Source organism: Nerophis ophidion, linkage group LG06, assembly GCF_033978795.1.
Source record: "Nerophis ophidion isolate RoL-2023_Sa linkage group LG06, RoL_Noph_v1.0, whole genome shotgun sequence".
Taxonomy (NCBI): domain Eukaryota; kingdom Metazoa; phylum Chordata; class Actinopteri; order Syngnathiformes; family Syngnathidae; genus Nerophis; species Nerophis ophidion.
The window spans coordinates 20,585,474-20,722,168 of NC_084616.1; the positions used below are offsets into that span (position 1 = coordinate 20,585,474).

The 136,695-nt window shown below is 38.4% G+C and overlaps 4 protein-coding genes and 2 long non-coding RNA genes across 16 annotated transcripts in view; 1 reads left to right on the forward strand and 5 right to left on the reverse strand.

The window, feature by feature from the left end:
- LOC133553901 (uncharacterized) overlaps positions 1–1,096 on the reverse strand; it is a 20,952-nt gene extending 19,856 nt beyond the window's left edge. The window contains exon 1 of the long non-coding RNA XR_009806998.1: positions 614–1,096. This is a non-coding gene — a long non-coding RNA (uncharacterized LOC133553901). The remainder of the gene's footprint in view (positions 1–613) is intronic.
- Positions 1,097–9,009: 7,913 nt separating this feature from the next.
- Positions 9,010–42,804, reverse strand: LOC133554353 (kinesin-like protein KIF3B). Of its 3 annotated transcripts, none has more exons than XM_061902973.1 (9): positions 42,567–42,804; positions 33,485–34,920; positions 30,514–30,615; positions 20,289–20,411; positions 20,102–20,220; positions 16,072–16,188; positions 11,555–11,660; positions 9,682–9,887; positions 9,010–9,609 (listed from the first exon to the last, which is right to left on the reverse strand). In XM_061902973.1, exons 2-9 carry the CDS (start codon positions 34,856–34,858, stop codon positions 9,510–9,512), a joined length of 2,247 nt encoding a protein of 748 aa, XP_061758957.1. In that variant the 5' UTR covers positions 34,859–34,920; positions 42,567–42,804; the 3' UTR covers positions 9,010–9,509. The 3 variants fall into 3 exon arrangements, with proteins under 3 accessions (XP_061758957.1, XP_061758954.1, XP_061758956.1); XM_061902970.1 differs by having other exon boundaries at positions 42,487–42,804; XM_061902972.1 differs by having other exon boundaries at positions 33,485–34,923; positions 42,487–42,804.
- Positions 42,805–54,261: 11,457 nt separating this feature from the next.
- On the forward strand, positions 54,262–81,727 carry LOC133554354 (kinesin-like protein KIF3B). 2 transcript variants are annotated; one of them, XM_061902975.1, is made up of 9 exons: positions 54,262–54,441; positions 58,836–60,399; positions 62,162–62,263; positions 62,472–62,594; positions 64,891–65,009; positions 66,653–66,769; positions 66,851–66,956; positions 73,017–73,222; positions 73,303–81,727. In XM_061902975.1, exons 2-9 carry the CDS (start codon positions 59,002–59,004, stop codon positions 73,406–73,408), a joined length of 2,277 nt encoding a protein of 758 aa, XP_061758959.1. In that variant the 5' UTR covers positions 54,262–54,441; positions 58,836–59,001; the 3' UTR covers positions 73,409–81,727. The 2 variants fall into 2 exon arrangements, with proteins under 2 accessions (XP_061758959.1, XP_061758958.1); XM_061902974.1 differs by having other exon boundaries at positions 58,839–60,399.
- A 4,521-nt stretch (positions 81,728–86,248) lies between these two features.
- LOC133554355 (protein-L-isoaspartate O-methyltransferase domain-containing protein 2-like) lies at positions 86,249–115,621 on the reverse strand. 2 transcript variants are annotated; one of them, XM_061902977.1, is made up of 8 exons: positions 115,265–115,621; positions 114,370–114,429; positions 100,913–101,073; positions 95,314–95,464; positions 94,136–94,238; positions 93,893–94,064; positions 90,590–90,713; positions 86,249–86,999 (listed from the first exon to the last, which is right to left on the reverse strand). In XM_061902977.1, exons 3-8 carry the CDS (start codon positions 101,066–101,068, stop codon positions 86,500–86,502), a joined length of 1,206 nt encoding a protein of 401 aa, XP_061758961.1. In that variant the 5' UTR covers positions 101,069–101,073; positions 114,370–114,429; positions 115,265–115,621; the 3' UTR covers positions 86,249–86,499. The 2 variants fall into 2 exon arrangements, with proteins under 2 accessions (XP_061758961.1, XP_061758960.1); XM_061902976.1 differs by lacking the exon at positions 114,370–114,429 and having other exon boundaries at positions 115,265–115,620.
- A 1,628-nt stretch (positions 115,622–117,249) lies between these two features.
- On the reverse strand, positions 117,250–120,914 carry LOC133553902 (uncharacterized). Its single transcript, XR_009806999.1, has 3 exons — positions 119,564–120,914; positions 118,590–118,722; positions 117,250–118,502 (listed from the first exon to the last, which is right to left on the reverse strand). It is a non-coding gene; the product is annotated as an uncharacterized LOC133553902 (long non-coding RNA).
- Positions 120,915–125,683: 4,769 nt separating this feature from the next.
- LOC133554356 (myelin transcription factor 1-like) overlaps positions 125,684–136,695 on the reverse strand; it is a 180,734-nt gene continuing 169,722 nt past the window's right edge. For 6 of the 7 annotated variants that reach the window (XM_061902981.1, XM_061902985.1, XM_061902982.1 and 3 more), the window contains one exon: positions 125,684–129,134. In XM_061902981.1, the coding sequence (XP_061758965.1) occupies positions 128,991–129,134 (144 nt within the window). In that variant the 3' untranslated portion in view covers positions 125,684–128,990. The remainder of the gene's footprint in view (positions 129,135–136,695) is intronic. The other variant, XM_061902979.1, reaches the window with a different exon arrangement.

The window sequence follows — 136,695 nt, forward strand, 5'->3', positions numbered from 1 at the left end:
GAAGCTAACGAATACAAAAATACTTTTACCACAATAGGAATCAGCGACATCACCTGTTGCATCGATCAGCAAACTAGAATCCGAGGTCGAATGAACAAAAAGGGCAGGCTTAAATACAGGGGGTAATCACAAAGCAAGTGCGCGTGAAAAACAAAAGGCAGGTGACACAAATTGGTAACTATGGAAACGGAACAAACAGGAAGTGCCATCAGGAACTAAGGAAGACAAACTAACCAGATGTGATACAAAACGGAACCAAAAACCAGAATAAGACATGATCCAATTAGCGGATCATGACACATTAGGCGCACCGGGTCATAAGTCGCACTGTCGGTTTTTGAGAAAATGATAAGGTTTTAATTAAATGGGTTATACTCGTATAGCGCTTTTCTACCTTCAAGATACTCAAAGCACTTTGTCACTATTTCCACATTCACCCATTCACACATCAGGAGCAAGGGTGAAGTGTTCTGCTCAAAGACACAATGGACGTAACGAGGTTGGTAGAGGGTGAGGATTGAACCGTTGCACCTTATAGTCCGAAAAATAGGGTAATTTTAATTACCATAAAACAAAGACAATTTTGTATGCTAATTCTTTCAGGTGTTTTTACCTCTGATGGTCCATCAGCAGGTCACCTTGCTGGTCCCGGAATCACCCCGACAACTTCTACTGCTGGCGGCCAACACGACTCTCAGACGTCGATGAAGACCTGAACAAATTCTCATTCTTCCGGCATAATGTTAGAGACAACCTCAGGCAATATTCTACAACACAAATACAACGTTGAAACAACATGCTTTTTGATGACGTCTAGTCAAAGTTTGGTTCTGACATGGATTTGACCATAAAATGTTGGTAATTTCCCAACTAATATTCTACAACACGAATACAACGTTGAATCAACATGCTTTTTGTGTCATGATCCGTGGCCCGGATAATTATTTGGTATTTTCGGTTAGTTTTGGACTCCCCCAGTTCCTGTTTTGTGCATCCTTGAGTTTGTTTTAGTTAGCATGGTTGCTTATTATTTTCACCTGCCTCTGATTGGTGTTCGGGACGCTCACCTATTCCCCGAGCACTAATCAGAGGCATTATTTAAGCCTGCCTTTGCCGGCCAGTCTGCTTGGCTTCTTTGTTTGCTTCAAGCTTCCATTACGTGCGAGGGGGTCGCAGCTTGCTGCGAGGTTCGTTCCCCCGGGATGAAAATGGACCACTCCGGACAGGATGTGCAGGTAGGAACATGATCTATTCTCAAAAACTCAAACAAGTTCCAAAACAAGCTAAAGGAGAAACGTGCCAATGGCACGGCAAAGGCAGGCTTAAATAATGCCTCTAAATTTGTGCTCGGGGAACAGGTGAGCGTCCCGAACACCAACCAGAGGTAGGTAAAAATAATAAGCAACCGTGGTAACTGAAACAAACTCGTGACATTTTGCCGACGTCTAATCAATGTTGGGTTCTGATGTTGATTTAAACATTGAAATTTGGTCATTTCCCAACCGTTATTCTACAACACAAATACAACGGTGAAACAACATGCTTTTTGACGTCAGGTTGTGACGTTGATTTGACCATAAAATGTTGGTAATTTCCCAACTAATATTCTACAACACAAACACAGCGTTGAAACAACATGCTTTTTGTGTCATGATCCGTGGCCCGGATACTTTTTGGGTATTTTCGGTTAGTTTTGGACTCCCTCAGTTCCTGTTTTGTGCACCCTTGAGTTTGTTTTAGTTAGCATGGTTCCTTATTATTTTCACCTGCCTCTGATTGGTGTTCGGGACGCTCACCTGTTCCCCGAGCACTAATCAGAGGCATTATTTAAATAGATAAATGATAAATGGGTTGTACTTGTATATCAATCAATCAATCAATCAATGTTTACTTATATAGCCCTAAATCACTAGTGTCTCAAAGGGCTGCACAAACCACCCCGACATCCTCGGTAGGCCCACATAAGGGCAAGGAAAACTCACACCCAGTGGGACATCGGTGACAATAATGACCCAGTGGGACGTCGGTGACAATGATGACTATGAGAACCTTAGAGAGGAGGAAAGCAATGGATGTCGAGCGGGTCTAACATGATACTGTGAAAGTTCAATCCACAATGGATCCAACACAGTCGCGAGAGTCCAGTCCAAAGCGGAGAAATGTTATATTTGAAATAAAATATTTTCCTCCTACTCATTATTATCTATATGTCATAAAAAAATATCAATAATAGTCAATTTCGACCAATATAAAACACTGATAGCATGACGATAGTTTTCACCCGTACGTTAATAGTGCAAGCGCCCCCTAGAGGGCCGCCAAAAAATATTTTTCTCTGCTGTGGTCCGTACTCAGTTGTAATACACTTTTCCACCACGTGTGGCAGTAATTACAATATCAAACAAACAGAAAAAGTCATAAAGAAGTTTCTCAAGTGCAAAAATTAGGACTAAAGTGGTGAAGCTGTATTTTTAGATCAGGCAGTTTATATAAGAAACACCGCAGCCATCCATCCGACTTTCAGGTATGTCTTTACAATCTCACTAAAACACTATTAAAACAATAAGCAGATAAGGGATCTTCCAGAATTATCCTAGTAAATGTGTCTAATTACATCTGAAACAAACCCACTGCCGCCACATGGAGCCGTCGATTTTTTTCTTTTTTTGTGCTTCACTCTAACTTTCCATATCCACGAAACTTTCATCCTCGCTCCTTGTCGCTTTCTCGGTCCGAATAGCTCTTGCTGCTGGAGGCTCACATTATAAACAATGTGAGGATGTGAGGAGCCCTACAACCCGTGACGTCACGCGCACATCGTCTGCTACTTCAGGTACAGGCAAGCCTTTTTTTTAGCGACCAAAAGTTGCGAACTTTATCGTCGATGTTTTCTACTAAATCCTTTCAGCAAAAATATGACAATATCGTGTAATGATCGAGTATGACACTTAGAATGGACCTGCCATCCCTGTTTAAATAAAGCAATCTCATTTCAGTAGGCCTTTAATGGTGCAAGCGCCCCCTGGAGGGCCGCCAAAAAATATTTTTCTCTGCTGTGGTCCGTACTCAGTTGTAATACACTTTTCCACCACGTGTGGCAGTAATGACAATATCAAACAAACAGAAAAAGTCATAGAGAAGTTTCTCATGTGCAAAAATTATGACTAAAGTGGGGAAGCTATATTTTTAGATCAGGCAGTTTATTTAGGAAACATATATTATCATGTATTATTATTATTTAGTTTCCTTTATCGCATTGTAAAAAAAAATGTTTATGTAAAAATAGTATTTTTTTGTAATCAGTCTGACCTAATCTTTGTGAATAACGCATGCTTTCATATCGTTTGACAATGTTTATCCCGTTAAACTGTAAGTAGGTTAAATATAATTGTTGAATATTATTAAAATCAAGAGAAAGACAACTGTCCGCCCTGTAGGTCGTGAGTTCAAATCTCGGCCGAGTCATACCAAAGACTATAAAAATTGGACCCATTACCTCGCTGCTTGACACTCAACATTAAGGGTTGGAATTGGGGGTTAAATCACCATAAATGATTCCCGGGCGCTGCACCACTGCTGCCCACTGCTCCCCTCACCTCCCAGGGGGTGATCAAGGGTGTTGGATCAAATGTAGAGAATAATTTCGCCAAATCTAGTATGTGTGTGACAATCATTGGTACTTTAACTTTAATTCATTGTCAATATTTGAGTGGGGCCCCGGGGCCCCCTGCAGTGTAAATGGTGAAAATGGTCAAGAGCCTATGCATTAACACATTTACAGTTGATACATGTAGTCAATATTGGTCGATCTCGCTCGCCTGCTCAGCACACACCTGGCAACTAAACCGTATGACGACAAAAGTGAAACCGTATGCACGACTTATGACGTCACATTGTCTCTGGCAACAAGAGGCACTGTGACGTGTGCCCACCGGCAATCGTTTCATTTACAACTGCGTCAAAATGGCAATAAAAAACACGCAGGACAACTCCACAGACGTTTGAAATCCCTCACGCTGATATCTTTTAAGGTCTTCAGTCGGGAAAAGAAAGGGAAAGTTGTGTATTTGTAGCGTTTGGAGTCAGTCGTGCTGCTGTTTCAGCCGACACAACAGTGCCATCTGGTGGCGGGAGGCAATAGTGTGCCGAATAGCAAACCACACGACGCCCCAAGTGGGTTTTATTCCACGTAAATGACAAATGCTGTACACGTCACGAGTCAACGACCAGTTCGTATCATGGGAGTCCAAACTTTCCCCACCTGATGAGGTGAAAGCACGCAGGGGCTATTTTGGTATATTTCATTTTCCAAACCAGTGCTATTACTATTGTAACCTTTAGGGCTCACTTCTATTTTTGGTGACCATGAAAAGTCTTTAAAATGTTAAAAATAAGTCATATTTGTTTTACTTTTAACATCTAAATATCTATACATCTACTTCATCTGTTGACATAAAGTTGCATTTTTTTTTACGTTTAGACCTTTTAAATATATATATATATATATATATATATCCATCCATCCATCCATTTTCTACCGCTTATTCCCTTTCGGGGTCGCGGGGGGTGCTGGCGCCTATCTCAGCTACAATCGGGCGGAAGGCGGGGTACACCCTGGACAAGTCGCCACCTCATTGCAGTGTATATATATATATATATATATATATATATATATATATATGTACAGTATATATATATATATATATATATATATATATATATATATATATATATATATATATATATATATATATATATATATATATGTATATATATATGTATGTATGTACAAACCCCGTTTCCATATGAGTTGGGAAATTGTGTTAGATGTAAATATAAACTGATACAATGATTTGCAAATCCTTTTCAACCCATATTCAATTGAATGCACTACAAAGACAAGACATTTGATTTTTAAACTCATAAACTTTTTTTTTTTTTGTAAATAATAATTAACTTAGAATTTCATGGCTGCAACACGTGCTAAAGTAGTTGGGAAGGGGCATGTTCACCACTGTGTTACATTACCTTTTCTTTTAACAACACTCAATAAACGTTTGGGAACTGAGGAAACTAATTGTTGAAGCTTTGAAAGTGAAATTCTTTCCCATTCTTGCTTGATGTACAGCTTAAGTTGTTCAACAGTCCGTCAGTCTTGTCGTCGTATTTTCCGCTTCATAATGCGCCACACATTTTCGATGGGAGACATGTCTGGACTGCAGGCGGGCCAGGAAAGTACCCGCACTTTTACTACGAAGTCACGCTGTTGTAACACGTGGCTTGGCATTGTTTTGCTGAAATAAGCAGTGGCGTCCATGATAACGTTGCTTGGATGACATTTGTTGCTCCAAAACCTGTATGGACCATTCAGCATTAATGGTGCCTTCACAGATGTGTAAGTTACCCATGCCTTGGGCACTAATACACCCCCATACCATCACAGATGCTGGCTTTTGAACTTTGCGCCTATAACAATCCGGATGGTTATTTTCCTCTTTATTCCGGAGGACACCACGTCCACAGTTTCCCAATATAAATGTGGACTCGTCAGACCATAGAATACTTTTCCACTTTGCATCAGTCCATCTTAGATGAGCTGGGGCCCAGAGAATCCGGCGGCGTTTCTGGGTGTTGTTGATAAATGGCTTTCGCTTTGCATAGTAGAGTTTTAACTTGCACTTACAGATGTAGCGATCAACTGTAGTTACTGACAGTGGTTTTATGAAGTGTTCCTGAACCCATGTGGTGATACCCTTTACACACTGATGTCGCTTATTGATGCAGTACCGCCTGAGGGATCAAAGGTCCGTAATATCATCGCTTACGTGCAGTGATTTCTCAAAATTCTCTGAACCTTTTGATGATTTTCTGGACTGTAGATGGTAAAATCCCTAAATTCCTTGCAATAGCTCGTTGAGAAATGTTGTTCTAAAACTGTTCGACAATTTGCTTACAAATTGGTGACCATCGCCCCATCCTTGTTTGTGAATTACTTAGCATTTCATGGAAGCTGCTTTTATACCCAATCATGGCACCCACCTGTTCCCAATTAGCCTGCACACCTGTGGGATGTCCCATTTAAGAGTTTGATGAGCATTCCTCAACTTTATTAGTATTTATTGCCACCTTTCCCAACTTCTTTGTAACGTGTTGCTAGCATCAAATTGTAAAGTTAATGATTATTAGATTTTTTTTTTTTAATCAGTTTTAACATCAAATATGTTGTCTTTGTAGCATATTCAACTGAATATGGGTTGAAAATGATTTGCAAATCAATGTATTCCATTTTAATTTACATCTAACACAATTTCCCAACTCATATGGAAACGGGGTTTGTATATGTATATATATATATATATATATATATATATATATATATATATATATATACAGTATATGTATATATATATATATAGATATATAGATATACACATATATATATAGTTTATGTATATATATATATATATATATACATATATATAAATATGTATATATATATATATATGTGTATATATACATATATGTATGTATATATATATTTGTATGTATGTATATATATATGTATGGATATATATGTATACATACATATATATATATATATATATATATATATATATATATATATATATATATATGTATATATACATATATATATGTATGGATATATATGGATATATATGTATACATACATATATATATATATATATATATATGTATATATACATATACATATATATATATACATGTATATATATATATATATATAGTTTATGCATATATATATATATATGTATACATACATATACATATATATGTATATATATATATATATATATAAATATGTATATATATGTGTATATATACATATATGTATGTATATATATATTTGTATGTATATATATGTATATATATATATATATATATATATATATATATATATATATATATATATATATATATAGTGGAGAAAACTCAAAATGTGCAATATTTTCCCACAAAAAAGGTTGGAAGTGGGATATTGGATGTGATGTAATTGGAGCCTTAAATATGTATATAATTCATATTAACATAATTTCTTGAGCAATGAGTTTAAAAATGTTTTAAGAAATAACTCATATACATATGAGTATGATGTAATAATAATAATAAATAATAATGTATGAGTAAGTGGTGACCTGTCCAGGGGGTACGCTGCCTTCTGCCCGAAACGCAGCTGAGATTGGCTCCAGCGACCCTCTGCGACCCCGAAAGGGACAAGCGGTAGAAAATAGATTGATGGATGAATGAGTATACTCATATACATTAATTGTACTTGTAACACCCACATATCTATAGATCAACTTCATCTGTCTACATAAAGTTAAAATATATACATATATATATATTTTTTATGGGAAAAACACAAAATATGCCATATTTTCCACTAAAAAGGCGCAAAGTGGAAAATTTAATGAGTATGTACAAAACCCAAAACCAGTGAAGTTGGCATGTTGTGCAATTCGTAAATAAAAAGAGAATACAATGATTTGCAAATCCTTTTCAAATGATATTCAATTGAATAGACTGCAAATACAAGATACTTAATGTTTTTTTTGCAAATAATCATTAACTTTGAATTTAATGGCAGCTACACATTGCAAAAAACGTTGGCACAGGGGAATTTTTACCACTGACAACACTCAGTAAATGTTTGGGAACTGAGGAGACCAATTTTTGAAGCTTTTCAGATGGAATTCTTTCCCATTCTTGTTTGATGTACAGGTTAAGTTGTTCAACAATCTGGGGTCTCCGTTGTGGTATTTTAGGCTTCATAATGGACCACACATTTACAATGGGGGACAGGTCTAGACTACAGGCAGGCCAGTCTAGTACCCGCAGTCTTTTACTATGAAACCACGCTGTTGTAAAACGTGGCTTGGCATTGTCTTTCTGAAATAAGCAGGAGCGTCCATGATAACGTTGCTTGGATGACAACATAGGTTGCTCTCAAACCTGTATGTACCTTTCAGCATTAATGGTGCCTGCACAGATGTGTAAGTTACCCATGTCTTTGGCACTAACACACCCCCATACCGTCACAGATGCTGGCTTTTGAACTTTGCACCTAGAACAGTATTGATGGTTCTTTTCCTCTTTGGTCCAGAGGACACAACGTCCACAGTTTCCAAAAACAATTTGAAATGTGGACTCCTCAGACCACAGAACACTTTTCCGCTTTGCATCAGTCCATCTTAGATGATTTCGGGCACAGCGAAGCCGGCAACGTTTCTGGGTGTTGTTGATAAACAGGCATTTGCTTTGCATAGTAGAGTTTTAACTTGCTTTTACAGATGTAGCGACCTACTGTAGTTACTGACAGTGGTTTTCTGAAGTGTTCCTGAGCGCATGTGGTGGTATCCTTTACACACTGATGTCGCTTGTTGATGCGTGCATCAACATGCAGTGATTTCTCCAGATTCTCTGAAACCTTTGATGATATGACAGACCGTAGATGTTGAAATTAATAAATTCCTTGCAATAGCTCATTGAAAAAATATTGTTCTTAAACTGTTAAGACAATTTGCTCACGCATTTGTTCACAAAGTGGTGACCCCCGCCCCATTCTTGTTTGTGAATGACTGAGCATTTCATGGAAGCTGTTTTTAAACCCAATTAGGCACCCACATGATCCCAATTAGCCTGTTCACCTGTGGGATGTTCTAAATAAGTGTTTGATGAGCATTCCTAAACTTTTTCAGTCTTTTTTGCCAATTGTGAAAACATGTTGCAGGCATCAAATTCCAAATGAGCTAAAATTTGCAGAAAGTTTTCCAGTATCTTGTCTTTGCAGTCTATTCAATTGAATATAGGTTGAAAAGGATTTGCAAATCTTTGTATTCTGTTTTTATTTACATTTTACACAACATGCCAACTTCACTGGTTTTGGGGTTAGTAAATAATTTATAGCCACATTGATTTTGATTCATATTTTTTTCCAACAATGACAGTAAAAAAAAAAAAAAATCACACTAGAGGTCTCGGGGACCCAAATGGGCCCCATTTATAGAAGTGTTAAAAATAAGCCATACGTCAATAAATATTATTTTTTACTTTCAACACTTAAATCTCTTGATCAACTTCAGATCTAATTGTCAATTATAACTTTTCATCATTTTTGAGCAAAGTCAGTTTTAACAACAACAAGAAAAACAGTCTGCATGGCATCTTTGTGTTATTAAAGTCAAAATTGCAACATTTTTTTGTTACATTTCACCTGTTTGCTCTTTTTTCCCACTTGTTATGTTTTGATTTGCGATAATATTTTTTTTTTAGAATGTACCACGGTGCCGTTAAAGAACGAGCTGCGGGGGGGGTGGGGGCAAATGGCCCCCGTGCCGCACTTTGGACACCCCTGGGAGTTGGGAGCATGAAACAATGTCACCTGGCACACAAGACATTCACCAAGAATGTTCTAGAAGAAAAGCATCTGGTCCATGAAAAATGTTTCTCATACTTGAGGTAGACGCCTTTCACTTGGGCACCAGCCCGCGGGATTGTGGGTAAATTGGGGATGTCAGATTTTGAAGGCTGCATGAAGCGCCGTGGGACTGCTTGCCTGTTCTTGAGCGACTGAAAGGTAAAAGTATACTAAGGTATTGCGAGTACAATTCAGAGTACTTCCATGAGGTTTGGTGGACTCACCTGGACTTGTGTCTCCTAAGACCGCCTCCGGCACTGCTGAGTGGTTCAAAGTCAGCATTGCACTCGGACGCGTCCACCTCCAGGTCCTCCTCGTCCTTCAGGGCGTCCTTCAGGGCTGCCACAACCTTCGGAGCGATGACGGGCTGCTGGTAGTTTTTGGTGGTCCGAGAGGGAAGGTCCATGTCCAGGAGGAGCAGGTTTTCTGCCTGGGCGGGGTAGACCGAGACAAAACAGGACAATATTTGGTCGCAACTACCAACTGGTCACATCGCTAAGGCGCAGGGGTGTCCAAACTATTTCCATTGAGGGCCGCACACTAAAAAATGGAAGCATGCGGGGGCCATTTTGATACTTTTCATTTTCAAAAAACAATTCTATTGATTTTTTTTTTTCAACCTTTAGGGCTGCGCTCAAGTTTGGTCTTGGAGGACTCGGAAAGGTCGCAGTCATTGAAATTAAAAAAATTACATATATACATTTAAATTGTGTGTGTATATATATATGTGTATGTATAGATGTGTGTGTGTGTTTATATATTATATATATATATGTATGTGTATATATGTATATATGTATACTGTATATACAGACATATATGTATTGTATATGTATATGAAAATAAGTCATAAGTAAAAGTAATATTACATGTATATATATATACAAACTAATATATATGTATGTATATATACATGTGTATATATATACATATATAGATATATATATATGCATATATATGTATATATACACACATATATATATATATATACACATATATGTATATATATATATATATACATACATATATGTGTATATATATACATATATAGATATGCATATGTATGTATACATACACATATATATATGTATTTACATATATATACACAGTATGTATGTATATATATTTACATATATATTAATGTAGTTATACATACATATATGTATATATAAATCCATCCATCCATTTTGTACCGCTTGTCCCATATATATATATATATATATATATATATATATATATATATATATTTATATATACATGCATGTATACATGTATACATGCATGTATACATGTATGTATAGATGTAAACCTGTATGTATACATGTATGTATACATATAAATATATAGAACATCAATTTAAATGCATTCATATCAAGTGTGGCCCTGTTAAAATTTTGAAAAATAAGTCATGTATTTTTATTTTCCCATTCGACGCTTTAACTTCTAGCTCAGATTCAGATTGTTTTTTTTTTATTTCAACATATATACAGTTGCAACATGATGTCACCTTTATAATTTTTTTTTTTTAAATTGTCCAAAAGCTCAACTTCAGGTCTATGTCTTGATACAAAGTATTATTTTGTATGCTTTACACCATTTATGCCAAAACCCTATTTTATATGACAAACATACAAATTATGCAATATTTCCCCCCCAAAATGTGTCAATAATTCCTGACATTGATTTTGATTAATTGTTATTTTTTGAGCAACGAATTTTAAGGAAAGAAAAAAAAAAAGACTGAATGGCATCTTTGTGTTATTAGAGTCAACACAGCTACTTTTTAACGTTATATTCCACCCGTTTGCTCTTTTATTCCAGTATTTAGTATTTTCAGAATGAGCTGTGGGTTGATAAAAAATGGCCCCTGCTCCGCACTTTGGACACCCCCCTGACCAAGAGCATAATCCTGCAGATTCATTCTGGAGTCAACTGCGATGATCAAGTATGTTATACTTTGTATGACGATCTAGCAAAGGACAAAAGGTAAAACTACTTTAAAATGTAATCCTTCGGCGGATGCAGAGGAACGTTTTTGTTCGAGGTGTGTTTGACATCTGCAGAACCTGAATTCCAAGAGTAGGACGTGCCGCTCACCTTGTACCTCATGTCAAGACTAATCATCATGGCCATGAGCGCGTGATGACTGAGAGGCCGTCTGAATCCAACAGCTGACTGAGGCCTGCTCAGCATCTGACGATCGCTGTTGGAGGAGCACAGCTGCAACATTATGTCAAGTATGGCAAGATGTCAACTGCTTCCTTTACTGCATGGGAGCATGAAGAGGTGGGGGATATAATCCATTTTTACATGCATCGTATTTCGAATATATAGAATCGATTATACAAAACCCAAAACCAGTTAAGTTGTGTAAATGGTAAATAAAAACAGAATACAATGATTATCAAATCTTTTTCAACTTATATTCAATTGAATAGAATGCAAATACAAGATATTTAATGTTCCAACTGAGAAACCTCCTTTTTTTTTTGCAAATAATCATGAACTTAGAATTTAACGGCGGCGTCACATTGCAAAAAAGTTGGCACAGGGGCATTTTTACCACTGTGTTACATGGCCTTTCCTTTTAACAACACTCAGTAAACATTTGGGAACTGAAGATACCAATTTTTGAAGCTTTCCAGGTGGAATTCTTTCCCATTCTTGCTTGGTGTAAAGCTAAACTTGTTCAACAGTTCGAGGTCTCCGATGTGGTATTTTAGGCTTCATTTGCGCCACACATTTTCAATGTGGCTTGGCATTGTCTTGCTGAAATAAGCAGGCGCGGCCATGATAACGTTGCTTGGATGGCAACATATGTTGCTCCAAAACTTGTATGTACCTTTCAGCATTAATGATGCCTTCACAGATGTGTAAGTAAGTTACTCATGCCTTGGGCACTAATACACCCCCATACCATCACAGATGCTGGCTTCTGAACTTTGCGCCTATAATAGCCCGGATTATTCTTTTTCTCTTTGTGCCGGACGACACGACGTCCACAGTTTCCAAAAACAAAATTGGAAATGTGGACTCGTCAGACCACAGAACTCTTTTCCACTTTGCATCAGTCAATCTTAGATGAGCTCGGGCCCAGCGAACCCGGCCGCATTTCTGGGTGTTGCTGATAAATATTCTACGTTCAAGGTACTCAAAGTGCTTTGACACTACTTCCACATTTACCCATTCACACACACATTCACACACTGATGGAGGGAGCTGCCATGCAAGGCGCTAACCAGCACACATCAGGAGCAAGGGTGAAGTGTCTTGCTCAAGACACAACGAGGTTGGTACTAGGTGGGGATTGAACCAGGGTCCCCCGGGATGTGCACGGCCACTCTCCCACTGCGCCACGCCGGCCTTCGCTTTGCATGGTGGAGTTTTACCTTGCACTTACAGATGTAGTGACAAACTGTAGTTGCTGACAGTTTTTTTCTGAAGCGGTCCTGAGCGCGTGTGGTGATATCCTTTACACACTGATGTCTGTTTCTGATGCAGTACCGCCTGAGGGATCGAAGGTCTGTAATATCATCGCTTACTTGGAGTGATTTCTCCAAATTCTCTGAACCTTTTGATGATATATTAGATGGTGAAACCCCTAAATTTCTAGTTGAGAAATGTTGTTCTTAAACTGTTTAGACAATTTGCTCATGCATTTGTTCACAAAATGGTGACCCTCGCCCCGTCCTTGTTTGTGAATGACCGAGCATTTCACGGAAGCTGCTTTTATACCCAATCATGGCACCCACCTGTTCACAATTAGCCTGTTCACCTGTGGGATGTTCCAAATAAGTGTTTGATGAGCATTCCTCAATTTTCTCAGTCTGTTTTGCCACTTGTGTCAGCTCTTTTGAAACATGCTGCAGGCATCAAATTCCTATTGAGCTAATATTTGCATAAAATAACAAGGTTTTCCATTTCAAACATTAAATATCTTGTCTTTGCAGTCTATTCAATTGAATATCGGTTTAAAAGGATTTGCAAATCATTGTATTCTGTTTTTATTTACTATTTTCACAACGTGCCAACTTCACTAGTTTTGTACATAAATGAATGATGCATCAACAGATTGAGAGGACACACAAACAAGTCACAAAATGATCCAAAGTAGTCACGCAAAAATGAATATATACAACAGTATCAATACTTACAATAATTCCAACATAACAGTGAATACAAATCCCTCATTTACATTGTCATTCCCGCCATGTTGGTTTGGAATTGTATTATTATTGTATTAAAAAAAAAAAACATCAGGATAGTAGCTCTTGAATCGTAATCGTGAGGTGGCCAAAGATTCCCACTTTTTAGTAGGACGCCTATTTGGGATTTGTCCTTGAATCCGATCTACACGTAGACCTGCAGTGACCATTCCGATTTTTTGCTCATTTGATGTGTAATGTCAGTACTTTTGTGTTTTTCTCTGAATTTGAATCTACAAAGTAGCCATAAAGTGCAGGAGCCGAAATGTACGCACTCTTACTTCTTGGATTTTCGAAAACACTTTGAGGAAATGTTGACTCGGGCTGGCCGAAATTCTTCAAATTGCCACAAAAACTCACCAGGAGAGGGACCTACTGGGAGAGGAGCCACGTTTATTTCCGTAAACATACGACAGCGCATGCTCCAGGGTGTGTGACGTCATGCGAACACATGGCACACTTCTCAGGAATATAGTCTGTGGCGCCCCCCAGAGGCAGAAGAGAACATTTCGCCCACCTCCCAACTCTCGGCTGCAACAATTAAGTTAAAGTAGATAGATAGATGGGTTGTACTACCCATGATTTTAACACACACTAGGTGTGGCGAAATAATTCTCTGCATTTGACCCATCACCCTTGATCACCCCCCGGGAGGTGAGGGGAGCAGTGAGCAGCAGCGGTTGGCCGCGCCCGGAAATAATTTTTGGTGATTTAACCCCCAATTCCAACCCTTGATGCTGACTGCCAAGCAGGGAGGTAATGGGTCCCATTTTTATAATTTTTGGTATGACTCGGCCGGGGTTTGAACTCACGGCCTACCGATCTCAGAGCGGATATATATGGTAATATACAACCATCCATCCATCCATTTTCTACCCTTGTCCCTTTCGGGGTAGAGGGGGGTGCCGGAGCCTATCTCAGCTGCAAATGTTTTACAGTTTTGTAAAATGTACTTTTTTTCCCCATGAATTTAGTCAAATAACTTTTGAAAAATTCATCTGTATCTATAAGGAAACAAAAACATATAGAAAGAAATATAGATAATATATATCAACATTGCTTTTATTTTCTGTCACAGAAAAGTTTTGAAGTAGAGATGTCCGATAACGGCTTTTTTGCCGATATCCCGATATTGTCCAACTCTTAATTACTGATTCCGATATCATCCGATACTGACTTATACAATCGTGAAATAACACATTATTATGCCTAATTTTGTTGTGATGCCCCGCTGGATGCATTAAAGAATGTAACGAGGTATTCCAAAAATAAATCAACTAAATTTATGGGAAAAAATGCAGACATTGCACTGCCTTATTTATTATTGTAGTCACAAAGTGCATTATTTTTTTAACATGCCTCAAAACAGCAGCTTGGAATTTAGGACATGCTCTCCCTGAGGAGGTTGAGGTGGGCGGGGTTGGGGAGGGGGCCGGGTTGAGGTGGCGGTGTAGGGGGAAACGGGGGGTGTATATTGTAGCGTCCCGGAAGAGTTAGTGCTGCAAGGGTTTCTGGGTGTTTGTTCTGTTGTGTTTATGTTGTACTACGGTGCGGAAGTTCTCCTGAAATGTGTTTGTCATTCTGGTTTGGTGTGGGTTTACAGTGTGGCGCATATTTGTAACAGTTTTAAAGTTTTTTATACGGCCGCCCTCAGTCAGGCCTGTTGACCAAGTATGCTTTGCATTCACTTAAATGTGTGAAAAGCCGCAGATATTATGTGACCGGGTCGGCACGCAAAGGCAGTGCCTTAAGGTTTATTGGCGCTCTGTATTTCTCCCTACGTCCGTGTGCACAGCTGTGTTTTGAAAAGTCATAAATCTTACGTTTTCAAACCGATACCGATAATTTTAAAAGACCGATATTACATTTTAAAGCATTTATCGATTTTTTGTCCAATATTTTCGGGCATCGTTAGTTTGAAGTGCATAAATCTGCCTGGAAAAAAAAATTGACCGACTTGAACAATTTGATATTGGAAAAAAAACAATAACATGTACTCAATTATTAATTATAATTTCAAATAATAATAATAATAAAAAAAATATTTAAACCTACAAAACAAAAATGAATTTCAAAAATGTGTGCTGTATTTTATTTTTATGAAAACGAGGAAATCAGCTACAAATTTGTAATGTGTAGCTTTTTTACTGCATGATACTGATAAAGCACGTTCACAATGCCCCCCTTGGTGTTGCGCCATACCATGCAAACTGCAATTGAATGAAAAAAAATAAACTAATTGATATTTTTTGATCATGCATTTCTGTCCACAGCTGGATGGCAAAAAAAGCAAAATGTCTCCACGTGTGGACGTTATTTTAATGTCCGTGTGGAAGTGGACAAACACGACTAAGAGTTGTCTATTACAAAGATGTGTGTGTCTTTGTGCGACACAAACATGGGACTCACTCCTCAACACGAGTGATGGCTCTCATCTTCCAGCGCTCGCCGTCCTCCACAAAGTAGGCTCTGTTCACCACTTTCTTCTTGTCCTCCGACGGAATGAAGTTTTCAATCAGAAGCGTCCTCGAAGAAAAACGATCAGTCAAAACATGGCAATGGGAAAACTTCAGTGCAGATCACAGGTGTCAAATTCAAGACCCGGGGGCCAAATCTGGCCCGCCACATCATTTAATGTGGACCACCTAATCATTGTAGCGTGGACTGCCACATAATTTTAAGCTAGCCTGTATAATTTTAAAGTAGCACAACATCTAATTTTAATGTAGCTCGCCAAATCCTTTTAATGTTAACCGCCACATCATTTTATGTGGACCACCAGATAATTTTTATCTGGCCCTTCCCATAATTTTAACGTGGCACACCATATAATTCTGATGTAATCCGCCATATAAGTTTTTGTGGACCACCAGATAACTTTAAACTGGCCCTTTCCATAATTTTAATGTGGCACACCATATAATTCTAATGTGGTCCGCCACATAATTTTATCGTGAGCCCTCCCACAATTTTAAAGTGGCACACCATATAATTCTAATGTATTCCGCCACATCATTGTACGGTGGCCCACCACATCATTTTATTTGGCCCCTCCCACAATTTTAAAGTGGCACACCATATAATTGTACTGTATTCCGCCACATCACTTCATTGTGGACCACCAGATCATTTTAAGTGGCCCCTCCCTTAATTTTAAACTGGCACACCATAAAATTCTAATGTATTCCGCCACATCATTGTATGGTGGCCCACCACTTCATTTTATTTGGCCCGTCCCACAATTTTAAAGTGGCACACCATATAATTGTACTGTATTCCGCCACATCATTTTTTGTGGACCGCCACATCACTTCATTGTGGACCACCAGATCATTTTAATGTATCCCCTACCTTAATTATAATGTGGCACACTATATAATTTTAATGTATCCGCCACATCATTGTATTGTGGCCCACCACTTCATTTTATTTGGCCCCTCCCACAATTTTAACATGGCACATCATATATTGTAATATAATCCGCCACATCATTTTTTGTGGACCGCCACATCACTTCATTGTGGACCACCAGATCATTTTAACCTGGCCTAACCATAATTTTAAAGTGGCACACCATATAATTCTAATGTGGTCCGCCACATTATTTTATCGTGACCCTTCCAACAATTTTAATGTGGCACACCATATAATTCTAATGTAATCCGCCACATCATTTTTTGTGGACCACCACATCATTTTATCATGGACCAGCACTTCATTTTATCGTGGCCCCTTTCACAATTTTAATGTGGCACACCATATAATTGTAATGTATTCCGCCACATCATTTTTTGTGGACCGCCACATCATTTTTTGTGGACCGCCACATCACTTCATTGTGGACCACCAGATAATTTTAACCTAGCCCTACCCATATTTAATGTGGTCCGCCACATCATTTTATTGTCACCCCTCCCACAATTTTACCGTGGCACACCACATAATTCTAATGTATTCCGCCACATCATTTTTTGTGGACTGCCAAATCATTGTAATGTGGCCCACCACTTCATTTTATTTTGCCCCTCCCACAATTTTAAAGTGGCACACCATATAATTGTAATGTAATCCGCCACGTCATTTTTTCTGGACCGCCACATCACTTCATTGTGGACTATCAGATCATTTTAACTTGTCCCTTCCCATAATTTTAATGTGGCACACCATGTAATTCTAATGTGGTCCGCCACATTATTTTATCGTGGACCAGCACTTCATTTTATTGTGGCTCCTCTCAAAATTTTAATGTGGCACACCATATAATTCTAATGTATTCCGCCACGTCATTTTTTTGTGGACCGCCATGTCACTTCATTGTGGACGACCAGTAATCTTAATCTGGCCCTTCCCATAATTTAAGGTGGCACACCATATAATTCTGATGTAATTCGCCACATCATTTTATCGTGACTCCTCCCACAATTTTACTGTAACACACCATATAATTCTAATGTATTCCGCCACATCATTTTTTGTGGACCGCCACATCATTGTATTGTGGCCCACCACCTCATTTAATTTTGCCCCTCCCACAATTTTAACGTGTCACACCATATAATTGTAACGTATTCCGCCACATCATTTTTTGTGGACCGCCACAGCACTTCCTTGTGGACCACCAGATCATTTTAAACTGACCCCTCTCTTAATTTTAAAGTGGCACACCATATAATTCTAATGTGGACCGCCACTTCACTTTATTGTGCACCACCAGATCATTATAATCTGGCCCCTCCCAGAATTTTCAATCAATCAATGTTTATTTATATAGCACTAAATCACAAGTGTCTCAAAGGGCTGCACACGCCACAACGACATCCGGGGTACAGAGCCCACATAGGGGAAAGGAAAAACTCACCCCAGTGGGACGTTGGTGACAGTAACTATGAAAAACCTTGGAGAGGACCGCATATGTCTTACAGTGGCCCATCCCAGAATTTTAAAGTGGCACACAGTATAATTCTAATGTGTTCCGCCATATCATTTTATGTGAACCACCACATCATTTTACGATGGACCACCAGATCATTTTAATCTGGCCCCTCCCATAATTTTAATATAGCACACCATATAATTCTAATGTATTCCGCCACATCATTTTATTGGACCACCAGATCATTTTACTGTGGCACACCATATATTTCTAATGTAGCCTGCCACTTCATTTTATGTGGACCACCATTTAATTTTAGTCTGGCCCGTCCCATTATTTTAATGTAGCTCGCCACATCATTTCATTGTGGACCACCAGATCATTTTAAAGTGGCCCCTTCCCATAATTTTAATGTGACACAAAATGTAATTATAATGTAGCTCGCTACATCATTCTATCTGGACATAATTTTTCTGTGGACCACCACTTTATTTTATTGTGGACTACCTCTTCATTTTATAGTGGCGCATCCCATAATTTTAAAGTGGCACACCATACAATTCTAATGAATCCTGCCACATCATTTTACTATGGACCACCACTTCATTTAAAACTGGCCCTTCCCATAATTTTAAAGTGGCACACCATATAATTTTAATGTAGCTGACCACATCATTGTTAATGTGGACTACCACATAATTTTACTGTGGACCTCCACTTCATTTTAATGATGACCACCACTTAATTTTTAATGTGGCAGATCTCATAATTTTAATATAGCTTGCCACATCATTTTACTATGGACCACCAGATCATTTTAAAACGGCCCCTCCCATAATTTTAACGTGCCACACCATATATTTCTAATGTAGCCTGCCACATCATTTTATGTGGACCACCATTTAATTTTATTCCGGCCCGTCCCATTATTTTAATGTAGCTCGCCACATCATTTCATTGTGGACCACCAGATCATTTTAAAGTGGCCCCTTCCCATAATTTTAATGTGACACAAAATGTAATTATAATGTAGCTCGCTACATCATTCTATCTGGACCGCCACTTCATTTTACTGTGGACAACCAGTTCATCATAACTTGGCCCCTCCCATGATTTTAACGTGGCACACCATGTAATTCTAATGTAGCCTGCCACAGAATTTTATTGTGGACCAACACTTCATTTTAAAATGGCCCATCCCGTAAATTTAAAGTCGCACACCATTTCATTCTAACATGGTTTGCCTTGTCATGTTATTGTGGCCCACCGCGTCATTTTATAGTAGAGCGCCACTTCATTTTAAAGTGGCCAGTCCCATATTTTCAATGTGGCACACCATATAGTTCTACTTCACATCATTTTAAGTGGCCTGCAAAAATGTTTGGGAATAAAAAAAAACAATTATGAGATCGCTGAAGGAAAGGATCAATTGGTCTACATTAGTGTTAAATTAAAGTACACAGTAAGTAATCGGATCAGATTATCTACTCTGTACTTGTTTTCTCAACAGCGGATTTTTCTGGTGATAAGTAGGTCAGTAGGTCAGTAGGTCAGCAAGCTCCATACTTGAGTTTAAGATCCTTGGTGAGTTCGTTCTGGGTCTGTTCCAGTTCCTGGCGTGAGCTGATGTGTGCTTCCTGAATGTCATGAATTTCTGCCTTGACTGCCTCCAGTTTGGCAAACAACTAGAGAGCATTCATCAGAACCGTTAAAGTATAATCGACCAATACTAGCAGAACCACGGCTCAGTTACCTTCTTCACTTTCTTGGTTTTGATATCGACTTCCTGCTGCAGTGAACTGTAAGTCTCCTTGAGCTCCAGAGTCTCTTCGTCGCGACATTCCATCTGTTGTCGCATCTCTTGCTCCCTCGATTTCTGGAAGGAAGGAAAGGAGTGGACTATACGGTACAGCGTAAAAAACGTGTTAGTACTCGGGTCGTGCCGTTTGGTATCGGTATCAGTCGATTTCTGTGGAAGTGTGGGATTGTCCAATGCCAATTAATGCCCCCTGGGGATACATTATTTTTGTTCCCTCGACTGACAAAGACGGCTAGCGGCTAACTGTGTACGTTATACACAGTGTGGAGCCGCTCCTCTAAGGAACATTTGCTTTGACGTCTCCTCCAAGAGTCTGAGAAAGGAATGGTGGAACATTGACGTGAGGTCCTAAAATATTTAATTTTCACGTGTTTCCTACGTTTTTGTCAACTATTTATTTTGCAACCGTCTATTTTGGCGACTAATTATGGCTTTTTGATGGCGTTCTGGTCGGGTGGATGCGATCGGAGTGTTCAGACTGCAGTCTCATTCGATACAAACCCGATTTATACCCTCATACAAAATCGGCCTGGGTCGGGCTTTGCACTGTTCACAGCGGCATGAAAAAATCCGATACATGTCGTAATCTGGGCAAAAAAATCGTAATTGACCTGCAGTGTGAACGAGACCTAAATTAATAATCGGCAAAAAAAGTAAGTTTCTAACAAGTATTATTATTAGGGCTGTGAATCTTTGAGGAACGCACGATTCGATTCAATTCTTGGGGTTAACGATTCGATTCAGAAACGATTCTCGATATAAAATCCATACATCCATCCATTTTTCTACTACCGCTTGTCTCGTTTGGGGTATCAATACTTTGTTAATATCATTGGGTGCCAGTTTTATGATTTACTACATTCCTCCATAAAGTTGATAAAAACCTCTGATACATTTCTAAGTCACTTAAAAGAAACCCGGTTTTGTTGAATAAAATTCTATCCAAACATTGAATTAAGTCAAACACAAATTAGAGAAGCATCCAACACTTTTCTAAAAAAAATCTGTACCGCAGGTGTAAATCATCTCCATCAAAAATATGAATTGTCGGAGAGACCGGACAGGACAGATTAAAAAAAAAAATTAAAATAAAAAATAATACTAATTGATTTTTTTTTTAATCGATTAAGAGTAGTCACAAATAACAAACGTGTTTCATTCGAAAATTCCTTTTTTTCACACTCCTACTATGCTGTACATTATTACTACATTACTTCATGAATAAAAAAAAATTAAAAAATATGTATATATATATATATATCCATCCATCCATTTTCTACCGCTTATTCCCTTTGGGGTCGCGGGTGGCGCTGGTGCCTATCTCAGCTACAATCGGGCGGAAGGCGGGGTACACCCTTGACAAGTCGCTACCTCATCACAGGGCCAACACGAATAGACATCATTCACATTTACATTCACACACTAGGGCCAATTTAGTGTTGCCAATCCCCAGGTGCATGTCTTTAGAAGTGGGAGGAAGCCGGAGTACCCGGAGGCAACCCACGCAGTAACGGGGGAGACATGCAAACTCCACACAGAAAGATCCCGAGCCCGGGATTGAACCCAGGACTACTCAGGATTTTCGTATTGTGAGGCAGACACACTAACCCCTCGACCACCGTGCTGCCCTGTATATTATATATATATATATATATATATATCCATCCATCATCTTCCGCTTATCCGAGGTCGGGTCGCGGGGGCAACAGCCTAAGCAGGGTTACCCAGACTTCCCTCTCCCCAGCCACTTCGTCTAGCTCTTCCCGGGGGATCCCGAGGCGTTCCCAGGCCAGCCGGGAGACATAGTCTTCCCAACGTGTCCTGGGTCTTCCCCGTGGCCTCCTACCGGTTGGACGTGCCCTAAACACCTCCCTAGGGAGGCGTTCGGGTGGCATCCTGACCAGATGCCCGAACCACCTCATCTGGCTCCTCTCGATGTGAAGGAGCAGCGGCTTTACTTTGAGTTCCTCCCGGATGGCAGAGCTTCTCACCCTATCTCTAAGGGAGAGCCCCGCCACACGGCGGAGGAAACTCATTTCGGCCGCTTGTACCCGTGATCTTATCCTTTCGGTCATGACCCAAAGCTCATGACCATAGGTGAGGATGGGAACGTAGATCGACCGGTAAATTGAGAGCTTTGCCTTACGGCTCAGCTCCTTCTTCACCACAACGGACCGGTACAACGTCCGCATTACTGAAGACGCCGCACCGATCCGCCTGTTGATCTCACGATCCACTCTTCCCTCACTCGTGAACAAGACTCCTAGGTACTTGAACTCCTCCACTTGGGGCAGGGTCTCCTCCCCAACCCGGAGATGGCACTCCACCCTTTTCCGGGCGAGAACCATGGACTCGGACTTGGAGGTGCTGATTCTCATTCCGGTCGCTTCACACTCGGCTGCGAACCGATCCAGCGAGAGCTGAAGACCCCGGTCAGATGAAGCCATCAGGACCACATCATCTGCAAAAAGCAGAGACCTAATCCTGCGGTTACCAAACCGGAACCCCTCAACGCCTTGACTGCGCCTAGAAATTCTGTCCATAAAAGTTATGAACAGAATCGGTGACAAAGGACAGCCTTGGCGGAGTCCAACCCTCACTGGAAATGTGTTCGACTTACTGCCGGCAATGCGGACCAAGCTCTGGCACTGATCGTACAGGGAACGGACCGCCACAATAAGACAGTCCGATACCCCATACTCTCTGAGCACTCCCCACAGGACTTCCCGAGGGACACGGTCGAATGCCTTCTCCAAGTCCACAAAGCACATGTAGACTGGTTGGGCAAACTCCCATGCACCCTCAAGAACCCTGCCGAGAGTATAGAGCTGGTCCACAGTTCCACGACCAGGACGAAAACCACACTGTTCCTCCTGAATCCGAGGTTCGACTATCCGACGTAGCCTCCTCTCCAGTACACCTGAATAAACCTTACCGGGAAGGCTGAGGAGTGTGATCCCACGATAGTTGGAACACACCCTCCGGTCCCCCTTTTTGAAGAGAGGAACCACCACCCCGGTCTGCCAATCCAGAGGTACCGCCCCTGATGTCCACGCGATGCTGCAAAGTCTTGTCAACCAAGACAGCCCCACAGCATCCAGAGCCTTAAGGAACTCCGGGCGGATCTCGTCCACCCCTGGGGCCTTGCCACCGAGGAGCTTTTTAACTACCTCAGCGACCTCAGCCCCAGAAATAGGAGAGTCCACCACAGATTCCCCAGGCACTGCTTCCTCATAGGAAGACGTGTTGGTGGGATTGAGGAGGTCTTCGAAGTATTCCTTCCACCTGTCCACAACATCCGCAGTCGAGGTCAGCAGAACACCATCCGCACCATACACGGTGTTGATAGTGCACTGCTTCCCCTTCCTGAGGCGGCGGACGGTGGTCCAGAATCGCTTCGAAGCCGTCCGGAAGTCGTTTTCCATAGCTTCCCCGAACTCTTCCCATGTCCGAGTTTTTGCCTCCGCGACCGCTGAAGCTGCACACCGCTTGGCCTGTCGGTACCTGTCCACTGCCTCCGGAGTCCTATGAGTCAAAAGGACCCGATAGGACTCCTTCTTCAGCTTGACGGCATCCCTCACCGCTGGTGTCCACCAGGGGGTTTTAGGATTGCCGCCCCGACAGGCACCAACTACCCTGCGGCCACAGCTCCGATCTGCCGCCTCGACAATAGAGGTGCGGAACATGGTCCACTCAGACTCAATGTCCAGCACCTCCCTCGTGACATGTTCAAAGTTCTTCCGGAGGTGGGAATTGAAACTTTGTCTGACAGGAGACTCTGCCAGACGTTCCCAGCAGACCCTCACAATGCGTTTGGGCCTCCCAGGTCTGTCCGGCATCCTCCCCCACCATCGCAGCCAACTCACCACCAGGTGGTGATCGGTAGAAAGCTCCGCCCCTCTCTTCACCCGAGTGTCCATAACATGAGGCCGCAAATCCGATGACACAACTACAAAGTCGATCATGGAACTGCGGCCTAGGGTGTCCTGGTGCCAAGTGCACATATGGACACCCTTATGTTTGAACATGGTGTTTGTTATGGACAAACTGTGACGAGCACAAAAGTCCAATAACAAAACACCACTCGGGTTCAGATCCGGGCAGCCATTCTTCCCAATCACGCCTCTCCAGGTTTCACTGTCATTGCCAACGTGAGCGTTGAAGTCTCCCAGTAGGACAAGGGAATCACCCGGGGGAGCACTTTCCAGTACTCCCTCGAGTGTACCCAAAAAGGGTGGGTACTCTGAACTGCTGTTTGGTGCATAAGCACAAACAACAGTCAGGACCCGTCCCCCCACCCGAAGGCGGAGGGAGGCTACCCTTTCGTCCACCGGGTTGAACTCCAACGTACAGGCTTTGAGCCGGGGGGAAACAAGAATTGCCACCCCAGCCCGTCGCCTCTCACTGCCGGCAACGCCAGAGTGGAAGAGGGTCCAATCCCTCTCGAGAGAAGTGGTTCCAGAGCCCTTGCTGTGCGTCGAAGTGAGTCCGACTATATCCAGCCGGAATTTCTCGACTTCGCGCACTAGCTCAGGCTCTTTCCCCCCCAGTGACGTGACGTTCCACGTCCCAAGAGCTAGCTTCTGTAGCCGAGGATCGGACCGCCAAGTGCCCTGCCTTCGGCTGTCGCCCAGCTCACAATGCACCCGACCTCTATGGCCCCTGCTATGGGTGGTGAGCCCATTGGAGGGGTGACCCACGTTGCCTCTTCGGGCTGTGCCCGGCCGGGCCCCATGGGAACAGGCCCGGCCACCAGGCGCTCGCCATCGTGCCCCACCTCCGGGCCTGGCTCCAGAGGGGGGCCCCGGTGACCCGCGTCCGGGCGAGGGAAATCTGGGTCCATGATGTTTCTTCTTCATATAGGTCTTCGAGCTGCTCTTTGTCTGATCCCTCACCTAGAACCTGTTTGCCTTGGGAGACCCTACCAGGGGGCTTTATGCCCCCGGACAACATAGCTCCTAGGATCATTGGGACACGCAAACTCCTCTACCACGATAAGGTTGCAGCTCAGAGAGGAGTATATATATATATATATATATATATATATATATATATATATATATATATATATATATATATATATATATATATATATATATATATATATATGTTATGATCCACTGCCCGGATCATTCCATGTTGTAGTTTGTTCCGTTTTTGTATTACATCCTGTTTTTGACTTCCTCAGTTCCTGTTTTAGTCTGTTTCCATAGCAACGTATTATTTTCACCTGCCGTGGTTTCCAGACGCACACCTGTTTTGTGAATCACCACCCTTATTTAAGCCTGCCTTTTCTGTTCATTCATCTCGCACCCTAGTAAGTGATTGACGCTGTTTGTGTTTCACTTCAGTAACAATTCCTATTTCTATGTGTTTTCTTGCTAGCTTTCACGCTAAGCCTTTTGTTCCTCTAGCTCTCATGCTAGTAGTTTTTGTTTTCCCTTTTGTGCCTCCGTGCAAGTTTGTTTGTTATTTCCCTAGCTCCCATGCTCGCGCTTTTAGTTCTTTTCTAGCTCCCATGCTGGTTCTTTTTGTTTTGACTAAGTCTGTTATCATTTGTTGAATAAATCAATCTTTTCTTACCGTACGCTGTGTTCGTTGCCCGACTGCATCCTTGGAAGAATAATCCCGCATTACAATGCCCAGCAAGCGTTACTATACATAGATATATATATTTGTTATTGTTTTTATTTTTATCTGTCCTGTCAAGCCAGACAAAATTGTTTTATTTTAGCAGGAATGGCAATTCTTATTTGTAACAATTCTTAATCGTTTATAAAAATAAATACATAAATAAAAAAATTCCAAATACTAAATAAAAATACAAATATACATACATATTATACAGAATGAATGGCAATTCTTATTTGTAGCAATTCTTAATCAATTAAAAAATATATATTAACGTATATAAAATAGTTTCTCTCGTTTTGAGGAAATAACATTAGAGGAATTGTTACAACGTGTAAATGGAATAAAACAGACAACATGTTTACTTGACCCTCTTCCTGGGAAACTGATCAAGGAGCTCTTTGTATTATTAGGTCCATCAGTGCTAAATATTATAAACTTATCACTCTCCTCGGGCACTGTTACCCTAGCATTCAAAAAAGCGGTTATTCATCCTCTTCTTAAAAGACCTAACCTCGATCCTGACCTCATGGTAAACTACCGACCGGTGTCTCACCTTCCCTTTATTTCAAAAATCCTCGAAAAAATTGTTGCGGAGCAGTTAAATGAACACTTAGCGTCTAACAATCTATGTGAAACCTTTCAATCCGGTTTCAGGGCAAATCACTCCGCGGAGACAGCCCTCGCAAAAATGACTAATGATCTATTGCTAACGATGGATTCTGATGCGTCATCTATGTTGCTGCTCCTCGATCTTAGCGCTGCTTTCGATACCGTCGATCATAATATTTTATTAGAACGTATCAAAACACGAATTGGTATGTCAGACTTAGCCCTGTCTTGGTTTAACTCTTATCTTACTGATAGGATGCAGTGTGTCTCCCATAACAATGTGACCTCGGACTACGTTAAGGTAACGTGTGGAGTTCCCCAGGGTTCGGTCCTTGGCCCTGCACTCTTCAGCATCTACATGCTGCCGCTAGGTGACATCATACGCAAATACGGTATTAGCTTTCACTGTTATGCTGATGACACCCAACTCTACATGCCCCTAAAGCTGACCAACACGCCGGATTGTAGTCAGTTGGAGGCGTGTCTTAATGAAATTAAACAATGGATGTCCGCTAACTTTTTGCAACTCAACGCCAAAAAAACGGAAATGCTGATTATCGGTCCTGCTAGACACCGAACTCTATTTAATAATACAACTCTAACATTTGACAACCAAACAATTAAACAAGGCGACACGGTAAAGAATCTGGGTATTATCTTCGACCCAACTCTCTCCTTTGAGGCACACATTAAAAGCGTTACTAAAACGGCCTTCTTTCATCTCCGTAATATCGCTAAAATTCGCTCCATTCTGTCCACTAAAGACGCTGAGATCATTATCCATGCGTTTGTTACGTCTCGCCTCGACTACTGTAACGTATTATTTTCGGGTCTCCCCATGTCTAGCATTAAAAGATTACAGTTGGTACAAAATGCGGCTGCTAGACTTTTGACAAGAACAAGAAAGTTTGATCACATTACGCCTGTACTGGCTCACCTGCACTGGCTTCCTGTGCACTTAAGATTTGACTTTAAGGTTTTACTACTTACGTATAAAATACTACACGGTCTAGCTCCATCCTATCTTGCCGATTGTATTGTACCATATGTCCCGGCAAGAAATCTGCGTTCAAAGGACTCCGGCTTGTTAGTGATTCCCAAAGCCCAAAAAAAGTCTGCGGGCTATAGAGCGTTTTCCGTTCGGGCTCCAGTACTCTGGAATGCCCTCCCGGTAACAGTTCGAGATGCCACCTCAGTAGAAGCATTTAAGTCTCACCTTAAAACTCATTTGTATACTCTAGCCTTTAAATAGACTCCCTTTTTAGACCAGTTGATCTGCCGTTTCTTTTCTTTTTCTTCTATGTCCCACTCGCCCTTGTGGAGGGGGTCCGGTCTGATCCGGTGGCCATGTACTGCTTGCCTGTGTATCGGCTGGGGACATCTCTGCGATGCTGATCCGCTTCCGCTTGGGATGGTTTCCTGCTGGCTCCGCTGTGAACGGGACTCTCGCTGCTGTGTTGGATCTGCTTTGGACTGGACTCTCGCGACTGTGTTGGATCCATTGTGGATTGAACTTTCACAGTATCATGTTAGACCCGCTCGACATCCATTGCTTTCCTCCTCTCTAAGGTTCTCATAGTCATCATTGTCACCGACGTCCCACTGGGTCATTATTGTCACCGATGTCCCACTGGGTGTGAGTTTTCCTTGCCCTTATGTGGGCCTACCGAGGATGTCGTGGTGGTTTGTGCAGCCCTTTGAGACACTAGTGATTTAAGGCTATATAAGTAAACATTGATTGATTGATTGATTGATAAATATATATGTATGTATATATATATATGTGTGTGTATATATATATATATATTTATATGTTTGTGTATACATGTGTATATATATATTGTTTTTTGTTGTTGTTTTTTTTAACCGATTAAGAATTTTTACAAATAACAATTGCCATTCATTCTAAAAAAAAAACAATTTGACACCCATAATATGTAACATACAAGCAGGAGCAGACAAAAAGGCATGCTAATGGCTAAACTAGCCGCTAAGCAAGAGAAGAAACAAGTGCGTTGTAAAGTTCAGGAAGTGCAGATGGAAGCGCGTTACCGCAGTAGGTCCGCAGTTATTAACAGAAAATGACAAAAAGCTAAGTATTTAAAATAGTAGTAAATGGTAGTTTTTACTTGTGTTTACTTATTGTGTACTATTCACTTTGTTTGGATCAAACTACAAAGGAACTATATCAAGATATTGTGTTGATATTGTCGCACTATTTATAGCACTCAGCATAAATACATTTCAACATTTACAGTTAGGACATGTGATCGATATCAATGATCAGAATTGGCTTCAAAATAACACTGAACGGAACAGAGTTTGTACAAAATACAAAACCAGTGAAGTTGGCACGTTGTGTAAATGGTAAATAAAAACAGAATACAATGATTTGCAAATCTTTTTCAACTCATATTCAATTGAATAGACTGCAAAGACAAGATATTTAATGTTCCAATTGAGAAACTTAATTTTCTTTTGCGAATAATCATTAACTTAGAATTTAATGGCAGCAACACGCTGCTAACAAGTTGTCACAGGGGCATTTTGACCACTGTGTTACATTACCTTTCCTTTTAACAACACTCAGTAAACGTTTGGGAACTGAGAAGACACATTTTTGAAGCTTTTCAGGTGAAATTATTTCCCATTCTTGTTTGATGTACAGCTTAAATTGTTCAACAGTTCAAGGTCTCCGTTGTGGTATTTTAGGCTTCATAATGCGCCACACATTTTCAATGGGAGACAAGTCTGGACTACAAGCAGGCAAGTCTAGTACCTGCACTCTTTTACTATGAAGCCACGCTGTTTCTCGCGGATTGACATTGTCTTGCTCAAATAAGCAGGGGCGTCCACGATAACGTTGCTTGGATGGCAGCATTTGTTGCTCCAAAACCTGGATGTACCTTTCAGAATTAATGGTGCCTTCAAACATGTGTAAGTTACCCATGTCTTTGGCACTAATACACCCCCATACCATCAAAGATGCTGGCTTTTGAACTGTGCGCCTAGAACAATCCGGATGGTTCTTTTCCTCTTTGTTCTAGATGACAAAACATCCACAGTTTCCAAAAACAATTTGAAATGTGGACTTGTCAGACCATAGAACACTTTTCCACTTTGCATCAGTCCATCTTAGATGAGCTCGGGCCCAGCAAAACCGGTAGCATTTCTGGGTGCTGTTGATAAATGGCTTTTGCTTGCAGCGTATAGTTTTAACTTACACTTAAAGATGTAGCTAAAAACTGTAATTACTGAAAGTGTTTTTTGAAGTGTTCCTGAGCCCATGTGGTGATTTCCTTTAGACACTGATGTCGCTTTTTCATGCAGTACCGCCTGAGGGATTGAAGGTCTGTAATATCATCGCTTACATACAGGGATTTCTCCAGATTCTCTGAACCTATTATTGATGATATTACGGACCGTAGATGGTGAAATTAAAAATTTAATTCCTTCCAATAGCTGGTCAAGAAATGTTCTTAAACTGTTGGGACAATTTGCTCACGCATTTCTTCACAAAGTGGTGACCCTCGCCCCATCCTTTTTTGTGAATGACTGAGCATTTCATGGAAGCTGCTTTTATACCCAATCATGGCACCCATCTGTTCCAATTAGCCTGTTCACCTGTGGGATGTTCCAAATAAGTGTCGGGTGAGCATTCCTCAACTTTCTCAGTCTTTTTTGACACTTGTGCCAGCTTTTTTAAAACATGTTGCAGGCATCAAATTCCTAATGAGCTCTAAGTATCTTGTCTTTGTAATCTATCCGATTGAATATAGGTTGAAAAGGATTTGGTAATCATTGTATTTTGTTTTTATTTACGATTTACACAACGTGCCAACTTCACTGGTTTTTCATTTTGCACACGGATTGATGCCAAGATGTACGATGCAGTCATACAGCGACTTATTCCTACCTGCTCTGCTATTTCTTGCCTTTTCTGCTCCAGCATCCTCTGCTGCTCATTGGTATGATCCACAATGTCCTTGCCTCCGACCAGAAGTTTACTCTCCATGGTCTGCAGTGGGAATAAATAATAATGGCTGGTTTAGCTACATCAGAGGGGTGACATGCTGGAAACACCTACGGCTGCTGTTCCAGTACAGTAGAATTGCACCAAGTTGTGCTAGTACTCGTGTTGGAACATCCAAGTCAAGTGCTGCTAGGGAAAGGGACAAAATGTGTTGTTTTAAAGACTGTCTGCATCAGGGGAGCCCAAAGTGGGGCTCAAATCTGGCTTGTTGATTCGTTTGGTTTGGCGGGCCATAAGGTGATTTCTCAAATGTATTCATACTGACCTTCTTTTAAGATCACCAACGATGTCCTAAGCCATTATTCAAATTGGATATCAGTCCGATATCAACAACAACAAACACAAGTGTCAGATTATATCGGCTTGCATCTAAACGTTCTGATTTTAGCTCCAATACAAGCAGTCCTGCAACATGTGTACTTGTGCGTGATATCATGTGCGATACAAGTCGTCCGGCAGTGTGTTTACTTGTGTGTGATACAATGTGCGATACAAGCCGTCCGGCAGTGTATTTACTTGTGTGTGATATCATGTGGGATACAAGCAGTCCGGCAGTGTGTTCATTTGTGTGTGATATCACGTGCGATACAAGCCGTCCGGCAGTGTATTTACTTGTGTGTGATATCATGTGAGATACAAGCAGTCCTGCAACATGTGTACTTCTGTGTGATATCATGTGCGATACAAGCCGTCCGGCAGTGTATTTACTTGTGTGTGATATCATTTGGGGTACAAGCAGTCCTGCAGCGTGTTTACTTGTGTGTGATACAATGTGGGATACAAGCAGTCCGCAAAGTGTTTACTTGTGTGTGATATCAGGTGCGATAGGAGTCCTTGAGTGTTTACTTGTGTGGGATATCATGTGCGATAGAAGCCGGCCGGCAGTGTGTTTACTTGTGTGTGAAATCATGTGTGATGCAAGCAGTCCTGAAGAGTGTTTACTTGTGTGTGATATCATGTGCGATGCAAGCAGTCCATCAGAGTGTTTACATGTGTGTGATATCATCTACGATACAAGCAGTCCTGCAGCGTGTTAAAAATGTATGTGATAATGTGCGTTACCAACGGTCCTTCAGCGTGTTTATTTATATGTGATAATGTGCGATACAAACGTTCCTTCAGCGTGTTTACTTGAGTGTGATATAATGTGCAATACAAACGACCCTGCTATGTTTACTTGTGTGTAATACCATGTGTGATACAAGTCCTGTAGCGTGTTTTACTTGTGTGTGATAACATGTGCAATACAAACAGTCCTGCAGAGTGTTTACTTGTCTTTGATATAATGTGCAATACAAGCAGTCCTGCAGAGTGTTTACTTGTGTGTGATATCATGTGGGATACAAGCAGGCCTACAGAGTATTTACTTGTGTGTGATAACATGTGCAATACAAACAGTCCTGCAGAGTGTTCAGTTGTGTGTGATAGCATGTGCAATACAAGCAGTCCGCAGAGTGTTTACTTGTGTGTGATATCATGTGCGATAGGAGTCCTTGAGTGTTTACTTGTGTGGGATATCATGTGCGATAGAAGCCGTCCGGCAGTCTGTTTACTTGTGTGTGAAATCATGTGTGATGCAAGCAGTCCAGCAGAGTGTTTACATGTGTGTGATATCATGTGCGATACAAGCAGTCCTGCAGCGTGTTAAAAATGTGTGTGATAATGTGCTTTACAAACGGTCCTTCAGCGTGTTTACTTATATGTGATAATGTGCGATAAAAACGTTCCTTCAGCGTGTTTACTTCAGTGTGATATAATGTGCGTTACAAATGACCCTGCTGTGTTTACTTGTGTGTAATACCATGTGTGATACAAGTCCTGCAGCGTGTTTTACTTGTGTGTGGTAACATGTGCAATACAAACAGTCCTGCAGAGTGTTTAGTTGTGTGTGATAGCATGTGCAATACAAGCAGTCCTGCAGAGTGTTTACTTGTGTGTGATATCATGTGGGATACAAGCAGGCCTACAGAGTATTTACTTGTGTGTGATATCATGTGCGATACAAGCAGTCCTGCAGAGTATTTAATTGTGTGTGACATCATGTGCGATACAAGCAGTCCTGCAGCGTGTTTACTTGTGTGTGATATCATGTTCGATACAAGCAGTCCTGCAGAGTATTTCATCGTGTGCGACATCATGTGCGATACAAGCAGTCCTGCAGAGTGTTTATAGCCAGTTAACATCTAAATGTTGTGTCAATATAAACAAGACTCTTATAATTATTGTTACAAACTACCTACACATACAAAGTCACCAAGACAAAAGGATATTTGAAAGTATCCAGTAAAAAACGTGTCCGCATCATTCAGCTTACAGCGTCATGAATAATTGTGATCACTGGGTGTTCCCAAAAAAACCCATTACCACTCCACTTCAACCTAAAGACAGCATAAGTCCATTCCAGACGGTTAATAATAAATATGTTAGTGTTTTTCATAGCTGCTATTGTTTTCTGTTTGACTCATTTCACTTGATCAAACCTTTTTTTGAAATTGCACATTACAAAATAATAATAGTATGTATGATTCCTGCTGATATCGTATCGCATCAATATCGGTAAAAAGTTGTATCGGGACAACCCGATGGCTAACACAATCATTGATGTCTGCAAGGCTTATTAGTTGCCATCTATCAATGCTTTTGACACGAATTACAGGAACTTTATTTTAGGCTAATTGTGTTTGGCCCCTGGCACATTGGCACATTTTCACTTTGGCCACTGGAGGCAAAAGGTTTGAGCAGTCCTGGTCTATATAGACCTGCCGACGGAGCCAACAATAGCTAAATCTCTCCAAAAGAGCTGTGAACTGATCTGAAAGAAGTGGATCAAAACCACAGAAAGTGTGGTCCTTACCTTAATCTTGGCTGCGAGCAGCTCTCCCTCTTTCTGCTCCTTCTTCAGGTCTTTCATTTTCCTCTCCTTCTCGAGGAGGAGTTGTGATTTTTCTTCTGCCAACAGGCTGTGGTCCTCCATGATCGCTTTCCTCTCTCTCTCCAATTCCTCCGTCTGCTCCCTCCAGTAATCGACATCGTCGTCCTCATCCTCGACGCCGCTCTCTTCATCGTTGCTACAGTCCCCCGCCCTCCTCCTTTGCCTCCTGATTTTCTTTCCTGTACGCTTCTCCAGCTGTTCCTTCAGCCTCGCAATCTCCTCCTGAAACTTCCGAAGCTGGGCATCCTTGGGGTCCTCGTTGACGCATGGCGTATTCTGGATGTTCTTTGCTCGGTTGGAATACTGCAGCGTGGTTAAAGTCTCTTCGACGTTGTAGGACGCCGGGCCGATGTTGGCCACCATGACAGTGCGGGCGTTGCCCCCGAGAGAGTCCTGTAGGAGGCGTGTCAGTTTGGAATCTCTGTAAGGGATGTGACTGCTCCTGCCGTCCACCAGAGCGGATATGACGTTCCCCAAAGCCGAAAGTGACAGATTGATCTTGGTAGCTTCCTTCAGCCTCTCCCCCTGAGCTCCTGTCTTGGTCTGCCGTTCGCTACCGGCTAGATCCACCAGGTTGAGTTTGCCGACTCGAATGTGGTTCTCGCCGTCCACCCCCAGTTGGCTGCATTCAACGGTGATCACAAAGATGGCGTGAGAGCGAGAGCTGTGTTCGTTCATGTTGGTGGCGCCCACTGAACGATTCTGATTGCCGACGTTCATAACATTCTCAATCTCTTCTCGACTACGAGTGACAAAGGACGACAGATTTTTTACGTAAACACCTATGTCCGGCCTCTCTCTCAGCTCTAGATGACGCGATTGGTCCTTGGAGAGTAAATCTCTCATTTCTTCTTGATAAATTTCCAGATATGACGCTCGCACCAGGTACTGCTGATTCTGAGACCTCGAGATGTGAGTGAAGATGTGGTCAAAAGAGTTGGGGATAACTCCTCTCCTCTCTGAGTTGTTTCGTACACCCTCCATGGTGTATGTTTTCCCCGTGCCGGTTTGTCCATATGCAAAGATGGTCCCATTGAATCCTTGAAGAACAGAATCCACGAGGGGCCTAAAGCTTTCATCATATAGATCTATTTGCTTTGAGTTCCAGTCGTAGACCGAATCAAATGTGAAGACTTTGGAGTGTTTGCAGGTCGAAGAATCCCGAGGGTTCCTGACAATTATTTGCCCCAACTTGACATCCACAGAGACCACACTCTCAAATGTGGCCGCCCGTTCCTTCTCATTCATAGGACGACAACGGACCACTACCTTTATGGACTCACTGCTATTGGACATGTTGTAGAGGCTCGGGTGGATTTTCTAGCAATATTTTCCCAATTGAATGCACAGTGCAGAACCTGCTGGAGACAAAAATATTTCAGTTACAAAACGTTCTACTGTGGTACCTCAACGTACGAGTATCCAAAACCGGTTGTCCTCGAATTTCCTTCAGATGAATTCTAACCAAACGGAAACTCTGATCATTACTCCTGATCAACAGATCCCTGTGATCAACAACTCCCTTGGTGCTCTGGGTGCATCTGTTAAAACCAGCCTCAGAAACTTTGGGGTTGTGTTTGATCAGTCAATTTCTTTGGAGGGTCACTGTTGTCAACTGACCAAAAAACGCTCCTATCACCTGAGAAATATCTCTAAAATGGGAAATCTGTTGTAAAAATCGGATCTCAAAATGATCACTCACGCATTCATCTCTTCTCGCGTTGACTATTGCAATTCTGTTTTCACTTGTTTCAAAAAGACAACTCTAAAGAGACTACAGACTGTACAAAATGTGTCTGCCCGACCGGAGCACTCAGAGCAGTCCACATTACTCCCCTTCTACCAAGTCTTCATTAGCTTCCAGTTAAAGATTTTAGTCCCGTTGCATGGTGGGGTACCTCAGTAGACCACTGATCTGTTGTGCCCTTACACTTTGGGACACAGCCTTCGGTCTTCAGGCCAGGGTCTCTTAAAGATTCCAAAAACTCATTTTAAAACTGGCATTCCAGGCTATAGCCCCCGATTGCACCAGTCCCTCCGCGAACTTGACTGTGTTGAATCTTTTAAAAATAACATTTGAAGACTTTGCTTTTTAGTAAAGCTTTTTGGTAATGAACCTCTTAACTATCATTTTAATCCACTTTTTTATAATAGTTATGATGTTGCCCCTTGTTTTGATTGAATTGTGGTTTTAAATCAACTATGTTTTGTGCAACGCTTTGTGATTTCTATCTGTAAAAAGAGCTCCATAAATAAAATGTACCTACATACTTATGAGTATTCTAAGATACGGGCAGTCCTTTTGCTTTTTGTTAATGCTATAAAATAGCGTTACGAGCCTCCCATCACGAGACAGCATAGCGAATGCCGAAGTGAACCCTGTAAAATTTGATAGTATTAGCTCATATATCGAATTTACTTTGTTTCCCAACCGTTGGAAACCATTAGCAGCCGTCCAGCTTCTACAGCCTTCCCGTCAAAATCTGCGACATCATCCATTGGCGCTGCAGAGGCCTGAAAAGCATCCACTCTTCTTCCCCACAACTCTGATTGTGGGATAACATAACAAAGAAATATCCGCTTTTTCAACGCTATTACTCGCTTCAATCCCAGCCTTACTGACCAGTCGTCCCTCATCGGTAACTCGGCTCCTAGTACATGTTGGATTTAATGAGACGGAAAGACGACAATCATGGGGGACAGCGTGGCGAAGTTGGTAGAGTAGCTGTGCCAGCAATCTGAGGGTTATTGGTTCAATCCCCACCTTCTACCATCCTAGTCAATTCCGTGGTGTCCTTGGGCAAGACACTTCACCCTTGCTCCTGATGAGTCCTGGTGAGCACCATACATGGCAGCTCCCGCCGTCAGTGTGTAAATCTGTGTGTGAATGGGCGAATGTGGAAATACTGTCTAAGCGCTTTGGGGTCCTTAAAAAGGGGTAGAAAAGCACTATACAAGTACAACCCATTTACCATCATAACAGACATAAACACTATTAAAAAGAACAATTAAAAGTACATTAAGAAGTGGAATGCAAGATTAAACAGGTGAAATATAACAATAAAATATTACATTGTTGTCTCGAATAACACAAACCTGGACTGAAATTACAGAACCCAAAACCAGTGAAGTCGGCACAGGGTGTAAATCATAAATAAAAACAGAATACAATGATTTTCAAATCATTTTTAACCTATATTCAATTGAATAGACTGAGACAAGATACTTAACGTTCAAACTGGAAATTGTTATTTTTTGCAAATATTAGCTCATTTGGAATTTGATGCCTGCAAAGCTGGCATAAATGGCAAAATGACTGAGAAAGTTGAGGAATGCTCAAAAAACACTAATTTGGAACATCCCACAGGTGAACAGGCTAATTGGGAACAGGTGGGTGCCATGATTGGGTATGAAAGTAGCTTCCATGGAAGGCTCAGTCATTTACAAACAAGAATGGGGCGAGGGTCACCACTTTGTGAAGAAATGCGTGAGCAAATTGTCGAACAGTTTGAGAACAAAATTTCTCACCGAGCTATTGCAAGGACTTAAGGGATTTCACCATCTACGGCAGGGGTCACCAACCTTTTTGAAACCAAACCTTGGGTACTGATTAATGCGAAGGGCTACCAGTTTAATACACACTTAAATAAATTGCCAGAAATAGCCAATTTGCTCAATTTACCTTTGATATATATATATATATATATATATAAATGGGTATTTCTGTCCGTCATTCCGTTGTACATTTTTTTTCCTTTTACGGAAGGTTTTTTGTAGAGAATAAATGATGAAAAAAACACTTAATTGAACGGTTTAAAAGAGGAGAGAACACGAAAAAAATGAAAATGTAATTTTGAAACATAGTTTATCTTCAATTTCGACTCTTTAAAATTCAAAATTCAAACGATAAAAATGAAGAGAAAAACTAGCTAATTTGAATTTTTTTGATAAAATTAAAAAAAGAATTTATGGAACATCATTAGTAATTTTTCCTGATTAAGATTAATTTTACAATTTTGATGACATGTTTTAAATAGGTTAAAATCCAATCTGCACTTTGTTAGAATATATAATAAATTGGACAAAGCTATATTTCTAACAAAGACAGATCATTATTTCTTCTAGATTTTCCAAAATACAAAATTTTAAAAGAAATTCAAAATACTTTGAAATAATTTTTTTATTTGATTCTACAGATTTTCTAGATTTGCCAGAATAATCTTTTTGAATTTTTATCATAATAAGTTTGAAGAAATATTTCACAAATATTCTTCGTAGAAAAAAAAGACGGTAAAATGAAGAATTAAATTAAAATGTATTTATTACTCTTTACAATAAAAATAAAAAAATTGAACATTGATTTAAAATGTCAGGAAAGAAGAGGAAGGAATTTAAAAAGTAAAAACGTATATGCGTTTAAAAATCAGAAAATAATTTTTAAGGTTGTATTTGTTCTCTTAAATTGTCTTACTGAAAGTTATAAGAAGCAAAGTAAAAAAATTAATGAATTTATTTAAACAAGTGAAGACCAAGTCTTTAAAATATTTTCTTGGATATTCAAATTCCATTTGAGTTTTGTCTCTCTTAGAATTAAAAATGTCGAGCAAAGCGAGACCAGCTTGCTAGTAAATAAATAAAATTTAAAAAATAGAGGCAGCTCAGTGGTAAGTGCTGCTATTTGAGCTATTTTTAGAACAGGCCAGCAGGCGACTCATCTGGTCCTTACGGGCTACCTGGTGCCCGCGGGCACCGCGTTGGTGACCCCTGATCTACGGTCTGTAATAAAAGGTTTAGAGAATCTGGAGAAATCACTGCACGTAAGCGATTATATTACGGATCTTTGATCCCTCAGGCGGTACTGCATCAAAAAGCGACATCAGTGTGTAAAGGATGTCACCACATGGGCTCAAGAACACTTTACAAAACCACCGTCTGTATGTACAGGTTGTCGCAACATCTGTAAGTGCAAGTTAAAACTCTACCATGCAAAGTGAAACCCACTTATCAACTTCACGCAAAAACGCTGGTGGCTTTGCTGGGCCCGAGCTCATCTAAGATGGACTGATGCAAAGTGGAAAAGTGTTCTGTGGTCTGACAAGGACACATTTCAAATTGTTTTTGAAAATTGTGGACGTTGTGTCCTCTGGAACAAAGAGGAAAAGAAACATCCAGACTGTTATGGGGGCAAAGTTCAAAAGCCAGCATCTGTGATTGTACGGGGGTGTATTATTGCCTAAGGCAAGGGTAATTTATATATCTGGGAAGGCACCATTAATGCTGAAAGGTACATACAGGTTTTGGAGCAACATGTGTTGCCATCAAAGCAACGTTATCATGGACGCCCCTGCTTATTTCAGCAAGACAATGCCAAGCCACGTGTTACAACAGCGTGGCTTCACAGTAAAAGAGTGCGGGTAATAGACTGGCCTGCCTGTAGTCCAGACCTGTCTCCAATTAAAAATGTGTGGCGCATTATGAAGCGTAAAATACCAAAACAGTGACCCCATGAAGCAAGAATGGGAAAGATTTCCACCTGAAAAGCTTCAAAAAATGGTCTCCTCGGTTCCCAAACGTTTACTGAGTGTTGTTAAAAGGAAAGGTAATGTAACACAGTGGTCAAAATGCCCCTGTGACAACTTGTTAGCAACGTGTTGCTGCCATTAAATTCTAAGTTAATGATTACTTGCAACAAAAAAAATTGTTTCTCAGTTGAAACATGATCTTGTTTTTGCAGTCTACCTAATTTAATATAGCTCAAAAAGAATTTGCAAATCATTGCATTCTGTTTTTATTTATAAATTACAAAATGTGCCAATTTCACTGGTTTTGGTTTTGTATTATAGAAATGTGTCACAGCTGTTTATCTATTTCATGGAGGAATGTAGTTAATCAAAGATCTGGCACCCAATGTTATTTAAAAAGCATTGATTTCGAATCGAATCGTTACCCCCAGGAATCGAATCAAATCGTGTTGGGCTGCCCAAAGATTTCCAGTTTTAATAATTGATGAGCCCTTTCTCTGCTGTTGTGTATCCTGCACCCTGGTGAGGACACTCAGGAGGGCAGTTGTCTGTGGCTTTATGTCCGTATTTGCCTCTACTTATTTGACTCATGCATGTTTTCTTTCCTAGTTTATCATTTTTATTTTATTTCATATATATTTTTTGTGGGTTCCTTGTTTGAGGGAGAGAGAAAAGAGAATGTGACATGTGTCTAATTGTATTTCTGGACTGTATGTGTCAAACAGCCGATAAATATTTAAGGCTCCACTTACTTCAAATCAAAATGTTGCACTTTGAAATAGTTTTGGGGGGAAAATATTGCATATTTTTTGTGTTTGCCGTATAAAAAAACAAAGTTTTTTTTTTTTTTTTACAAAAATGGTAAAAGACAAACAAAAAAACCTTTAAAAAAATAAATATAAACTTATAATTGATAGATCTGAAGTTTATATACAAATATAAATATATATATTTATATACAACAACTTATATATACATATAAGTTGTTGTATATATATGTACATGTATATGTATATATGTACATATATATACATATATATATGTATATATATATGTACATATATATACATATATATATGTATATATATGTACATATATACATATATATACATATATATGTATATATAAGTTGTAAGCATATATATACATACATATATAATATATATACATATATATACATACATATATATAATATATATACATACACATATATATATATAATATATATATATATATATATATATATATATATGTATGTATATACATGCCCCAATTGCAAATCATAATTAAGTGACAAAAAAGTCATAATTATGAAACAAAAAGTTTAAATTATAAGATAAAATAAAATTATTAGATCAAAAGCCATAATCATAAGATTAAAAGTAATTATTATGAGCTAAAAAATGGAAATTATGAGACAACAAAGTCAAAGTTATGAGATAAAAAAAATAATTATGAAATAGCAATGTATAGTATGAAATAAAATGTCAAAATTACATGGTCAAAAGTCATCATTTAATCTCTAAAGGATTGAAATATAAATACATTTAAATACAATAAGAATATTGAAGACTGACACTAATAATTATGAGATAAACAAACTAAAGTATGAGAAAAAAAGTCATAAAATCTAAATTATAAGATAATAAAGTCATAATTATTTTATTTCATACTCAAGACTTTCAATAACGTGTTAATAATAAATGCAGGCATAATAAGCACTCTGCAGATTGGCCAACTGATTTAAAAAAAAGGAAATTATGAGACAAAATAGACATAATCTCAGAGTTTAGACATTTTTATTACATATAAGTGCGGCTTTTTATCTAATATTTAGGGACCGAATGTCCCTTTGGGACAGAGGACCCTATTGTATTTCTAAGGTATTATTATTATTATACCGCCGCCTCTTTGAGCTGTAATTTGACCCTCTTAACATGCTTCAAAACTCACCAAATTTAACACACACATCAGGACAGGCGAAAATTGCGATCTAATCAAAAAACCAAAACCCAAAACTCAAAATTGCGCTCCAGCGCCCCCTAGGAAAAAACACAGACAAAACTGCTTGTAACTTTCGTTAGGAATGTCGTAGAGACATGAAACAAAAACCTCTATGTAGGTCTGACTTAGACCTAGATTTCATACACTGACCTCCTTTCAGCAAGAATCAACAGGAAGTTGGCAGAAACACCTTCAAAACAAAAGTTTCCTAAAAAAATGTAATTTTTGCCTCTTTAAGCTGTAATTTGACTCCCTTAAAATGCTTCAAAACTCACCAAACTGGACACACACAGCAGGACTGGTGAAAATTGCGATCTAATAAAAAAACAAAACCCCAAAACTCAAAAGTTGTGCTCTAACACCCCCTAGGAATAAAACACAGACAAAACTGCTCCTAGGAAGAAAACACAAGACAAAACTGCTGGTAACTTCCGGTAGGAATGTTGTAGAGACATGAAACAAAAACCTCTATATAGGTCTCACTTAGGCATACATTTCATTAATTTACATTCTTCAGCAAAAATCAACAGGAAGTTGGCAATTACCCTTTCAAAACAAATGTTTTGTAAAAACCCGTCACCTTTTTACAAACATTATCTCCTCTGAGCGCGTTTGTTGTGTCGGCTTCAAACTCGCACAGGAGAGAGATTGAACCTTTCTGATTAAAATTTGCGAAAAGAGTTTTAATGCCTGCTCCGGTTTTAATTTTACGAGCCTTCAAAGATTTGCTGCGCTGCTGCCGTCTCAAGATGGCCGCTTAACCGCAGGAAGCGCCAGCGTGACCGCACAATGCAGAGAAGGTAGTTACTGTGCAGGTAAAGATATGTTGACTGGCTGAAGGAATGGGGCACCAGTTTGACACCAGGATACAGAGAAGGTAGTTAATGTGCAGGTAAAGATAGGTTGTCTGGGTGATTGATGGCAGGAAGCACCAGTGTGTATGGGTGAAAGAAAGAAGCATCAGTGTGACCGCAGGATGGAGGGAAGGTAGGTAAAGTGCAGGTAAAGATATGTTGAATGGGTAAAGGCAGGAAACACCAGCAAAAGTCGGTCCTGTCCATCGCTGCTTGCAGCTTTAATTTTGACTTGTTATTACTTGATAATTATGCCTGTTTCTTTCAGAATGAAAGCTTACCATCATGTAATGTTTTAGAAGGCAGAAACTGGCCTTTATACTCTTGTTATGTTTATTGTACAAAAAGTTATGGGTTTAGAATGTCAAATAATCCAGCGTTGGCTTTTGTTAGAAGTAATGTTGGTAAAATACGGATAATAAAACAAAAACCGACTTGTGAAGAGTTGACAGAGAGAAATATTTATATTAAGGCAGGCTTTTTACAGTTGCATTGACAGTGACGTCACCAGCTCGACGTGACAATAACATCGACTTGAACTTACCTGACATTTTTAGCGACACTTGCTGACTTTGCACGGGGTCAAAATTCATTATTGTGACAAAATATTGAACTATATTTCACCTGGTGGGGGAGAAAAACAAAAAAAAACAATCTTTACGTCGTCTCACACAGTCACGTGACTCCATATCGCGCGACATATGCGCTTTGGCGGCGTTCATTAGTGGAACCGTTCCAAATGTCAACGTGGGCGTTTCTGACGTTCGTCTTTCTTTCTGACAGAACGTCATCACATTTGTGTTTGTCAGGGTTCTTCGATGCTGACATAAGAGTGCCGAGAATAATAATAACAACGGTAACAGCTCACTTCCGGTGCAAAGAGGAAACACTCGGACTGGCCGATACTGCACATTTTTGTAGCGGTTCGATACCAACTCATCACACGGCCAGTATTGCCAATATCAATACTTGATGTGTGAAGGCTCCAAAGCATTCGCACATATTGTTTTCTACACCAAAATGTGTCTAATTTTTTCTTCTTCTCCTTCTTCTTCTTCTTCTCCAGATTTTGGCGCACTCTAACTTCCACATTTTTCATCAGATTCAAGTCGCGCCGATTTCAAACTGTTCAGCCTATTCAAAAATCACCGGCTTTCCTTTTACAAAATTCCCAGATTTCCCAGAATTCCAGGTTTTCCTGGACATTTTTTCACCATTCAAAATGAATTGGCCATGTTTCAAACTTACACAATTCACACATTCTTCAACCCCTTCGGAACTACCGTATTTCCTTGAATTGCCGCCGGGGGTCTAATTCATATAAAACCTCTTCTCACTCCTGCGCTTACCAAATGCATGCAATAAAAGTAAGGATGCGCTAATTATTTTAAAACCTCTTCTCATTCCGGCACTTACCAAAGGCATGCAGTAAAAATTTGAGTGTGATGTAAGCTTGGACCTTAAAGGCCTACTGAAATTAGATTTTCTTATCCAAACGGGGATAGCAGGTCCATTCTATGTTTCATACTTGATCATTTCGCGATATTGCCATATTTTTGCTGAAAGGATTTAGTAGAGAACATCAACAATAAAGTTGGCAACTTTTTGTCGCCAACAGAAAAGCCCTGCCTTTACCGGAAGTCGCAGACGATGACGTCACCCGTTGAGGGCTCCTCACATCCTCACATTGTTTTTAATGGGAGCCTCCAACAAAAAGAGCTATTCGGAGCTAGAAAACGACAATTTCCCCATTAATTTGAGCGAGGATGAAAGATTCGTGTTTGAGGATATTGATAGCGACGGACTAGAAAAAAAAAAAATATATATATATATATATATATATATATATATATATATATATATATATATATATATATATCAAGTAAAAAAAAAAAACGCGATTGCATTGGGACAGATTCTGATGTCTTTAGTCACATTTACTAGGATAATTCTGGGAAATCCCTTATCTTTCTATTGTGTTGCTAGTGTTTTAGTGAGTTTAATAGTACCTGATAGTCGGAAGGGTCTATCCACGGGTGTGTTGACGCCAGTGTCTGATGGAAGTCGACGGCAGCTTTATGGACGGCACAAGCTCAGCTGATCTCCGGTAAGTGGCGACTTTTTACCACAATTTTCTCACCGAAAACTGCTGGTTGACATACTAAAGCTGATCCATAGTAAAGCTTCACTTCCGGGAATTTTAAACAAGGAATCACCGTGTGTTTGTGTGGCTAAAGGCTAAAGCTTCCTAACTCCATCTTTCTACTTTGACTTCTCCATTATTAATTGAACAAATTGCAAAAGATTCAGCAACACGGATGTCCAAAATACTGCGTAATTATGCCGTAAACGCAGACGACTTTTAGCTCTGTGTGTGTGCATCGCTAATATTTCCTAAAAGTCTGTGACGTCACGCGTACATGTCATCATTCCGCGATGTTTTCAACAAGAAACTCGCGGGAAATTTAAAATTGCAATTTAGTAAACTAAAAAGGTTGTATTGGCATGTTTTACAATGTTAATATTTCATCATTGATATATGAACTATCAGACTACGTGGTCGGTAGTAGTGGGTTTCAGTAGGCCTTAAAATCCTACTGAATAGCTCATAATCTTCTTCCCTTTATGCGATTTCAAATTACCTGTATTGAAATCAGCCTTCTCTATTTTGAAAATGATGACTGGGGAAGTGTCACTCGTGACATCACGAGTTTGACCAGGCGGCAATATCAAGCATGCGCTTAATTATTTTGCGGAGCAAGTTTGACCCGGCAGTAATTCAAGGCAGGCGCATACTATATGCCCTGCGGCAATTCAAGGAAAAACGGTGTACCACATTCAAATCATATTGGACAGTCACACTACCATTTTTTCACATTCAACAAATTTCCAGGAATTCCCGTTTTTTGTTAACCTATGTCCACCCTTATAGTTCAACTGACTACTCCTTTCACATTTTTCAACCCATTTCAAACGTTCCACCATCAACACACTCCACATATTCAGAACAAAATCCAAGTTGGTTAAAGAACTAGAAAATCTTAGTTTTCCCAAAATATTAGGAATTTCTCAATTAAAAACTGTTACTATTTCTACATTTCTTGACTGATTTAAACAATTCCAACACATACCACTTTAGCTCATTCACAACATTCATGCTCCAAATTATTTTCCCAAAAATTCCCAAATTTCCAGGAAGTTGCTATTGAAATTCCAAGTTGCACAATTCCCCACTTTTTTCAATCAATCAATCAATGTTCATCTATACAGCCCTAAATCACAAATGTCTCAAAGGACTGTACAAACCACTACGACTACGACATCCTCGGAAGAACCCACATAACGGCAAGGAAAACTCACACCCAGCGGGCAGGGAGAATTCACACCCAGTGGGACGCCAGTGACAATGCTGACTATGAGAAACCTTGGAGAGGACCTCAAATGTGCGCCCCCCCCCTCCTTTAGGGGACCGAAAGCAATGGATGTCGAGCGGGTCTAACATGATACTGTGAAAGTTCAATCCATAGTGGATCCAACACAGCCGCGAGAGTTCAGTTCAAAGCGGATCCAAGACAGCAGCGAGAGTCCCGTCCACAGGAAACCATCCCAAGCGGAGGCGGATCATTAGCGTAGAGATGTCCCCAACCGATACACAGGCGAGCGGCATGGCCGGCTCTACGCAGGGGCAAGAGGGGGCAGAGCCCCCTTAAATAAATGTCTTGCCCCCTCAAATCAAAATTTGAGAGAGCAAATTTTAATAAACTCACAAAATTACTACATTATAAGTTGACAAAATTATCTGTACTAGCGGAAAAATCCGCCGAAAAAGGGACACACACGATATAGTAGTGTCGGCTTCCCTCTCAACTTTCCCTCTGCTGTGCGTGTATTCAACATTCCACAGGCTGCGCAGCAGACACACACCCGCACACACCCCTCAGCCCTCAGTAAACATCCAATCACTGTTGCAGTATGAAAGTAAAGGAAAAGGAAAAGTTGTCTACATTTATCATATACTTGTTAGGATGGGTGTATTTGTGTTGTCTTATCTGTCATAAACACGCTTATCGTCGCGGACTTTCGGTGCTACGGAGTTCCTTTTTTTTTTTTTTTTCTTTTTTTACAACTTGACGAGAGCAGTGACAGCGGAGGCTCTGAGCAGCAGTGGTTTGGAAGGCAGAGAGACTCCACTGTCCCTGTAACAAGCTACAAGTCATTTATGATGCTGTTAATGACGGTAAAAATGAAACATAAGGTATATATCCTGCTTAGCAGTCCTCCTCTGCTGTCACCTGTTCAGAGCGGAGTCCCTAGCAACGGCCCGTTTTACTTAGCAACGGTCTGGCAATCGACTGCTGGAATTCTTTTTCTGTTGTTTTTCTTGTAATTCTACATAGTCAACCTTTAATGTTTCAATCTACATTTTGTAATAAACAAAAACACAGCCGTTTTCATCAATTTACAAGCAAGTGGGCAACACACATACATTGGAGTGAATGAATTTTGTGCCCAGATGAGTGCCCACGTCCACTGCATGTGACAAACTGAAGACAAGTGACCTGTGTCTGACATACTCCTAAGTAAAGCCCCGCCCCAGGCTGTAGTCCTGTACTGTTGTTGTTTTTGTAATCACAGCGGTTTTTTTCTGTTGTTCAAGCTTACTTATTTTCTGTTCCAGCTTCCAGCAGCTCACAAAGAGAAAGTTAATGCTCTGTAATGCATCCATTTTTCAGAGCATTTAAAAGGTCTAGTTTTGCTCCTGCATGTAGTAGTAGCAATGATGCTACTGCTAGTACATCAGGGACAGCAGCTAGCAATACTGCACCTTTAGCACCAGCAAGCACTGTTTCTCCTGCACCAGCTCCCTCCGTCCCGCCAACAAGCGCCCCCAAAGCAGCCTGCTCAGCTACCCAGTGACTTAAATGGCAACGCACCATCTCAGCCAATACTAGGTAGCTACCCAAAGCGTGCATTTGGTACAACATTAAGATCATTCAATCCTGCCTGGTACCGCACACGACCATGGCTAGAGTATTCTGTGGTGCGAGACGCCTGCTTCTGTTTCTCCTGTCGGAAATATGGCACCGCTGTTAATGTTTCCCCCCCTGAGGGATTGCCACCTTATTGTGGTCAGGGGGTTTGCGTGCCTCAGTGACCGTAAGAGCTATACCAGCAGGAGCTTAGTCTTCAGGTGGGTCACCCAAGTTGGACAGGTCTGAAGGTAGAGGCCTGACAAAGTGCAATCCACTACTCCAGGTTGGGGTTGGACACATAGCTAAAGACCCATTTCAATGAAGGAATCATCGTTACTATAAGCACAGAAAAAAAAGTGCTGGAGCATGATGTGTACACATGATGCCCCCTTCACATTTCTGACTGCCCCCTCATAAGCATGCCTAGAACCGCCCCTGGGGAGCGGTCCATCCTGGGTCCCGACGAGCGGTCCATCCTGGGTCTCGACTCTGGACAGCCAGTACTTCATCCATGGTCATCGGACCGGACCCCCTCCACAAGGGAGGGGGGGACATAGGAGAAAAAGAAAAGAAGCGGCAGATCAACTGGTCTAAAAAGGAGGTCTATTTAAAGGCTAGAGTATACAAATGAGTTTTAAGGTGAGACTTAAATGCTTCTAGGTTGAATAGGTTGCTTTTTCAACTTATTCAAACCACAACACATTCCACTCATACTGGAAATTCAAAATAACACTTTCCCAAGTTCCACCCCAATTCTCTGGAAATGCAAACTCTTCAACATTCCAACCATTCCAACATCCAAACTATTCTTACATTTACACTACATTCTGTCAGCATTTCCGTTCAACTTCAGCATTGGAGCATTCACACAAATACAATTTCTTCTGGAATTGCCTCTTCTAGTTCTTTTTCTTCTCCAGATTTTGTCGTGCTCTACCTTCAACATTAACCGTTCCAACTTCAAACTGTTCAGCCTATTCGGAAATCGAAAGGTTTTCCCTTAACAAAAGTTCCCAGGTTTCCTAGAATTCCATTTTTCCCATTCAAAATGAATTGGCCATTCTTCAAACTTTCACCATTTAAAATTTTTTCAACCGATTCAAACCATTCCACAGTCAACATATTACACTCATCCTGGAAATCAAAACTATAATTTTTGGAGTTCCCAGAATTCCCTTTTTTCCTAACCCTTTTTTTGACCATTTTTTATGGTGACTACTATTTCCACATTTTTCAATCCACTTTAACCGTTCCACTGTCAAAACATTCCGCTTAATCAGGAATAAAAAAACAAAGTGTTTTTTTAACTGGAAAAATTCCCAGTTTTCCCGAAATTCCTGGAATTCTATTATACCATTTCTCAATTAAAAATGTTTATACTTCAACATTTCTCGACCGATTTGAAAAATTCCAACACCAACCATTTCAACTCATTCAGAAAATTCAAGTCTTTTAACATTTTCCAAAAATTTCACGCTTTTCCCGAAATTCCCAAATGTTCATAAAATTCCCATCGAAATGAATGTGACATTTTTCAAAGTTCCACAACTCCCACATTTTTCATCGGATTCAAACCATTCCAGCTCTAAAATATTCAGCCTGTTCAAAATTGTTCTTTGACAATAAAAAAAAAAAAAAATCCAGGATTTCCAAGAATTCCCAGTTTTCAGGGACATTTTCGCCATTCAAAATTAATTGTCCATGTTTTAAACACAGTTTTCAACCTCTTTAAACCATTCCAACATCAACACATTCCACTCATCCAACTAACTCTGTCCCAAGTTCTAAACCAAATTAAATTTTGTCCTGGAAATTCAAACTCTTCAACATTTAAACCCTTTCAACATTCAAACTATTCTTTCATTCATACTGCATTCTGTCAGCATTTCAGTTCAACTACAGCAGGGGTTACCAACGCGGTGCCCGCGGGCACCAGGTCGCCCGTAAGGACCAGATGAGTAGCCCCCTGGCCTGTTCTAAAAATAGCTCACTTACCAGTGAGCTGCCTCTATTTTTTAAATTGTATTTATTTACTAGCAAGCTGGTCTTGCTTTGCTCAACATTTTTTAATTCTGAGAGAGACAAAACTCAAATAGAATTTAAAAATAAAAGAAAATATTTTAAAGACTTGGTTTTCCCTTGTTTAAATAAATTCATTCATTTTTTTTTACTTTGCCTCTTAAAACTTTCAGAAAGACAATTTTAAAGAAAAAAATATAACGTAAAAAATGATTTTAGGATTTTCAAAAACATATGCTTTTTTACCTTTTAAATTCCTTCCTTTTCTTTCCTGACAATTTAAATCAATGTTGAAGTAAAAAAAAATTTTTTAATTGTAAAGAATAATAAATACATTTTAATTTAATTCTTAATTTTAGCTTCTGTTTTTTCGACGAAGAATATTTTTGAAATATTTCTTCAAACTTATTATGATTAAAATTAAAAAAATATATTCTGGCAAATCTAGAAAATCTTTAGAATCAAATTTACATCTTATTTCAAAGTCTTTTGAATTTCTTTTGAAATTTTTGTTCTGGAAAATCTAGAAGAAATAATGATTTGTCTTTGTTAAAAATATAGCTTTGTCCAATTTGTCATATAATTTAACAAAATGCAGATTGGATTTTAACCTATTTAAAACATGTCATCAAAATTCTAAAATTAATCTTAATCAGGAAAAATGACTAATTACGTTCCATAAATTCTTTTTTCAATTTTTTCAAAAAGATTCGAATTAGCTAGTTTTTCTCTTCTTTTTTCTGTTTAATTTTGAATTTTAAAGAGTCAAAATTGAAGATAAACTATGTTTCAAAATTTCATTTTCATTTTTTTCCTGTTCTCTCCTCTTTTAAACCGTTCAATTAAGTGTTTTTTTCATCATTTATTCTCTACAAAAAAACCCTCAGTAAAAGAAAAAAAAATGTACGACGGAATGACAGACAGAAATACCCATTTTTTTGTATATATATATATATATATATATATATATATTCCAAAGACATGCACCTGGGGATAGGTTGATTGGCAACACTAAATTGGCCCTAGTGTGTGAGTGTGAATGTTGTCTGTCTATCTGTGTTGGCCCTGCGATGAGGTGGCGACTTGTCCAGGGTGTACCCCGCCTTCCGCCCGATTGTAGCTGAGATAGGCGCCAGCGCCCCCCGCGACCCCAAAAGGGAATAAGCGGTAGGAAATGGATGGATGGATGGATATATATATAGATTTATTTATTAAAGGTAAATTGAACAAATTGGCTATTTGTGTGTATCAAACTGGTAGCCCTTCGCATTAATCAGTACCCAAGAAGTAGCTCTTGGTTTCAAAAAGGTTGGTGACCCCTGAACTACAGCATTGGAGCATTCACACACATTTCCTTCAGGAATTGGCTCATTCCAATTTGTACTTTTTCCGACGTCATTGAATGATTTTGTCTTCAATTTGTTAATTATGTATATAATAAATCACACTGTCCTACAACAATTTCAGGCAAACATATTTATTATAACCAATAAGCATGCAATATTTGTAAACAATTCAACAAAATGTAATTTACAATAATGGAACAATATTCATGGGAATGTACTAGTATTCCTTTCCATCACATACAAATGTTTAGGGACAGTAAAGTCAATGAAGAAAAATATTGCCACTGTTAATTGATGAATGGTGCCTGTTAGCATTATAACCTTTTTTAAGCCAATTTTGTAGGCATAGACCTCAGTCATATTGTAATACTTGACGCATGCTAACTTTAGCATTTGTTTTTCCAAGTACACGCCTCATAATTTTATTTTGGTACGTAACGCATGTTGGCATGCCTACTGTTTGAAAAAAACAAAACATCAACATATTCCACCGGTTTTGAAGGTTAAAACTACCAAAATGGCCTCCACATTTGTCAGTCTGTGGCCCTCAGTGGAAAAAGTTCGGGCCTCCCGGCGAAAAACAACATAAAAAATAAATGTTTTTTGCAAATTTCAGGAAGTGTAGATGTACACAACACAATACTATTGTTTTTGGTGTCGGAATATGAGAAAATAAATGTAGAAAAACAGTTTTTTCGTTTGTGCTTATTGGTGTTTTTATTATCTTTTTAAAAAAATGTTAATATGAAATATGAAATGAATTGTTTTGTAAATGGATTTTGACTAAAAAATACAAACACATTTTTATTTTCAATTGTATTTTTTGTATTTCAACATCAAACATAAAATAAACCAATTGTTTTTGTTGTTGTTTTTCAATTCCCATTCATGAAACAAAAATGAAATTGTATTTTTCAGTGGAAATGAAAAAACAACAACAACACTGAAATTACTTTTAAAAATCAAAACAAAAATGGAAAAACAAAGCGGTTTTATTTGTTTAGTATCAAAGAGCAACAACACCGTCTAAAACGGTTACATTTGTTTTCTATTCTATTCTAACAAAATGTTGAATTCCTCGTAAACGGAAACGAAAATGGAAAACATGTCACACGGATGTTGTTAATACGGTTTTATTTTCAAAGTAAAAGCCGGGATATTACGGCATTTGGATACACTTTGAGCACTACATAGAAATGATTTTAGACATTGCATAACGAGGACTGATATCTATTGAAATATACATCTACAGAAACTGGAAGACAGAAAAAAATGGAGGTTTTTTCCCCCTCATATTCCAAAACCGGAAGTTGCTATGTTAAAAGACAAGACAGCGAACTGGCCGAGAGGAGAAAAAAATGTACTGTACTATAGTGTTGTATGGATATCCCTTTTTTGCCACCGATTTCGTGTGATGTGTGTGTAGAGATTTATGTAGCTGTCAGGCCTCGTTATAATAATTAAATACATTTTCACCAGGGATTGTAACTTCTACTTTCAAAATATGATAGGAGACCCTGCCCCAAGTGGAGTTCAAGTACCTAGGAGTCTTGTTCACGAGTGGGGGAAGAGCGGATCGTGAGATCCACAAGCGGATCGGTGCGGCGTTTTCAGTAATGCGGACGTTGTACCGATCCGTTGTGGTGAAGAAGGAGCTGAGCCGGAAGGCAAAGCTCTCAATTTACCGGTCGATCTACATTCCCATCCTCATCTATGGTCATGAGCTTTCGGTCATGACCGAAAGGATAAGATCACGGGTACAAGCGGCCGAAATGAGTTTCCTCCGTCGGGTGGCGGGGCTCCCCCTTGGAGATAGGGTGAGAAGCTCTGCCATCCGGGAGTAACTCAAAGTAAGGCCGCTGCTCCTCCACATGGAGAGGAGCCAGATGAGGTGGCTCGGGCATCTGGTGAGGATGCCCCCCGAACACTTCCCTATGGAGGTGTTTAGGCCACGTCCAACCGGTAGGAGGCCACGGGGAAGACCCAGGACACGTTGGGAAGACTGTGGCTCCCGGCTCACCCGGGAACGCCTTGGGATCCCCCGAGAAGAGCTAGATCGGTGGTTCTCAAATGGGGATACGTGTACCCCTGGGGTTACTTGAAGGTATGCCAAGGGGTAAGTGAGATTTTTTTAAAATAGCAACAATTCAAAAATCCTTTATAAATATATTTATTAGGGGTGAGAGAAAAACGATGCGAATACATTGTGCGATTCAGAATCAATTTCTCATTTTTTATAAAATCGATTTTTATTTTATTTTATTTTAAAACATTTTTAAATCAATCCAACAAACCGCTACACAGCAATACCATAACAATGCAATCTAATTCCAAAACCGAACCTAACCCAGCAACACTCAGAAGTGCAATAAACAGAGCAATTGAGAGGTGACACAGACACAAACACTACACAGAACAAACCAAAAGTAGTGAAACAAAAATGAATATCGTAAAAAACAGTATCAATATTAGTTAGAATTTCAGCATAGCAGTGATTAAAAATCCCTCATTGACATTATCATTACACATTTATAAAATAAAAAAAAGAACAATAGTGTTACAGTGGCTTACACTTGCATCGCATCTCATAAGCTTGACAACACATTGTGTCCAATGTTTTTACAAAGATAAAATAAGTCATATTTTTGGTTAGTTTTATAGTTAAAACAAATTTACATTATTGCAATCAGTTGATAAAACATTGTCCTTTATAATTATAAAAGTTGTTTTTTTTTTAAATCTACTACTCTGGGGTAGATCCTGCTGAAATCCTATGTATTGAATGAATACAGAATCGTTTTGAATTGGAAAAATATTGTTTTTGAATCGAGAATCGCGTTGAATCGAAAAAAGTCGAATCGTGACCCCAAGTATCGATATTGAATCGAATCGTGGGACACCCAAAGATTCGCAGCCCTAATATTTATTGAATAATACTTCAACAAAACATGAATGTAAATTCATAAACTGTGAAAAGAAATGCAACAATGCAATATTCAGTGTTGACAGCTCGATTTTTTGTGGACATGTTCCATAAATATTGATGTTAAAGATTTCTTTTTTTGTGAAGAAATGTTTAGAATTAAGTTCATGAATCCAGATGGATCGCTATTACAATCCCCATATTTTATTTTTCAACAAGTTTTGAGTTAATTTTATATATTTTTTTCCAAATAGTTCAAGAAAGACCACTACAAATGAGCAATATCTTGCAGTTTTATACAATTTAATAAATCAGAAACTGATGACATAGTGCTGTATTTTACTTCTTTATCTCTTTTTTTCAACCAAAAATGCTTTGCTCTGATTAGGGGGTACTTGAATTAAAAAAATGTTCACAAGGGGTACATCACTGAAAAAATGTTGAGAACCACTGAGCTAGATGACGTGGCTGGGGAGAGGAAAGTCTGGGCTTCCCTGCTTAGGCTGCTGCCCCCGCGACCCGACATCGGATAAGCGGAAGAAGATGGAGAGAGATGGATGGACTTTCAAAATAAACTTCCGGTGTCAGAATGTGAAAAACATCTGTTTTTGGTCTTATTTTTTTTTTGTTTCTGTTTACCAGGGAAATAAATGTTTGTTACATGAAATGTAAAATAGAAATCAAACAGCTTTTAGATGTAGTTACTTAAAAAAAACACAGAACGTTTTTATTTTTCAACGTTTTTTTTTAAATGAAAGTAAAATTGAATCGTTTTTCATTTTCCATTCATAAAAATAAAATTAAATGACCAAATCATATAATGACCGGTTTGCCTTCCTTCTAAAATGAAGCAAACCTGCTGACTGCTCAGTGCCAGTTGCCAGATAGACAGCAAAGAATACAACATTGTTCAGTTTCTTTTTTAGAATTCAAATGTTATTGGGGTGTATAAATAATTGACAAAGAATACAAAACAACTATATTATGTGTCTGTATACACATTTGTAATGCACCGTAATACAATTCACTTTGCGAACGTTACCGTTCAACCTTTTGGGGGAATGGTAATTGTTTCGTCTGGCAACCCAGTCCGCAGCCAAACCGTTGTGGTGATGATCCAGAGAGGCTAGCTTAGCTACTAGCTGCTAGCACTTAGCCACTTAGCAGCTAGCCAGTGTCGGATTAGCTCATGTTCGACGCTGCACTTTCAACCATTTGGCCTGATGACTTGTGAATAGGTAAGTCTGCGGCATATAGAATATAATATATCCCGTTACTTATTGGTTTATTTAGTGCCACCGTGGTTTTATTCGAAAAGCTAAGACTGGTAGCCTTGGTTACCAGTGTGTTTGCTGTTGTTGTAATCTAATTGTTACAGTTGTGTAATATTTTGTTTAGTGTACCTCACTTGTTTTCTAGGAAAGACTACCAACTTCCAATAAAATGAGGGGTTTCCTGGTCCAATATTGATTTTAGATATCAGCATTTGTGATCGGCAAAAAAACAAGTATCGGATGATCTGAGCTTGCATGTAATATGTGTGCGATATCATGTGCGATACAAGCAGTCCTGCAAGGTGTTAAGTTGTGCAAAGCTGGGCTGCCAGTTAACATCTAAATGTCCTCCAATAAGCACACCATTTATTGTATTTTATTAAAGTCATTTACAAACCCCGTTTCCATATGAGTTAGAAAAATGTGTTAGATGTAAATATAAACGGAATACAATGATTTGCAAATCCTTTTCAACCCATATTCAATTGAATGCACTACAAAGACAAGATATTTGATGTTCAAACTCATAAACTTAATTTTTTTTTGCAAATAATAATTAACTTAGAATTTCATGGCTGCAACATGTGCCCAAAGATTTGGGAAAGAGCATGTTCACCACTGTGTTAGATCACCTTTTCTTTTAACAACACTCAATAAACGTTTGGGAACTGAGGAAACTAATTGTTGAAGCTTTGAAAGTGGAATATTTTCCCATTCTTGTTTTATGTAGAGCTTCAGTCGTTTAACAGTCCGGGGTCTCCGCTGTCGTATTTTACGCTTCATAATGAGCCACACATTTTTGATGGGAGACAGGTCTGGACTGCAGGCGGGCCAGGAAAGTACCCGCACTCTTTTTTTATGAAGCCACGCTGTTGTAACGTGCTGAATGTGGCTTGGCATTGTCTTGCTAAAATAAGCAGGGGCGTCCATGAAAAAGACAGCGCTTAGATGGCAGCATATGTTGTTCCAAAACCTGTATGTACTTTCCAGCATTAATGGTGCCTTCACAGATGTGTAAGTTACCCATGCCTTGGGCACTAATGCACCTCCATACCATCACAGATGCTGGCTTTCGAACTTTTTGTCGATAACAGTCTGGATGGTTCGCCTCCCCTTTGGTCCGGATGACACTATGTCGAATATTTCCAAAAACAATTTGAAATGTGGACTCGTCAGACCACTTTTCCACTTTGCATCAGTCCATCTTAGATGATCTCGGGCCCAGAGAAGCTGGCGGCGTTTCTGGATGTTGTTGATAAATGGCTTTCGCTTTGCATAGTAGAGCTTTAACTTGCACTTACAGATGTAGCAACAAACTGTATTCAGTGACAGTGGTTTTCTGAAGTGTTCGTGAGCCCATGCGGTAATATTCTTTAGAGATTGATGTCGGTTTTTGATACAGTGCCGTCCGAGGGATCGAAGGTCACGGTCATTCAATGTTGGTTTCCGGCCATGCCGCTTACATGGAGTGATTTCTCCAAATTCTCTGAAACTTTTGATGATAATATGGACCGTAGATGATGAAATCCCTAAATTTCTTGCAATTGTACTTTGAGAAATGTTGTTCTTAAACTGTTTGACTATTTGCTCACACAGTTGTGAACAAAGGGGTGTACTTTGCCCCATACTTTCTTCTGAAAGACTGAGCATACTTTGGGAAGCCGTTTTTATACCCAATCATGGCACCCACCTGTTCTCAATTAGCCTGCACACCTGTGGGATGTTCCAAATAAGTGTTTGATGAGCATTCCTCAACTTTATCAGTATTTATTGCCACCTTTCCCAATTTCTTTGTCATGTGTTGCTGGCATCAAATTTTAAAGTTAATGATTGTTTGCAAAATAATGTCTTTGTAGCATATTGAACTGAATATGGGTTGAAAATGATTTGCAAACCATTGTAATCTGTTTATATTTACATCTAACAATTTCCCAACTCATATGGAAACGGGGTTTGTACAAAATGTAAACATGCTAGGCAGATACGCAATAACGAAGCATACAATAGCATGAATGAAAAATTGAACAATTTTTCAGTCTAAAACAGCACATTTGTCAACCTAAGTACTAAATAATTATAGTTGCATATTACTTTCACATGCAAAGTTTCAAGCCTATTGGACATTTTGGATAAACTAGAAGAGTGTTTTTCAACCTTTTTTGAGCCGAGGCACATTTTTTGCGTTGAAAAAATGCAGAGGCACACCACCAGCAGAAATCATTAAAAAAACAAAACTCAATTTACAGTATAAAGTCGTTTTCGCAATTGTTGGATATGACTTTAGTTTAAACCATAACCAACCATGCATGAATATAACTCTCATTTTAAAAGTAGGTTTACTGTCACAACCTGACTCATCACGCTGTGACTTATTATGAGTTTTTTGCTGTTTTCCTCTGTAGTGTTTTAGTTCTTGTCTTGCGCTCCTATTTTGGTAGCTTTATCCTCTTTTTTTGGTATTTTCCTGTAGCAGTTTCATGTCTTCCCTTAAGGGATATTTCCCACATCTACTTTGTTTTAGCAATCAAGAATGCTTCAGTAGTTCTTGTCCTTCTTTGTGGGGATATGTTCGGATGTACATTGTGGTCGCGTCTTTGCTCGACAGTAAGTCTTTGCTGTCGTCCAGCATTCTGTTTTTGTTTCCTTTGTAGCGAGTTCAGTATTAGTTTCGTTCTGCATAGCCTTCCCTTCCAATGCCTTTTCTTAGAGGCACTCACCTTTTGTTTATTTTTGGTTTAAGCATTAGACACCTTTTTACCTGCACCCTGCCTTCCGCTATTTCCGACATCTACAAAGCAATTAGCTACCGGCTGCCACCTACTGATATGGAAGAGTATTACACGGTTACTCTGCCGAGCTCTAGACAGCACCGACCCTCAACAACAACCCCTAATTGTATCTGTATCTCAGTGGCACAGTGGTTGAAAAATACTGAACTAGAATATGTGTTCTACGTCATCAGTATTGGTGTATAGTGGTGATAAAAACAACGCCAACACAGTTGAACTCTGAAAACTGTGGTCTCGTCGTTACTCACGATGGTGAGACCACTGCGGAGATCCAGCCAGCGGAAAATAGACACATACCTATTTCAGTGCTACAGTAAAATGCTGCTATTAGCAGCTGAAAATCATAAGTCTTATATAAGTGTTATAATAAAGGCAACACATGTGGTAAGTGTCTATATTACCTATATTAGCCTACTATCAAAATGTCTATGTGTCGCAGGCTGAAGCAAATCTTTGTTGACAGAAATGTTGAAATGTAATATTTATTCCGTATATTTTTTTATAACATTGGAAACCATTAGTAAATCAGAGGCTACTCAGAAGGTGAGAACTCCTGGAACTTACTGGCTTTTAATGGTCAATGGTATCGATGTGTATGTCCAAGTTAAAGAAAACGGCAGACTGTTTTTTTCTAATGTATTTATTACAATCTTTGGCACGCTTGGTAACATTTGCTGTGGTCTGGAACAACATGGCACACAAATAACCAATCTGAAATGCAGCCAATATTACATACAGATAACATGTCATGAGACATGTAAATATAAATTATATACAAAGGGGATTAAAGTAAAGAAAATTAAATTAGCTCAAATATATTTACAAACGAGGTATAATGATGCAATATGGACAAACAGCTAGCCTAAAGAGCATGTTGGAGATTTACTAGCTTGCAGTCATGCGCTGACCAAATATGCCTGTTTAGCACTCCAACGAGTGAATAACATCAACAAAGCGCACCTTTGTGCATTCACACACAGCATGACATTTTTGGTGGACAAAATGAGACAAAGAAGGAGTGGAATATTTTACATGTAAACAAACTGCTCCCGCCCAGTCCACATTATGGTGAGTTCAAGAACCGCCGAAATTAGTCAGACAAAACATTGTTCACCAAATACTATCATCAGTGAAGCATATACAAAACCATATCAAACAGTGGGCTTTCTAACAATTGGGAAAGTTTGTGTCATGTTTGTCCTCAAACAAAAAACATACTAAAACCAAAACATTTATTTTCCCCCATCTTTTTCCATTTTCAATCCTTTTTTAAAAATGTTCAAGGAAGCCACTAGGGAAGTGGGTTGCTGACCCCCGCAATAGAAGCATGCCAGGACAAATCCCTAACATTTTTGTCCTTAGCAAAATGGACAAACCATCTAAATAAACCGTTGCATTGTCCTAAAATTATTGGTCGTCTGCCACGTCACCATGTTGATTATTAAGTTAAAGTACCAATAATTGTCACACACAGACTAGGTGTGGCTAAATTTGTCTTCTGCATTTGACCCATCCCCTTGTTCACCCCCTGGGAGTAGTTTTTCATGAATTGTTATGTGTTTGCCCCAGCAGGTTCTGATGTGGGTGGGTCTATCTTGAAGACCTATTTGAAACAACGTAGGACACCTTGGGTCCGTCTGTGTGTATGTGTGTGTGAGTGTGTGTGTGTTTGCGTGCGTGTGTGTGTGTTTGCGTGCGTGTGTGTGTGTGTGTGTTTAAGTGTCCGGTCCCCAAAATGTCTAAAAGCAAGAGCTCCGAGTCAGTGAAAGTGGTGGTCCGTTGTCGTCCTATGAATGAGAAGGAACGGGCCGCGGCATTTGAGAGTGTGGTGTCTGTGGATGTCAAATTTGGACAAATTATAGTGAAGAACCCCAGGGAAACTTCTGCTGGTGAACCCTCCAAAGTTTTCACATTTGATTCAGTCTATGACTGGAGCTCGAAGCAAATAGATCTATACGATGAGAGCTTTAGACCCCTTGTGGATTCAGTTCTTCAAGGATTTAATGGGACCATCTTTGCATATGGACAAACCGGCACGGGGAAAACCTACACCATGGAAGGTGTGAAGAATGACCTCGAGAGGAGAGGAGTCATCCCCAACTCTTTTGACCACATCTTCACTCACATCTCGAGGTCTCAGAATCAGCAGTACCTGGTGCGAGCTTCATATCTCGAAATTTATCAAGAGGAGATTCGAGACTTACTCTCCAAGGACCAGTTGCGTCGCCTCGAGCTGAGAGAGAGGCCGGACACGGGTGTCTACGTTAAGGACCTGTCGTCGTTTGTCACCAAGAGCGTGCGGGAGATTGAGAATGTTATGAACGTTGGCAATCAGAATCGTTCAGTGGGCGCCACGAACATGAACGAACACAGCTCTCGCTCTCACGCCATCTTTGTGATCACCGTGGAATGCAGCCAACTGGGGGTGGACGGCGAGAACCACATTCGAGTCGGCAAACTCAACCTGGTGGATCTAGCCGGTAGCGAACGGCAGACCAAGACAGGAGCTCAGGGGGAGAGGCTGAAGGAAGCTACCAAGATCAATCTGTCACTTTCGGCTTTGGGGAACGTCATATCCGCTCTGGTGGACGGCAGGAGCAGTCACATCCCTTACAGAGATTCCAAACTGACACGCCTCCTACAGGACTCTCTCGGGGGCAACGCCCGCACTGTCATGGTGGCCAACATCGGCCCGGCGTCCTACAACGTCGAAGAGACTTTAACCACGCTGCGCTACTCCAACAGAGCGAAGAACATCAAAAACAAGCCTCGCGTCAACGAAGACCCCAAAGATGCGCTACTGCGGAAGTTTCAGGAGGAGATTGCAAAGCTGAAGGAACAGCTGGAGAAGCGTACGGGAAAGAAGAACAAAAAGAGGCAAAGGAGGAGGGCGGGGGACTGTAGCAACGGCGATGGTCTGGACGTCGAGAGCGAGGACGACGGAGACGGGGACAACAAAGTCGATTATTGGAGGGAGCAGCAGGAGACGCTGGAGAGCGAGAGGAGAGCGATCATGGAGGACCACAGCCTGGTGGCTGAGGAGAAGGCTCAACTCCTTCGAGAGAAGGAAAGGAAAATGGATGACCTGAAGAAGGAGCAGGAAGCTGGAGAAATGTTGGCAGCCAAAGTTAAAGTAAGTTGTCTCATTCATTAACATCCATTATAGCAGAACTGTCATCAAACTAAATGTCTTCAATAAGCTCTATCTATGACTATTCTAGCCAATCATCGAAATGATTGGTGTCACTCAATTAGGAATGGGAATTGGTAAGATTTTTCCGGTTTCTGTTCCGCCTAACGATTCGGTTATCCTTATTGATTCTTATTTGTAAAAAAAAAAAAAAGAACAAAAAGTTGGATTAGCATGGACTTTTAGTTTACACTAGTTAGCCTGACCTTACAAAGCCAACAGGGATGTCTTAAGAGGCACATAACAAAGATAAAAATACTTGTTTTGGAAAATAACTGCAATAAATAAATATTCTTTTGTAGAATTTGAGAAAATGAAACATATGTATGAGAGAGCCCAAAATATGAGATAGCAATTTAGGGTCATTAAATTAAAAGTCAAAATTATTTGATAAAAAGTCATCATTATTTTATCTCATAATAAGCCGTAGGAAATGGATGGATGGATGGAATTATAAAAATATAAATAAATAAAAATATAAGAATATGGAAGCCTGTCAGTAAGAATTATGAGATAAAAAATTTAAATTATAAGATAAAAGTCATAATTCCATCCATTTTCTACCGCTTATTCCCTTTTGTTGGGGTCGCGGGGGGCGCTGGCGCCTATCTCAAAAGTCATAATTATGAGATTAAAAGAAATCTAAATAATGAGATAAAATCATTATTATGAAGAAGTCCTGATTATGAGATAATCCATCCATGAGATGAAAAAAATCTAAATAATAAGATAAGAAAGTCATAATTATTTTACCTCATAATTATTACTTTAAATAAAGTGTAAGTAATAAATGCAGGCATAATAAGCACTCTGTCTGATAAAATGTGGACATTATATGATTAAAACGAAATTGAGCTAAAATAGACAATTGTTTTTATCTCATGATGTTTTTATCACATAATTTCAGCTTTTCATCTCTTAATTACTAAAAAAAAAACGTAGAAATTACTCAGGAATGTAACATTAACTTAAACTGTTTCTGTTTGGGAGTTTGTACTTAAGGCTGAGAATCTTTGTCATCTCCTTAGGAAATGTATCATGGGAATGAGTGAAAATGTGGGTGGAGGAAAACACAGCTTTTCTCTGACTACAATTGAACATTCACCTAGTGAAAATCAGGAGCATCTGCTGTGGCAAAAGAGGTGCAAGCCCTTGACCACACACGTAGTCACTGCTCGGTGAACATAGTCGGAATCTGACTCTCGTCATGCTCATCTAAACGAAAAGACATTCGTTTCCATTTTACAGGTAATAGCAGCTTTGACAAATATGCAAATTCCGCTAACATTATAGGGGGTGTTGGTTAGTACCTGTTGTATTTACAGCTGCTGGGATGAGATCGTAGCCGTTTAAAAACGCAGCATTCTTGCACAGTTATAAAATGCTCTGTGCTCAAATATTTCAGCATAATGCACGTAGTTCCTCCTTTTTATGAAATAGCAACCTTGTAATTATTACAAGTAGCACAATTGCAATGTTTTTTTTGTAAAATATAGCTAATCTTTAGAGCGTTTTTGCCGACGGGCCCCATATTTCTCACTGTAGTGATGCAGGGATCGTTAAGGGACTTGTCGGAAAAATCGGCAAGCGATTCCAAAGAACGGTTTTCGACTGCCATCCCTACACTTAATGTATTATGTTGTGCGGCTTAAAATAATGTATGTCTCAAACTTGTGTCCTTTCCCGCCTTTCCTTCCACTTCCAGGCGATGGAGAGCAAACTTCTAGTTGGGGGGAAGAACATTGTGGATCATACCAACGAGCAGCAGAAGATGCTGGAGCTGAAAAGACATGAAATTGCTGAACAGGTATTAAACAACTATCAGCGCATCACCCAATATCTGTGCAAAAACACTACTCTTCACAGTGTCCATCTCCACTATTCAAAAATACCCAAATATTGCAAATTTTTATAGCAGATCTACTGTTCACTCTTGGTGATTAGATAATGAATGAATGAGTCGTCTGTCCTTTTAGACCTGAGATGGCTACAGTTTGGTGTTTCTGTGTTTCCAGAAAAGGAGAGTTCGAGAAATGCAACAGCAAATGGAATGTCGAGACGAAGAGACCCTGGAGCTGAAGGAGACCTACAGTTCTCTGCAACAGGAAGTCGACATTAAAACCAAGAAACTGAAAAAGGTAGTCTACGACTTTGCAACTATTTCCATTTATACTTTCAGCCTTTTTTTTTACAAAGAAATTCTTTTCTGCTAAAAAGCTGTTTATGATCCACAAGGTCGTAATCACTCCAACTCACTTAAATTCAACCAACCAATGCCCAAAAATCAATCAATCAGCATCGTTTTAAAATCTGTGTCTGTCAACTGTTTATTGGAAACTTATGTTTGTTTTTTGTGTAGACAAAGCCAGAACAACATGCAACAACACATTGTCACAATGTGTGTACAATAAATAATTAAAAAGGTCAGGGTTATTTAATCGCAAAGCTTCTACTAAACCGTGTGTTTCAATCCTCCTCACTCGCTATTAGGGTACCAAAATGTGTATCGATACTTTTGAATACTTTTCCAAATAAAGGGGTCAATGAAAAAGTAAACATTTTGGCTTTAACAGAAAATCCTACAATGCAATAAACATGTTTCCTATTGCACTCAAAAAAACAATTTTAGAAGGTTAAAATAGAAAAAAAAGGCATTAAACACATTGGGCTTTTCTAGACTCTCACAATATTATGCTAGATCCACTCGACGTTCATTGCACCGGTCGCCCGGGGGCTCCCCACATCTGCAGTCCCCTCCAAGGTTTCTCATTGTTATCCCATTGGATTGAGTTTTTTCTTGCCCTGATGTGGTATCTGAGCCGAGGATGTCGTTGTGGCTTGTGCAGCCCTCTAAGACACTTGTTATTTAGGGCTATATAAGTAAACATTGATTGATTGATTGATTGATTGTTGCACTCAAAGAACAATTAGCAATTTTCCATATTATATATAGTCTTCCATGATCATGAATTAGATTATAATATAATTAAAAAAAAGCTTTATTAACATTATATTAAATGCTTCATGATTTATGGTTGCCCTAAGAAAAATCAAATTATTAGGGTTAGTTCTAAAAACAGAACTATGGATAAATGACCCAGAATAAGCCATGTATCAGTTAAAACACACATCTGCTGAAGATACAACACAAATTGTCGCAATTTCTTACCAAATTCAGTCATTTCACTTGCATTAGTTGACGTTAGATGGGCGGTCCTAACTCCGCTAATATATGGCATCAAGCCAAGCATCTGTGTGCGCGTCTACGTAACTACATGTTATGTATCTACAGTGGGGCAAAAAAGTATTTAGTCAGCCACCGATTGTGCAAGTTCTCCCACTTAAAATGATGACAGAAGTCCGTAATTTTCATCATAGGTACACTTCAACTGTGAGAGACAGAATGTAAAAAAAATAATCCAGGAATTCACATTGTAGGAATTTCAAAGAACTTATTTGTAAATGATGGTGGAAAATAAGTATTTGGTCAACCATTCAAAGCTCTCACTGATGGAAGGAGGTTTTGGCTCAAAATCTCACGATACATGGGCCCATTCATTCTTTCCTTAACCCGGATCAATCGTCCTGTGCCCTTAGCAGAAAAACAGCCCCAAAGCATGATGTTTCCACCCCCATGCTTCACAGTAGGTATGGTGTTCTTGGGATGCAGCTCAGTATTCTTCTTCCTCCAAACACGACGAGTTGAGTTTATACCAAAATGTATACAATGAGCTCTGAATATGTGCTTTTAATGCAATCTAGTGTCTGCTTTTAAGTGTTTGTGCTATAAAACAATTAAAACATCAAGACAGTATTTGTTTTACAGTTTTTGTTGAAAATTCATAAAATCACAACTTGAGTCTCTGTTATAACAAAAAAAAAATAACCCTCAGACATCCACTCCAAAAATTATATGTTTTGGGAATGGCCCAACTAGAACCCAGACCTTAATCCAATCAAAATATACGGGAGTATCACTAACTGACACTTCTGCAAGAAGTAGTGGTTAAACTTGGCAACGCCATATATTTGGTGCTCAGTGTGCATTTTCTTGACTAATAATTTCATAATTTTGTTGTCATTATCGCAAATAAAAACAAGACGTTATAATGTTAACAGAAAGAAACTTAATTATTTTTAATTAGGTGGTGGGCGGTAGTTAAGGAGAACATCCAATCAGGAGGAGTGTAGCGGATCATATGGCTATAAACCTCAAGCCCCGACTTGGATGGTGCCCTGCACATTTGAAGCCATACGGTGCTAAATAATAAAACTACATGAAATTGAAATAATTCTTCAAGATTGACTGCGAGCTAAGAAGACTGAATGTTGTCATCAAACAAAAACGTACTTCAACAAATTAAGAATTTGTGGGTGTTCTCTCTTCAGCGATCAGCTTCAAACTCCCTCTTCCCTTCTTCTTTTTCTCCCCAGTTGTTTGCCAAACTGCAGGCAGTGAAGGCGGAAATCCACGACATCCAGGAAGCGCACATCAATGAGCGCCAGGAGCTGGAACAAACCCAGAATGAGCTCACCAGAGACCTTAAACTCAAGTATGGAGCCTGCAAGTCACATTGCTGATGTCAGACCAGGATTGCATCACAGTTATTAGTCATTAATAGTGCTGCAGCTCTCCAATACTTTAGTCATCCATCCATTTGTTCCATTAATCAAGTAATCGGACAAAACACACTTTATAGCCTCACTGTGCATTTTAGGGAAAATAGTTCAACAAAGATTTGTTTCTGCTTGCCATAACCTTCATTGCTTTCTATTTATTTACCTTCTATTGACTTTTTTTTAACCTTCTATTTACTTTCTATTTTCCTTCTTTTACCTTCTTTCGCCTTCTATTTACCTTCCTACTCCTTCAATTTTCCTGTTATTGCATTATATTTACTGTATTTTATCTTCTATTCACCTTTCACCTTCTGTTTTACCTTTGATATATTTTCTATTTACCTTCATTTACCTCCTGTTTAGTTTCTTTTTACTGTATTTTACCTTCTATTTATCTTATTTTATATTTTATTGACCTTCTATTTTGCTTTTTTTATTTTATTTTACCTTATGTTTACATTCTATTGTTCTTCTATTTACATTCCAGTTTACCTTCTTTTATCTTCTATTTTCCTTTTTTTTTTGCATTCTGTGTACTTTATTTGATCTTATATTCACTTTTTAACCTCCTATTTACATTCTATTTATTTAAATTTCACGTCTATTTACATTCTATCGATCTTTTTTTACCTTCTATTTATCTTCTTTTGCCTTTTATTTACCTTATTTTACCTTCCATTTTCCTTCTATTACTTTATTATTTACCTTCTTTTATCTTCTATTTTCCTTCTATTACCTTATATTTATTTACCTTCTATTTATCTTCCTTTACCTCCCATTTATATTTTGCCTTTTATTTACCTTCCATTTTCCTTATATTACCTTATATTTACCTTCTTTTATCTTCTATTTACTTTATACCTCATTTTACCGTCTATTTTCCATCTATTTAGCTTCTATTTACCTTCTACCTACCTTTCTTTTACTTTCCATGTTTCTTCAATTGTATTTACCTTTTACCATCGTTTGCCTTCTATACAACTTATTTTACCTTTAATGTGGTACGGACTTTATCAGTTTGTATTCGTCCTACTTACATGAAGCAACAGAATATCAATTGAAGAAAAATGTACCTTCTTCTACCTTCCGTTTACCGTTATTTACTTTTTTATATATCTTGTTTGTTTACATCTGTGTATTTTCTATTAAACTTTTACCATCGTTTGCCTTCTATACAACTTATTTTACCTTCTTTAATGTGGTACGGACTTTATCAGTTTGTATTCGTCATACTTACTTGAAGCAACAGAATATCAATTGAAGAAAAATTTACCTTCTTCTAACTTCTATTTACCGTTATTTACTTTTTTATTTATCTTGTTTGTTTATATCTATGTATTTTCTATTAACCTTTTACCATCTTCTATTTAACTTTTTACCTTTTTTCTGCGGTTCAGACTTTAATTGTAACAGCTACACTTCTTAAAGGATTACTCAAAGCAATAGAACATAAATCGAAGCTTTTTTCTAATCGCATTATTTATTTAATCGATGAATGGTTGCAACCTTATTCAATGATAGGCACTATTGACTCACACTACCAATACTTGACTTGTGTCTAATTTTTGTTTTTTAGGCATCTTATTATTGAGAACTTCATCCCTTGCGAGGATAAGAACAAGATAGTCAACAGAGCTTTTTTTGACGAGGAGGACGAATACTGGAAGATGAGGCCCATCACACACATAGAGGAGTAAGTATCATTATTATTAATTTTATTAATACATATATGCAACACACTCTCACGTTTGTGTTTCTGTTTGGCTGTGCTTAGCGACCATCAAATGATGAGCAGGCCTCAGTCTGCCATCGGATTCAGACGGCCTCTAAGTAACCATGCTCGCACGGCCATGAAAGATAGACCTGACATAAGATATAAGGTAAGTTGGACTGTATTGTCACACAAATACTTTGAATTACGGATGTTCTGACCAGGGTTTTTTGCTGCCGATACCAATCACGTGTATCAACTGAAAATGTTATAGTGTATTTATGGTGAGTGCCACTGACAGTGTAACAATATTAACACAAAATCTAATATCAAAACTACTTCCTTATTCTCTTGTTGGATCAAAACAAAATGAATAGTATGTGACGGGTTGCGCTATTGTTATGAAGCCGGAAGTGTTTTGAACGAGAAGTGTCTTGACATGTTTTGACAAGAGTCTCCGATAAAAGTGACTCTAGACTTCCTCTTTATTGTCTTTTCTTCTGCTGAGATTTTATTTCATCTTCCTAATTCAGTTTGAGTAGCAATCTACGTTTTATGTTATTAATGCACTCATCTGTAATGTAAACACGGCCATGAAGCTCCTCTCTACAAGCGGTAAAAGCGCCAGCATCGTTCGCTCCAAAGGTCTTGTCTCACTTAGACTTAAACATCCTTTTTATTGCCATTCAAATTTGAACTTTACAGTACAGATAAGAACAAAATTTTGTTGCATTAGCTCATGGTAGTGCAGGATAAAAAAGCAATTAGGTGCAGATATAAATAAATAGATTAGTGTACAGATAAATACTGTATTTTTCGGACTATAAGTCGCAGTTTTTTTCATAATTTAGCCAGGAGTGCGCCTTATACTCAGGAGCAACTTATGTGTGAAATTAACACATTACCGTAAAATATCCAATGATATTATTTAGCTCATTCACGTAAGACACTAGACGTATAAGATTTCATGAGATTTAGCGATTAGGAGTGACAGATTGTTTGGTAAACGTATAGCATGTTCTATATGTTAGTTATTTGAATGACTCTTACCATAATATGTTACGTTAACATACCAGGCACCTTCTCAGTTGGTTATTTATGCGTCATATAACGTACACTTATTCAGCCTGTAGTTCACTGTTCTTAGTTTATTTTAAATTGCCTTTCAAATGTCTATTTTTGGTGTTGGGTTTTATCAAATAATTTTCCCCCAAAAATGTGACTTATACCCCAGTGCCACTTATATCTGTTTTTCTCCTTCTTTATTATGCATTTTCGGCAGGTGCTACTTATACTCCGGAGCGACTTATACTCCGAAAAATGTTGTATTTTGCAATTTTGCATATGCATCCAGGTTTATGGATGTATGTTATATTGTCTTTATATGCCAGCGAGTTAATCCGTTTTTGGGCGGAATTGAGGGGATAATTATGATGCGTTCAAGAGTCTTGTGGCCTGAGGGAAGAAGCTGTTACAGAACCTGGAGGTTCCGTTTCGGAGGCTGAGAAACCTCTTTCTAGAGTCCATCAGTGAAAACAGTTCTTGGTGGGGGTGGGAGGAGTCTCTTTAGATTTTCTGAGCCCTGGTCAGGCAGCGGCTTTTTGCGATCTCCTGGATAGTTCTGATGATCTTTTCCGCCGTCCTCACCACTCTCTGCAGAGACTTCCAGTCTGGTGCACTGCAGGTTCGACAATTTAAGATAAAATTGTCTTGCCTTGTCGGATCTGATGTTTTCATAATGTCCCTTTTCTTTGTGCATTTCTGCTCGCTATTTTCCCGCTTGTGGCTAATCAGTAACTGGATGCCATTACGGTACGGACCGAGGGTCAAAAAGGTGCCATCAATCGAATCCACTTTGATAGCCCTAGTAGATAAATTTAAAAACAAATGTATTATTATTCATTAGTATTGACATATATATTTTTATATCATATTGTTTTGCTCTATTTTGAATTGTTGCTGCTTATTATTCGAATTCTTTAAGTGCCTAGAGACCTTTAGTGACTTTTTCCTTATTAAAAGCGACCGGGAGCAAATTCAGCATCTTTTTCTGGTGTTATTATAGACTGTGCTCGAGTTTAGAGACCGTACTTCTGTCCCTCAATGTCCCCAACGAAAAGCGAGTTGCATGGGAGCCTGGCGTCACACTTGCTTCACGCTGCTACTCCAAATGCACTTTCTTTCCTATTAATATGTCCACAGGTTTAATTGGCATTTTTTGAAGTTACGTCCACATTCCAGACATGCTGCCTCGGCTGCAGACAATCCCCGTGTGTATTGTTTACTTTGTCCCCACATCCTGTTTCGGCAGCGCTATTCCAGTGTTCAATCTTTGTGGTGGAATTTTCGATGCATCACTAGTCAATAGTGCACAAATAATAGGCTATACATATCCATTTATACCGTCACAACCTGCTGGTGTAAATGTTTATGTTCACATGGTTTTGATGCTCATTGTTCCAGTGATCATGAACACAACTTCTGTGCCTGAAAGGGGATTGGATGGAGACGGACGTATGTGCACGGGAGGGAACACTTGTTAAAATTGACCCGGTTGTTAGCACAAGATTGGCAATACAAGTAAAAAACAGTGTCTGACTTTGTGTGACTTCTTTAGCCGCTACAATACATTTTATTACTTTCATTTGTTTTCACGTAGGGCTGGGCGATATATTGATATACTTGATATAACGCGGGTTTGTCTCTTTGCGATATTGAAAATGACTATATCGTGATATTCGAGTATACATTCTCACACAATTGCTTTTAGCTACGGGCATTACACTGCATGTGTTTCCCACTCTTGTCTCTCCTTCTCACAGAGACTTAAAACAAGTGCACCTTCTTACGTACGTCACGGGTGCAACGTCAAACGCTTCCGCGGAGCAGAGAAGTAGCGACATGGTAACGTTAGCTGTGATGCTAACGGTGAGGTGCGGGTGGTAATACGAGAGAGAGAAGATGCCAATCTGCTAACAAATGGAGGAAGAGTTAAAGGCCTACTGAAATGAGATTTTCTTATTTAAACGGGGATAGCAGGTCCATTCTATGTGTCATACTTGATCATTTCGCGATATTGCCATATTTTTGCTGAAAGGATTTAGGAGAGAACATCGACGATAAAGTTTGCAACTTTTGGTCGCTAATAAAAAAGCCTTGCCTGTATCGGAAGTAGCAGACGATATGCGCGTGACGTCACCGGTGTGAGGGCTCCTCACATCCTCACATTGTTTATAATGTGAGCCACCAACAGTAAGAGCAATTCGACAAAGCGACAATTTTCCCATTAATTTGAGCGAGGATGAAAAATTTGTGGATAAGGAAAGTTAGACTGAAGCACTAAAAAAAAAAAAAAGGCGACCGCTGCAAACGGCGGCAGTGGGAGCGTTTCAGATGTAATTAGACACATTTGGGATAATTCTGGAAAATCCCTTACATGCTTATTGTTTAATAGTATTTTAGTGAGATTATAAAGTCATACCTGAAAGTCGGATGACTGCGGTGAACGTCAGTGTCTCTGAGAGAAGCCGAGGAGCCAAGATCACAGCTGCCTTTTTGAGCTGCAGGATGAGGCTGCGTAATCCACTCAAGTCTCCGGTAAGAGCCGACTTAATATCACAATTTTCCCATCCAAAAACTTGCTGGTTGACATAGAGAACCATGCTCGCTTGACCGCTCTGTGTTAAAGCTTCACAACAAACAAAGAAACACCGGCTGTGTTTCGGTTGCTAAAGGCAGCTGCAATCCACCGCTTTCCACCAACAGCATTCTTCTTTATAGTCTCCATTATTAATTGAACAAATTGCAAAGGATTCAGCAACACAGATGTCCAGAATACTGTGTAATTATGCGATTAAAGCAGACTACTTATAGCTGGGATTGGGCTGGAAAAAAATGTCCGCTACAGTCCGAGACGTCACGCGTGTGTAATTGCGCGACGAAAATAGACGATTTTTAGCCAGCCGTAAGTGATGCTGGGCTGAAATGTCTCTTCCAACCAATAACGTCACAAGTACGTCTCATCATACGCGTCATCATTCCGCGACGTTTTCAACAGGAAATTCCGCAGGAAATTTAAAATTTTAATTTAGTAAACTAAAAGGCCGCATTGGCACGTGTTGCAATGTTAATATTTCATCATTGATATATAAAATATCAGACTGCGTGGTCGGTAGTAGTGGGTTTCAGTAGCCCTTTAATTACAAAGAAAAACAGCACGGGATCCATGGTCCGGCGGTGGTTTGGCTTCAAGCGGGAATATGCTCAACATTTATGCGGCAAAAGCGTTGCTACAAAAAAGTAGCAGCACTGCTAATATAGCATCATTTGAAAAGTCACCCGCTAGAGAATGAAGAGTGTTTGAAACTCTGCATGTCAACATCTCCGGCCAGTGCCGCACCAACAAAATGCCGAAGCAACTATTTTCAGATCAACACAGTATGAAAAAGAAAAGTCAACAGAAGGATAAAAACATCAGCAGGAACCTATTATGCAGCTCATTTTTATTTGACAGTTATTGAAATATCTTTTGCGACATCATGCACAAAAGTGCACTTTATTTGTTTTTGACTATTGTAGTGGCATTCTGTACAAAAAGTACACTTTAAAGGCCTACTGAAATGAAATTTTCTTATTTAAACGTGGATAGTAGGTCCATTCTATGTGTCATACTTGATCATTTCGCGATATTGCCATATTTTTGCTGAAAGGATTTAGTAAAGAACATCGACGATAAAGTTCGCAACTTTTGGTCGCTGATAAAAAAGCCTTGCCTTTACCGGATGTAGCAGACGATGACGTCACCGGTGTGAGGGATCCTCACATTGTTTATAATGTGAGCTTCCAGCATCAAGAGCTATTTGGACCGAGAAAGCGACAATTTCCCCATTAATTTGAGCGAGGATGAAAGATTGGTGGATGAGGATATTGATAGCGAAGGACTAGGAAAAAAAAAAAAAAGGCGATTACATTGGGAGCGATTCAGATGTTTTTAGACATATTTACTAGGATAATTCTGGGAAATCCCTTATCTTTCTATTGTGTTGCTAGTGTTTTAGTGAGTTAAATAGTACCTGATAGTCGGAGGGGTGTGTCCACGGGTGTGGACACGGCAGCTGCACGGACGGCGCAATTCCGCTGATCTCCGGTAAGAGGCGACTTTTTACCACAATTTTCTCACCGAAACCTGCCGGTTGACAAGTGGTCGGAGTCCATGTTCGCTTGACTGCTCTGATCCATAGTAAAGCTTCACCTCCGGGAATTTTAAACAAGGAAACACCGTGTGTTTGTGTGACTAAAGGCTAAAGCTTCCCACCTCCATCTTTCTACTTTGACTTCTCCAATATTAATTGAACAAATTGCAAAAGATTCAGCATCACAGATGTCCAAAATACTGTGTAATTGCACGTTGAAAAGAGACGACTTTTATCCGCAAGTGGTGCTGGCTAATATGTCCCCTCCAACCAATAATGCCACAAACAAGCGTCATCATTCAGCGACGTTTTCAATGGGAAACTCCGCAGGAAATTTTAGAATATAATTTAGTAAACTAAAAAGGCCGTATTGGCATGTGTTGCAATGTTAATATTTCATCATTGATGTATAAACTCAGGTAGTCGGTAGTAGTGGGTTTCAGTAAGCCTTTAATTTAGTGTTGTTTTGGTATGTGATCTTGGTGACATCATTCACAAAAGTGCACTCACAACTTTTTGTAAAATGTCTCTGACAATCTTGCACTTTCGGTTTTGGAAATGACATGAATGTCTGTGCCACTGCTTAATAACTGTTTAATAAATACAGTTTTGGTAAATTGACTTAGTTGGGATTTCCCTTTCTGCATGAAAGTTTAAAATAGGCATATATTAATGCAGTATGAACAAGAATGTTTTAATGTAGACACATAGAATCATCATCCTGCTGTGATTATATGCATCAATGTTAATTCAAGGCTAAGGCAAAATATCGAGATGTGTATCGTGACATGGCCTAAAAATATTGAGATATTAATAAAAGGCCATATCGCCCAGGCTTGTTTTCACGTATAAAAACATATTTTAGAAACAACCGAAGAATAAGTGCTTGGCTCACTTAAACATACTTTGGTAACAGACTAAAATATTTGAAGTTCTGGTTCATTCTCTACTAATTCTGGATTTGAATGGTTTTTAAAAGTGTCATGAAAATAAAGTCAACCTTCTTGTACTTGGCTGTCTTTGCCACGCCTTCTCAGGCCGAGAACCTCCTGCTTCTTACGATGGACATGCCGTCCCGGAGCACCAAAGACTACCAGCAGCCGGTCATTGCCCCAAAGGTGGCCGCAGCTCTGGAGGACGCGCTGAAGAACGAAGACGATATCCAAGTAGATGCCTCCGGGTTTAACGGCAGCTCTGCACCGCTAGCCAGTGCCAGTGGCAGCCTCAGGAAACCAAAGTCTGGGTACGTGAAATAAACACTACTATTATTCATCTCAAGCTACGTGATGCATTTGATTGTTTTTGTCCCCGCTGATCATGAAGGCGAGCGAGGACAGGCAAGCAATCGGACACGTGGACGTCGTCGTTCAGCGCTCGCAGCCCAACATCTCCTATTTACCCACAATCCCGCGGGCTGGTGCCCAAGTGAACCACTCGCCGTCTGCCAACAAGCTCCCCCGCCTGCCAACAAGCTCCCCCTGCGCACCTTCTCCAAGAGAACGGCTCTTATTCTGCCCACGCGATCGCGAGGTCTGTGAAAGACAAAATGGATTAATGCTGCTTTGTAGAAAAACAATGAATTATTTTAATTCGCACTATTTGCTACTGTCCGGTGCTTTTCATCTTAGAGTATATTTAAAGCACCTTTATCACAGGTGTGACTACGACACAAATATATATATATATATATGGAGTATATGTATACACATATTGTATGTTACAATGTTCTTAATGCGTACAAATCAACTATAAGAGTTGATAATCGCACTTAAAGGGGACCTATGATGATTTCTAATCTACATTTAGTACACTTTCTTGAGGTCTAGATACTTAATATTTACCCTACTTTCCAGACTATAGACCAGGGGTAGGGAACCTATGGCTCGCGAGCCGGCTCTCAGGTAAATATGAGCTGACATTGCTTGACACGATAAGTAATGAATAATTCCACTTGTAATCACAGTGTTAAAAATAATGTTGAAAATATAAAACATTCTCATGTATTTTTAATCCATCCATCCGTTTTCTACCGCACCTGTTCAAGAAGTTGTGTTAATGGTAAGAAGTTATTTATTTATTATTGGTTAGTGTGAGGCTTGCTCTCCTGGGGGGGTTCTTCACACCACCATGCACCGACATGAGAGCCTATTTCAGGGTTGCAATATTGTTTTATTTTTCAATAGTTCCCAGCAGTTTTCGTTTTCTCCTTCGTTCTCGCTCGCACTCTGGCTCCAGCTTCAACCCTGTCTATCCTCCTGGCTGCTGCTTATAACAGAGCGACAGGTGATTAGATAACAAGGCCCAGGTGGGCCTTCTACGCACCTGTCGCTGCAGGCCCGCAGGCCAGGCCCCCTCCACAGTTAGCTTCAGAATATCAATGTTATTACAAAGAATAAGAGACCTATTATACTCTAGACATTTTGGTCTTACTTAAAAATGCACGCGTTTAGTTGTGTTCAGTGTTGAAAAAAATATTATATGGCTCTTACGGAAATACATTTTAAAATATTTGGATTCTTGGCTCTCTCAGCCAAAAAGGTTCCCGACCCCTGCTATAGACAGTGCCGGTATTTAAGGCGCACCCACCAAATTTTAGAAGAAAATAATATGTCTACATATATCAGCCACACGGGACCACAAGCTGTGGATTTATACCGGTAAAAAAGATTTAGTAAATGTTTCAAACGGCTGATCAAACAAAAGAGAAGTCATCATCATGGACCCACGAGCTGCGTGAGCTAGCTCTCCAATCAGCTAAACAGACTCAATAATTCCATGGAGACGTTTTGGTGAATTTACAGAAGAATTTGTACAACTGAAACATTACAAAAAGAATGCCATTGTAAGTTATTAATACAAACACAGACACCTGTAAACGTGTTGGCATATCTGCAACTGCTAACAACGCTAGCTTGGTTACATTGCGATAGCACGTACAAATATGCATGAAAACACGCCTACAGACATCACACATGGGGCGCTTTAGAAAGTTTGAATTGTTTTAGTTATATTGTAAAACTTACAAATGTTGCTTGGAGTGATGAACGAAGAATCCATACGAGTAGAAACGCTACGGACGAGTAGGCTTGGGTATCGTTTGAATTCGAACGATTCCGATTCTTTGTTTCGATAACCGATTCTTGACGATTCTCGATTCCGATTCTTTCTTTTTAAAAAAAAAAAAAAAAGGCAGGGTCAAACAAAAGTTTAGGATATTTTAAATGAGCTAGCTAACCTACAGTCTTTCAGAATGAAATAGTCTGACATTCACCATCAATTTTAATTCTATTAACTTTTTATGAACTTTACTATAAATTCCTCACAGGGCTGTTTTCAACTAGAATATAAATATCAAATCTATGAATTTGAATATAAATATATAAAATATGAATACATTTTCACAGGTGTACACTTTCATCAAGAGAGCTTTATTTTTGAAAACCGCATAAAAACACATTTACACACACAAGTGTATGATGCTGCAGGTACTTAAACATGTTACCGTGCTCCCACTGATGGGCTAACCTGGTTTAGAAAAGCAAATAAACAATAAGAAACAACTTGCAAAACCCAGTCCAGATTAGCATCAGGTACAGTATAAAATCAGAGACAGTTCTTGTTTAGGAAAATGACCAGGCAGGATGCGTGAGCGTTCTGGGCGGATAGTGTCTCCTGTCGAAGACGGGACACGCATTTATTTGTACTCCATGAACTCGGAGGTGCTTCATCATGTTCGACGTGCACCCTCGTAAGCACGAAACAGTCCTGTCGCACGTGTTACATTTCGCCGATATTTCATTTATTTTGGGGTAAATAAAGCCACACTTTCGACCGTCGACGCTCGCTATCCATACTTGACTAACTCGCTCGGCTACATAAGCTCGGCTATTCTAACACTTCCGGCGGTGGGCGCTTCTTTGTTGGTGTACAGCTGCTTTTTAAACTTTTGAACGATTCCGGGAGAATCGGAAAGTTAGTCCCGGTTCCAATCGATACTCGATACTCGATACCCAACCCTATGGACGAGTAGTAGATAAAACAAGGCATGAAACAGGAATTACATTTTCTACCCCGCACCACCAGCAGTGAGCAAACTTGTCCAAAAGATGGCACCATAGTACAAACAGCAACACACCTTTTCAGTGTCCTTGTCGGTGTTGAAAACTACATAACATTATGGCCGTCAGCGAAATAAAATCCATAAATTAGCCGCACCTTTTTTTAAACCGCACGGCTCAAAGTGTAGGAAAAAAACGCGGCATTCAGTCCGGGAGTACGTTTTTTGCGTATGTATGCAAACCATTTTCGTGTGGAGGCGCTCCCTTTAGATGCAAATGAAAACACCCCCATTCTCTCCAAAAGTATCTGAATGTATATTTTGAAAATATACATTGTTAAATATATATATTTTGTAGACACATACATCACCGCTATTATTTTTCTTTTCCTGCACGGTCTGTCTATCTGTATTGGCCCTGCGATGAGGTAGCGACTTGTCCAGGGTGTACGCCACCTTCCGCCCGATTGTAGCTGAGATAGGCACCAGCGCCTCCCGCGACCCCACAGGGAAAAAGCGGTAGAAAATGGATAGGTTGAAAACAAACTTTTATAAACATTACATAGATTCACCCGGCCACGAAATTAGGTACACTTGCACATTTTCCGAACCATACAGAGCTGCAATGTATAAAGCTGCTTTTATCAGCATTAAGGCTGGACAATAAGGATACAAATTGTATCACAATATTTAATAATTATGTATGTTTTTATACCCTTTCAAAAATAAGCAAGACATAAATATATTTCATTGGAAAATTAACTTTCTGTAATTCTAATCAGCTGTCAGGGCAGAAAGGAAATGCCAACACAAGCATTGAAAACACTCAAACAATGTCAACAAAATAGTGAAATCACATTGGACATTTGACAATAAGCTCATAAAAATCATCGAATATGTAAGAAATGCTTCATAAAGTGTAAAAAAAATAGCGCAAAGTGTGAACATGTAAACATACCTGAGAATAACTATTTTCTGCAGGTTTAGTGGCAGGAAGTTACAGCTTTGATTGATTGATTGAAACTTTTATTAGTAGATTGCACATTACAGTACATATTCCGTACATTTGACCACTAAATGGTAACACCCAAATAAGTTTTTCAACTTGTTTAAGTCGGGGTCCACGGAAATCAATTCAGCTGTGCTCTAAAGGGTGAGCGTGGCTCACATGGTGTGGTATTAGCGGTCTTGTCTTGCATCATTTACAGACCACTTTGGTCTGACTAAATCCAAAAACCTGTCCAGGTGACTTTACCTCTTTTATCCACAATTTCTTCATTTTGACTTGCTCTTCTCACTCCATGCAAAGAATCAATAATAAATGAAAATAATTATTTATCTTACCTTGAATGGCGACTCCATCTAGGCCAGGGGTGTCCAAACTTTTTCCACAGAGGGCCGCTCACGGAAAAATGAAAGCATGCGGGGGCCATTTTGATATTTTTCATTTTCAAACCATAACAAAATATATGGATTTTTTTTTTTTAATCCTTAGGGCTCCTGTGGAGCATAGAGGGTTTCAGTCACTAAAATGTTAGAAATAAGTAAAATTATTATAATTTTTTTTAATTTAGTGCTTACAGTAAATCTCTATATCAACTTGAGGATGATATAAAGTAAAACAAATAAGATTTTATGCTTTTTCTGTCAAAGACAACTTTGTTTTTAATAGTAAAACTGAAATATGCAGTATTTAGATCGATTGATAGACGGATAGTACTTTATTGATTCCTTCAGGAGAGTTCCTTTATTTAGCAATCAAAGCCCTCAAAGATCAATAATGCAGGACACCACTGATTTTAATTATTTAATATTTTTGAGTAATCACAGTGAAAAGTTAAATAAAATCCTACTAAATATATTTGAGATCCGAAAGGTTCCCCACTCATAAAGTGATGCATTTTTATTAGTTTTTTTTTTTTACTTTTAACACTTAAATTTCAAGATCAACTTCCGATATATCTGTCGATTTTAAGTTTGAACTATTGTTTTGTTTTATGCTCTTTTGTCAAAACTTTCATGTTTTTATACGGCAACCACACAATATATGCAATATTTTTTCCACATAAAACATTTTAAAGTGATAATTTTTAAATATTAACTCATTATAATATAGATTTTTTTGTCCTTTTTTTTGAGCGATGGAAAAAAAAGAAAATAAAGACAAATGGAAAAAAAAACTGCCTGCATGGCAGCTTTTTTGTCAACATTGCCAATTTTTCTCATTGTTTTTAGATTTTTTTTTGCAATACTATCAATTTTGCAATTTTTGCACTTTGGACACCCCTGATCTAGGCACTTCCTGGTCCATGCTGACAAAATAGTCCCCTGTCAAATGTTAACATGCAAGTCTTAATGTTGTAGACGTCTGGACGCATGAAAATGACTAATATGGGCATGGAGAGCATGAACTGTCATGCCCATATAAGTACATCCTTCAATCTGTGATGTCACAAATGGCTTACTGTTAAAAAAAGATTGTAAAAGCCATTTAAAACGTTTTCGATGCGAGTATACAACATTGTTACAACATTTATAAGTCATCACAGGTCCCCTTTTAGATATTACATATGGGAAGTACAGTAGGGACATTCCTGGCCATCAAACATTTTTGTCCATAACATTTCACCTATGAATTAAACTGAGATGCAGGAAGTGGAAGCAACTACAAAGTACATTCGTCCCCTCTTTTATCACGGCTAAACACATTTTTGTTGAATAGGATTGTTTTTAAACGTATTATTTTCATAGATGGTGCATAATAAAACTCTTCGAGACCTTCTAAATTAATTTTAAACATAATCCCAGCACTCTAAAGATGAAATAACATCCATACAGTCACCTTTATGCTGCTTTCACCTAATATAGTAGCCTTGAGTGTGTTCTACTGTAGATTACAGTACTCATTGGTAGCGTGGCTGAGCATCCAAGCATCACTTGGCCTCCACAACGTATCTACCACCTGGAAAAACCTAATCCCATTTCGGTTAATTCTTGAAAGTTAGACATGTGCTGAAACCACAGGCGTAAAGTGTTCTATAAAAACTTGGTCATCTTGACAGTCACAGCCAAAATTAAAACACATGTTTGTTAAATAGGATTGTTATTAAGTGTAATAAACATGTGCTGAAACCACGTGTAAAAACGTAGTCAACTTGACAGTCGCAACTATGATTAAAACACATTTTTGTAAAGTAGAACTATTATTAAATGTGATGTTTTCATAGTTGGGGCATAATAAAACTCTTTAGGACCTTCTACGCTCCTTTCACATAATATAGTAGCCTTGAGTGTGTTCTACATTAAGCATCACCAGGCCACTATAACACATCTACTACCTGGAGATACTTCATCACATCCTGGGTAATTCCTCTGAATTAGACGTGCTGAAAACACATGTAAAAACATAGTCAATTTGACAGTCGCAACTACGATTAATACACATTTTTTTAAAGTAGAACTGTTATTAAATGTGATGTTTTCATAGTTGGGGCATTAAAAAAATCTTAAGGACCTTCTAAATAAGTTTTAAACATAATTATTGCCCTTTAAAAATGAAATAACATCCATTATGTCACCCTTACGCTTATTTCATAATATAGTAGCCGAGAGTGTGTTCTACTGTAAGCATCACCTGGCCACTATAACACATGTACTACTGGGAGATACTTCATCACATCCTGGGTATTTCCTCTAAGTTAAACATGTGCTGAAACCACATGTAAAAACTTAGTCAACTTGACAGTCGCAACTACGATTAAAACACATTTTTGTAAAGTAGAACAGTTATTAAACGTGATGTTTTCATAGTTGGGGCATAATAAAACTCTTTGGGACCTTCTAATAAAGTCTTAAACATAATTATAGCCCTTTAAAAATGAAATAACGTCCATATTGTCACCCTTACGCTCCTTTCACATAATATAGTAACCCGGAGTGTGTTCTACTGTCAGCATCACCCGGCCACTATAACACATCTACTCCCTGGAGATACTTCATCACATTCTGGGTAATTCCTCTAAGTTAAACATGTGCTGAAACCACAGGCGTAAAGTGTTCTGTAAAAACTTGGTCAATTTGACAGTCGCAACTATGATTAAAACACATTTTTGTAAAGTAGAACTGTTATTAAATGTGATGTTTTCATACTTGGGGCATAATACAATTATTTTGGACCTTCTAAAAAAGGCTTAAACATAATTATAGCCCTTTAAAAATTAAATAATGTCCATATTGTCACCCTTACGCTCCTTTCACATAATATAGTAGCCCGGAGTGTGTTCTACTGTAAGCATCACCCGGCCACTATAACACATCTACTCCCTGGCAATACTTCATCACATCCTGGGTATTTCCTCTAAGTTAATCATGTGCTGAAACCACATGTAAAAACATAGTCAACTTGACAGTCGCAACTATGATTAAAACACATTTTTTTAAAGTAGAACCGTTATTAAACGTGATGTTTTCATAGTTGGGGCATTACAAAAATCTTAAAGACCTTCTAAATAAGTTTTAAACATAATTATTGCCCTTTAAAAATGAAATAAAATCCATATTGTCACCCTTACGCTTCTTTCATAATATAGTAGCCGAGAGTGTGTTCTACTGTAAGCATCACCCGGCCACTATAACACATCTACTCCCTGGAGATACTTCATCACATCCTGGGTATTTCCTCTAAGTTAACATGTGCTGAAACCACGTGTAAAAACGTAGTCAACTTGACAGTCGCAACTATGATTAAAACACATTTTTGTAAAGTAGAACTATTATTAAATGTGATGTTTTCATAGTTGGGGCATAATAAAACTCTTTAGGACATTCTACGCTCCTTTCACATAATATAGTAGCCTTGAGTGTGTTCTACATTAAGCATCACCAGGCCACTATAACACATCTACTACCTGGAGATACTTCATCACATCCTGGGTAATTCCTCTGAATTAGACGTGCTGAAAACACATGTAAAAACATAGTCAATTTGACAGTCGCAACTACGATTAATACACATTTTTTTAAAGTAGAACTGTTATTAAATGTGATGTTTTCATAGTTGGGGCATTAAAAAAATCTTAAGGACCTTCTAAATAAGTTTTAAACATAATTATTGCCCTTTAAAAATTAAATAACATCCATTATGTCACCCTTACGCTTATTTCATAATACAGTAGCCGAGAGTGTGTTCTACTGTAAGCATCACCCGGCCACTATAACACATGTACTACCGGGAGATACTTCATCACATCCTGGGTATTTCCTCTAAGTTAAACATGTGCTGAAACCACATGTAAAAACTTAGTCAACTTGACAGTCGCAACTACGATTAAAACACATTTTTGTAAAGTAGAACAGTTATTAAACGTGATGTTTTCATAGTTGGGGCATAATAAAACTCTTTAGGACCTTCTAATAAAGTCTTAAACATAATTATAGCCCTTTAAAAATTAAATAACGTCCATATTGTCACCCTTACGCTCCTTTCACATAATATAGTAGCCCGGAGTGTGTTCTACTGTCAGCATCACCCGGCCACTATAACACATCTACTCCCTGGAGATACTTCATCACATTCTGGGTAATTCCTCTAAGTTAAACATGTGCTGAAACCACAGGCGTAAAGTGTTCTGTAAAAACTTGGTCAATTTGACAGTCGCAACTATGATTAAAACACATTTTTGTAAAGTAGAACTGTTATTAAATGTGATGTTTTCATACTTGGGGCATAATACAATTATTTTGGACCTTCTAAAAAAGGCTTAAACATAATTATAGCCCTTTAAAAATTAAATAATGTCCATATTGTCACCCTTACGCTCCTTTCACATAATATAGTAGCCCGGAGTGTGTTCTACTGTAAGCATCACCCGGCCACTATAACACATCTACTCCCTGGCAATACTTCATCACATCCTGGGTATTTCCTCTAAGTTAATCATGTGCTGAAACCACACGTAAAAACATAGTCAACTTGACAGTCGCAACTATGATTAAAACACATTTTTTTAAAGTAGAACCGTTATTAAACGTGATGTTTTCATAGTTGGGGCATTACAAAAATCTTAAAGACCTTCTAAATAAGTTTTAAACATAATTATTGCCCTTTAAAAATGAAATAAAATCCATATTGTCACCCTTACGCTTCTTTCATAATATAGTAGCCGAGAGTGTGTTCTACTGTAAGCATCACCCGGCCACTATAACACATCTACTCCCTGGAGATACTTCATCACATCCTGGGTATTTCCTCTAAGTTAACATGTGCTGAAACCACATGTAAAAACATAGTCAACTTGACAGTCGCAACTATGATTAAAACACATTTTTGTCAAGTAGAACTGTTATTAAACGTGATGTTTTCATAGTTGGGGCATAATAAAACTCTTTAGGACCTCCAAAAAAAAGTTTTAAACATAATTATAGTCCTTTGAAAATGAAACAACATCCATATTGTCATCCTTATGCTCTTTTCACATAATATAGTAACCTTGAGTGTATTCTACAGAAGATGTAAAGTAGGTCAACTTGATTGTTGCCGTGTTAGCATATTCACCTTTATTTAAGTGATAAAAAAATCAGACAAATACTGTATTTTAATACAAGGACATAATTCAACACTTGATTTAGATGTGCAGAATATGCTGTACATTTGGGACGACTGCAATTCCAAACGAAAGAAGGAAGATTTGTCGTTGGTGATTTGGTAAGTTATTAGACGGCCTTCACCTCCTGCTGAGTGTACTACCTCGGACTTTCTGTCACGTCTGTCTCTTTAAACCCGCTGACAGCTGCCATGGTCAGGAGAGGACCAACTAGTCATGTGCTGCTGCAGTCCAGCTTCCAGGGGTTTGACATGTGCTGCGGACTCACAATCAGGTGTGTCACTCACCTTTCCTTTCTGTTCCGCACATACTTGCCAACCTTGAGACCTCCGATTTCGGGAGGGTGGGGTGGGGGGCATGGTTGGGGGCGTGGTTTCGTGGTTAAGAGGGGAGGAGTATATTTACCGCTAGATTCATAGATTCACCAAGTCAAGTATTTCATATATATATATATATATATATATATATATATAAAAGAAATACTTGAATTTCAGTGTTCATTTATTTACACATTTACACAGACATAACACTAATCTACTCATTGTTGAGTTAAGGGTTGAATTGTCCATCCTTGTTTTTCCAACCATACGCATGTACAGTAGATGGCATTATTGTCCTGTTTAAGAGGGTCACAACATTGCCGTTTGGCAGACGGACTGCTTTAGGTAGACAAAAACGGACTGCTGTTGTTGTGTGTTGTTTTACCACGCTGGGAGGACATTAATGAAACTGCCTAACAATAAACCCACATAAGAAACCAAGAACTCGCCCTCGATCATCCTACAGTTATAATGTCATTGGGCAGACACGCTCTTTATACACGTCACTCAGGTCCGCATGGAGCTGGAGGGGGCGTGGCCTCCAGCTCCACCTGAATTTCGGGAGATTTTCCGGAGAAAATTTGTCCCGGGAGGTTTTCGGAAGAGGCGCTGAATTTTGTGAGTCTCTCGGAAAATCCGGGAGGGTTGGCAAGTATGGTTCGGGTTCTTTCCCCAACTTGCGCCGCGTCGCCTCAATACGCCGACTGACATTCCGTAGGATGTGAAATGATCATTGTAACGTTCTTCTTGTGCAAACATGACGACATAATCACGTCGACTCACTTGTGTCACTTTACTAATGCTCTTGTTTGGTTTTTGGCATCGCCTCAAATGTGTTTTGTATGCTGGCAAGGAAAATGAATAATCATAAAGTGAATCTGCGCAATTTCATTTAGTCTTCATCACTGTGTCCATCATTTCACATCCTCTTATTTATAAATACTTGACACACTGATATTTGTATACAAAACATGCTTGTATTTATAAATATTTATATTTAACATTCCCATATTTAACATGTACATACATACGTATATATATATATATAAATGTTTATATATATGTATATATAGAGATGTGTATATATATGTGAATATACATACATATACATGTTTATATACATAATAATGTGACCATATATGGTCATGTCTGCTGACTACTTTCCCGCTCAACACTTTTTGAGGAAAAATGTCAAAAAAGAGTGATCAACACTGACCAATAAAGAGGCTTTTAACATTTTTGAGAAGAAGCCCCGCCCACATAATGGAAGTTGAGTCGTAACAAAAAGTATTTGCAACTAAAACATTTTTTATTCAAAAAATTCTCAAAAAAAAAATTTTGTAGTTGAGTTGAAACCAGAAAGCTATTTGCAACCAATTTTATTATACTAAAATTAAAAAGATGTAAGTTTAAGTTATAACATTTTATTAAAACAATTTTATTTAAAAAAAATTGTAGTTTAAGTTGTGACAAAAAAATTGCAACAGAAAACATATCACTTTTTTTTTAATGATTTGAGTCCTAAGAAAAAGAAAATGTATTTTATTAAAACAATTAAAAAAATTATTGAAGTTGAATTGGAACAAAAATGGATTTGCAAGCAAAAAAAATGCATTTAATAAAAAAAAATGTAAATGATTGAAGCTGAGTCATAAAATTGTCTTTGCAACCAAACAATATTTTATTAAAACAATTTGATAAAGATTGTTATAGTTGAGTCAACACAAATAAAAACATGCTACCAAAAAAATGTATCTTATAAAAAAAAATGGTTCAAATTGAGTTCAAATTTATTACACATTGAAATTGAAATTGTTTTACCTTGCAGTGTTTCACTAAGAATTTTCACAGTTGAATCAAATTTGTTAGCTGTTGCACAATGTGGTGGCTTGATCAGGTGATCAACTCACCTGATGCTGTGTAGTTGCTCGTCCAATCAGAACTTTCTAATGGAACGTTAACTACTCTAAGACAACATTACTGCTTGGTCGGCATTAATTCTCAGTATTGTGGTCCAAAAATGAAAAAGTTGACATTTGGACTCTGCACTTTATTCCAGCCAATAATAATATTGATATTAACGTCCTGTTAGAAAAAGAAGCAAGACTATACAGTGGGGCAAAAAAGTATTTAGTCAGCCACCGATTGTGCAAGTTCTCCCACTTAAAATGATGACAGAGGTCTATAATTTTCATCATAGGTACACTTCAACTGTGAGAGACAGGATGTGGAAAAAAAATCCAGGAATTCACATTGTAGGAATTTTGAATAATTTATTTGTAAATTACGGTGGAAAATAAGTATTTGGTCAACCATTCAAAGCTCTCACTGATGGAAGGAGGTTTTGGCTCAAAATCTCACGATACATGGCCCCATTCATTCTTTCCTTAACACGGATCAATCGTCCTGTCCCCTTAGCAGGAAAATAGTCCCAAAGCATGATGTTTCCACCCTCATGCTTCACAGTAGGTATGGTGTTCTTGGGATGCAACTCAGTATTCTTATTCCTCCAAACACGACGAGTTGAGTTTATACCAAAAAGTTTGACTTTGGTTTCATCTGAACACATGATATCCTCCCAATCCTTAATCAATCAATGTTTATTTATATAGCCCTAAATCACTAGTGTCTCAAAGGGCTGCACAAACCACTACGACATCCTTGGTAGGCCCACATAAGGGCAAGGAAAACGAAAACTCACACCCAGTGGGACGTCGGTGACAATGATGACTATGAGAACCTAGGGGACCGAAAGCAATGGATGTCGAGCGGGTCTAACATGATACTGTGAAAGTTGTGAAGTCAATTATATTTATATAGCGCTTTTCTCTAGTGACTCAAAGCGCTTTACATAGTGAAACCCAATATTTAAGTTACATTTAAACCAGTGTGGGAGCAGGTGGGTAAAGTGTCTTGCCCAAGGACACAACGGCAGTGACTAGGATGGCGGAAGCGGGAATAGAACCTGGAACCCTCAAGTTGTTGGCACGGCCGCTCTACCAACCGAGCTATGCCGCCCCAATCCATAGTTCAATCCTCTGCTGTATCATCCATGTATCCATTTTGGTATAAACTCAACTCGTCGTGTTTGGAGGAAGAAGAATACTGAGTTGCATCCCAAGAACACCACACCTACTGTGAAGCATGGGGGTGGAAACATCATACGTTGGGGCTGTTTTTCTGCTAAGGGGACAGGACGATTGATCCGTGTTAAGGAAAGAATAAATGGGGCCATGTATCGTGAGATTTTGAGCCAAAACCTCCTTCCATCAGTGAGAGCTTTGAATGGTTGACCAAATACTTATTTTACACCATAATTTACAAATAAATTATTTAAAATTCCTACAATGTGAATTTTTTTTCCACATTCTGTCTGTCACAGTTGAAGTGTACCTATGATGAAAATGACAGAGCTCTGTGGGAGAACTTGCTGACTAGATAGTTTTGATCCCCACTGTAGTAAGTGGATGTTCTATACAAAAGGGGTGGTTCTGTACATTCAGACAAGTAGATGATGGGTCAGTGGAATGGTGTGGAATGTTCACTTGTTCCTGTAGAAGAGGAGGAACTTCTTGAGCGGTTCTGGCAGCGGCAAGCAGAGAATCTTCTGCCTCAGCACGTTGACCAGCGGCTGCACGCGCAGGAGCTCACCCGTCTCTCTCTCCTCCTCCGCCTCCTCTTTCGCCGCCACCGCTCCTCGGGGTCTGGCGTTGGTCCTCCTGGCGCCCCTCCTCTCCCTCCGGGCGTCCTCCTCGTCCTCCGTCCTGCCGCCCTGGTTGTTGTTGCCGTCCAGAGGGGCGGGGCCGATGGCGCCGGGCGTCTGCCGCGTGGCCAAGACCAGGGTGTTGCAGCGGCGACGGTGGACGCGGCGGCGCTTGAAGCGAGGGCCGTACTTGTGCAGGCCGGCCACCGCCAGGCCTCGGCCCACGCTGAAGGAGGAGCCGCGCGTCGGCGCCTGCTTGTCTCCGTCGGCGCTCGCTCGCAGCGTGTGGCGGATGGAGAAGCGAGCCAGCTCCTGCAGCGTCCGCACCTCGTACTTTGCTGCCAGCAAAACACATTATTATTATTATCAATAATAATAACATCAGAAGTGACATTATTATTAATATTAAAGATATATTTTTATTATTAGCAATTATGTTTTATTAATATTAGACATGGTATTTGTATTATATACATATTACATTATTGATATTAGAAATATATTTTTATTATTACTATTAGAGACTACATATTAGAGATAATACATTTGTATTATTAGAGATTGTATTTTAGTGATATTAGAGCTAACATTTTTATTATAGATAACATTTTATTATTAATATTAGATTGTATATTTGTATTACTATTAGAGATTATATATTTGTGTTAATATTGAAGGTTATATATTATTAGATTATATTTTTAGAGATTATATATGTTTATTAATATTAGAGATTATATATTATTAGGGACAACATTTTTATTATACATTTTTATTAATATTAGAGATGACAACGTTTTGTTCATAGACAGGATATATTCTTAATATTGTTAGATATGATATATTATTAATATTAGAGACAACATTTTTATTAGAATAGATTACATGTTTTTAATAAATGTTATATTTGTATTATTATATTATATATTTGTATTATTAATATTACAGATTATATATTATAGATATAGTTTTGTTATTATTATTATTAATATTAAAAATGACACATTTTTATTAGAAATTATATTATTTTTGTTTTTAGAGATTATATATTAATATCATAGATGATATAAGTATTAGAGACAACATTTTAATTTTTACAATAGATGACATATTTGTGTTATTAATGTTGGATCATATTTTTGGATTATTAATATTAGATACATATTTTGATTATCATAAGTATATTTTTATTGTTATTACAGATTCTATATTCGTAGTATTATTAGAGATAATATATTATTGATATTGGAGACAACATATTTTTATATATTACATATTTTATATTATTAGATATTATATATGTTCATTAATTTTAGAGATATATTATTAGAGAAACATTTATTATATTTTTATTAATATTACAGATGACAACTTTTTATTATTAGAGAGGATATATTTTTATTATATATTATTAGAGACAACATTTTTATAATTGTAGATTACATATTTTTATTATTATTAGATTATATACTTGTATTATTAAGTCATCCATCTTCTTCAGTTTATCCGAGTTTGTGTCACGGGGTCAGCAGCCTAAGCAGGGAAGCCGAGACTTCCCTCTCCCCAGCCACTTCGTCCAGCTCCTCCCAGGGGATCCCGAGGCGTTCCCAGGCCAGCTGGGAGACATAGTCTTCCCAACGTGTCCTGGGTCTTCCCCGTGGCCTCCTACCGGTTGGACATACCCTAAACATCTTCCTAGGAAGGCGTTCGGGTGGCATCCTGACCAGATGCCCGAACCACCTCATCTGGCTTCTCTCCATGTGAAGGAGCAGCGGCTTTACTTTGAGAGCTTCTCACCCTATCTCTAAGGGAGAGTACGGCCACCGGGCGGCGGTACCTCGCCGGAGTTTATTATTAATATTAAAGATTATATATTATTATTAGAGACAACATATTTTCTTATTAAATATATTTTTAATTATTTTTAAAAATGTTTTTTTTATTAGAAATTATATTTTGTTAGTGTTAGAGATTATATATTATTAATATCATAGATGATATATTATTGGTATTAGAAACAACATGAGTGACATATTTGTGTTATTATGAGATCATCTATGATACATATTTTGTTAGCCTAAATATTTTTTTCTTGTTATTACAGATTATATATTTGTATTATTATTAGAGATAATATATTATTAATTTTAGACAGAACATTTTTATTTTTATAGATGACATATTCTTATTAGAAATATTAGATTATATATTTGTATTATTAGAGATTATGTATTTTTTATTATAATATTGGAGGTTATATATTATTATTAGATGATATTATTTTAAGAGATTATATATGTTTATTAATATTAGAGATTATATATTATTAGAGACAACATTTTTATTAATATATATTGGACTACTACTATATTATTAGAGATGACCATTTTTTTATTATTAGATAGGATATATTTGTATTATTATATATTAGAGACAACATTTTTAATATTATAGATTACATATTTATCAATATTAGATGTTATATTTTACTATTAGATTATATATATATATTTGTATTATCAATATTAGAGATCATGTATTATTAGAGACAACATGTTTTATTTTTATTAAAGACATATTTTGATCAATATTAGAAATTAATTTTTTATTAGAAATTATATATTTTGTGGTTATTATTGTTAGAGATTATATATTATTATCATAGATGATATATTAGTATTAGAGACAACATTTAAGTTATTATGGGTGACATGATTGTGTTAATATTAGATCATATATTTATAATATTTTAATATTAGATACATATTTTTATTGTTATTACAGATGATTTATTTGTATAATTATTAGAGATTATATATTATTAATATTAGAGACAGCATATTTTTATTATTATAGAGGACACATTTTATTATTAATATTAAATTATATATTTGTATTATTATTAGAGATGATATATTTGAATTATTCATATTTTTAGGTTATATATTATGATGAGATGATATTTTATACATGTTTATTAATATTAGAGATTATATATTATTGGAGACAACATTTTTATTATTATATATTTTTATTAATATTACAGATGACAACTTTTTATTCTTAGAGGATATATTTGTATTATTATTAGATTATATGTTTGTATTATGAATATTACAGATTATATATCATAAGAGACAACATATATTTATCATTATTATTATTATTAAAGATATATTTTTATTAATATTATGAATGACATTTTTTATTATTAGAAATTATATGTTTTATCATTATTAGAGATGATATATTATTAATATAAGGGACAACATTATTATTATTATTACAGGTGACATATTTGTATTATTACATAAATATTTTTATTATATATTTATATAGATATATATTTGTTAGTATTACAGATGCTGTATTTGTTTAATTATTACAGATTATATATTTCTAATATTAGAGATGAAATATTAATTACATTATTATTATTATAATTATAGGTGACATATTTGTATTATTAGTATTAGATAATATATTTTATTATTGATATTAGAGACATTTTATTACCATATAAATATATTGTTATTACGGATGATATATTTTTATTATTAGAGATTATATATTTAATATTAGAGATTAAATATTATTATAGATGAGATATTTTTATTATTAATATGAAGAGATAACATATTTTTATTAGTATTATTAGAGATGATATATTTATCTTTCACTGTACACGACCACGTACTGTCTGATCCAACAATTCATACATTTTCTCACTAGTCGCGTCATCCACGGCACCTAATAAACTGTTTCTCACAAGTACTATTATCACTGGAGGACTAGCTCAACATGCTACACTTCACACTGTAGGAGGATACAAAAAGCCAGAGCTGTTGAATGTTAGCATCGATACAAACCTGGACAGTGAGGATCTGTGATGATAGCACAGTTAAAGGCCATAGGAAGTGTGACTCACGTAGGGGAACAGCTTTGGTTCTGGCGTCCATGTTGCGTTTGGGCAGCACCAGCGGAGCGAAGGACACGGAGATGATCTTGTTGGTCTCCCAGCTGTTGGGTCCCGTGCGGGTGATCTTGGTCAGCTGCACACACACACAGCATGCATCCATGTTTTATTCAGCATTCTTGTATCTACTCCTTGATACCGCTATGGGATATCAGTCCAGTATCAGCAAAAAACAATAGTAAAATGTGAAATGTCAAATATACCGCATGTTTCTTTGTGTCTGATATCATGTGCGATACAAGCAGTGCTGCAATATTTACTTGTGTGTGAGATCATGTGCGATACATGCAGTCCTGCAGAGGGTTTTTACTTGTGTGTGATATTACGTGCGATACAAGAAGTCCTACCACGTGTTTTTTTGTGTGTGATATCATGTGCGATACAAGCAGTCCTGCATTATTTACTTGTGTGAGATCATGTGCGATACAAGCAGTCCTGCAGAGGGTTTTTACTCGTGTGTGATATTACGTGCGATACAAGAATTCCTACCACGTGTTTTTTTGTGTGTGATATCATGTGCGATACAAGCAGTCCTGCAATATTTACTTGTGTGAGATCATGTGCGATACAAGCAGTCCTGCAGAGGGTTTTTACTTGTGTGTGATATTACGTGCGATACAAGAAGTCATACCACGTGTTTTTTTGTGTGTGATATCATGTGCAATACAAGCAGTCCTGCAATATTTACTTGTGTGTGATATCATGGGCAATACAAACAGTCCTGCAAAAAGTTTACTTGTGTGTGATATAATGTGCGATACAAGCAGTCCTACAATATTTACTTGTCTTTGATATAATGTGTGATACAAGCAGTCCTGCAATATTTACTTGTGTGTGATATCATGGGCAATACAAACAGTCCTGCAAAAAGTTTACTTGTGTGTGAGATCATGTGCGATACAATCAGTCCTACAATATTTACTTGTGTGTAGTATAATGTGCGATACAAACAGTCCTGCAGAGTGTTTACTTGTGTGTGATATCATCTGCGATAAAAGCAGTCCTCCAGAGGGTTTTTACTTGTGTGTGATATCATGTGCGATACATGCAATCCTGCGAGTGTTTACTTGTGTGTGAGATCATGTGCGATACAATCAGTCCTGCAGTGTTTACATGTGTGTGATATCATGTTTGATACAATCAGTCCTACAATATTTACTTGTCTTTGATATAATGTGCAATACGAGCAGTCCTGCAGAATGTTTACTTGTGTGTGATAGAATGTGCGATACAAACAGTCCTGCGAGTGTTTACTTGTGTGTGAGATCATGTGCGATACAATCAGTCTTACAATATTTACTTGTGGGTAAAATCATGTGCGATACAAGCAGTCCGACAATATTTACTTGTGGGTGATATGTGCCAGACAAGCAGTCCTGCAGAGTGCTTACTTGTGTGTAACATAATGTGAGATACAAACAGTCCTGCAGAGTGCTTACTTGTGTGTAACATAATGTGAGATACAAACAGTCCTGCAGAGTGCTTACTTGTGTGTAACATAATGTGCGATACAAGCAGTCCTGCAGAGTGTTCACTTGTGTGTAATATAATGTGCGATACAAACAGTCCTGCAGAGTGTTTACTTGTGTGTGATATCATGTGCGATACAAGCAGTCCTGCAGAGGGTTTTTACTTGTGTGTGTGATATCGTGTGCGATACAAGCAGTCCTGCAGCATGTTTACTTCAGTGTGATATCATGTTTGATACAAGCAGTCCTGCAGCGTGTTTACTTGTGCGTGATGCCATGTTCGATACAGCAGTCCTTCAGCGTGTTTACTTGTGTGTGAGATCATGTGCGATACAACCAGTCCTACAATATTTACTTGTGTGTGATATCATGTGCGATACAATCAGTCCTACAATATTTACTTGTCTTTGATATAATGTGCGAAACAATCAGTCCTGCAGAGTGTTTACTTGTGTGTGATATCATGTGCGATACAATCAGTCCTGCAGTGTTTACATGTGTGTGATATCATGTTTGATACAATCAGTCCTACAATATTTACTTGTCTTTGATATAATGTGCAATACGAGCAGTCCTGCAGAATGTTTACTTGTGTGTGATAGAATGTGCGATACAAACAGTCCTGCGAGTGTTTACTTGTGTGTGAGATCATGTGCGATACAATCAGTCTCACAATATTTACTTGTGGGTAAAATCATGTGCGATACAAGCAGTCCGACAATATTTACTTGTGGGTGATATGTGCCAGACAAGCAGTCCTGCAGAGTGCTTACTTGTGTGTAACATAATGTGAGATACAAACAGTCCTGCAGAGTGTTTACTTGTGTGTAACATAATGTGCGATACAAGCAGTCCTGCAGAGTGTTCACTTGTGTGTAATATAATGTGCGATACAAACAGTCCTGCAGAGTGTTTACTTGTGTGTGATATCATGTGCGATACAAGCAGTCCTGCAGAGGGTTTTTACTTGTGTGTGTGATATCGTGTGCGATACAAGCAGTCCTGCAGCATGTTTACTTCAGTGTGATATCATGTTTGATACAAGCAGTCCTGCAGCGTGTTTACTTGTGCGTGATGCCATGTTCGATACAGCAGTCCTTCAGCGTGTTTACTTGTGTGTGAGATCATGTGCGATACAACCAGTCCTACAATATTTACTTGTGTGTGATATCATGTGCGATACAATCAGTCCTACAATATTTACTTGTCTTTGATATAATGTGCGAAACAATCAGTCCTGCAGAGTGTTTACTTGTGTGTGATATCATGTTTGATACAAGCAGTCCTGCAGCGTGTTTACTTGTGTGCGATATCATGTGCGATACAAGCAGTCCTGCAGCGTGTTTACTTGTGTGTGATATCATGTGCGATACAAGCAGTCCTGCAGCGTGTTTACTTGTACAAAGCTGGCAGACATCTAAATGTCCTCCAATAAACACACCATTTCTTCTGTTTTGCTAAAGTAATTTACTACGAGTAAACATGCTAGGGTATAGGCTACTATGAACTGGCAGCTACACAACAGATAAGCACACAAGCTAGACATAGGTAATAATCATTGAACAATAAAAGTTGACGTGTCGATACAAACAAGTATCAAATAATTATCGTTGCATACACATACAAAGTCTCCAAGGCAGTAACAAACGTGTCCGCATCATTCAACTTACTGCTTCATGAAACACAATTACCACTCCACTTCAATTTAAAGACAGCCCAAGTCCATTGCGGACCGTTAATAATAAACATGTTTTTAGGTGTGTAAGTGTTCCAGTTTGTCACAAACCTTTTCCTCCAGAGGCATGACCAGGACGCCGCCCACCTTGATCAGGTTCTTCATGTAGTCCTCGTGGTCCTTCTGCACGCCCGCCCCGCAGTACACCCGGTCGTACTGACGGCTCTCAGGGGGGATCTCCAGGCAGTTGCCCAACACGAAGGATGGCTCGCAGAACTCAAACCTGCGCACCCGGACACGTGATCGAGTGGATGGTGTAGCTGCTGTGAAGAGACAGAAGGTGGCGCTCCTCACTTGTCAAAGGTGTCGCTGGTGGTGATGAAGGAGTGCAGCTTCTGGTAGGCGTAGTCGATGACGTCAGCGTGTAATTCCACTCCGTGGTTCACTCCGAACGGTCCTGGAACAATTCTCAACTTTAGGGATTTGTTCCTAATCACCTTCCTTCATGTGCACTACAAGTCACTTTCTTCTTCTACACCACTGTTGCTAGGCAGACTTGGTCATCACAGGCCGGCCGGGAAACTGCTGTCAATCAATCAATCAATCAAGCAATTAATCAATTCCTTCATTGTCATTTTCATAATGACACTCAAGTCAACTTAATGTCCACTAAGGAGGACATTTACCAACTGATGATGTTTTCATAAAAACTTCCCTTGGTGTTTACACACAGACTTAAACTGGAGTGAAGATGAAGCTTCACTTCTCAACTTTAGTCCACTTCTGCTAACTTATGTCCACTTCTTATTCCAACTTTAGTCCACTTCTAACTTTAGTCCACTTCTTTTAACTTTAGTCCACTTCATCTTCTAACTTTAGTCCACTTCTTATTCTAACTTTAGTCCAGTTATTCTTTTAACTTTAGTCCACTTCTTCTAACTTTAGTCCAGATCTTCTAACTTTAGTCCAGTTATTCTTTTAACCTTAGTCCACTTCTTCTAACTTTAGTCCAGTTATTCTTTTAACTTTAGTCCATTTCTTCTAACTTTAATCCACTTCTTCTTCTAACTTTAGTCCACTTCTTCTAACTTTAGTCCACTTCTGATTTTAGTTCACTTCTTCTAACTTTAGTCCACTTCTTAATATAACTTTAGTCCACTTCTTTTTCAAACTTTAGTTCACTTCTTCGTCTTTACACCACAAACTTTAGTCCACTTCTTCTAACTTTAGTCCAGATCTTCTTCTAACTTTAGTCCAGTTATTATTTTAACTTTAGTCCACTTCTAACTTTAGTCCACTTCTTCTGATTTTAGTTCACTTCTAACTTTAGTCCACTTCTTATAACTTTAGTCCACTTCTTCTTCTCACTTTAGTCCACATCTTATTCTTTACACCACATACTTTAGTCCTCTACTTCTTGACGCCAGAGACTTTAGTCCAGTTCTTCTTGACACCAAAACGTGTTTTAGAATGAAGCAACAGCGCCTCTGCTGGTTGCAAACAAGCAGTGCACTGTGTAATGGACCACCTACCCAGGATGAGGCCCACCATGGTGCTAAGGTAGCCGGTCCCACTGCCCAGGTTGAGGAAGGAGAGCCGAGGGCGGAGGTCCAAAGCCTCCATGACTTCGGAGTAGATGCATGGAGCTGACAGGTGAATGTTTCCATGTCGCCATGCCAAGTCCTAGCAGCAACACAACACACTTCAGCCAACTACTTCCTGTTGCTCGTCAGCATGTGGGCGTGTCAGAAGTATATTGATGTGCAAACCCCGTTTCCATATGAGTGTTGGACGTAAATATAAACGGAAAACAATCATTTGCAAATAATTTTCAACCCATATTCAATTGAATGCACTACAAAGACAAGATATATGATGTTCAAACTGATAAACAAATAATCATTAACTTTGTTGAGGAATGCTCATCAAACACTTATATGAAACATCCCACAGGTGTGCAGGCTAATTGGGAACAGGTGGGTGACATGATTGGGTATAAAAGCAGCTTCCGTGAAATGCTAAGTCATTCACAAACAAGGATGGGGTGAGGGTCACCACTTTGTAAGCAAATTGTCGAACAGTTTTAGAACAACATTTCTCAACGAGCTACTGCAAGGAATTTAGGGATTTTACCATCTACGGTCCATAAAATCATCAAAAGGTTCAAAGAATCTGTAGAAATCACTGCACATAAGCGATGATATTTCGGACTATGGATCCCTCAGGCGGTACTGCATCAAAATCCGACATCAGTGTGTAAAAGATATCACCACATGGGCTCAGGAACACTTCATAAACCACTGTCAGTAATTATCGTTGGTCGCTACATCTGTAAGTGCAAGTTAAAACTCTGCTATGCAAAGCCAAACCCATTAATCAACAACACCCAGGAACGACGCAGGCTTCGCTGGGCCCGAACTCATTTAAGATGGACTGATGCAAAGTGGAAAAGTGTTCTGTGGTCTGACGAGTCCACATTTCAAATTATATTTGGAAACTGTGAACGTGGTGTCCTCCAGAAACAAAGAGGAAAATAACCATCTGGATTGTTGTAGGCGCAAAGTTTAAAAGCCAGCATCTGTGATGGTATGGGGGTGTATGTGTGCCCAAGGCAAGGGTAACTTACACATCTGTGAAGGCACCATTAATGCTGAAAGGTCCATACAGGTTTTGGATCAACATATGTTGTCATCCAAGCAACGTTATCATGGACGCCCCTGCTTATTTCAGCAAGACAAGTGCTACAACAGCGTGGCTTCGTTAAAAAAAGAGTGCGGGCTCTTTCCTGGCCCGCCTGCAGTCCAGACCTGTCTCCCATCGAAAATGTGTGGCGCATTATGAAACGTAAAATACGACAGCTCTACATAAAACAAGAATGGGAAAGAATTCCACTTTCAAAGCTTCAACAATTAGTTTCCTCAGTTCCCAGACGTTTAACTGAGTGTTGTTAAAAGAAAAGGTGATGTAACACAGTGGTGAACATGCCCTTTCCCAACTACTTTGGCACGTGTTGCAGCCATGAAATTCTAAGTTAATTATTATTTGCAAAAAAAAAAATAAAGTTTATGAGTTTGAACATCAAATATCTTGTCTTTGTAGTGCATTCAATTGAATATGGGTTGAAAGGGATTTGCAAATCATTGTATTCCGTTTATATTTACATCTAGCACAATTTCCCAACTCATATGGAAACAGGGCGTGTCAGAAATACACATACTTTAATATTGACCTACAAGTGGGCGTGTCAGAAGTTGAAATACTTCATGAAAAAAATCTGTCAATATGATAAATTATTTTACTTCGTGATGTACTCTTAGCATCTTTAAAAAGGTACAAAATGTATCAAAGCCCCACCAAGATCCTTCCATTTTACTGAATGATTATGGACTAAAATTACTACCAAAACTACACAAACATTTTAGATTTTTTAATGATTCACAAGTCTGAAAAAAGAAAAATGTATTTTTAATTCAATTAAAAAAGCAATTAATCAAATCAATTTCCTGCAACAAAAAAAAACGGTAAGCATCAAAACTCTTGAAGTCCAACAACTATGTGCAGGTATTAAAAAAAACATTACGTTCTAATCAGTAATTTTCCGCCCTGCAGAAGAGAGGGGAAACAAGCTCAACCTGTAAGTTAACCTGTAATTTTTCCATGCTATTCTGTCCACTATTCGCTCCCCACCCTGCTTCTTCTTTGTTACTGTTGGCAGAGGGCACCATGCGCAAATACTAGTAGCTCTGATGGCCTTAAATGGACTCAGCAGCACCACCTGTGGTTGTAAAGGGTGAATTACAGGTGCTCGGAGTGCAGGTGTGTGGATCACGCAGTGTGGAATATTACTGCCAAAAGGTTTAAACATGAAGAAATTGTCTAGTTTTTTTTACTTGCAAAATGTTTTTTTGATTAAAAAAAAAAAGTGTTTTTTTTTACGTGCGAATCGTTGTTTTACTTCCTAATCATTTTGTTAACGGAAGAAAATTGTTTTTTTACTTGCAAATCCTTTTGTTAATTGCAGAAAATAGTTTTTATATTTGCAAAAAATTGTTATTTTACTTGTGAGTTATGTTTTTACTTGCAAAAAGTAGTGTTTTACTTGCAAATTGTTTTTTTTATTGGAGAAAAAAAATGTTTTACTTGCAAATTGTGTTTTTTATTAAAAAAATAAATGTTCATTTTATGTGCGAATAATTTTTTTAACCAAAGAAAATTGTTTTTATACTTGCACATCCATTTTTTAAATCGCAGAATATATATATATATATATATATATATATATATATATATATATATATATATATATATATATATATATATGTTCCCTCAATCATCAGGAGATTTCTGATGACTGAGGTAACCACTCATGAAACAGTTCTGTAGAGATAAAGTATTCTTGTGATTTTTTTTCCCCCCACACATCCATATTTTGCGCTCTATCACAGTATCGAGCACTATTCTCTGGTTAATCTAATTAAGACATTTTTTGTATATATATATATATATATATATATATATATGTATATACACACATATATATACACACACATATATATATATATATATATTTATATATATATATATATATATATATATATATATATATTAGGGCTGTGAATCTTTGGGTGTCCCACGATTCGATTCAATAACGACTCCATAATATATCGATTTTTTCGATTCTCGATTCAAAAACGATATTTTTCCGACTCAAAAAGATTTTGTATTCATTCAATACATAGGATTTCAGCAGGATCTACCCCAGTCAGCTGACATGCTAGCAGAGTGGTTGATTTTTTTTAAAAAAGCTTTTATAATTAAAAAGGACACATTTTTATCAACTAATTGCAATAATGTAATTTTTTTTTAAACTATTAAACAAACCAAAAATATGACTTATTTTATCTTTGTGAAAACATTGGACACAGTGTTGTCAAGCTTATGAGATGCGATGCAAGTGTAAGCCACTGTGACACTATCGTTTTATTTTTATTTTTATAAATGTCTAATGATAATGTCAATGAGGGATTTTTAATCACTGCTATGCTGAAATTATAACTAATATTGATACTGTTGTTGATAACAGTATCAATGTTGATAAGATGTTTCCAAGATGGCGCTGCTGTAGTGGCTGCTGTTGGCAGGAGCTCTGTGCTCTTGTGTCATCCTTTTGTGTTTCCCTCTTGTTTTCATGTGTTATTATATTTTTTTGCCTTTTGGGACTGTGTGACAAGGGGTGGCACTTTCGTGACCTCTGTGGTGCTTTTTTTGTGGACTTCTGGATCTGCCTCCCGGGAGCCTTTTGGCCATGGAGACTAGCTGCTGGGTGTCTGCTATACCGGAGTCTGTTTGGAGGGACTGGAGGAGATGCGGATGAGGGGACAGGACTGCGGAGCTAGCACTGAGCTACTGGGACGGAGAGGCTTCGCGGTGTCTTGACTGGGTGAGCAGGTGTCGGACACCTCTGTCACCTTGGACGTATCCTCGCTCATCCATGCGGACTGGACACTGGCCGAGAGTGGAGTCGGCTGTCTTGGTTGCTTTGTTGGGTCTGCTCCTGTCTCTGGCCCTGCTCCCTCCACCCCAGCGGACGATGGCGTGGAACACCGCAGAGGCCACCACAGTGGATATGTTTCTTTTACTTTTTATTCATAGCTGTATGTAGAAGTGTCTGGTTGTATCTGCTGCTTTAATGTCTTTAATGTCCTCTGTGTTCTTTGATGTTTGATGTTTCCCTCTTACACACATGTAAGAGGGATGTGTTCTATGCTATAAGTTGTTTTTTTTCCCTTGGCCTCAGTCTTCACCCCCCTCTCCAGGGCCCAGGCTACAACCGATTTTTTAACTTTATTTTAATCTTCTATTTTTTTTCTCCCATTCCCCTTGTTTACCTGTATCTCATCTTTTTTGGAAGCCGGCAGACCCGTCAGCGATCCTGTTCTGTCTCCCTGTAATGTTTGTCTGATCTTGAATGGGATTGTGCTGAAAATTTTAAATTTTCATGAAGGAACTCTCCTGACGGAATAAATAAAATACTATCTAATCTAATCTAATCTAATCTAATCTAATATTCATTTTTGTTTCACTACTTTTGGTTTGTTTTGTGTCATGTTTGTGTCTCCTCTCAATTGCTCTGTTTATTGCAGTTCTGAGTGTTGCTGGGTCAGGTTTGGTTTTGGATATGGATTGCATTGTTATGGAATTGCTGTGTATTGTTTTGTTGGATTGATAAAAAAAAAAAGTGTTTTTTGTTTTTTTTTAATCGATTTTTTAAAAATCAGAATCGATTCTGAATCGCACAATGCATTCGATTCGAATCTATTTTTTCCAACACCCCTAATATATATATATATATATATATATATATATGTATATATATAAATATAAATATATTTTTTTACATGCGTATCATTTTTTATACTCACAAAAAAATTATTGTACTTGCAGAAAATTGTTTTCATACTTGTAAATTGTTTTTTTTGCAAAAAAATATGATTTCACTTGCGAATCGTGTTTTAAATTGAATAAAATGATTTTTATACTTGTGAATTATGTTTTTGTTTGCAGAAAGTTTTTTTTTTTGACTAGTGAATTGTTGTACTTGCAGAAAATTATTTTTTTTAACTTGCGAATCGTTTTTATACTAGCAGAATATTGTTTTGAAATGTCTCTCTGCATTTGACCCATCCCCTGGGATTTGAGGGGAGCAGTGAGCAGCAGCGGTGGCCGCGCTCGGGAATCATTTTGGGGATTTGACCCCGAATTCCAACCCTTGATGCTGAGTGTCAAGCAGGGAGATAATGGGTTCTATTTTTATAGTCTTTGGTATGACTCGGCCGGGGTTTGAACTCACGACCTACCGATATCAGGGCGGACACTTAACCACGTGCGAATCCTTTTTTAACCTACAGAAGTTATTGTACTTGCAGACATTTTTCTTTTTACTTGTGAATCATGTTTTTTACTTGCAGAAAATTGGTATTTTTTTTTATTGCGAATCCTTTTTTTTAACGGAACTGAAAAAAAAAAAGTCACTGTCGTGTGGAGGAAACACCTGCTGTGCGTGCAAACATGCGATGTTGTCCCGTAGAAAACCAACGCAGACGCGGACATCGCCAATCAAACCCTGCTCACCTTGTAAGCGTTCTCCCTGTACTCGTCCAGGTAGTAGTCGGCACGGTCAATGGCGCGGAAAGCCCGCTCTACCAGGTCTGAGCGGATGTAGTAAGCCTCTTTCAGGTTGTCAATCAAGTCGTCGTTGTCCTCCCCGGCACTCACAGCTCCGCCCATGATGCCTGAAGAAGAAGTAGTTGTACTTTACCGTGCAAAGACTGAACAACATTCTCTACTCGTGGACTATTTTGGCTCTTTCCAAAACTTCAGCGCTCGAAGATACATGTGTGGAGTAACAAATAGGATTACAACATTTCAGCATTAGATTTGTGTTCAATGACAGTAAGTGTTTTGTTCTGGAATTGTTCATGTTCAACAAAGAATTTGTCCAGAGAAAAACTACCTTCTTTTTAAGCATGTGTTTAAGTACTTAAATAAGGTTGGATTACGATGCAGAAAGAGCTTTTGCTGCTACCGAAAGAAGAAGAGTACAAGAGAGAGAGAGAGAGAGACAAACAACAACCAAGCTGAAAGGCTTTGAAGGGAGGAGCTCGGGCAAAATGTCTCAACCCATACTAGCACAACCAGGAATGTTTTTGCTTAAACATTGGGCAAGGCTGTTAACATTAATTATTATTTTTGCTTTTTATGTTTATTGTTACATTTTCTATTAAACCCCCAATATTTACTTTTTAAATTCGATCTCAATTCTGTACACTGCTGCTGGAATTTTAATTTTCCTGAGAGAACTATATCTATCTATCTACAAACCCCATTTCCATATGAGTTGGGAAAGTGTGTTGTATATAAATATAAACGGAATACAATGCTTTGCAAATCATTTTCAACCCATATTCAGTTGAATATGCTACAAAGACAACATATTTGATGTTCAAAATGATAAACCTTTTTTTTTTTTTGGGCAAATAATCATTAACTTTAGAATTTGATGCCAGCAACACATGACAAAGAAGTTGGGAAAGGTGGCAATAATTACTGATAAAGTTGAGGAATGCTCATCAAACACTTATTTGGAACATCTCACAGGTGTGCAGGCTAAATGGGAACAGGTGGGGGCCATGATTGGGTATAAAAACAGCTTCCCAAAAAATGCTCAGTCTTTCAAAAGAAAGGATGGGGCGAGGTACACCCCTTTGTCCACAACTGCGTGAGCAAATAGTCAAACAGTTTAAGAACAACGTTTCTCAAAGTGCAATTGCAAGAAATTTAGGGATTTCAACATCTACGGTCCAGAATATCATCAAAAGGTTCAGAGAATCTGGAGAAATCACTCCACCTAAGCGGCATGGCCAGAAACCAACATTGAATGACCGTGACCTTCGATCCCTCAGACGGCACTGTATTGAAAACCAACATCTATCTCTAAAGGATATCACCACATGGGCTCAGGAACACTTCAGAAAACCACTGTCACTAAATACAGTTTGTCGCTAAATCTGTAAGTGCAAGTTAAAGCTCCACTATGCAAAGCGAAAGCCATTTATCAACAACATCCAGAAACGCCGCCAGCTTCTCTGGGCCAGAGATCATCTAAGATGGACTGATGCAAAGTGGAAAAGTGTTCTGTGGTCTGACGAGTCAACATTTCAAATTGGTTATGGAAATATTTTACATTGAGTCATCCGGACCAAAGGGGAAGCGAACCACCCAGACTGTTATCGACTCAAAGTTCAAAAGCCAGCATCTGTGATGGTATGGGGGTGCACTAGTGCCCAAGGCATGGGTAACTTACACATTTGCGAAAGCACCATTAATGCTGAAAGGTACATACAGGTTTTGGAACAACACGAGGGACGGCGTGGCGCAGTGGGGAGAGTGGCCGTGCGCAACCCGAGCGTCCCTGGTTCAATTCCCACCTAGTACCAACCTCGTCACGTCCGTTGTCTCCTGAGCAAGACACTTCACCCTTGCTCCTGATGTGTGCTGGTTGGCGCCTTGCATGGCAGCTCCCTCCATCAGTGTGTGAATGTGTGTGTGAATGGGTAAATGTGGAAGTAGTGTCAAAGCGCTTTGAGTACCTTGAAGGTAGAAAAGCGCTATACAAGTACAACCCATTTATCATTTATATGTTGCCATCTAAAGGCCGTCTTTTTCATGGACGCCCCTGCTTATTTCAGCAAGACAATGCCAAGCCACATTCAGCACATGTTATAACAGCGTGGCTTTGTAAAAAATGAGTGCGGGTACTCTTCTGGCCCGCCTGCAGTCCAGACCTGTCTCCCAGGCAAAGAAAGCACCCTAAAAATTGTGGTTTACACAAGAAATTACTAAAATATTCATTTTGCCACTTCATTTTACACACTAGAACATTTTTACCAAGTCTTTGATGACAGTACTTCCATAACGTTGTACTGTGGGCCTAATACCGGGACGATACCGGATCCCTGATATTTGTTGTTGTTTTTTTTGTAACTGTCATTGCTCAAAAACAATGATGACTCAAACTCAATGTTGTAAAGAATTATTCACCAATTTAAAGTTCTAATTACCTCACATCAAATATCACACTGTGAAATATTTTTGGGGAAAAATAATGCATATTTTGTGTTTTTGCCATAAAAAAGTTTGCTATGACAAAAAGGGGAAAAACATTTAAAAAAAAAATAAAATCAACAAATAGCTGTGAATCAGATCTAGATACTTAGGTATTAAAAGTTTAAAAAATAATAACTTATGACTTCTTTTTAACACTTTTATAAGTGGGACCCTTTTGGATACCTGAGACCATTAAGTGTGATTTTGTTTATCGAACGATAATTGGTTAAAAAAGGAATAATAAGGGTTTATCCATGTTATTATAATCCGTTGATCTACTTACAGCTACGATTTCTTCACAAAAATAATAAAGAATCAAAATCAATGTTATGAATTATTGACCTATTAAAGGTTCCAATTACCTCACATCAAATATCACACTGTGAAATAAATTTTGGGGAAAACTATTGCATTTTTTTTTTGTTTAACATAAAAAAGTTTATTATGACAAAAAGGGGAAAAACATTTAAAAAATAAAATAAAATCAACAAATAGCTGTGAATCAGATCTAGATATTTAGGTATTGAAAGTTAAAAAAAAAAAAACTTATGACTTCTTTTCAACACTTTTATAAGTGAGACCCTTTTGGATCCCTGAGACCTTTAGTGTGATTTTGTTTATCTAACTGTAATTGGTTAAAAATGTTGTAATAAATCCAAATCTATGTTATTATAATCTGTTGATCTACTTACGGCTACAATTTCTTCACAAAAATAATAATGAATGTTGTTATGAATTTTTGACAAATGTAAGGTTAAAATTACCTCACATCAAATATCACTATGTGAAATATTTTTTGGGGGAAAAATATTGCATATTTTGTGGGTTTGCAATAAAAAAGTATCATATGACTAAAGGGGGAAAAAACATTAAAAAAATGAATTAAAAAAAAAAATCTACAAATAGCTGTGAATCAGATCTAAATATTTAGGTACTGAAAGTTAAAAAAAATAACTTATGACTTCTTTTTAACACTTTTATAAGTGGGACCCTTTTGGATCCCCAAGACCGTTAGTGTGATTTTGTTTTTTAACTGTAATTGGTTAAAAAGTAATAAACCCAAATCAATGTTATTATAATCTGTTGATGTACTTACGGCTACAATTTCTTCACAAAAATAATAATGAATCAATATCAATGTTGTTATGAATTATAGACCTATTTAGGGTTCCAATTACCTCACATCAAATATCACACTGTGAAATATTTTTTGGGGAAAATTATTGCATATTTTGTGTGTTTAACATTAAAAAGTTTCCTATGACAAAAAGGGGAAAAAACATTAACAAAAATTAAATACATCAACAAATAGCCGTGAATCAGATCTAGATATTTAGGTACTGAATGTTAAAAAAAAATAACTTATGACTTCTTTTAAAACACTTTTATAAGTGAGACCCTTTTGGATCCCCAATACCTTTAGTGTGATTTTGTTTTTTAACTGTAATTGGTTAAAAAAAAAAAAAAAAAAATCAATGTTATTATAATCTGTTGATGGACTTACGGCTACAATTTCTTCACAAAAATAATAATGAATGTTGTTATGAATTTTTGACAAATGTAAGGTTAAAATTACCTCACATCAAATATCACTATGTGAAATATTTTTTGGGGGGGAAAACATTGCATATTTTGTGTGTTTGCAATAAAAAAGTATCATATGACCAAAAGGGGAAAAAACATTTAAAAAAAAATGAATTAAAAAAAAATCAACAAATAGCTGTGAATCAGATCTAGATAATTCGGTATTGAAAGTTTAAAAAAAAAAAAACACCTATAACTTCTTTTTAGCACTTTTTTAAGTGGGACCCTTTTGGATCCCTGAGGCCTTTAGTGTGATTTTGTTTATCTAACTGTAATTGGTTAAAAAGGTAATAATAAACCCAAATCTATGTTATTATAATCTGTTGATCTACTTACAGCTACAATTTCTTCACAAAAATAATAATGAATCAAAATCAATGTTATTATGAATTTGTTTGACCTATTTAAGGTTTCAATTACCTCATATCAAATATCACACTGAAATATTTTTTGGGGAAAAATATTGCTCTGCAGCATCGCGTGGACATCGGGGGCGGTACCTCTGGATTGGCAGACCGGGGTGGTGGTTCCTCTCTTTCAGAAGGAGGACCGGAGGGTGTGTTCCAACTATCGTGGGATCACACTCCTCAGCCTTCCCGGTAAGGTTTATTCAGGTGTACTGGAGAGGAGGCTACGCCGGATAGTCGAACCTCGGATTCAGGAGGAACAGTGTGGTTTTCGTCCTGGTCGTGGAACTGTGGACCAGCTCTATACTCTCGGCAGGGTTCTTGAGGGTGCATGGGAGTTTGCCCAACCAGTCTACATGTGCTTTGTGGACTTGGACAAGGCATTCGGCCGTGTCCCTCGGGAAGTCATGTGGGGAGTGCTCAGAGAGTATGGGGTATCGGACTGTCTTATTGTGGCGGTCCGCTCCCTGTGCGATCAGTGTCAGAGCTTGGTCCGCATTGCTGGCAGTAAGTCGAACACATTTCCAGTGAGGGTTGGACTCCGCCAAGGCTGTCCTTTGTCACCGATTCTGTTCATAACTTTTATGGACAGAATTTCTAGGCGCAGTCAAGGCGTTGAGGGGTTCCGGTTTGGTGGCCGCGGGATTAGATCTCTGCTTTTTGCAGATGATGTGGTCCTGATGGCTTCATCTGACCGGGATCTTCAGCTCTCACTGAATCGGTTCGCAGCCGAGTGTGAAGCGACCGGAATGAGAATCAGCACCTCCATGGTTCTCGCCCGGAAAAGGGTGGAATGCCACCTCCGGGTTGGGGAGGAGAGCCTGCCCCAAGTGGAGGAGTTCAAGTACCTAGGAGTCTTGTTCACGAGTGAGGGAAGAGTGGATCGTGAGATCGACAAGCGGATTGGTGCGGCGTCTTCAGTAATGTGGACGTTGTACCGATCCGTTGTGGTGAAGAAGGAGCTGAGCCGGAGGGCAAAGCTCTCAATTTACCGGTCGATCTACGTTCCCATCCTCACCTATGGTCATGAGCTTTGGGTCATGACCGAAAGGATAAGATCACGGGTACAAGCGGCCGAAATGAATTTCCACCGCCATGTGGCGGGGCTCTCCCTTAGAGATAGGGTGAGAAGCTCTGCCATCCGGGAGGAACTCAAAGTAAAGCCGCTGCTCCTTCACATGGAGAGGAGCCAGATGAGGTGGTTCGGGCATCCCTAGGGAGGTGTTTAGGGCACGTCCAACCGGTAGGAGGCCACGGGGAAGACCCAGGACACGTTGGGAAGACTATGTCTCCCGGCTGGCCTGGGAACGCCTCGGGATCCCCCGGGAAGAGCTAGACGAAGTGGCTGGGGAGTGGGAAGTCTGGGTTTCCCTGCTTGGGCTGTTGCATCTGCGACCCGACCTTGGATAAGCGGAAGAAGATGGATGGAAAAATATTGCATATTTTGTGTGTTTAACATAAAAAAAGTTTCCTATGACAAAAAGGGGGAAAAAAATGAACAAAAATTAAATAAATCAACAAATAGCTGTCAATCAGATCTAGATATTTAGGTACTGAAAGTTAAAAAAAATAACCTATGACTTCTTTTTAACACTTTTATAAGTGGGACACTTTTGGATCCCTGATACCTTTAGTGTGATTTTGTTTTATAACTGTAATTGGTTAAAAAAAAAGTCATAATAAACCCAAATCTATGTTGATCTAATTACGGCTATGATTTCTTCACAAAAATAGTAATGAATCAAAATCAACGTTGTTATGAATTATTGAGCTATTTAAGGTTCCAATTACCTCACATCAAATATCACACTGTGAAATATTTTTGGGGCGGTGAAAATGTTGCGTATTTTGTGTTTTTGCTATAACAAAACAAGGATTTCTTTGACAAATATAACATAAAATATTAAAAGAAAAGTAAAACTTTCTATCGACAGATCGGTGTGAAGTTAATCTACAGATGTAAGCCTTAAACAATATGTATTGGTTTTGGAAATGACAAAAATGCTGAATAACAAGCTCCAGGAAACAATGTGTGATAGTGAAAGTAAAAGGAAAGTGTCCCAAGTGGGGGGAGGCATGGCCTTTTTCTCTTTTATCCCCCACAAGTGACAATCCTAACATTGTGGTGTTGTTTCCTCCTTCCTGGGGGGAACAAATGTGCTGCTTTATGGCCCAGCAGTGAGCGAAAGAGGTGTGAAGGCTTCACTCCGGCGTTAAAAAGCGGGCACCACGGGACAAAGATCACGCTGCTCGACTACAAAAGCCGTAAAAAGGAAAACACAGAAACGCCGCTCCTGTTCTGTAGTGCAGTGTTTTTCAACCACTGTGCTGCGCACACGTGAGATATTGTTTGGTGTGCCGTGGGAGTTTATGTAATTTCACCTAATTGCGTTAAAAACATTTTTCTGCAAACCAGGAATTATAATCCGCAAATGTGCCGTTGTTGAGTGTCTGTGCTGTCTAGAGATGGGCAGAGTAACCGTGTAATACTCTTCTATATCAGTAGGTAGCGGCAGGTAGCTAATTGTTTGTAAATGTCTATGATGTATCGCAGGTAAAAAAGGTATCTAACGCTTAAACCAAAAATAAACAAAAAGGCGAGTGCTGCTAAGAAAAGGCATTGAAGCTGAGGGATGGCTATGTAAAACTAAAACTGAACGGGCTGCAAAGCAAACAAAAACAGAATGCTGGAAGACAGCAAAGACTTACAGTGTGTGGAGCAGACGGCGTCACCAAAGTACATCCCTAAATGAACATACTTGCCAACCTTGAGACCTCTGAATTCGGGAGATGGGGGGGGGGGGGGGGGGGGGGGGGTAGAGGTTTTGAGGTTTGATTGATTGATTGAAACTTTTATTAGTAGATCGCACAGAACAGTACATATTCCGTACAATCGACCACTACATGGTAACACCCGAATAAGTTTTTCAACTTGACTAAGTCGGGGTCCACGTAAATCAATTCATGATAGGGTGGGGGGTTGAAGTTGGGGCAGGGATGGCAGGGTTTGGTGGTAGCGGGTGGTGTATATTGTAGCGTCCCGGAAGAAATAGTGCTGCAAGGGCTTCTAGGTATTTGTTCTGTCGTGTTTATACTGTGTTACGGTGCGGATGTTCTCCCGAAATGTGTTTGTCATTCTTGATTGGTGTGGGTTCACAGTGTGGCGCATATTTGTAACAGTTTTAAAGTTGTTTAAACGGCCACCCTCAGTATGAACGGAACGGGACGACGATGGTTTGCAGGTAAAAAGGTATCTAACAAAAAGGCGTGTGCCGCTAAGAAAAGGCATTGAAGCTTAGAGATGGCTATGCAAAACTAAAACTGAACTGGCTGCAAAGTAAACAAAAACAGAATGCTGGACGACAGCAAAGACTTACAGCGTCCACAAAGTACATCCGTAAATGACCATACTTGCCAACCTTGAGACCTTTAAATCCGGGAGATGGGAGGGGGTGATTGATTGAAACATTTATTAGTAGATTGCACAGTACAGTACATATTCCGTACAATTGACCACTAAATGGTAACACCCGAATAAGTTTTTCCACTTATGTTAATCGATCAGGGGGTTGAGGTGCTGGCAGGTGGGGCTGGGTTTGGTGGTAGTGGGGGGTGTAAATTGTAGAGTCCTGGAAAATGTTGTGCTGCAAGGGGTTCCAGCTATTTGTTCGATTCTGTTTACGTTGTATTACGGTGTGGATGTTCTCCCTAAATGTGTTGGTCATTCTTGTTTGGTGTGGGTTCACAGTGTGGTGCATATTTGTAACAGTGTTAAAGTTGTTTATACGGCCACCCTCAGTGTGACCTGTATGGCTGCTGACCAAGTGTGCAATGCATTCACTCATGTATGTGTAAAAGCCGCAAGTCTTATATGACCGGGCCGGCACGCTGTTTGCATGGAGGAAAAAGTGAACGTGACGACGGGTTGTAGAAGTCGCTAAAGGCGGTGCCTTTAAGGCCCACCTCCAATATTCTTGTCCGTGCGGAAATTGGGAAAATGGTTGCCACGGGAGATTTTTCAGGAGGGGCACTGAAATTCGGGAGTCTCCCGGGAAAATTGGGAGGGTTGGCAAGTATGTACATGACATGACGATCAACAACAAAAGAACTATTAACACAGGAAAACACCAAAAAACTCAAAAGAAGTAAGGGCGTGGTGTGACAGGTGGTGACAGTACACCTACTTTGAGACAAGAGTTATTATAGTGATGCATGCTTGGTTATGGTTTAAATTCATATCAAACAATAGCAATAACAACTTTTTATTGTCAATATCGGCTGCTGAGTTTAATTTTTTTTATGTATTCGGATTTTCTGTGCCTCGGCTCAGAAAAGGATGAAAAACACGTTTGCAGCTGGAAGCCTCCCATTCTTTAAAGACCGCAAGTTCCATTCGTCTACATCAGTGCTAGGCAAGTTAAGGCCCGGGGGTCACATGCGGCCTGTTGAGCTTTTCAGTCCGGCCCACCGGACAGTCCCAAATAATAGTTTTAGATGTGTAAGATGTAAAGTGTAGCCGCCATTATGATGTGCAGTGATGTTTTCTAATGACCGGAACTCTTCAACTATACTAAGTCTTTCAATGCTTGGAATCTGCATCATAGACTAGTTACTATGGTCATTTAATTAGGTAATATGGCCATCTAATTTTGACAAGAACAAGTTTGATCACATTACTCCTGTACTGGCTAACCTGCAATGGCTTCCTGTGCACTTAAGATGTGACTTTAAGGTTTTACTACTTACGTATAAAATACGTAGCTCCATCCTATCTTGCCGATTGTATTGTACCATATGTCCCGGCAAGAAATCTGCGTTCAAAGGACTCCGGCTTGTTAGTGATTCCCAAAGCCCAAAAAAAGTCTGCGGGCTATAGCGCGTTTTCATTTCGGGCTCCAGTACTCTGGAATGCGCTCCCGGTAACAGTTCGAGATGCCACCACAGTAGAAGCATTTAAGTCTCACCTTAAAACTCATTTGTATACTCTAGCCTTTAAATAGACTCCCTTTTTACACCAGTTGATCTGCCGTTTCTTTTCTTTTTCTCCTATGTCCCACTCTCCCTTGTGGAGGGGGTCCGGTCCGATCCGGTGGCCATGTACTGCTTGCCTGTGTATCGACTGGGGACATCTCTGCGCTGCTGATCCCCCTCCGCTTGGGATGGTTTCCTGCTGGCTCCGCTGTGAACAGGACTCTCGCTGCTGTGTTGGATCCGCTTTGGACTGGATTCTCGCGACTGTGTTGGATCCATTATGGATTGAACTTTCACAGTATCATGTTAGACCCGCTCGACATCCATTGCTTTCCTCCTCTCCAAGGTTCTTATAGCCATCATTGTCACCGACGTCCCACTGGGTCATTATTGTCACCGACGTCCCACTGGGTGTGAGATTTCCTTGCCCTTATGTGGGCCTACCGAGGATGTCGTAGTGGTTTGTGCAACCCTTTGAGACACTGGTGATTTAGGGCTATATAAGTAAACATTGATTGATTGATTGATTGATACTATGGTCATCTAATTACTTACTATGGTCATCTATTTAGTTAATATGGCCATCTAATTACTTACTATGGTCATCTAATTACTTACTATGGTCATCTAATTAGTTACTATGGTCATCTACTCAGTGTCCTAGTGGTTAGAGTGTCCGCCCTGAGATCGGTAGGTTGTGAGTTCAAATCCCGGCCGAGTCATACCAAAGACTATAAAAATGAGACCCATTACCTCCCTGCTTGGCACTCAGCATCAAGGGTTGGAATTGGGGGTTAAATCACCATAAATGATTCCTGGGCGCGGCACCGCTGCTGCCCACTGCTCCCCTCACCTCCCAGGGGGCGATCAAGGGTGATGGGTCAAATGCAGAGAATAAATTCGCTACATCTAGTATGTGTGTGACAATCATTGGTACTTTAACTAATTACTTACTATGGTCATTTAATTACTTAACTATGGTCATCTAATTACTTACTATGGTCACTATGAAATATCTCAGATTTTAGGTGGGGGGGTTTGTTGCATTTTGGTTGATTGTAAAATATGTTGTCAATATTCAGTGTTTTATCGTTCATAGTTAATATTGTAAACCCCACATTATTTTCATGCACCATATTTTTCGGACTATAAGTCGCAGTTTTTTTTCACAGATATACTCAGGAGCGACTTGTGTGTGAAATTATTAAACACATTACCGAAAAATATCCAATAATATTATTTAGCTCATTCACGTAAGAGACTAGACGTATAATATTTCATGGACTTTAGCGATTAGGAGTGACAGATTGTTTGGTAAACGTATAGCATGTTCAATATGTTATAGTTATTTGAATGACTCTTACCATAATATGTTACGTTAACATACCAGGCACCTTCTCAGTTGGTTATTTATGCCTCATATAACGTAGACTTATTCATCCTGTTGTTCAATATTCTTTATTTATTTCAAATCGCCTTTCAAATGTCTATTCTTGGTGTTGGTTTTATCAAATAAATTCCCCCCAAAAATGCGCCTTATACATGTTTTTTCCTTCTTTATTATGCATTTTCGGCAGGTGCGACTTATACTCCGGAGCGACTTTTACTCCGAAAAATACGGTACATTCTGGGTGTATCCTTCAGTAAAAAAAAATTCTAATTCCATTCCGTTTTTTTAAGGCGGTGTCATAACGTTTTTAGCATTCGATCAGACATTATTGTGAGTGTTTGTATTAGTGTTCCTAAAAATAGATATACCGGCCCCCAGACACATTTTTTTCTCTAAATTCTGCCCCCCCCCCCCCCCCCCCGAGTCAAAATAATTGCCCAGGCCTAGTTTAAATTCATATCAAACAATTGCAAGAACGACTTTTTATTGTGGGATAGATAGGTTGATTGGCAACACTAAATTGGCCCTAGTGTGTGAATGTGAGTGTGAATGTTGTCTGTCTAATCTGTGTTGGCCCTGCGATGAGGTGGCGACGCCCGATTGTAGCTGAGATAGGCTCCAGCACCCCCCGCAACCTCAAATAGGAATAAGCGGTAGAAAATGGATGGATCAGATTGTAGGTGTTTATTTTTTTTTACCCTTCTTAATTATAGTTTGTTGCATTTTTGTTGCGTTTCGCTTGATTGTAAAATATGTTGATTGAGAGGGGTGTGACATTCATATTTTGTCAATATTCAGTGTTTTATCGTTCAAAGTTAATATTGCAAATCCCACATTCTTAATTTTCATGTACATTGTGGTTGTCTCATTCAGTAAAAAAAAATAAAAATTCTGAGTGTTTGTATTAGTGTTCCTAAAAATAGATATACTAGCCCCCAGACACATTTTTTTCTCTAACCCCGAGTCAAAATAATTGCCCAGGCCTAATTTAACAATTGTGAGAACGGCTTTTTATTGTCCTGCGATGAGGTGGCGACTTGTCCAGAGTGTACGCCGCCTTCCGCCCGAATGCAGCTGAGATAGGCTTCAGCAACCCCCCGCGACCCCGAATGGGACAAGCGGTAGAAAAATGGATAGATGGATGGACTTTTTATTGTCAATATCAGCTGCTGAGTTTCATTTTTATTTTTTTTATATTTTCTGCTGTTGGCGTGCCTGGGGGGATTTTTTTCAATGGAAAAACATGTGCCTCGGCTTTAGAAAAGGTTGAAAAACAATGCTGTGATGCGGTGGCGACTTGTCCAGGGTGTACTCCGCCATCCGCCCGATTGTAGCTGAGATAGGCTCCAGCGCCAGGTAATTTATGATCTCAATTGCTTACTGTCTTATTACTGTTTTTGTTTTGATGTCATTTTATTTTAATGTCATTTTATCTAATTTATTACATTTACACATTATGTAATGTGACTCTTTATTTCGCAACTTTTATCATTCTAAGTTCAGTATTGTCATTTCGTACTTTTTTTTTATGGTCATTGAACGTCACATGTCACAGCAGACTTCCAGGCTGCGACACGTGTGTTGTCAGTCAGTTCTCTTCCATGTGACGGTTTGAAAAATGTAAAGAGAAGGCTGATTGGAGACTCACTATGATTGTTTTCACCAGAATAAACCATGTTTGAGTCGGAAGAATGACTGGGTGTCGTCTTTTGGGGAAAAACACAACGCAAAGGAGTACTACATCGCTACAAATGCTTACTTTTACCGCATGCCCTTGGTAAGTGCAGGAGTGAGAAGAGGTTTTAAATTAATTAGCGCCTTGGCGGCAATTCAAGGAATTACGGTATTTCGAGAAAGACCACTACAAATGAGCAATAGTTTGCACTGTTATACAATTTAATAAATCGAAACTGAGGACATAGTGCTGTATTTTACTTCTTTATCTCTTTTTTTCAACCAAAAATGATTTGCTCTGATTAGGGGGTACTTGATTAAAAAAAAATGTTTACAGGGGGTAGATCACTGAAAAAAGGTTGAAAAACACTGCTGGAGTGCATGTTTTGCAGCTCGAATCCTCCCACTCTTTAAAGGCCTACTGAAACACACTACTACCCACCATGCAGTCTGATAGTTTATAAATCAATGATGAAATATTAACATTGCAACACATGCCAATACGGCCTTTTTAGTTTACTAAATTGCAATTTCAAATTTCCCGGGAGTTTCGTCTTCGAAACGTCGTGTAATGATGACGTTTACGCAAGACGTCGCGGGTTTTCAGAAAGTATGAGCGCTGCGCGCACACACAGCTAAATGTCGTCTAATTTAACGGCATAATTATACAGTTTTTTGGACATCTGTGTTGCTGAATCTTATGCAACTTGTTCAATTAATATTGGAGAAGTCACAGTAGAAAGATGGAGTTGGGAAGCTCACACAAACACATGGTGATTCCTTGTTTAAAATTCCCGGAGGTGAAACTTTACTATGGATCAGCCGACATGAATCCAGACCAAATGTCAACCAGCAGGTTTCGGTGAGAAAATTGTGGTTAAAAAGTCAGTTCTTACCGGAGAAAAGCTGAGCTTGTGCCGTCCATAGCTGCCGTCGACTCCCGTGGAGACACCCTTCTGATTATCAGGTACTATTAAACTCACTAAAACACTAGCAACACAATAGAAAGATAAGGTATTTCCCATAATTATCCTAGTAAATGTGTCTAAAAACATCGTAATCCGTCCCAATGCAATTGTGTTTTGTTTTGTTTTAAATGTTTTTTTTTTCCTAGTCCGTCGCTATCAATATCCTCAAACACGGATCTTTCATCCTCGCTCAAATTAATGGTGATATTGTCGTTTTCTCGGTCCGAAAAGCTCTTTTTGTTGGAGGCTCCCATTAAAAACAATGTGAATATGTGAGTAGCCATCAAACATGTGACGTCATCGTCTGTGACTTCCGGTAGAGGCAGGGCTTTTCTCTTAGCACCGAAAGTTGCAAACTTTATCGTGGATGTTCTCTACTAAATCCTTTCAGCAAAAATATGGCAATATCGCGAAATGATCGAATATGACACATAGAATGGACCTGCTATCCCCGTTTAAATAAGAACATTTCATTTTTAGTAGGCCTTCAAAGACCGCAAGTTCCCTTCTTCGTTACAGGAGAGGCCGCGGGAGGGCGCTGTGGCGCATCTACGCGGCACAATATTGCCTTTCGCCCGCCACCACTTCCTGTATAAAACTCTGCCATTTGCGCTTATATTCGCATTTCTTGATGCCTTGGTGGACGCACTGTTGTGCACATAAACATACCCACGCCCCGCACAGCTGCTGACGTCAGAGCTAACCGTGACTAAAACACGCGTTACGTGGACAAAGACGATCCCCAGCAAGCTGCGTTTGTGCGACTGAAAAGGCGCAACACCCGCAGTGTAGTCAATAAGGCGCCGTGAAATGTTGGATGTACCTCAGTTAAGGTGGATGTATCTCGCCCGTGGCCTCCTTTGTGGTCAGCAGCTTGTTGTTGTTGATCACGACCCGGCCGCCAACACGCCACTGCTGGATGTAAACATTGGGCCAGCTGACGCGATGACGTCACACGCGAAGCACGCACGTTTCCGGGTTCGGACGTCCGGTGCCGACGCGGAGTTGTGGTCGCGCCGCGTACGTCATTTTCTGTTATTGGAATTATTCCTTCGTTCTCTTTTTCTTCTCCTTCTTTTCGAAGTTTAAACGACACGCGAGTCAGTGGCGGGCGTGTGTGCTTCGTGTTCGCTCCTCTCGTCGTCGTCGGATAAATCCAGGGCAGCTGGAAGTTGATTGGCGTGGCGTTGATCACGTGAGGGAGTCACATGGTAGAGCAGTGGCCAATTGGAGAGTGGCATACGGAAACCAACTATAAACGGCTTATATTTTTTATTTTATTTTTTGGTTTATAACAATCAAAATGTTTTAATTATGAAACGAGGTCGGGCAGAAACTTTATTATTATTATTATTATTATTATTATTATTATTATTATTATTATTTTTTTTTTTTATTTATTTTTTTTTATTTTTTTTTATTTTTTTTTTATTTTTTTTAAGGGACGGCGTGGCGCAGTGGGGAGAGTGGCCGTGCGCAACCCGAGCGTCCCTGGTTCAATTCCCACCTAGTACCAACCTCGTCACGTCCGTTGTGTCCTGAGCAAGACACTTCACCCTTGCTCCTGATGGGTGCTGGTTGGCGCCTTGCATGGCAGCTCCCTCCATCAGTGTGTGGGTGAATGTGGAAGTAGTGTCAAAGCGCTTCGAGTACCTTGAAGGTAGAAAAGCGCTATACAAGTACAACCCATTTATCATTTATTTAATGAATTTCAACATCTAAAAACAGACAAGACACAATAATCAAAATAAGTACAAAAACTGTACAAAACAGCGCCAGGGTGTTGTAAATTCAAAGTAACTAAAATAGAATACAAAAAAATATGTACCGTATTTCCTTGAATTGCCACCGGGTCGCTAATTAATTTAAAACCTCTCCTCACTCCGGCACTTGCCAAAGGTATGCAGTAAAAATTTGAGTGTGATGTAAGCTTGGACCTTAAATCCTACTGAATAGCTCTTATTCTTCTTCCCTTTATGCGATTTCAAATTACCGGTATATTCATATAATATTTACATATTTATCCATCCATCCATCCATCCATTTTCTACCGCTTATTCCCTTTCGGGGTGGCGGGGGGCACTGGCGCCTATCTCAGCTACAATCGGGCGGAAGGCGGGGTACACCCTGGACAAGTCGCCACCTCATCGCAGGGCCAACACAGATAGACAGACAACATTCACACTCACATTCACACACTAGGGCCAATTTAGTGTTGCCAATCAACCTATCCCCAGGTGCATGTCTTTGGAGGCGGCAGGAAGCCGGAGTACCCGGAGGGAACCCACGCATTCACGGGGAGAACATGCAAACTCCACACAGAAAGATCCCGAGCCTGGATTTGAACCCAGGACTGCAGGACCTTTGTATTGTGAGGCAGACGCACTAACCCCTCTGCCACCGTGAAGCCCTTACATATTTATATAATATGTAATTACAAGCTTCATTCACAGACAGAGTCCCATTGCTTTTATGAGCGGTCTACCGAGTCAAAAGCCAAAGAAAAATAATAATAATAATAATAATTTTTTATTTAAAATTTAATTGATATTTTTATTTGTGGCGGCTGTAATTCTTTCGTGGCGGGCCGCCACAAATAAATGAGAGTGTGGGAAACCCTGTATATATATATATATATATATATATATGCCACAGGAAATTTGGTAAATATATATATATATATATATATATAGTGATTCTTATTCTGCGTTGTGTAGTTTTTTAAATAAAAGACACTTCGACATTCCGTCATTTCATTATTTATTGGCAACCTGCGTTGGAAACATGAAACACATACAAAGGTTTCTGGCGGACTGATATCTGCTCCTTCTCATTAAAAAGTGCGAAGGAAGAGGAAGTAAACAACATTCATTCGTATAAAAATAATAATTTAAATTAAATTAACAATTAAGTTTTATCACAAAAAAAAAAATAAAAATGCACGAATCCACATACCTGTGTTGGGAACACGAAACACATACACAGGTCTCTACTTTCTGGCGGACTGATATCTGCTCCTGTGTGGCATAAATACCATGCAATTCAAACAGTCGACGCTCTACTCCTTAATTGACAAAATTGTGCATAACAATTACTTAAAACAACAATTAACTTAGACCCACAACATTAATTTTTTAACTCTTAAAGTATTAGGAACGTTTAGGAAGAATATTTACACTATGAAGAAACACGGAGCGGTTAAGAACTATTCCCCTCTCATTAAAAAGTCCAAAGGAAGAGGAAGTAAAACACAAAGTCACTTCCCCCACCGGATATCCGGTTCTTCAAAATAAAACCAATACTTCAAAATAAAACATTACACCCTTTCTCGTTCTACCGCTTATTCCCTTTGGGGTCGCTGGTGCCTATCTCAGCGGAGTACACCCTGGACAAGTCGCCCCCTCATCACAGGGCCAACACAGATAGACAGACAACATTCACACACTAGGGCCAATTTAGTGTTGCCAATCACCCTATCCCCAGGTGCATGTCTTTGGCGGTGGGAGGAAGCCGGAGTACCCGGGGGGAACCCACGCAGTCACGGGGAGAACATGCAAACTCCACACAGAAAGATCACGAGCCCGGGATTGAACCCAGGACTACTCAGGTCGTATTGTGAGGCAGACACACTAACCTCTCTTCCACCGTGAAGCCCATATATATATGCCGATTGTGCGAGTTCTCCCCCTTAAAATGATGACAGAGGTCTGTAACTTTCATCATAGGTACACTTCAACTGTGAGAGACAGAATGTGAAAAAAAAATCCAGGAATTCAAATTGTAGGAATTTTAAAGAATTTATTCATAAATTATGGTGGAAAATAAGTATTTGGTCACTTCAAACAAGGAAGATCTCTGGCTCTCACAGACCTGTAACTTCTTATTTAAGAAGCTCTTCTGTCCTCCACTCGTTACCTGTATTAATGGCACTTGTTTGAACTTGTTATCTGTATAAAAGACACCTGTCCACAGCCTCAAACAGTCAGACTCCAAACTCCACTATGGCCAAGACCAAAGAGCTGTCGAAGGACACCAGGAAAAGATTGTAGACCTGCACCAGACTGGGAAGAGTGAATTTACAATAGGCAAGCAGCTTGGTGTGAAAAAAATCAACCGTGGGAGCAATTATCAGAAAATGGAAGACATACAAGACCACTGATAATCTCCCTCGATCTGGGGCTCCACGCAAGATCTCATCCCGTGGGGTCGAAATGATCATGAGAACGGTGAGCAAAAATCCCAGAACCACACGGGGGGACCTGGTGAATGACCTGCAGAGAGCTGGGACCAAAGTAACAAAGGTTACCGTCAGTAACACACTACGCGGACAGGGAATCAAATCCTGCAGTGCCAGACGTGTCCCCCCTGCTTAAGCCAGTGCATGTCCAGGCCCGTCTGAAGTTTGCCAGAGAGCACATGGGAGAATGTCATGTGGTCATATGAAACCAAAATAGAACTTTTCGGTATAAAGTCAACTCGCCGTGTCCGGAGGAAGAAGAATACTGAGTTGCATCCCAAGAACACCATACCTCCTGTGAAGCATGGGGGTGGAAAAATTATGGCTCCCGAGACAGGAAGTGAATAATGAGGGGCGGCACAAAAGGCTCATTGTCTATGATTCTTTATTTGCGTCTTTCATGGAGAACATTTACGAGGGTCCATACGCCCACAACAACTGACATCACTTCTCGGGGGGGTTTGGAACACCGACACGGGAACAGGGGGGGGAGCACATGTACACGAGTACACAAACACACGGTCACAACGCCGGGGGGGCCCCCCAGAACTTTTTGACTTTGAAAAGCAACCCAAAAAAAAGGCAATCAAGCAAAAGGACCCCGAGGACGGCGCAGCCAAGGCTTGTCGCGCTGCGCAGAAAGGAAGGAGCATGTCGAGGAAGCGTTGCACTTGAATATTTGGAAAACTGCCAGTAAAAAATATTTGTGTGAGCGGTACAAACCTTGGCTGGGCATTTATTTATCAATTTTTTTTTCTCCAAATAGTCTCCAACACAACAACTATAACACTGTTTGCTCGTAACAGAAATATGTACAGACAAAATAATGCCCTCAACATCTCAAGCAGTGTTTCTCAAACCGTTTGTGCGTCGTTTGATGAATACCTGGGGCCTACTGCGCAACCGGCGAGAAACGTTTGAGAACCACCGGTCTGAAGAAATCCTTCTGCGGGTTTCTTTTGCCGTCTTCCGTTCCGTGCACACTTTTTTTTTTTTTGTACCTGAATCAACCGAAGCACGAGATCACAGTTTCCTTCTCGTGTCTCTTGCGAAACAAAAAAAAAAAAAAAAAACTGTTGTTATTTCCGTTATGCGGTAAACACTCCTGTGCTGTCCTAAGTGTGGAGCAGTGTTCGAAGGCGCGTATAAACACGCTCGGTCGCTTGAGCAAGGCACACATGTTAAAAGACCACGCAGCTCGGGGCGGGGGGGGGGGGAGAAGGAAAAAAAACAAAACATGCTTTTGGTTTCAGTCAGCTCGATGGGAACCCGTCACGCTTCAACACATCGCTCTTTTCCTCACCTCACTGCTGGCTTTTGGTGCGGGCTGCTTATCCCTGAAAGTGAAACATTTCCTTCTTTTCCAAACGACTTTGCGGCGATTTTAATAATCAGAAAGGCGTGCGGGCCCAGAACGGCACCCCGATGCGGAATTCTGGGGGGAAAATGTTCCACTTTTTGCGGCCTTCGTCGACATTTTCCTCAAGAACTTGAAACGGGGTCAGACTAAAAATAAGAATCTTCACAGTCTCGGCGTGCATTCGGAGAGAGGGAGGACGCTACTTTGTTAAGCAAATGCTTTCCTGAGGAAAGGTTACGCAAGAAGACGTGAAGCGGAAGGCGGACTCTTATTTTGACATTCTTCGGCGTGACGGACACGTATTTATGCAACAAGGGAGCAGAATTCCCCCCCACACACACACACTGGCTTCTGTGCCCTCGGCCTCAGCTGACCCGGGAGCTGCCCGTCTCTTCCTTCACGCTTCGCGCTGCCGGGTCCTTATTTGGTCGCTTTTATGCAGCGACAAAACACCACCACCGCTCGTTTGTGCCAAATTGTGCAGTCCAATTTTCACTCTTGTCAGTTTAAATGACATTTTCTGGCCGATGATGTCATCGAAGAAAAAAAAAATATATACATATATTATATACATCCAACATTATTATTACACTTATTAGTGAAGATCGAAATAATAAATTAGCATTTAAATAGCTTCTTTTTTTTTTTTTTTTTTACTAATTACGATTCTGAATTGACTAAAATAAATTAATTAAAAAAGTTCAAATAAGAAATTTGAATTTATTTGGAGTTTAGAAACATTAAACAGTTATTAAAATTCATATTATTGATACTGTCGATTTTTATTAATATTTGGTTTTCCTTTTTTTGTTTTGTAATTAACATTACATCACATTTAAACGTTAAAAGCAAATAAAAAAATTAATAATTATTCCATTTCGAAATAATTTCTTAATTTTTGAAATATACATTTATATATATACATATATATATATATGTATGTATATATATATATATATATATACACACACATATATATACATGCATATATATATATATACACATATAAACACAGAAACATATATATATACATATTTATATATATACACATATATATATGTATACATATATATATATATATATATATATATATATACATAAATATATATATATACTGTAAATATATTTTATATATATATTAATACTTCATTTTGGAATTAAAAACATTATTGATGCTGAGTTGTTGCTTTTATAATATTTTTAAATTTTGCTAATTTTAGTATGTTAAATCACATTTAAGTAAATGAAAAATGTATTATGGTTATAATTAAGAGTATATATATATATCTATATATATATCTATATATAGATATATATATATACACAACATACATTAATTAAAATAAATTAAAAAATAATAATGAATTAATAAATCAGGTATTTTTTGAGCACTCTTAATGTTATATATATATATAATATATATATACGTCATAAATTAATAAATGATTTATGTAAATCATTTATATATATATATATATATATATATATATATATGTATACATACATATATATGCACAATGTTTTTTTTAATACAAAATACAGATAACTTATTTATAACTATATTTAAATAAAAAAGAATACTAATTGTGATTATAAATCGATTCATATTTTTTAAATATGATTGGAAAAAAAAGACAATTTTGGGATTAAAAGCGTCAAATACATTTTATTGATATTATAATACAATACTCAAAACTTCTTAAATAAGAAAAACAGTAATAGAATAGAATAGAAAGTACTTTATTCTATTCTATTACTGATTTTTTATTTATAAAGTTATGAGTAGTGTATTATAATATATATTACTGTATATTCTATTACTGTTTTTTATTTATAAAGTTATGAGTATTGTATTATAATACCAATAAAATGTATTTGACGTTTTTAATCCCAAAATTGTAACTTTATAAATAAAAAAACAGTAATAGAATAGAATAAAGTACTTTCTATTCTAATCTATTACTGTTGTTTTCATTTAAAACGTTTTGAGTATTGTATTTAATATTTAAATAACATTGAAAAAACCTGCGTTACAAAGGCTCTAATTAGCCTGAAAAAATAAAATAAAATCGCTATTTTTGGGTATCGATTGAAATAAAGAACCAATTTTGGAATGAAAAACATCAAATACATTTTATTGATATTATTACTGTTATTTTTATAAATTATTTTTGGAGTATTGTATTTAATATTTAAATAACATAAAACAATATTTCTGTTACAAAGGTTCTAATTAGCTCCAAAAAAGAAAATCGCAATTTTTTTCTTCTTTACTTATATTCTTCATAAATCCATTTATTATTTTGGAGTATCGATTGAAAAAAAAAATTAAAAAATTTGGGATTGAAAACATAAAACACATTTTATGGATATTATTAATGTTGTTTTTATAAATAATTTTTTGAGTATTGTATTTAATATTTAAATAACATTAAACAAACGTTTCTGTTACAAAGGTTCTAATCACCTCCCCGAAAAAAATAAATAAATAAAATATATCTTTTTTTTTTTTTACTTATTTTAATTATAAATCCATTTATAACTTTTGAGTATCGACTGAAAAAAAAGAACCAATTTTAGGATTAAAAACATCCAATACATTTTATTGATATTATTACAGTTGTTTTTGTAAATGATTTTTTTCAGTATTGTATTTAATATCTAAATAACATTAAAAAAAAAATTATGTTACAAAGGTTCCAATTAGCTTTAAAAAAAAATCTGACTTTTTTTTTTTTTACATATTTTGATTATAAAACGATTTATAATTTTGGTGTATCGATGGAAAAAAAAGGAACCAATTTTGGGATTAAAAACATAAAATAAATGTTATTGATATTATTACTGTTGTTTTTATTTATAGTTTCCAGTATTGTATTTAATATTTAAATAACATTACGAAAACCTGAGTTACAAAGGTTCTAATTAGCTTAAAAAAATAAAATAAAATCGCTATTTTTGAGTGTCGATTGAAGAAAAAGAACCAATTTTGGAATTAAAAACATCAAATACATTTTATTGATATTGTTACTGTTGTTTTTATAAATTATTTTTTTGAGTATTGTATTTAATATTCAAAAAACATTAAAAAAACATTCTGTTACAAAGGATCTAATTAGTTCCAAAATAAATAAATAAATAAATGAAAACATCGCTATTTTTTTTTCTTATTTCGATTATAAATCCATTCATAATTTTAGAGTATTTATTGAAAAAAAATATTTTGGGCTAAAAAACATCAAATACATTTCATTGATATGATTACTGTTGTTTTTTGAGTATTGTATTTAATTTTTAAAAAACATTAAAAATAAAACATTTCTGTTACAAAGGTTCTAATTAACCCCCCCCCCCCCCCCAAAAAAAAATCAAAATTTTTTTTAATCCTTATTTTGATTATAAATCGATTCATAATTTTGGAGTATTGATTGAAAAAAAATGAACCAATTCCGGGATTAAAAGCATCCATTACAGTTTATTGATATTATTACTGTTGTTTTTATCAATTATTATTGAGTATTGTATTTAATATTTAAATGCCGTTAAAAAAAACATTTCTGTTACAAAGGTTTTAATTAGCTCCAAAAAAAAAAATCGTAATTAATATATTTATTTTTTTTTTTTTACTTATTTTGATTATAAATCGATTTATAATTTGGGAGTATTGATTAAATATATATATATATATAATAATAATAAAGCAAAAAACAAAACCTAAAAATGTATTTAAAAATTTGGGATTAAAAATGAAATAAAATACTGTATTTCCTTGAATTGCCGCAGGGCATATAGTACGCGCCTGCCTTGAACTACCGCCTGGTCAAACTCGTGACGTCACGAGTCACACTTCCCCTGTCATCATTTTCAAAATTTAGGAGGCTGATTTCAATACCGGTAATTTGAAATCGCAAAAAGGGAAGAAGATTAAGAGCTATTCAGTAGCATTTAAGGTCCAAGCTTACATTACACTCAAATTTTTACTGCATGCCTTTGGTAAGTGCTGGAGTGAGAAGAGGTTTTAAAATATTTAGTGCATGCTTACTTTTACCGCATGCCTTTGGTAAGCGCAGGAGTGAGAAGAGGTTTTAAATGAATTAGGCGCCCCGGCGGCAATTCAAGGAAATACGGTAAATTTAATTGATAATATTACTGTCAATACTGTTTTGAGTATTGCATTTATTTTGAAAACCGCACTTTTGGACGAGGAACGCACAAATGAAGATTCGTTAAGTCCCAAACAAGCGGTGGGGTTGTATGGAAGAACGGCGCGTTTTTTGTTGTATTTGCGTGTGAACGTAGACGCGCGGCCGCGTGACACCTGGTTCAGGTGAGGGCGCAGAAAAGGGGGCGGGGCACAGGAGCACTCTCTGGAGGGTGTTTCTTAAAGCCACGGGCGAGCAGGTCGTGGTGGAACCGCCCGGCACAAGTCACTGTAAAAATATATGCATGTTTCTATTCTCATATATACGTTTCTTTCAAATCTATCTATACAGAAGGAATATAGAGAGTCATCTGGGCGGAGAAATAAAGGCATCGCAAACAATCCGGGCGGCGCTCTCTCCCCCGCCGGCGCCGCGGAAATAGCCACTTGGTTTTTTTTTCCTGTTGGTGGCACTTTGTGCGTGGAAACGAATGGACGTCCTACCGTAAGGCTACAAGGGTGCGTGTCTCATCGTATTCGGAACAATATTCATCGTAACACAGAGACTCAAACGGACACGGAAATGAAGAGAAAAAAACGCCACGGCGGGAAGCGGGTTCCTTTACCTGACACATGAAACGTGACAAATTTGGGGCGGGCAGTAAGAGCCCCTTCAAATGTCTCTTGGACCACAGTTTTACCTGACACATGAAACGTGACAAATTTGGGGCGGGCAGTAAGAGTCCCTTCAAATGTCTCTTGGACCACAGTTTTGCTGCGCTTTCCGTCGATTCCAGCAGACTGCATTGCAAGGGGTTTTAGCCCCCCCATGACCCTTCCCCCCCTCTTCCTCTCACGCGAGATCCAGAACGTGGGCCGTATGAACCCCTCTTTCCCTACTGTGCGTCCAAGAGGTTCGTAAGGAGCCATGTCGGCTGCTACAAAATGCTCGGGGGGTGGGGGGGGGTCTGCCACTGAGCAAACGTGCGCTGGTTCGAAACCCAGAACACAACAGCGGTCGCTTGCAGTCCTTGCAACCAGCTGCTGTGTACAGTAATCAAAGTAACCAAGTACAGTAATGAAGATAAGTCTGTGTACAATACTCAGAGTAACCAAGTACAGTCATGAACATAACTGTACATTAATGAACATAAGTCTGTGTACAGTAATGAACATAACTGTTTACAGTAATGAACATAACTGTTTACAGTAATGAACATAAGTCTGTGTACAGTCATGAACATAACTGTTTACAGTAATGAACATAAGTCTGTGTACAGTCATGAACATAACTGTTTACAGTAATGAACATAACTGTTTACAGTAATGAACATAAGTCTGTGTACAGTCATGAACATAACTGTTTACAGTAATGAACATAAGTCTGTGTACAGTCATGAACATAACTGTTTACAGTAATGAACATAACTGTTTACAGTAATGAACATAAGTCTGTGTACAGTCATGAACATAACTGTTTACAGTAATGAACATAGGTCTGTTGTGTACAGTAATCAAAGTAACCAAGTACAGTCATGAACATAATTGTACAGTAATGAACATAAGTCTGTGTACAGTCATGAATATAACTGTACAGTAATGAACATAACTGTTTGCAGTAATGAACATAAGTCTGTGTACAATAATAAACATAGGTCTATGTACAGTAATGAACATGACTGTGTACATTAATGAACATAAGTCTGTGTACAGTAATGAACATAACTGTACAGTAATGAACATAACAGTTTACAGTTATGAACATAGGTATGTGTACAGTAATCAAAGTAACCAAGTACATTCATGAACATAACTGGACAGTAATGAACATAAGTCTGTGTACAGTAATGAACATTACTGTACAGTAATGAACATAACTGTTTACAGTAATGAACATAAGTCTGTGTACAGTAATGCACATGACTGTGTACATTAATGAACATAAGTCTGTGTACAGTAATGAACTTAACTGTTTACAGTTATGAACATAGGTCTGTGTACAGTAATCAAAGTAACCAAGTACAGTCATGAACATAACTATACAGTAATGAACATAAGTCTGTGTACAGCAATGAACATAACAGTTTACAGTAATGAACATAGGTCTGTGTACAGTAGTAAACATAGGTCTATGTACAGTAATGAACATGACTGTGTACATTAACGAACATAAGTCTGTGTACAGTAATGTTCATAACTGTTTACAGTTATGAACATAGGTCTGTGTACAGTAATCAAAGTAACCAAGTACAGTCATGAACATAACTATACAGTAATGAACATAAGTCTGTGTACAGTAATGAACATAACAGTTTACAGTAATGAACATAGGTCTGTGTACAGTAATGAACATAACTGTACAGTAATGAACATGACTGTGTACATTAATGAACATAAGTCTGTATACAGTAATGGACATAACCGTGTACAGTAATGAACACAATTATATGTACAGTAATGAATGTAAGTGGGTACAGTAGTGAACAAAACTATGTGTATGAACATACGTCTGCGTAGTTATGAACATAAGTCTGTGTACAGTAATGAACATAACTGCGTACATTAATGAACATAAGTCTAAGTGCATTAATGAACATTACCGTGTCCAATAATGAACATAAGTGTGTATACTAATGAACATAACTATGTACAAAAATGAACATAACTGTGTACAGTAATGAACATAAGTCTGTGTACAGTAATCAACATAAGTCTTAGTGCATTAATGAACATAACTGTGTGGAATAATGAACATAAGTCTGTGTGCATTAATGAACATAACTGTACAAACATGAACATAACTGTGTACAGTAATGAACATTACTCTGTGTACAGTGATGAACATAAGTTTGCGTACAGTAGTGAACAGAAGTTTGTGCACAGTAATGAACATAAATCTGTGTACAGTAATAAACATACATTAGTGTACAGTAATGAACATACGTCTGTGTACAGTCATGAACATAACTGTGGACAGTAATGAACATAAGTCTGTGTACAGTCATGAACATAACTGTGTACAGTAATGAACATAAGTCTGTGTACAGTCATGAACATAACTGTGTACAGTAATGAACATAACAGTGTACAGTAATGAACATAAATAACTGTACAGTAATGAACATATCTGAGTACAGTAATGAACATAAGTCTGTGTACAGTAATGAACATAAGTCTGTGTACAGTAATGAACATAAATCTGTGTACCGCAATGAACATAACTATGTGTACAGTAATGAACATAACTACGTACATTAATGAACATAAGTGTGTACATTAATGAACATAACTGTGTACATTAATGAACATAAGTGTGTACATTAATGAACATAACTGTGTACAGTAATGAGCATAAGTTGGTGTACAGTAATGGCCACGACTGTGTACATTAATGAACATTGGTCTCTGTACAGTAATGAACATAATTGTTTACAGTAATGAATGTAACCCCTGTGTACAGTAATGAACATAACTGCGTACAGAAATGAACATAAGTCCGTGTACAGTAATGAACAAAACTGTGTACAGTAAAGAACATAAGTCTGTGTACAGTAATGAACAAAACTGTGTACAGTAATGAATATAACTGTACAGTAATGAACATAAGTCGGTGTACAGTAATGAACAAAACTGTGTACAGTAAAGAACATAAGTATGTGTACAGTAATGGACATAAGTCTGTGTACAGTAATGAACATAAGTGCACAGTAATGAACATAACTGTGTACAGTAATGAACATAATTGCGTACAGAAATGAACATAAGTCTGTGTTAAGTAATGAACAAAACTGTGTACAGTAAAGAACATAAGTATGCGTATAGTAATGAACATAAGTCCGTTTACAGTAATCTAAGTCATCAAACAATATCCATGCCGAGTTCTTTATTTCCATGTTAGCAGTGGACTACTCGCTCACTTCTCATCGTCACGCACATAAATAACAAAATAAATACACAGCCGTCAGTCAATTTCTTTCATATTAAATAAATAATAAATACATACTTTGACTTTTTTTTTCAGTAGTGTAAACCAACAAAAAATAAGAAAAAACGAACAAGAAAGAAATAAAATCCCCCAATTTTTGTTTTCTGTTATAAAACATTTGTTTGAAAAAGTACAGTACTCCAAAAGAAAGATAAGCCTCGACGGTTATCAATATAGATTCTCAAAATATGGACGCCTTCCATATTAATCAGTAAAGATGCTTAATTTTTTTTTTTTTTTTTTTTTTTTTTTAGTGTTACAAAGTCAATAAATAAATTGATTCAAATAAATAAACCTCAATAACATAAATGTCAATAAGTTAGAATTTGACAAATAATTCATATATAACAAGAAATATGATAGAAATGCTTTGATGTCAGCACACCGTGACTTTAAAAAAATAAATACAAACACAAAGTTGTCGTTTTTTTTGTTTTTTTCCCCCAACATGGACACAACCTGCGCTGGTCCTGGATCAGCTCGCCGCTTTGCTTCCCTTAGAACATTCCGGTCAGTGCATGCGTCGTATTGCTGGTGTGTGTGTGTGTGTGTGTGTGTGTGTGTGTGTGTGTGTTGGGGGGAGGGGGGGAGGGGGGATGCTACAGAACCAATCTTCCCGTCCCGGTGCGCCGTCCTCCGTCTGATCCCAGAAGCAGCATGATGGGGTTTTGGTCCTCGTCACTTTTTCTTCACGCAGATTTGCTCCCTGGGTTGTGTTTATTAAAATAACCTGAATTCCCTTTTGTTGTTGTTGTTGTTGTTGTTGTTGCTGCCGAATCACAACGCGTGTGAACGCCGACGGCCCCTTCGACCCCGTCCGGGCACCTCAGACTTTGATGCCCTTCACAGCTTTGTTGATGCTCTCCAGCAGGGCCTTGTTCTCGGGGCTCTGGAAGCAGTCCTTGTTGGTGTACATGTTGGTCAGGGTGCTCACGTAGCTGTCCAGGTTCTGCTCCGTGATCGGCTCCTGCTGAGAACCACACACACTTTCAAGTCGCGGAAACAGACGGATGGCTACTTAGTGTGTTTCAAATTGCTAAAAAAAAAAAAAAAGTGTCAAGTAACAAAAATATGACAAAAATATGTGTACACCTGCAAACATCCAACATGGGGCAAGTACAAAAATATATGTGTGGGCTGTTAAACATGCGAAAATAGCAAACAGAGCTAACATGCTGAAAGTAAGTATGTGTTTGGTACAAAAATATATGACTATAGGCGGTTAAGTATGCAAAAATAGCTAATAAAGCTAACATGCTAACAGTAGGTATGCATCAACTACCAAAATATATGACTCTGGACTGTTAAACATGAAAAAAAAGCTAACATGCTAACAGTAGGTTTATGTCAAGTACCAAACTATATGATTTTGGGCTCTTAAACATGCAAAAGTAGTGAACAAAGCTAACATGCTAACAGTTGGTATGGTTCAAGTACCAAAATATATGACTGTGGGTTGTTAAACATGCAAAAATAGCAAACAAAGCTAACATGCTAACAGTAGGTATGCGTCAAGTACCAAGATATATGACTGTGGGCTGTTAAACATGCGAAAATAGCAAACAAAGCCAACATGCTGGAAGTAAGTATGTGTCAAGTACAAAAATATATGACTATAGGCCATTGAACATGCAAAAATAGCTGATAAAGCTAACATGCTAACAGTATGTACGCTTCAAAAACCAAAATATATGACTCTGGGCTGTTAGACAAGCAACAATAGCTAACAGAGCTAACATGCTAACAGTAAGTATGCTTCAAAAACAAAAATATATGACTATGGGCTGTTAAACATGCAAAAATAGCTAACAAAGCTAACATGCTAACAGTAAGTATGCGTCAAGTACCAAACTATATGAATGTTGGCTGTTAAACATGCAAAAATAGCAAACAAAGCTAACATGCTAAAAGTACGTATGTGTCAAGTACAAAAATATATGAGTATAGGCTGTTAAACATGCAAAAATAGCTAATAAAGCTAACATGCTAACAGTACGTACGCTTCAAAAACCAAAATATATGACTCGGTGCTGTTAGACAACCAACAATAGCTAACACAGTTAACATGCTAACAGTAAGTATGCTTCAAAAACAACAATTTATGACTGTGGGCTGTTAAACATGCAAAAATAGCTAACAAAGCTAACATGCTAACAGTAGGTATGCATCAAGTACCAAACTATATGAATGTGGGCTGTTAAACATGCGAAAATAGCAAACAAAGCTAACATGCTAACAGTAGGTATGGGTCAAGTACCAAACTACATGACTGTGGGCTCTTAAACATGCGAAAATAGCAAACAAAGCCAACAATTATATATGACTATAGGCCGTAAAACATTCAAAAAAATGCTAATAACGCTAACATGCTAACAGTAGGTATGTGTCAAGTATCAAAATATATAACTGTGGGCTGGTAAACATGTGAAAATAGCAAACATGCTGAAAGTAAGTATGTGTCAAGTACAAAAATATATAACTATACGCGGTTAAATATGCAAAAATAGCTAGTAAAGCTAACATGCTAACAATAGGTATGCATCAAGTACCAAAATATATGATTCTGTGCTGTTAAACATGAAAAAAATTGATAACATGCTAAGAGTAAGTACACGTTAAGTACCAAACTATATGAATGTGGGCTGTTAAACATGTAAAATTAGCAAACAGCGCTAACATGCTAACAGTTGGTATGGGTCAAGTACCGAAATATATGACTGTGGGTTGTTAAACATGCAAAAATAACAAAAAAAGCTAACATGCTAACAGTAAGTATGCGTCAAGTACCAAAATATATGACTCTGGGCTGTTAAACATGAAAAAAATTGCTAATATGCTAAGAGTAGGTATACGTCAAGTACCTAACTATATTAATGTGGGTTGTTAAACATGCAAAAATAGCATACAGCGCTAACATGCTAACAGTTGGTATGGGTCAAGTACCGAAATATATGACTGTGGGTTGTTTAACATGCGAAAATAGCTTATAAAGCTAACATGCTAACAGTAGGTATGTGTCAAGTTCCAAAATATATGACTGTGGGCTGTTAAACATGCAAAAATAAAAAACAAAGCTAACATGCTAAAAGTAAGTATGTGTCAAGTACAAAAATATATGACTCTGGGTTCTTAAACATGCAAAAATAGCAAACAAAGCTAACATGCTAACAGTAGGTATGCGTTAAGTACCAAAATATATGACTGTGGGCTGTTAAACATGAAAAAAAATGCTAACATGCTAAGAGTAAGTATACGTCAAGTACCAAACTATATGAGTTGGGGCTGTTATACATGCAAAAATAACAAACAAAGCTAACATGCTAACAGTAGTTATGCGTCAAGTACCAAAATATATAACTATGGGCTGTTAAACATGCAGAAATAGCAAACAAAGCTAACATGCTAAAAGTAAGTATGTGTCAAGTACAAAAATATATGACTCTGGGCTGTTAAACATGAAAAAAAATGCTAACATGCTAAGAGTAAGCATACGTCATGTACCAAACTATATGAATGTGGGCTGTTAAACATGCAAAAATAGCAAAGAAAGCTAACATGCTAACAGTAGGTATGGGTCAAGTACCGAATTATATGACTGTGGGTTGTTAAACATGTAAAAATAGCAAACAAAGCTAACATGCTAACAGTAGGTATGTGTCAAGTACCAAAATGTATGATTCTGGGCTGTTAAACATGCAAAAATAGCAAACAAAGCTAACATGCTAACAGTAAGTATGCTTCAAGTACCAAAATATGTGTGTCTGGGCCGTTAAACATGCAAAACCAACTAACAATTATTGTTATCAGAGTCAAAATAGCATCTTTTTCTCATCAAATTTCACCTGTGTGCTCTTTAAGTCCACTTTTTGAATAGCATTTTAAATAGGCCTGTTTGCCCGCCAAGTGTTTGAGACGGTGTTAACCACTTGCAACAAAGGGATGGAAATGTGCTACCTTTGAGTTTAGGTGAATCAATAGTACTGATTGGTTCCCATGCAGCAGGGGTCACCAAGGCGCTGCCCGCGGGCACCAGGTAGCCCGTAAGGACCAGATGAGTAGCCCGCTGGCCTGTTCTAAAAATAGCTCAAATAGCAGCACTTACCAGTGAGCTGCCTCTATTTTTAACATTGTATTTATTTACTAGCAAGCTGGTCTCGCTTCGCTTGACATTTTTAATTCTAAGAGAGAAAAAACTCAAATAGAATTTGAAAATCCAAGAAAATATTTTGAAGACTTGGTCTTCACTTGTTTAAATAAATTCATTTATTTCTTTACTTTGCTTCTTATAACTTTCAGAAAGACAATTTTAGAGAAAAAATACAAACTTAAAAATGATTTTAGGTTTTTTAAACACATATAAAACACATTTTACCTTTTGAATTCCTTCCTCTTCTTTCCTGACAATTTAAATCAATGTTCAAGTAAAATAATGTTTTTATTGTAAAGAATAATAAATACATTTTAATTAAATTCTTCATTTTAGCTTCTGATTTTTCGACGAATAATATTTGTGAAATATTTCTTCAAACCTATTATGATTAAAATAGAAATAAAAATATTCTGGCAAATCTAGAACATCTTTAGAATAAAATGTAAATTTTATTTCAAAGTCTTTTCAATTTCTTTTAAAATTTTTGTCCAGGAAAATCTAGAAGAAATAATGATTTGTCTTTGTTAGAAATATAGCTTGGTCCAATTTGTTATATATTCTACCAAAGTGCAGATTGGATTTTAACCTATTTAAAACATGTCATCAAAATTCTAAAATTAATCTTAATCAGGAAAAATTACTAATGATGTTCCATAAATTTTTTTTAAAATTTTTACAAAAAGATTCGAATTAGCTAGTTTTTCTCTTCATTTTTTTCGGTTGAATTTTGAATTTTAAAGAGTCGAAATTGAAGATAAACCATGTTTAAAAATTTAATTTGGATTTTTTTCCTGTTTTCTCCTCTTTTAAACCGTTCCAATAAGTGTTTTTTTTCATCATTTATTCTCTACAAAAGAATAAAAAAATGTACGACGGAATGACAGACAGAAATACCCATTTATATATATATATATATATAGATGTATTTATTAAAGGTAAATTGAGCAAATGGACTATTTCTGGCAATTTATTTAAGTGTGTATCAAACTGGTAGCCCTTCGCATTAATCAGTACCCAAGAAGTAGCTCTTGGTTTCAAAAAGGTTGGTGACCCCTTATTAGGAAGGAAGGAAGGAAGGAAGGAAGGAAGGTTGGTGACACCTGCAATAAACAGTATTAGGAAGGAAAGAAGGAAGGAAGGAAGGAAGGAAGGAAGGAAGGAAGGAAGGATTATTTCTAGCAATTTACTTAAGTGTGTATCAAACTGGTAGCCCTTCGCATTAATCAGTACCCGGGCTGCGTCCTCGCGGAGCTCCTGCTAAAGATGAAACATTTGTCAGAAATACCGGACAATTCCACAGACTTTATGGCTGGCTCACATCGTGGTCACTCCGTGATCACGTACGACCGCCAGACACTTCTGGATGTGGACATATCGGGCCGTTTTGGACTGATAGACGCGTGCGTGCTAAACATGCTAACTAGCATGGGAATACGTCGGCGGCTACATCCAGCGGCCTGTGAAGCAGGGGAGTCTAGTACCAGCGGGGGCCGTCTACGGAGCAGACGCCAGCGGTGTGATCGGAAACGCGGATGTCGAGCGGGGCTAAAAACAAAGCAGAAGGCTAATCCCCACAGAACACCACTTCCCTCCATCATGAAGACGGATTTAAATGGAAAATGCGAGACTACTGGTCTGGGTAAGGAGTCAGTTAAATTAGAACACGTTTTTTCTGCTTTGAGTGTTTCAGAGTTGGACATGTGTGTTACTGAGGTGGCTAACTATGATGCGTGCAGTTTATCAAAGCAACAAACAAACAATCGGAAAATCCCCGTTACTGAGGAGGCTAACCATGATGCGTGCAGTTTATCAAAGCAACAAACAAACAATCGGAAAATTCCTGTCGTATCAATTCCTAGATATGGTCGTAACTATACTAAATGCACTGGGCATAAGAAACACAACATTATTAATATTGCTACTGCAGATAATTTGATCAAAAACTCCCTAAAACAGCCCACTACCTATAATATAGGTTTTTTAAACATAAGATCATTGTCTCCCAAAACGTTATTAGTTAATGATATTATCAGAGACAACAATCTTAATGTCATCGGTCTCAGCGAAACCTGGCTTAAACCAAACGACTTTTTTGCGCTAAATGAGGCATGTCCTCCTAACTTTACACATGCGCATATTGCCCGTCCGCTTAAAAGGGGTGGGGGGGTCGCACTAATATACAACGAAAACTTTAACCTTAGTCCTAACATAAATAATAAATATAAATCGTTTGAGGTGCTTACTATGAAGTCTGTCACACCGCTGCCTCTACACCTGGCTGTTATCTACCGCCCCCCAGGGCCCTATTCGGACTTTATCAATGAATTTTCAGAGTTCGTTGCTGATCTAGTGACACACGCCGATAATATAATCATAATGGGGGACTTTAATATCCATATAAATACCCCATCGGACCCACCGTGCGTAGCGCTCCAGACTGTAATTGATAGCTGTGGTCTCACACAAATAATAAATGAACCCACGCATCGCAACGGTAATACGATAGACCTAGTGCTTGTCAGGGGTATCACCGTCTCCAAAGTTACGATACTCCCGTATACTAAAGTATTGTCCGATCATTACCTTATAAAATTCGAGGTTCAGACGCATGTTCGTCAAACTAATAATAATAATAACTGCTATAGCAGCCGCAACATTAATACGGCCACAACGACAACTCTTGCTGATCTACTGCCCTCGGTTATGGCACCATTCCCAAAGTATGTGGGCTTTATTGATAACCTCACTAACAACTTTAACGACACCCTGCGCGAAACCATTGATAACATAGCACCGCTAAAGTTAAAAAAGGCTCCAAAAAAGCGCACCCCGTGGTTTACAGAAGAAATTAGAGCTCAGAAATTATTATGTAGAAAGCTGGAACGCAAATGGCGCACGACTAAACTTGAGGTGCACCATCAAGCATGGAGTGATGGTTTAATAACTTATAAACGCATGCTTACCTTAGCTAAAGCTAAATACTACTCAAATCTCATCCACCGTAATAAAAACGATCCTAAATTTTTGTTTAGTACGGTAGCATCGCTAACCCAACAAGGGACCCCTTCCAGTAGTTCAACCCACTCAGCTGATGACTTTATGCAATTCTTTAGTAAGAAAATTGAAGTCATTAGAAAGGAGATTAAAGACAATGCGTCCCAGCTACAACGGGGTTCTATTAACACTGACACGATGGTATATACGGCGGATACTGCCCTCCAAAATAGTTTCTCTCGTTTTGAGGAAATAACATTAGAGGAATTGTTACAACGTGTAAATGGAATAAAACAGACAACATGCTTACTTGACCCTCTTCCTGGGAAACTGATCAAGGAGCTCTTTGTATTATTAGGTCCATCAGTGCTAAATATTATAAACTTATCACTCTCCTCGGGCACTGTTCCCCTAGCATTCAAAAAAGCGGTTATTCATCCTCTTCTTAAAAGACCTAACCTCGATCCTGACCTCATGGTAAACTACCGACCGGTGTCTCACCTTCCCTTTATTTCAAAAATCCTTGAAAAAATTGTTGCGGAGCAGTTAAATGAACACTTAGCGTCTAACAATCTATGTGAAACCTTTCAATCCGGTTTCAGAGCAAATCACTCAACGGAGACAGCCCTCGCAAAAATGACTAATGATCTATTGCTAACGATGGATTCTGATGCGTCATCTATGTTGCTGCTCCTCGATCTTAGCGCTGCTTTCGATACCGTCGATCATAATATTTTATTAGAACGTATCAAAACACGAATTGGTATGTCAGACTTAGCCCTGTCTCGGTTTAACTCTTATCTTACTGATAGGATGCAGTGTGTCTCCCATAACAATGTGACCTCGGACTACGTTAAGGTAACGTGTGGAGTTCCCCAGGGTTCGGTCCTTGGCCCTGCACTCTTCAGCATCTACATGCTGCCGCTAGGTGACATCATACGCAAATACGGTGTTAGCTTTCACTGTTATGCTGATGACACCCAACTTTACATGCCCCTAAAGCTGACCAACACGCCGGATTGTAGTCAGCTGGAGGCGTGTCTTAATGAAATTAAACAATGGATGTCCGCTAACTTTTTGCAACTCAACGCCAAAAAAACGGAAATGCTGATTATCGGTCCTGCTAGACACCGAACTCTATTTAATAGTACAACTCTAACATTTGACAACCAAACAATTAAACAAGGCGACACGGTAAAGAATCTGGGTATTATCTTAGACCCAACTCTCTCCTTTGAGGCACACATTAAAAGCGTTACTAAAATGGCCTTCTTTCATCTCCGTAATATCGCTAAAATTCGCTCCATTCTGTCCACTAAAGACGCTGAGATCATTATCCATGCGTTTGTTACGTCTCGCCTCGACTACTGTAACGTATTATTTTCGG

What these genes read in the sequence shown, in the direction of transcription:
- LOC133554353 (XM_061902973.1), bottom strand. Translation starts at nt 34,858, where the DNA reads ATGTCCAATAGCAGTGAGTCCATAAAGGTAGTGGTCCGTTGTCGTCCT. An exon ending in AAACCAAGAAAGTGAAGAAG is followed by an intron (nt 20,221 to 20,288) that starts GTAACTGAGCCG and finishes AATGCTCTCTAG; the next exon opens with TTGTTTGCCAAACTGGAGGC. An exon ending in CTTAGGAGACACAAGTCCAG is followed by an intron (nt 9,610 to 9,681) that starts GTGAGTCCACCA and finishes TTTACCTTTCAG; the next exon opens with TCGCTCAAGAACAGGCAAGC.
- LOC133554354 (XM_061902975.1), top strand. Translation starts at nt 59,002, where the DNA reads ATGTCTAAAAGCAAGAGCTCCGAGTCAGTGAAAGTGGTGGTCCGTTGT. An exon ending in AAACCAAGAAACTGAAAAAG is followed by an intron (nt 62,595 to 64,890) that starts GTAGTCTACGAC and finishes TTTTCTCCCCAG; the next exon opens with TTGTTTGCCAAACTGCAGGC. An exon ending in GACCTGACATAAGATATAAG is followed by an intron (nt 66,957 to 73,016) that starts GTAAGTTGGACT and finishes ACGCCTTCTCAG; the next exon opens with GCCGAGAACCTCCTGCTTCT.
- LOC133554355 (XM_061902977.1), bottom strand. Translation starts at nt 101,068, where the DNA reads ATGGGCGGAGCTGTGAGTGCCGGGGAGGACAACGACGACTTGATTGAC. An exon ending in CATGGTGGGCCTCATCCTGG is followed by an intron (nt 94,239 to 95,313) that starts GTAGGTGGTCCA and finishes GAATTGTTCCAG; the next exon opens with GACCGTTCGGAGTGAACCAC. An exon ending in AACCAAAGCTGTTCCCCTAC is followed by an intron (nt 87,000 to 90,589) that starts GTGAGTCACACT and finishes TTTTGCTGGCAG; the next exon opens with CAAAGTACGAGGTGCGGACG.